Source organism: Juglans microcarpa x Juglans regia, chromosome 5S (genome assembly GCF_004785595.1).
Source record: "Juglans microcarpa x Juglans regia isolate MS1-56 chromosome 5S, Jm3101_v1.0, whole genome shotgun sequence".
Classification (NCBI taxonomy): Eukaryota; Viridiplantae; Streptophyta; class Magnoliopsida; order Fagales; family Juglandaceae; genus Juglans; species Juglans microcarpa x Juglans regia.
The window spans coordinates 31,420,304-31,542,199 of record NC_054603.1 but is presented as its reverse complement, the minus strand read 5'-3'; the positions used below and the strand labels follow the sequence as shown (position 1 = coordinate 31,542,199).

General features: G+C 36.1%; 11 protein-coding genes and 3 long non-coding RNA genes across 21 annotated transcripts; 6 read left to right on the top strand and 8 right to left on the bottom strand.

Moving 5' to 3' along the window:
- Nucleotides 1–459: 459 nt before the first annotated feature.
- On the bottom strand, nt 460–1,876 carry LOC121268617 (transcription repressor OFP1-like). Its single transcript, XM_041172944.1, has one exon. The coding sequence runs from the start codon at nt 1,723–1,725 to the stop codon at nt 532–534; it is 1,194 nt and encodes a 397-aa protein (XP_041028878.1). The 5' UTR covers nt 1,726–1,876; the 3' UTR covers nt 460–531.
- Nucleotides 1,877–19,097: 17,221 nt separating this feature from the next.
- LOC121268541 (CBL-interacting serine/threonine-protein kinase 14-like) lies at nt 19,098–20,870 on the top strand. Its single transcript, XM_041172856.1, has one exon. It carries the CDS (start codon nt 19,368–19,370, stop codon nt 20,724–20,726), a length of 1,359 nt encoding a protein of 452 aa, XP_041028790.1. The 5' UTR covers nt 19,098–19,367; the 3' UTR covers nt 20,727–20,870.
- Nucleotides 20,871–23,757: 2,887 nt separating this feature from the next.
- On the top strand, nt 23,758–31,711 carry LOC121268095. Of its 3 annotated transcripts, XM_041172223.1 has the most exons (4): nt 23,758–23,955; nt 24,125–25,770; nt 26,408–27,453; nt 31,288–31,711. In XM_041172223.1, exons 2-4 carry the CDS (start codon nt 24,301–24,303, stop codon nt 31,433–31,435), a joined length of 2,664 nt encoding a protein of 887 aa, XP_041028157.1. In that variant the 5' UTR covers nt 23,758–23,955; nt 24,125–24,300; the 3' UTR covers nt 31,436–31,711. The 3 variants fall into 3 exon arrangements, with proteins under 3 accessions (XP_041028157.1, XP_041028158.1, XP_041028156.1); XM_041172224.1 differs by having other exon boundaries at nt 23,758–25,770; nt 31,291–31,711; XM_041172222.1 differs by having other exon boundaries at nt 23,758–25,770.
- A 1,077-nt stretch (nt 31,712–32,788) lies between these two features.
- Nucleotides 32,789–35,338, bottom strand: LOC121268096 (CBL-interacting protein kinase 2-like). 4 transcript variants are annotated; one of them, XM_041172228.1, is made up of 3 exons: nt 35,262–35,335; nt 34,533–34,791; nt 32,789–34,356 (listed from the first exon to the last, which is right to left on the bottom strand). In XM_041172228.1, exon 3 carries the CDS (start codon nt 34,327–34,329, stop codon nt 32,923–32,925), a length of 1,407 nt encoding a protein of 468 aa, XP_041028162.1. In that variant the 5' UTR covers nt 34,330–34,356; nt 34,533–34,791; nt 35,262–35,335; the 3' UTR covers nt 32,789–32,922. The 4 variants fall into 4 exon arrangements, with proteins under 4 accessions (XP_041028162.1, XP_041028160.1, XP_041028159.1 ...); XM_041172226.1 differs by having other exon boundaries at nt 32,789–34,781; nt 35,262–35,338; XM_041172225.1 differs by having other exon boundaries at nt 32,789–34,791.
- A 4,082-nt stretch (nt 35,339–39,420) lies between these two features.
- On the bottom strand, nt 39,421–51,473 carry LOC121267817 (proactivator polypeptide-like 1). The gene is made up of 6 exons (XM_041171889.1): nt 51,341–51,473; nt 49,791–49,916; nt 42,132–42,337; nt 41,293–41,490; nt 40,217–40,276; nt 39,421–39,755 (listed from the first exon to the last, which is right to left on the bottom strand). The coding sequence occupies exons 2-6, from the start codon at nt 49,909–49,911 to the stop codon at nt 39,591–39,593; spliced, it is 750 nt and encodes a 249-aa protein (XP_041027823.1). The 5' UTR covers nt 49,912–49,916; nt 51,341–51,473; the 3' UTR covers nt 39,421–39,590.
- LOC121267818 lies at nt 41,468–42,337 on the top strand. The gene is made up of 2 exons (XR_005941085.1): nt 41,468–41,584; nt 42,055–42,337. It is a non-coding gene; the product is annotated as an uncharacterized LOC121267818 (long non-coding RNA).
- LOC121267819 lies at nt 45,415–49,551 on the top strand. The gene is made up of 3 exons (XR_005941086.1): nt 45,415–45,531; nt 45,581–45,585; nt 49,414–49,551. It is a non-coding gene; the product is annotated as an uncharacterized LOC121267819 (long non-coding RNA).
- Nucleotides 51,474–59,627: 8,154 nt separating the features above from the next.
- LOC121267812 (WEB family protein At2g38370) lies at nt 59,628–62,906 on the bottom strand. Its single transcript, XM_041171877.1, has 2 exons — nt 62,530–62,906; nt 59,628–61,360 (listed from the first exon to the last, which is right to left on the bottom strand). The coding sequence occupies exons 1-2, from the start codon at nt 62,767–62,769 to the stop codon at nt 59,849–59,851; spliced, it is 1,752 nt and encodes a 583-aa protein (XP_041027811.1). The 5' UTR covers nt 62,770–62,906; the 3' UTR covers nt 59,628–59,848.
- Nucleotides 62,907–69,825: 6,919 nt separating this feature from the next.
- LOC121266879 lies at nt 69,826–70,661 on the top strand. Its single transcript, XM_041170723.1, has one exon. It carries the CDS (start codon nt 69,927–69,929, stop codon nt 70,503–70,505), a length of 579 nt encoding a protein of 192 aa, XP_041026657.1. The 5' UTR covers nt 69,826–69,926; the 3' UTR covers nt 70,506–70,661.
- Nucleotides 70,662–72,497: 1,836 nt separating this feature from the next.
- Nucleotides 72,498–76,239, bottom strand: LOC121268485 (aspartate aminotransferase, mitochondrial-like). Of its 3 annotated transcripts, none has more exons than XM_041172794.1 (10): nt 75,760–76,237; nt 75,586–75,671; nt 75,160–75,366; nt 74,951–75,056; nt 74,495–74,599; nt 74,233–74,405; nt 73,763–73,922; nt 73,563–73,658; nt 73,322–73,416; nt 72,566–73,196 (listed from the first exon to the last, which is right to left on the bottom strand). In XM_041172794.1, the coding sequence occupies exons 1-10, from the start codon at nt 75,955–75,957 to the stop codon at nt 73,088–73,090; spliced, it is 1,335 nt and encodes a 444-aa protein (XP_041028728.1). In that variant the 5' UTR covers nt 75,958–76,237; the 3' UTR covers nt 72,566–73,087. The 3 variants fall into 3 exon arrangements, with proteins under 3 accessions (XP_041028729.1, XP_041028728.1, XP_041028730.1); XM_041172796.1 differs by having other exon boundaries at nt 75,596–75,671; XM_041172795.1 differs by lacking the exon at nt 73,563–73,658 and having other exon boundaries at nt 72,498–73,196; nt 75,760–76,239.
- A 7,798-nt stretch (nt 76,240–84,037) lies between these two features.
- On the bottom strand, nt 84,038–85,640 carry LOC121268036 (peroxidase P7-like). Its single transcript, XM_041172142.1, has 3 exons — nt 85,363–85,640; nt 84,825–85,019; nt 84,038–84,646 (listed from the first exon to the last, which is right to left on the bottom strand). Exons 1-3 carry the CDS (start codon nt 85,579–85,581, stop codon nt 84,092–84,094), a joined length of 969 nt encoding a protein of 322 aa, XP_041028076.1. The 5' UTR covers nt 85,582–85,640; the 3' UTR covers nt 84,038–84,091.
- A 6,869-nt stretch (nt 85,641–92,509) lies between these two features.
- On the bottom strand, nt 92,510–94,747 carry LOC121266877 (cationic peroxidase 1-like). Its single transcript, XM_041170720.1, has 4 exons — nt 94,438–94,747; nt 93,482–93,664; nt 93,208–93,376; nt 92,510–93,099 (listed from the first exon to the last, which is right to left on the bottom strand). Exons 1-4 carry the CDS (start codon nt 94,675–94,677, stop codon nt 92,714–92,716), a joined length of 978 nt encoding a protein of 325 aa, XP_041026654.1. The 5' UTR covers nt 94,678–94,747; the 3' UTR covers nt 92,510–92,713.
- A 20,295-nt stretch (nt 94,748–115,042) lies between these two features.
- On the top strand, nt 115,043–116,845 carry LOC121268031. Its single transcript, XR_005941104.1, has 3 exons — nt 115,043–115,682; nt 115,783–115,858; nt 116,717–116,845. It is a non-coding gene; the product is annotated as an uncharacterized LOC121268031 (long non-coding RNA).
- Nucleotides 116,846–118,483: 1,638 nt separating this feature from the next.
- On the bottom strand, nt 118,484–120,252 carry LOC121266742. Its single transcript, XM_041170549.1, has 5 exons — nt 119,917–120,252; nt 119,588–119,713; nt 119,314–119,484; nt 118,768–118,892; nt 118,484–118,714 (listed from the first exon to the last, which is right to left on the bottom strand). Exons 1-4 carry the CDS (start codon nt 119,992–119,994, stop codon nt 118,812–118,814), a joined length of 456 nt encoding a protein of 151 aa, XP_041026483.1. The 5' UTR covers nt 119,995–120,252; the 3' UTR covers nt 118,484–118,714; nt 118,768–118,811.
- Between the last annotated feature and the right edge of the window lie 1,644 nt (nt 120,253–121,896).

Sequence of the window (121,896 nt, the reverse complement as noted above, 5' to 3'; positions counted from 1 at the left end):
TGAAAACTGCTTCTTGTCCTGAAAGGGCCTCGTCTTTTGGCCAAGAAAACATATATTGATTGAAGGCACTGCCAAGCGTCGTACGTGAGGGTCCCTTGACCTGGTTTTGCTTGACGAGTATTCCCCAAGTAGCCTTGATGCAAGCAAGTACTGAAATTCAGGGACCAGAAACATTTCTCCTTGTTTTACTTCTTTTCCTAGGAAGGAGACGGAGAGCTAAACAACAAACGAAAGAATACATACCCCATAAAGGCCAACTTTAGTTATTGAGACTCTGAAAAAACAGAATACGGACGAAACTCCTTCCATATATTTGCACAAATCCATATGCTTTGATCCACTTTCACCATATTAGTAACTGTTAACCTATTTCCATGTTCAATCCAATATTCGATATAAGACTATTCGTTGTTTAATTTGATGTGAGATTCATGGGTTTAAGCCACAGAAAATCAGAACTTCAGCAATAACGAAAAGGGTTTTATTAGAACATATGTCATATGTAACAGAAGCGGTTTTAGACACAGATTATTACTTGGGTTGGACGTCGGTCAGATCAAACCAGATTTGCTTGAACACCTTGATAATGAGGTCATGGTATTCATCTGAATTTAAAGAAAGATAACAGGCAAGAAGCTCTTCGAGGTCCTTTGACGCCTTGATGTTGTTCTCCACAATCATCTCCACCATCGATTCCCTGAAATCCCTCTGAGGATCAAACGACGACTTCACGACTGCAAAGCTATCCGAAAGGCTCCTCCGCGAGCTTGAACTCGAAGCACTCGACGAGACGCTTCTACGATTTTGTGTCTGAATCTTTCTACTCGCAATTCTCGGGGAATGGATTCTGAGCCTGACTCCTGGAGAGGTGATGGAAAATCTTTTTGCAGAACTTATAGTCCTCTGCTCATCCATACTAATTCTCTCTTCCTTCACAACCTTAACCGATAGAGACCCATGAGCATTTCTCTCCTCAAATCTGGCTGAGCTCCTGCTCCTATACTTGGTTGGCTCTTTTGTTGCCGTCTTTTTCAGATCATTGAATTCAGCTGGCTTGGTTATAATAGGAGGAAGTTGATCAAGCTCTGATAAGGAATCAAACCCATCTTGCTTCTCAAACTTGCCAGAAAAAGGCTTATTATCCACGTCGATAATAATGTCAGCAGCATTGGACATAGCTTTGCAGCCACAAGTGCTCGACCACGGAACCATTCCATCAAAAGATTCAGTAGCGAGAATACGGTCAGACCTGAATTCGGGCTCAAGAAAATCTGGCTCCGGTGAGCTAAAAGGAGAGGATGAGTACTCGGGTGGGGAATCAGATTTGGTCGAGACTGAGTCAAGCGTGGCACGGCAGCTACAACGAGCAGAAACAGAGGAGGTGACAAGCTTGGGTGAAGACCTCAAGGTTCTTTTCTTGACTCTTTTTTTGGATGATTTTCTTGGTGGGTCAGGAAAATGGTTGTCTGAGACTTCTGGGTTTATGGGAGAATTATGGTAGGTATGACTTGGGATAATCTCCCTAGTGAAGTAGTAAGATTTTCTTGGATGATATAGGTGGGGTTGCTTTGGTTTGTATGGCTGCGTTTCTGAACCTGATGATGACTGTTTTTTCTTCTTGGAGGAGGGTGTGTTGTGGTGGTTTCTGACTCTGCCCATATTCTTGAGCTTGTAAAACCAGGCATTGGGGATCATGTCCGATAACCTGAACCTGTAGTTACCCATGAAAACACCTCATGCACGCGCGCGCATGCAACGATGTGTATGGAAGTTCTAAGCTACTAAGGGTCCCCTGTGATTCTCTCTCAAGTGTGAGCAATGACATGAAGAGGATGACTCCAACACCATCTCTGCTTTGGGACGGAGAGAGTATATAGATAGATAAATTGAGAGCAAAGGCTTTTGGAATTTGAGGTAACGTTGGGGTCCACAAAGGACGAAAAAGTTGATATAAAAGAAAAAGCAGTGGGCCACGTAGGGTCAGGCACAAAATACCTTTCCTCTCTGTCTCTCTTTTCCATGGTTTATTTTCAATGCTTAATTTACCCACCCGAACAGAAATTAGGTGTCTAATCAGGATTAACTTTTGTTTACTTCTTAACGCATCTTTACTTGCAAACGATTCTCCAATTGGAAAATTTCTATTTCTGGCCTCACTCTTCTATTCAAATTTGCTTTCCACTGGCCGTATATAGATACATTTCATACGTATTAATTACGGCTAATGCAAGAGTCTTCCATGCTCCAAACCGTTTGCTTTACAATGTCTTACATGCATTGCTGCTGGACACTCATTTAAGGGGCCTCTCTGCATTTCTTGCAAAGAGTAGTAGTACTCTTCCATGTCAATGGGACTTCCTTGGGACACCACATATTGCCAGAGTCGTAAATAGATACAAGTATCATGTGCTATTTATGCGCGCAATTGCATCAGTTCATTCCAAGCATTCTTGTTTTTCTTGTTTGGGGATAGAGAATAATGGTATAAAAATGTGCAAAAGATGAAGTAAAAAAAGACAGATAACGAAAGCTACTTTGGGAATGTAAGTTCGCTGTCAATGTAACTCAGCCATATACAAGTCCAACACATTTTTAAGAAATAATTTCTGTTTCAAGGGCTTCGATGGTGTTATTTTTTTTTTTCTCTCTTTTTGAGTGGGCGAGCGGGTTTCGATCTCCAGACCTCCCTTTTGGAGGTTGGGGGTTATGCCAATCAGGCCTTTGGCGATGGTGTTATTTTTCTTGATCTCAGTAATCTCGCTGTAATAATGTGTCATCAGGCTATGGATGACAAGGGACTGTTGTCTTTTAAGGCTAGGAAAGATAACTCTCTCTCTCTCTCTATATATATATATATATATATATATCTAACAGACTAACACGTACCCAATATTCATGAGTCATATGCACACGAACTAATTGGAGAGAGACATTCTGTGATTGTAAAATATGCAAAAGGCCCCCTACTCAACTGGTCCCCCAACTCTGCCCTTGCAAAACCAACACTACAGCCAAATGCCACTTACTACCTTCAATCTTTGCTGAGTTTTACAGTGGGGACCGACTTACAAATTACAGGTTCTGTTTTTTCTTTTAACCAGAGTTGCATGAATTAAAAACAGTTCACAGAAAGAAAGGGGTGAAGTTCCTAACAAACATCTAATTACACCAAATCCATTTGGTATAGTTCGTCTTCTGGACTGAAAAGACATGATAGGAGAACGTGGCAAGTTGGACACAACAGAGTAGGAAGACTTTGAGCTGTAGGAAAAGAAACTAGTACAACCAGTAGCACCCAAAGCAATGATATCAAACCAGATATTATCAATTACCTGCAAAGACGTTCAGAATGCTGCAAAAACCAATTCACCACCAACATAGAGTCTAGTTCTACTTCCATCTCAAAAGTACCCAAACTATAACATAAGCACAAGTTATTCTTCAGAGCTGAAAGTTCTACTCAAGTGTAAGTACGTGTCAATTCCAAGATACAAAGAAAAACCAAACACAAGGATCCACCACAACCTTCCCTCTCGAGGATTACCTCTACAAACATCAACAACATTAAGCTTCAAGACACCTACGAGAGGATGCAGGCACTTGACATGAATAGGTGTCCTTTCCTTATGTTGAATAGGACCGATATTAAAGAAGTTTCAAGGGTTATCTCCATTTGGGAAGAAAGAACGGCTTTTAGCTTAATCCGAAATTTATAACCCACAGCCACCAATAGACCTGCCTCATGATACCAGAACCCTTTACAAAGAGTACCCTCAAATCCAGCTCGCTCTATTCCTTGCAAGCCATATTCCGTGATTTTTCTTTCTTCAAAGTAGGCTCACTGATTAAGAGAAATTAATTTGCGCATAAAAGAAGCCAACCAAGAGGCACTAGTGTAATGAGGGAATGTTTACACATGCATCAATTAACAAATAGACTTAGAGAAAACCTAAAACTTCCTACATCAAAAATCAACTGCAATAATATCCCAAAATATTGTGTAAAAAGCACCTGAGAAGCCAAAGGAGATGAATCAATATTCTTGAATGCGTATTTGCTCCATGTCTTGAATGTTTGCTTCAAGCTTTTCAATTTAGAAGTCATACGACTTAGATCAGATAAAGAAGTTAGAACAATCAGCTTCCCAGACTTCTTTAACAAATCTGGATGAGAAACCCACATTCTCTGGAATTTAGAGGAACCTTGTTTGCTGCTTTGAGAATTTGGAAAAAAAGAAGAGGATGATCTAGAGCTAGTGTGCCCCTTCAAGATGGATAAGGAAAATGTTTGGAAACCAAAAATTCCAAACTATTTTAGAAGGGTTCTGTCCAGCCTCTCCCACAACCTTTGTCCTCCTTTCACGTGACACAAAAGTGAATTTGGAGCCTACGAAACACAACTCTTTTAAAGCATCACTACCAATAAAATTTGAAAATCCATAAAAGATATCACATCGGATACTTACGGATCAAGTCATCAACTAGGCCGCCACAAACAAAACCAAACTCCACAAAGTAGAATTTGAGTTCATTTTCCCAAAAGAATGACCTGCCATCAATTTCGTTCAATAAATCAAATAATACAATTACTTACGGTGAGAGTAACCATCCGAAGCCTTTTTGCCAAAACCTTCCTCTGTACCCGATGCGAAAAGGTTTCCTAAAAAACAATATGGGCTAGTTGAGTCCGTTCCCGAGTCGTCCCGATTGAGCATAGATCTTACCATTAAATCCCTTTATCAATGAGGTTGCTAGGCCTTCATAAACTGCAATATGATCATGCCCATTAGTAATTATTGAATTGGGTTCTTGAAGGCTGAATTAGCAGCCTGGAAAGGGTATAATCCTCTCCCAGAGGCTTGTTGGGTCGTATCATGGGCTTGGACCGTAGCATAGCCCGTAACCTAATTAATCCAAAGCCTAGTCCAATCCAAGCATATTCCGGCTAGCACCTAAGGGACAAACGCCCAAGAACTTCAGGAAAAGGGCTATCAGTTCATTCAATGATAAGCTAAACCCCAATATCCCAAAGACTTGAATTTCAAATAATGGGTGAGATAAGTATCGCGTAACAACAGGAAGCATCGTGAATTCTATTTATATCATCCAAGTATGATTATGAAATCCATATGAATGAATTGCTCAAGAGATCTCCATTATCTTTACTGACTTAGGCATTGGAGACGTTCCCTCGAACCCTTAAGCCTCATTCCTCTTTGGTAGTAGGTGATCGTGTGTGGGAAGCTATGAGTCACGTCCAAAATAGTTGGCACCATATGTGGGATTTCTTTGTCCTGCAACCAGCATGCTACCCACATGTCCACCACCACACGATCTCAAGCAACTAGGGATTAGGAAGTGTTGTCAAGAAATATAGAAGGGAGGATCGCAGAAATGGAAGAAGTAATGAGGAAACTCACTGCCGAAGTAGAATGATTGTGGAAGGAGAATGATACCCTCAAAGCAAAGAACAGACTATTAGGGGAAGATACAATACCGAGCTAGGTCGATTGGATCGAGATGGAAGCACATAGCTTGGGAAGGCAAATCTCTCCAAGAAAATGAAGAGGCGAAAAAGATGCACCATGACTTGCGCATGGACAAATACGAGGAAATGACCAAGAGAATAGCGACATCATCCTCGGTCAATCAGTTGCTGACTAGCAACAATCTGCCATACAACGCAAGAATCATGGCAGTACCCTTGCCACTGAAATTCAAAGTACCTGCAATAGACATGTACGATGGATCCAAAGACCCAGTGGAAGATTTAGAGACCTTTAAAGCCTACATGACGCTTTATGAGTTTCCTAGCGAAATCGCATCTAGGGCCTTCCCTTTGACTCTGAAGGGAATGGCTAGAGGATGGCTTGACGAGCTGCAACCAGGTTCCATCGACAGTTTTTAGGAACTAGGCAAACACTTCTTAACCCAGTTTATGGCTAGTTGGCGGCGAAAGAGACTAGCAGCATACCTCTTGACCGTGAAACAAAGAAAGTAACAGAGCTTGAAGGCATATTTGGCACATTTCAATAAGGAAAGAATGACAGCTGACGACCAAGATGAAATGATCATGTTGGCTGCTCTACTCGGGGGTATTTGGCCGATGAGTCCCTTTATGGCTGAGTTGGCAAAGAAAACCCCTTTCATTCTACAAGAATTCATGGACAGAGCAGACGACTTTGTCAATGCCGAAGATATGCTACTCACCTTAACTGCTAGATCAGAATGAAGAGATGTTCATAAAAAGATCGAGAAGGAGAACAAAAGGCGAGAAGAAGCCAATACGAAAGAAGACGAGACACTTACACAAGGCGATACAGCAACAATCACGTACACTACTCTAATGTGTGCATAATCAAGATAAGGTCAAGGAGGCTAGATGTGGCTAGGATCAAGGGCTACAAACCTAGAAATATTGCACGTACCACAATGCAAGCGGGCATAGAACTGAAGATTTCCACACACTAGAACAAAAGATTGAAGAGATGAGGGGTAATGGCGAACTAGAGCGCATTGCTGCTCGAAATGCTACTCCACCATGGTGTTCAGGTGACAGGAAACATGAGCGCAAACCCCAATGAAGCAAGAGCCCAAGAAGGAGGGGATCACCAAAAAGAGGAAAGAGATCATAGGAACCACGAGATCGGTGTCCTAGGCAGGACACAGATCAAAGACATCCACCACTGGGAGAGATACCAACGATCGCTGGGGGTGGCCCAACTTCCTCTAGGAGGAAAGCATATGCTAGGTGGGCCAGGTACAAGGAGGTATACAGTGTGGAAAGACCGGTGAAACAATCTCGGATACAAGTATCGCCCACTATCTCCTTCGACGATGACGATTGCAGAGGAGTAGTTTATCTGCATGATGATGCACTACTAGTGACAGTGCTGGTGGCAAACTACACCACACGAAGGATATTAATTGATAGCAGGACTCTACTGATGTGTTATTTTGGGACACGTTTGCCAGAATGGGAATTAAAGTAGACCAACTGCGCCCTGCACCAACTACATTGAAAGGTTTCACGGGGGAAGCGATGCAACCCATGGGCTCCATCACGCTACCAATGTCAGTAGGGGCGGATCCCCACATTGTCACCGTCATGACAAATTTCCATCACGCTGCCAGTGTCAGTAGCGGCAGACTCGCAAGTGGTGGTCGGCCAAGTCATGGGAAAGTATCTAGCAAATGGAGAAAAGTTAATAAAGTACATTCATCAGGTGCAGGAAGGGTGTAGTCGCCTCCAATATTTTCAGATTGGGCTAACAATTGGAAAGCTAATCGGTTAGTGCTAGCGGCTTTGGCGAAGTAGCCGTGGAAAGTAAGCGTCTGGGCAATCGACACACCGGCTATAGGAACCTAGATCATGGAGGTAGGAAGGCACACCCCGACATGGGTGGATGATATAATCAAATATTTGACGACTAAAAATCTTCTCGCCTCCTGTGAGGAAGCAAGGAAGGTCGGGGGTAGCCCGATTCACTATAATAGATGGAACGTTATACAAGCGAGAATCCCCAGCACCATTACTAAGATACATCTCGAAAGAAGAAGCTACTACATCATAAAAGAGGTGCATGAAGGAGTATGTGGAAATCACTTAGAAGGGAGATCCCTTGCCACGAAAATCCAGAGAGCAGGATACTCTTGGTCAAAAGCCCTAAAGGATGCATGAGAACTTGTAAAAAAAAATGTGCCCAACACCAACTGCAAGCGCCGATCCCGAACAGTCCTCCTGAAGAGCTGAAGTTGATAACCTCTCTTTGGTCGTTTGCTCAATAAGGCATAGACTTGGTCGATCCTATGCCTCCGAGCAAGAGGGCACTAAGTTCATCATAGTCGCCATAGATTACTTTACCAAGTGGGCCGAAGCCAAGGGAATGGCGACAATGACTGCCCAAAGCGTCACTAGGTTCTTGTGGAAAGCGATAATATGTAGATTCGGGATACCACAAAATACAGAAATGAAAAAATCTACAAACATAATCCTCAAACTAAATAGCCCAAACCTAAAAAATCTTACATTCTAACATAATGAATCAAAATTTAAAAAATCAGCAACTTAAGAAATTTACATGTAGTGCAGAAAAAGCTAGAAAAATCACAACATGCAAGCAAATAATATACAAAAGGAAAGCAAATAACCAAACATAAACTAACTTCCATCTAACTACACAACTAAAAAAAACCTCTGACGCACAACATGCAAATCTACATCAAAAATAAAATGAGAAAAAAAACCATCAATGAAATGGAAAACATGAAAAAATAAAAAGTAAAGAACACAAAAAAAAAAAAGGCCTAACAAACCCACAAAAAAATATATTTTTTCACAAAAACCCATAACATGCAAACCCACAACATGCAAATCTGAAGAAAAAAAAACCCACAACATGCAAATGTGGAGAGAAAAATTTATTTCTTCGCAAACAACCGGTACCCCAACATGCAAATCCATGTAAAATCTCCAAACGAACGGCACCCCAAAAAAAACCCAACAAACCATTGTAAAATCTCCAAACCAACAACACCGAAAAGGGGAAAAATGCCAAAAAAAAAAAAGAAAACAAGAGAGAGAAGCCAGAGACAGCATCGCTTTTAGACATAAAAACCAAAGAAAGAAGTCGTGAGAAGACAACGCAGATGCAGAGAGAGAAGAGAGAGTGTCGCTTTCAGAAACGATAGAAGAAAGAGCTTTTTGAGAAGGGAAAAAGGTAGAGAGACTTAAAATAGAAGAATAAAGACAGGAAGAGAGTTAAAATCGAAGTATATATCTCGAGAATAAAAAAGCAAAAGACTAAAATATCCTCAAAGACTAAAATATCCTCAAAGACTAAAATACTTCCAGTTAAACGGACACAAAACACTAAAATAAAAAGATAAAAAAGAAAAAACACATAAAAAAACAAACTGCAACAGAGAACAATAAAAACTACTATTTACGGCTATACACACTTATTATATATAATATCGATATATTTCTCTTTCTGATATAAACAATGGTGGCAGTAGAACCCAACAACAAAAGGAAAGCAAAACGTACATAATTAATTTTGCAGTCAGCACTCTGCACTCTGCATGCTTGACGATGGGTCACAATATTTGGTTTTTGTGGCCCACGTCTGTCCCACTTCGTTAACTTTGCATGATTATTTGCCATGGAATTTGGCTCGGAATTAAAGACTTGAATTGTTTGCGTTTTCGTGGCATTAATTAAATTTGCATGTGGACGTTGGAGAAATTCTGGCTAGCTGTACGCAAGCAAACTCCTCCACACATGGTTCTCTAATTTCTTGAATGTGAACATTTATGAACAAGCAATAGTGGACGCGCGGGGACCAAGATCCCTTGGATCGTGAAACATGATTGAATTTTCAATGGACAAAAATAAATTAAGTCCATGATTATATATTAATATGGAAGCATATAATATATCACATTTATAAGTAGGATATATAATATATATATATATATATTTTTTTTTAATTTTTTTTATAAATATAATGAAACTCAATATAAAATAAATATAGAAGATATATATATATATATATAATATATATATATATATATATATATATATATATATATATATATAAGCTTTAACTTATCCGTAGACTTATCGATTAAGGTCTTATCTACTCCAATCCACATGGTTGGCCAAGGTCTTGCATGCTGACGATATATCATATGCAAGAAAACTCCATCAATCACATGGTTTTCTTTTTTGAATATTGTGTTATACGTAAGCATGTAATTAATGGAGGGGACCAATTATGAAACAACGATTTTTCAGGATTTTGCGACCAGCCAGATAAAGTCATGTATATGTAATGATGCATATACATATATACATACATATATATATATGTAATGAGGCAAGCATTGGCCACAATATTTGTTTTAAGAAAAATTCTATATGGAAGCCTTACGTCACACATTACCACCTTATATATATATATATTTATTAATATGTAATTTGTTATTTTTATCATTTTATCTTAAAGTTTAAATACGTGTGTATTTAAATATAAAGATAAAAAATAACAAATCACATATTACTTAAGAGAAGGTGTGGTGTAAGATTTTCTTGTAACATTTCTATACCTATTATCAAATGGTAATGAGGAGGACGTGGCCATTATTGCCATTTAGATCAAAATTTATTGTCAATTATTAATTAACTCAATATAATATATTTATATATTTATAATTTATATAGTTAATAATTAAACGTCATCCTTAGCATTGCACAATCATCGATAATTGACATTGAAATTATGTACAATTCTTATATTTTTGTCGTTATTAAAAAAATAATAGATTCATCGTGATATAAAAATGAAAAATTATAATCATAAGCTTTACGTATACACTATATATCACTTTTTTTATATATAAAAATTCTATAAAAATACAGGGCAAGATTCCAGAAGTAGTGATCTATCCGGTGCAAAAGAACAAAGTCCTCACATGACTTGTCAATTATCATAATCATAATCCATGCAGAGTAACAAACAAACGTGAATACGCAAGATCATATGCAAGGAAACCGAGTTACTATTTTTGGAGGGGTTTAATTAATCAATGCACGAAAGTGCTTAATCTTTGAGCCAATTAATTAACTGGCCGGATATTATATATAACACTCTTTTCATCGCACAAGCAATAATACATGTTGAGAACGTAAGATATTGACGTAGAGAACATGCTCCAAGCCGGAAAAGGAACGGCGCCCTATGCATTCATGTAGATCGAGGATGATGTGTAAAAGCTAGCTTAATCATGTTCCTATAATGCAGAAATGGAGCCTGCAGCTAGCTAGCATGCATGCATGTGGCCCTAATTAATTACCTAGAAAATCTCACACGTACTTACGTCATGCCGTCGAAGGATTCTGTCCAGGCCAGCCTCCAGTTTCACATGCATGCATGGGTACGTGTATACATTTCAATGGACCATAAATGCTGCATGGTACCAATTAGCTATACAAAGATTTTTAATTTTATCACCATCACGCACCAATATTAACTGAGAAATATTTTAATCGTAGAAAAATTTATAAAAATAAATTTATAAATTATATGGCATAATATATTAGATTCTAAATTTATTTTTATTGTAAAGAATAATATTATTATGTTCTCTTATTTTGACTACTCATACATTTAATTTTTTTTTTTACATTTTTTTTTTATTTACTACTTAAGGAAGTGACTACTAACGTATTAGTATATTTTTTTTTAAAAAAAAATTTAATATGTAAAAAAATGTAAAGAAATAAAAAATAGAATTTGTACTAGTAAGCACGCTCAACGGTCAAAGCTAGGCGGTACACTAACACTACTTTATTGTAAATTAGATTTAATGTATTACATTAGTTGTATCATTTTGTAAATTTATTTTTATAAAATCTCTTCGTGACTATAACACTTCTCATATTAATTACCTGTATCTTCGGTCAGTTGTAGATCACTCAATAGATCATCATCGATATTCAACCGTTAAAAAGACTAGCTATAGTAGATACCATATTATACGTATACTCATAATCACAATTGTACTTGTGTTGTGCATGTTGATGTTACCCTGTGGTGAATCTGGTGATCATATATATATATATATATATATATATAGCTATGCTAATTATCATCCCTATACATCACACTCCACACATTTTTTTATTTTTTATTTTTTAAATTTCTTTTAGTTTTATTCTTCATACACTAATTGATTTCTTCTACTCATCATCCATACCCCACACGTTTGGTAAGAAAAAAAAATTAAAAAATTATATATGATGTACAGTATGAGGATGATGAGTAGGATTTTTCACACACACACACACACATATCACTACAACAAGGAACAACCTTTTGCGTCGATTAAAATTGCCCCGAAAATATCAAAAAACATCACAAATAATGAATTTCATCCAAATCCAATCGCTGCAAAGTGGGCGCAACTAAAGTGTTTCAAAAGGTTTATGACGACAAAACTAGTGTGGGTCACAAATAGCTCTAATATTTGCAGCGAATTTTGTTGTTACAAGCGTGTTTTAATTTAGATGCAAAAGAGTGAGTCGATTGTAAAAAAAACACAATTGCATCAATATGTTTGTGCTGCAATTAAAAAAATATCGCCGTAAAAAATAATTATTTTTGAGTTGTTCTTAGTGTTGGAATAGATATCACTAATAGTGGCGCAAATATAAATAATTTGCCATGGTTAATATTGCTATTTTTAATACTTGCCATGGTTATCACAAGTATTTCTTGACCGCGCTGCAAGTATTTAATATTTGTGGCTAGAAAGATCTTGACAAATGTCCTATTTTGTGATTTGAAAAGACCGAGACTGACTACGTGGTCAAGAAATACATTTGTGACTAACTAGTAGTAGTGTCGCAAATATAAACAATTTGTCAGGAAAAATTTATTGCCAACTCAGAAACTATTGTCACAAAATAAATAAAAAATTTAAGATATTACACAAAATACTTGCTTTTTATTCTAACCAATTACATTGTATTATAATCCAAAAAATAATTACATTATATTATAAGTGTGTAAGTTTAGATTTCTCAAGGTACATCAAAGTACAAAGCTTGCTAGGATCATCCAAGGCTCTGTTTAGTTGTTGCTGACTGGTGTGCTCGAGCCCTTCAATTGTCATCTAAGAAAGGATGAAAATAGAGCATTACCATGCCAAAATAAAGGGCAAGGTGAGAGGCAGAGAAACCCAACCCGACAGCTAATTAAAAGCTTTTAAGGTGAAGAAGATTACAAAGAAAAATATAAGATCATCGGCAGCATAAAATATAATCTCCATCAAAAATTCAGAGCTACACACAAAAAAAAATTAAGAAAAATATCCATAATGTTTATGCTTATGTTTAGAGTGCAGAGTAAATAATGAGGGAAAATAATCACTTTCTCCCAAGTGATTTAATATCCATAGCATTGCTTTGCCACTACAATGTGCCCTGTAGCAATATCCTCAATTAAAATTAATCAACATTCTTACAACACCATGAAAAAGTAACATCAGGATAAAGTTTATAAATGTAGTAGACTAAAACTCAGACTATAAAATGTAGTCAATTGATCGTGATCATACTTCATTAACCCATTTGGCTTGCTCGATAAGAAAATCTCACAAGTCTTGTCATAATCTCCATTACTCTCAATCCATCTATGTGGCTGATAAGGCCATGAATGTTGGACACATAGCTTAAGCATCATCTCAACATGAACACTGCTACTATTAAGTCAAAATCATCTCCAATCATCTACTTTGTGGCGCCCCCAGCTCCAGTTTGAGATTTAACTGAAACTGAAACGCCAGGACATGCAATACTAGGGTTACCTACCCTTCATACATGACAGATAAGATGCAATGCACCTACAGATAGCTAACATTATGCAGTCTATCGTAGCGAAAGGTCAACTTAAGTCAATTTTAAGGAAATAATAGTCATGGTATCGAAACATAAGATCCCAATACTTTTGCATAATTCCAAATAGTCATCATAGTTGATATGAGTTTCTAAAGAACACCCAAAACACGGGACTAAACATTTTAAAAACTTAAACAGACGATCCTTTCTCAAAAGTGGTCTCATAATATTGTCTTGATCTTCAATGAGACTTGTTTTCTATGTCTTTAATTATATCAGTGATTGCTCTATCAATTGATTTGAGATGGTCCAAAATGGAAGGCTCGGACGAGCCTATAACCATCTTAGGCACGATCTTCTCCAGATGAAGTATTGTCCTCTTAAGTTTCGTCATTTGCGTTGGTTAAACCTGTCACAGCTTCTATCATTCTGAGTAAGGAATAATAGTGGGTGAATACAATAGGGAGATTTCGAGAAATCTTAGTAAGTAAACAAATAACGTGCAACAGATATTATAAGCATATGAAGCAGACTTAACAATGAATGCATGGACATGAACTTGTACATATGCTCTTGACCTTTCAAAGACTTTGTATAAAAACATGACTTTCATAACCTTGACTTTCGAAAACATGCTTTTTTCATTTCATACTTATGAGTTCGTAGCGTTTCTTGACTTATAACATATCATATCATGACATAACATTGGATACCTCATGGCTACTCTATGCATCGTGTGTTCCCTGCTAGTTACCGCATCAACCATTAGCCACTTTGACCAAGGTGACTACGTCTTGAGTTTCATATACGGCAGCTCGCATTTTGCCTTCACTGTAGGTGCACCCACTAGCTTTAGGTGCGATCCAGCTCCGGTATCCTTTTCTTTTAGGTACCAGTCGAGATCAGTCGACAGTACTTCATCGACCCAGGGGTATTCCTCCATTTTAAGCACTCCTGAGAGGACAGAGAAGTTCCACTAGGACATTTTTTCCGTCCCAACATTTGGGGTCATGATAAAAAATTTATCTTTTAAAAAGACTCTTTTTCTTTCAAAAATGAGTTTTCACAATCCCAATGCATGTGACATTACAATGGACCTTAGAACTTTCATGAGATACATGAAATACCAAAATGCTTCATCATAACCATGAGATGCCTTTATCATAATAATCATAAAACATTCATTCATAAAATACATATCGCGTTACGGCTTGAAAATATTAGAACATATGAACATGTTCCTTTATACTTACTCAAGGCATGCATATCTATCAAAGGCATACATTCCAATCATCATCATGTAAGGGCCGAAACACATAAAACCCTAGCCTAACCAAAACATCATTTGTATCACATCAATCTTAAGACACCAATGATCATGCTTCATTCATGGGGTTGGCTGAAACCTCTTATCTTAGTAGATATGCATTTCAATCAATTTTTATGAACTTAGAATCTTCTAATGCATTGAACAAAAACCTTTAATAACAATTTCTCATGGGTGGCCGAAACCCTTCCTTGTGATCATGGACAATATTTTCATGAGTTTAGTCTCATACTAAAACGTTTGAGTGACAACCATTCATGTATAAACCAACATTGTAAAACTGAACCCTAACATGGCTTTCTTACTCCCTCTTTCATATCATACGCATCTTCCTTAAACCATTTCAATCATGCTTTAAAATAATCATAGCAAAGAAGTTCATAACACATGGAAGAACATCAAGTTCCAAACAATCATACAAAAATCGAATCAATCAACAAGTTAACAAACCATATGCATAAAATATCCAAGTACAAATTAGAGGCATACTTACAAAAATCCAAAATGTATTTTTATAATAAGCAAGCTAAAAAATCATATACAATACTAGTTAGGATCCTTGCTCAAGAAAAACCCCAAGGTTTCAGACCCTTCCCCCTTGAATCCGAAACTTGCCCTCCAATAGAAACCTTAGCTACAACTCACTAGTGTCATGACCCTCTTTCCTCAAGACACCATATTTTTAAAACTTTAAGACAAATAAGGTTATATTATATTTCTTGAAAAAAAAATCTTATTCTAACTGTGTGAGTGTAGGCATGTTTCATGTGGAGTAATCTTTCAAAATACAAGCTAAATCCATCTAGCTCAAGTGTGCGTGTGTGAGAGTATAAGTTCTAGATGAACTTGACTCAAACCAAAACTTCCTCTCCATTCAATCTGTGCACACGTGTGTGTGTGTAGTAAGGGAAAAGTTGCTTCATACCTTCTAGTCTCTCGTCTTGAAAATATCTCCTAGCTTTGCTTAACTTCCAAGTGAGGAATTGTGTAGTGATCGAAAATCACAAGAGAAACATAAAATGGCCAAAGGTCCTAGGGTTTTCGGTTTGTCCCCTTTTATAGACATTTCAATAAGCCTCTTGCATGAAGCATACTCATGCATGGTTGCCAAGTGGCGTATAGCTCTATCACCTATTCTTTCTAGCTCATCATTGGATTGAGTTGAAAAACCCTAAGACATCTCTTGCATGTGGCGTCCTCTCCCTCAAAACCAAATCTCACTTCCTCTTTTGCCATTTCTTTTCATGTCATGGTTCAATGTATCTTATGGCTAAAGGGTCTTTTACTAAAATCAAGTTTCCCTCCATCTCTTACAATTGTGCATGTGTGCCAAGTGGCATGTGGAGTGTGTGTACATTGCATGGGCTACCGAAACCCTACATTTCCCTAGGAGATTTTCTTTTCACCACACTTTTGGATAAACAAGTGATTGATTCTTTTTGGCACAAAGTACCTTGCCCTAGCCATCCACTTCAAGGGATTTCTTATACAAAGTATCCTTCTAGAAGCCTTGGGTGTGTAGCCTTCCTCCAAGCTTGATCTTGCTTCTTTCTAGAAAAACCTTTTTACCTACTTTCATGCATGGAAGATACTTGGCAAAAAGCAACTTTTTTGCTCCCCCATTGTTGCCATCCATGGCCTTTGGCCTTTCTTAGTTCTACTTTCCCATATTCCTAATAATTTCCTTTTAGGTTCCTTTCCCCATGGCGACATGTGTCAAAGGCTTCCTTCCACAAGTAAAGATCTTCATACATGCATGACACATGGCAAAGGTGCTAGTTTTTCCTATGATAGGCGTGTAAGCCAAAATTCGTAGGTCCTTCTCACCTCTCTTCCCTTATTTCTATCTAGATTTATCAAGTTCTACTCTTAACTTTATTGGATGTCAAGCACCATGCATACACCTCAAATTGGGTGTGAGCCCTAATTGCATTGGGCCTCAAAACCCTAATTTCCTACAAGGCCAAAACTCTCATGGGCTCTTTAAAAAATATATGTACAAAAGCCTAGAAAGTCTTGGTCGTCACACACTTCATATGCTGTTTTGTGTCTAGTTTTTCAATCAAACTTAAATGCCCACAAAGATAACCCGAAGCTCATAAAACGTGTACAAAATCAATTATCAAATTTCATTCCACCCACTACCTAATCCTCAAGGTTAGAATCCTCATTTTTTTAAAAAAAATTCTCAATAAACTGTGAATGTCTTCAACAAGTCACAGGACTCACCATTAAAACATTGGAAATAGTTTTAAGCATCAATAGATCGGGAATACCATAGGGCAAGAACATATGAATTAATACGAGAAATAAGAATAGAAACTCACAAGGCTACCAATCCAATATAAATGTTATCTCACCTAATCAAAAAGAAAAAAAAAATATAAAAAGAAGGTAAAATAATATACAAACTAAAATGGAAGAAATAAGCAACATGCCTGAATCAGAAGAAAATGAATAATCAAAACCCTCATTGAAGAACAAAATAATAAGTGTATAGCACAAGAGAACACTCTACTCACCATATCCACCCCACAGCTCAGTCCTAACCAACTTTTTAGATCAAATATGTTTCATAAACAAAAAGCCTCTCAACAACGCAATCATATTATTGTCTTTGGTCGTTCGGTAACGAGAGAGAGAGAAATCCATAAATGATTTTGAAGCATCCTTGACAAATCCATCTGCACAATGCTCACATGAACCCAGAAAGCTTGCCCAAAACCCTCATTGAAGAAATCAACAAACAAACAATAATCAAAACAAGCTCCCAAGCAGCAAAAGAAGACAACTTAAAAAAACACAGAAAAAAAGTAACAAAAATCCTCTTCCAAACCGCAAATGAATACAAAAGAAGACCTACTTCAAAGGAAATCAATGTCTAGGTCGCAAGTGGAGATAAACCATGGAAGATGACCTACATCCATAGTTTTTTTGGAAAGAGAAAAAGGTGGAGAGTGAAATAGAGAAAGAGATGTGCGAGAGAGATCGGTGAGAAAGACTCAGACTCAGACTAAAAATACCTAAATTGAATTGAAAACAAAACAATGCCCAAAAGACAAAAATGCCAACGAAAGAAACCATCCCAAAAAGGGAGAGGACGACTTACCGGTGTGTTGGAGCGCGACAGTGGCATACAAGAGAGAGAGAGGATGTTAAGATGGAATTTGAATGACAGAATGGGAGAGAAAGAAAAAGAAACAGAGACACAGACAATGGGGCGCGGGGGGGGGGGGGGGGGAAGAAATGATTTTTCACCTTTTTGTTTTTAAAATCTACCTTTTGCGGCAGTATAATGTCGCTACAAATACTTAAATAGTCGTCGCAAATGATTAAATATCATATAGACCATTTAACGACAAATTAACGTCGCCGTAAAACAAATCAAAGTGTTGGAATTACTTTTTCTATCCAAATTATTCGCGACAATAATTTTAATTTGGTGGCAAAAAGTTAATTTTAGTGACAAATTTTTACTTATTAGAAATAAAATGGAGAGAATGCAAAAAAAAAAATTGACTTTTTGCGATTAAATTAAAATTGTCGCAAAAACATTGGTCAGCAAAAAATTATTTTTCTTGTAGTGATTTTTGTTGTGACCAAAAAAGTAGAAAAAATTTAAAACTTCGCTTCAATAAAAAAAAAAAAAAAAAAATATTATTGGAATCACCGTATGATAGCATTTGTGATGAAATTTAGAATGAGTTTAATTTCGTAGCAAATTATATTTTTTAGCATCACTTTAAATATCGACCGAAATGCTTTAGGCGCAAAAGGCCTTTAGTGTATAAAGCATGACAAAAAGCTCCCCCGCGCGCCCCATGCCGCCCGATCGAGTAGCTGGCCGTGCTGCATGTGTTAACGTTACCGATTTGGCATAATGCATTAACAAAATCATAAATTTCTACCTGTTTTTGTGGACATGTGTAACATGTGGTCTGCGTGACTCGTTCTTCCCCCGCCACATTTCTAAGGACTGGTCTGATAAGTAAAATTAAATTATCTTATTTTATTTCATATAATTATTATAATTTTTTAAATTTTTATATAAAATATAATAAATAATTTAATTTTTTTAAAATTTTAAAATAAAAATTATATTACAATAAAATTTTATTCTAACTCCCTACCATTTATTTCATTTTGGGTGTGTTTGACAAGTAAGAGTATTTGAGATATTTTCACTACTATTATTTACTTTATTATTACTTTTTATCTATTTTTTTACTATTTATTACTTTTCACCTATTTTTTAATATTTTATTATTTCTTTTTTATTATTTTTTTACTACTATTTACAAATATTCTCAATACCTATAAATTATCCAAACGTAACCTTTACCTCCGTCACGTAACCAAAGATGAAAAGTCGTGCCCGAAATTCCGCACTCTGGTCTATTTATCATCTCATCACACTTTCTTAGAATATTCGTAACAGTAACCGTGTTTTTCCCGCAACAGTACGTACACTTAGATGGACCAGTATTTTTTTCAGTAAAACATATACGTATATATATATACATATTTGCAGACCGTAACAACAACATATGCTTGGTTTCCTCCAGCTACCTGCTTCTTCCCATTCCTTCCCTTCCCTTCAACAGACAAACTACCAGGCCCTTTTTCGTCTCTCTCTCCGATGCCGGATATTCAGATCATGGTCCAGGATTCCGCCTCTGAAACTCCGTCGTCGTCGACTGGAGATCCGGACTTGTCGTCGTTGGAGGTGATCACTTTGTTTGGGAAATACGAGCTGGGGAAGCTGCTTGGCTACGGGGCCTTCGCCAAGGTGTACCACGCCAGGAACGTAGTTACGGGTCAGAGCGTGGCGATCAAGGTGGTGAGCAAGCGCAAGATTGTCAAGGGTGGTCTCGCTGAAAATATTAAGCGGGAGATTTCCATCATGCGCAGGCTGCACCACCCCCACACCGTAAAGCTCTTCGAGGTCCTCGCCACCAAGTCCAAGATCTTCTTCGTCATGGAGTTAGCCAAAGGCGGCGAGCTCTTCGCCAAGATCACCAATGGACGATTCAGCGAGGATCTCAGCCGTCGTTACTTCCAACAGCTTATCTCCGCCGTCGGATACTGCCACTCTCGAGGCGTCTTTCACCGGGACCTCAAGCCCGAGAACCTCCTCCTCGACGAGAACTGGAATCTGAAGGTCTCCGATTTTGGACTTAGCGCCGTCAACGACCAGGTCCAACCGGATGGCATGCTACACACCCTGTGCGGAACGCCGGCTTACGTCGCGCCAGAGATTCTCTCCAAGAAAGGCTACGACGGTACGAAGGCGGATGTCTGGTCATGCGGCGTCATCCTGTACGTACTGAACGCAGGTTACCTTCCGTTCAGCGACCCCAACCTCATGGTAATGTACCGGAAGATCAACAAGGGAGACTTTCGGTTCCCGAAATGGACGTCTCCCGAACTACGCCGCTTCATCTCGCGCCTACTAGACCCTAATCCGGAGACGAGGATCACGGTCGATGAGATCATTCGGGACCCTTGGTTCAAGAAAGGGTATAAGGAGGTTGAGTTCCACGACGACAAAGATGACGGTTTTGCCCTGAAGGACCACGGGGACGACGAGAACTCCAAGTACGTTAATGCTTTCGATCTGATCTCGTTCTCGACCGGTTTCGACCTGTCCGGTTTCTTCAATGACCCCGAGACTTCGTTGGGCGGGGAGCGATTCATGTCGGAGGAGAGACCGGAGAGGATAATCCAGAGAATCGGAGAGATGTCTGAGACGGAGAATGTGGTGGTGAGGAGAAAGGATTGGGGAGCGAAGCTGGAGGGACAGAATGGCGATCTGGTGGTGACAATCCAAATATACCGGTTAACGGATAGTCTGGTGGTGGTTGAGATACAGGGGAGGGAAAGGGCGATTGGATCTGGTCAACAAATTTGGAAAGACAAGTTACGGCCACAACTTGCTGATTTGATCTATCAACGGTCAGTGTCGGAGGCTGGCCGTGATGGTCAAGGTTCTGCGTAATTGACATCATATATAAATCGGGAAGATTAATGTAAAAAGAAAGTTACATAAAGAAAAAAAATGTCTAACTTTGTTGTTTCCAACGTAAATATCTTGATAACCATTCAGAGGGCTAATTATCAAATGAAAAATGATAACTGTATCTGACGTACTTTGAACTGATGTTAGAGCATCCTTACTTAGTGAAATCTATCTTTAAAATTTAATCAATATCATAATTTTTTATATTTATCTATTTCATTTAAATTCAATTCTTACATTAGATTAGACATTCATTCTCTATCTAATAATAAAATATTATTAAATTAATAATTTTTTATTTAATTTATTTATATCACATTTTTAATTACACCAATTTAATATTAATAATAATTATATTCTAATTAAATTAATATTAAAAAAATCATATTTTCAAAGATCATTTAATGCTAATAACCAAAAATTGAGATTAAACTTATTTAAAATTTTATCTAAATTTTTTATTCACTAACTAAATATCTAGCATCATACCCATTTCAATATTAATAAAAAATCTACCTACAAGCTGGTAAAAAGTTCCAAAACCCCTTTAATTACTTGTTAAGAATGCTCTCTCCATCTTTCGATCTGAACATCTTTCTCGAGTATTTTGAAAATAGCATCCGTACGTACGGTTCTTTAAGGACCAACTTCTTCCAGGTTCGAGAGATCGAAACATCTCGCCAAGTCTTCGCAAGTGAAGTTAAAGCCACAATTGATATATTCTCACAACTGTCGATCGGTACAAATCCTCGGACACCGTAGCATCGTCCAATCACATATCACAACTCAGAACATTCTGATAGAACCCGTACGTAGCCTCCGGAAATATGCAGACTGTGGAGATAGGAGTACTTATTATGTAAATTAGTAGCCGTTTTTAAGGATGTTCAACGTTATATATTGCTGATATGGAACATCTGGGATAATGGGCAGTGGCATTTAGACGTGGATCGACAGTGCCTTGCAAAGACAGTTAATAGTAGTAGTTCGGATTAGTTTATAATAGTTATTAATAGTTATGTCTTATGTGTACTGGTAGAATCATTATATAAGTATGTTAGTATAAGAAAAATAAGTATTTATGATGGATTATTTGCGATGAGAATGACTATTTATGAAGAAAACAGACTCATTTTAACAGAAAATAATCATTTCGTAGAAAATAACTAATCACAAATAAGCAGTTTTCTTATAGCACATATACTAGTGGTGGACGTTATTTGTGTGGCAGTTTCCTTTTAAGTAGTAGTGTGTATATGTAAATAGCTGTGCGAGCAAAGAGGCAGATTATAAATTATCTTTGTCTTGCGGTTTCCTTAATTCACACCCGAAGTGAAGACCTGTGTGGTCTACGAGTCCCACATTCTTTTCTGCCTTGTCCATTACCATTAACATATTCAATAAATAACTTAATTAATTATCACATTTATCAAGCTAAAATGATGGTAAGGCTAATAATATATATATATATATAATATTTGTCAGACAACCTTCCATTTGTCTTCAATATCCTAATTTTAATAATATTTTATTCAACTTTAAACTTTAGTCTCATCTCATCTCATCTCATCTCATTTGTGAAAATAAATAAGGCAGTATCTTGACTGATTCATGAGGCTATTATATATAAATATCTATATATAAATATAATATATGCTAGCCAATGGCCAGCAACTTCGTTTTAATCGTTCTCCCTATTTAACCTTATGCTATTAGCTAGATTGTTGATTTAGGGCTAGCTAGTTTAGTTACATAAAATCAAACTATCTTATCTCATCTCATATAATCATTATAATTTTTCTAAACTTCCACATAAAATATAATAAATAATTTAACTTTTTCAAACCTCAAAATTAAAATAATATTATAATAATATTTTATTCAACTTTTAATAAAATATCTCATCTTATCTTATCTGAACTGTATAACCAATCAAAGTCTTAAAAGAAAATAAACAAGAAGACAAATTAGCTTTCCCAACATGTAGCTGGAGTAATGGACTAAAATGTAGCTAATTATTCTTAAGGCGAAGATCAGTCAGACACTCGAGACTTCAGAGACCAGAATTAAGGAGATTGATGATCAACAAAGAGTATTCACGAGTTGTTTCCACCAAGTCCATTTCTTATATGCATGGCTTCCTTAAATTCCAAAGAACCAATGATTTTGGCGAATAGCTAGCGTCCCTTGCATTGCACGTTTGCACTAGTTAGGTCAATTTATATATATCATCAAATAGCCAATAATATTATACGAATTAGACTTAAATTAATTGGTCAATATATAGAAGTTAAAAAGAAAACACGTATTGAATTGGTCAATATGGTACTGTCACGGTCTAATTGTTATTTGAAACCATTTTAATGTTAAGATCTCTGTCTCTCTATCACTCTCGCATTTGGTCTTTATTATTGAGACATGTAGTAGTTATTCTTTAAAGATAATTTTATTTTGCAAGTTGTCATAGAGGACATATTTTCAACTCAAGACTACAAATATTTTAAATCTCAAACAGCTCTTACCATATTTTGACAACATAAAATGTATATAATTTACACCACCACTTTGTAAGTAGAACTCTTTTTTTTTTTTTTTTTTTTTTTAATGAGAATAAACCATATTTAGCGTGAATAACATTAAAATTAAAAGAGTTATTATATTCTTAAGCCGGTGTGTTGAGTATGATATTTATATTATTTAAATAGTAAGATCAGATTTCTAAGATTTAAATTTTAAAATTTAAATCTTATAAATCAAATTATGTCATGTAAATACTTTATAATATATGCTTGATATACCAATTTGAAAATATAATTATTCAAAGTAAAATATCTATTCAATAAATGTAAGAAGATTATTTTTTGCCCTCCACAATTTTGACACTTCGAATGAAATGATCCAATTTCGTGGAGATTACGTAACCCTTCGACTCCTTTTTACCAAATCAACCAATAAAGGTCCGGTCCATGACGCCGGTTCAACAATTGCCATTATAATTTTTCAGCCCCAGTTCATTTTATTTCATTTCTGCATTCCTCGTTCTAGTTCTTATCTATTACGCGCTCTCTCTCTCTCTCTCTCTCTCTGTTATCACAGTTTCTTCGCTGGTAAAGAAACGAAGTAACCGCGCCACCGAGTCTCTCACCGGCTCCCAATTGCTTCTTGGAAATTCGGCTCTCATGTTATATTCTCCATGGGCTCCAAATCTGTAAGTCTCCAAGTCCCTCCACACCCAATCGATTGAGTATACCTCCCCACAACCGGAGGAGCTGCTACCGATACCCTAAGCTGATTAATATTTTTTTCTAGCTTAGTTCTCCGATTAATTTTCTATTGTGGAAACACTAATGGTGGTAATGGTTTGTTAATGCTCTTAGGGTTCTTCAAGTTTCCGCGAATTAGTATCTTTTGGTATTTGATTTCTGTGAAGAATTAGGGTTAGGGTTTCCCTTTGAAGCATTTTTTGAGCAGGAGCTTGGAGGCTTTTCTTGATTTTAAGATTTTTATTTTGTGTTCGATTGAGACGGGGAAGAAAGGCGTGGGGTAGAGGATAATGTGTATACTGTGTGTGATTCAGAAGTGGTCTCGCCGGGTCGCTATGATGCTACCTTGGTTAGTTATTCCACTCATAGGACTTTGGGCTCTCTCTCAGCTTTTACCGCCCGCATTTCGTTTTGAGATTACGTCGCCAAGGCTGGCCTGCGTGTTCGTGCTTTTGATTACTCTCTTCTGGTATGAGATTTTGATGCCTCAGCTGTCAGCCTGGCGGGTTCGCAGGAGTGCACGGCTCAGGGAGAAGAAGAGGTTTGAAGCAATAGAATTGCAGAAGCTTCGGAAAACCGCAACTAGGCGGTGCAGGAACTGCTTGAATCCCTATAGGGATCAGAATCCTGGTGGTGGCCGTTTTATGTGTTCATATTGTGGGCATAATTCGAAGCGGCCAGTTCTGGACTTGCCTCTACTGCCTGGTGTGGGAAATAACGGGATTATTAAGGATTTGGTTGGAAAAGGAGGGAGCTTATTGAATGGTAAGGTGTGGTCTGAAAATGGATGGATGTGTGGTCAGGATTGGTCGGAGAATGAAAATTGGGTCAGTGGGTCTGTTTTAGGAAACTCTAGTTATTGGAGGAAGAATGGGAGTGATGTTTTTGGAGGAGATGAACATTGTTTGGCAGAGAATTCTTACTCAGGGGTTGTTATTTGTGTGTGCAAGCCGCTGACATCTTTTCTCTTGAGCATTAGGTGGCTTTGGAGAAAGGCTTTTAGGATTAGTTCATCAGGGGAAGATAGTTTGACTGATGCTGAGCATCGGGCTATGATGGCTAATAAGGGCGAGAATGGGTTGAACTATCATGAAAGTAGAGGAGAGAAAGCACGCAGAAAAGCCGAAGAGAAGAGACAGGCTAGGTTAGAGAAGGAACTTTTGGAGGAGGAAGAGCAAAAGCAGAGGGAGGAGGTTGCAAGGCTAGTGGAGGAACGTAGGAGACTGAGAGATGAGAAAATGGATGCTGAAAAAGATCGTGGCAAAACATCACCACCTGTCAGGGAAAAAGATGGTAAGAAGGAAGCAGAAAAGAAGCGTCAGGAAAGAAGGAAAGATAAGGACAAAGGGTCAAGTAAGAGCAATTCTGATGCAGAAGAGTTAGAGAAGAGAGCAGGTAAGGAAAGTGAGCAAAAGAGAGAATTGGAAAAGAAAAGTGAAACTGATCGTCGGGAACATCAGAAATTTGGGACAGATGGCATTAGAGGCCAGAGCACCGAAACTGGACATGGGATGAAAAATATATCTGCAAACAATTTTAGCCGTGGAAATTATGGAACTAGGTATCTGGATCATATGAGGGGTACGATTTTTTCCTCTTCTAGACCATTTAATACTCCTGCCACAATTTCAAAGGAAAACAAGTCTAACAGCTCAGTAGATCACGTCCATAATTTTGCTCATAAGAAAGATCTATTTTCACATGAGCATGTAGCTGGAAAACTGAGTACAAATGGAGATGACAAGACCATCACTCGCCCTGTAAGTTGTCTTTGCTCTCTAGTTACTATAACATGTAGTTCTAGCATGTTATCTGGGTGCCTTGTAAATATTTAATTTTTTTTTTTATCATATGGGATACAACCTTTGGTCTTCATTTTACTTATAAAAGAAGGTATTTGTCTTATCCCAATTGATTCTCTCTATCGTGCGGATTGCATGTGCTTTGCAGTCCATAATTTATTCTGTATATCTAAGCTCTTCTTTTGGGAAAGTCAGAAATTTCTTTGTATGGTAAAATGTTTAGGTAAGCATCTTACTTGTGTGTTTTTAATAAGTATTAAGTTTGCTCCTTTGTCTCGATTGACATTTAAGCTTTATTTTCTAAATTTGGACCTAAATTTGTATTACAAGCTTTAGCACCAGTTATAGGTTTGATATCTCTCTATTATTGTTTAAATCTTTATGTACTCATAAATGATCCCCAACCGTCCCCCTCCCCCCACCCAAAAAAAGGGTATTTTCTCTATGTCAAAAGCTTAGGTTTGTTGGGACTATTGTGTTAAGCAGCCACTTGGTTGAGTCCCAATGGCATGTCATGCATGATAATCTTAGGTGGATTGTATCAAAGCATTCACTAGAAGAACTGCTGTTACAAGGTTGAGCTGTTGACCTGCAGGTGCTATCAGAACCACAACCTAGGGTGACACCTAAAAAATCATGGCAACAATTATTTACTCGATCTTCATCTGTTCCTTTATCAAATCCAAATGTCATAAGCAGACCAAATACAAAGTTTCAAGGCGATGTCCAAAGCCCACAGTTTTGCAGTCAAAAATCATCGACAGAATCATATAATAATCCAATAAACTTCGGGCTGCCATCACCATTTACACTGTCTACTTATCCAAATGGATCCACAAGCAGCAGTTTAGGTTTTTCACCTGCAACTGGACCAATCTTTCCTCATTTTCGAGAATCATCCTCTGAATTTATACATGAAGAGCCAGACCTTTTTGAAGACCCTTGCTATGTTCCCGATCCAGTATCCTTGCTTGGGCCTGTTTCAGAGTCGCTTGATAATTTTCAGTTAGACCTTGGCACTGGCTTTGCAACAGACATGGGATTGGAAAGGCCTTATTCATTAAAAAAAGTATCTGCTTCATCTGATGTCAACAAGCCATCTCCAATTGAGTATCCAATGCCACAAGAAAAGCATAATACTTCTACATGGTTTCCAAGTACCCATAGGACCCAAGATTTGCACACTTTACCTGTTAATGATGCTACTTCAAATGAGGCAGGAACATGGCAGATGTGGAATACTTCTCCTCTTGGTCAGGATGGTCTAGGTTTAGTAGGTGGCCCTGTTAGCTGGATTTTACCCCCAGAACAGAACAAATCAAACAAAGAAGATTTTGTTCATCCTTCTTATAAAACTACGGCTTCACTGTTTACAAATGGGGACCATGTCCTTTCTGGCATTCATTCTCCTCAGAACGTTTTTCTTGGTAATGGGAATGCTGCGCCATTCAGCCCTGTTACTGGTTCAAGTGATAATGACCCCTGGCTACAGAAAGCTTTCTCTCCACCATTGTCAGGAAATGAAAACCATTTTGCTCTCAAACCTCCTGAAGAATCTACACAGAATGAAATTATTTATCGTAGTCCCAGCTCTGGAAGTAAACATCCATTTGAGATGGCTCCTGCTAATTGTTGGTCCAAGTAAGTGTGCTACTCTTTTATCCTTTTTATATTAACCTGCAAGTCTGAAATCTTGGTTTTCTGTGGCATATATCATTGCTGGGACATTTTGATAGAATAGGGTAAAGTATTTTTATGTTGCCTCCTTGACTAGTGTGAGCTGTGATGGTTTGGAATGTCTCTGCCAATACTCATGATACCTGCGTATTTCTACTGACTTGACACATTTTACTGTAAATTTTTCCCAGAATAGAAGAAGATAGAAGGGAATAGTATTTACATTTTCTGTTGCATGTTATTCTTTCGGTGATGATGCACTCAAGCCAAATTTCCCATCTTTTATTCCACTCGCATTTCTCTATGGTCCTTGGGATGATGGATAAAACCCGCTTAGAATCCCTTATGTTTGTTAAGTGGATTCATGTATGCTTACCATGCACTGGGGTCACATCCTCTTTATTAATAAAGTCTTTATCTTACTCATCAAGAAATTTTTTTTTTTTATGATTTAGTAAAAGCATTTTAAGTCAATACCTGTGTTGTAAGGACGTATGGCTGTGAACCAGGGAGGTTGTCAGGTATTGCAGTTCATCTGTCATTGTAACCTTATTCAAGGCATTGCATTATCCTTACATGCAGGCCACACTCGCAATATTTATATAGATATATGTGTGTATATGTACATATTCTTTTGTATGTATTATTTATGTGCTCATTTTACATAATAGATTTGAATATTTCTGAAAGAAAATAAATTAATGAGGTAAACCAAATTTTTCATTATAATCTTTTTTATTAGTCAGTCATTCTTATTAACATTGGGAAAGGGGTGAAACCTATGTATGCTAGAGACCACTCTCTATTAACCAGTAGAGGAAAAGTATTTATGTCAAAATTTTGAACTTGCTGATTTGCTTTATGAGTATATTGACTATGACTTCTTGTTGTTATAATTATTATTATTGCTTAGTATGACGTTTCTTTGTAGCAAATAGTATGAAAAAATTTCAGATGACTTTAACATGATGGAATTCAGTTCTTGTATGACTTTTTGTTGTGTTGGTTATTTATTCTAGCTTATGACCCATGGGAAGAAGAAAAGGTCGGTCCATGGGTCACTGCAGACTTAATAAAATCCTTTCCGAAAGTTGTGCTGTTCCGCAAACAGACGAACTAGTTCAATGTAATTAGCTGTTGAATTGATGATAGGATTGATATACTAGCCATGCTGTGATAAATAGCGGCAAACCAGTAGTTTATGATATTGCAGCTAGATGCCTAGGCTTTTATTTTCCATTTCTCTAGAAGAGATTTTCACTACTAACTTTTATAAAGGAGCAGCTATACTGCTAAGGTTTTTGTTAAAGAATCTTTTTTTTTTTTTTTATATAGGTAATCAAGAAATTTTATTCATAGGAAAAGGAGGCATAGCCAAGTACACAAGATGTATAGAGAAGTACCGAAATAGGGTTTACAACCGAAAGTAGAAAATCGTGGACATTAAGTCCATTAAAATCAATGACCCCCGCCCTTAAGAACAAGGTTTTAAAGAAGAAAAATTTAAGCTCATCCATTACCAATGTCCATGAGTAAGGTGCATAGTTTCGGATTTCGTACCGTACCGGCCGGTACGGCCGTTATTTTTCGTACCAGCCCAAATACCGGCAGTATCGGCCGGTACCGACCGTACCGGCCTCAATTTTGACCTGTACCAGCCTATATTTCGGCCCGTACAGGCCGATATTTTGGCCTGTGTTTTTTTTTTTTCATTTTTTCAAATTACAAGCTTATTTTTTAACCCCCAATTCAGACTAGACTATTTATAATTTATATATATGTATTTATATATAATTTATTTATATATAGACTTTTATTTTGGAATATAATTTATATATATATTTATATATATAATTTATTTATATATCGACTATCCCGAAACGTTATCCCGAAACGCTATCCCGAAACGGTACCGGTACCGAAATATTTCGTTCCAGTGCCTTGACCGGTATGGCGTCCGGTACGGCGTCCGGTACGGTATTTAAAACATTGGTAAGGTGGCTTGGGTGGTCCTTTTGGAAACAAGCTCTTGATGTTTGGATGAGGCTTTTATACATACTCTATCCATTTTTAATAAAACTATTACTTATAACTCAATAGGGCTGCACTACCACATCGCTTCTGGCTTCTGAAACAGATGAAGCTGGAAGTAGAACAGAAAAAATCCTTTTGATTGCGCTCAAACCTTGTCAGATTTCGAATCAAACTGGCTTCCGAACTTCAATTGGAAAGTTGGCTTGGAATTCAGTTGGCAGAACTAGATTGAATGCGACCTGGAGAGGGAGCAGAAAGAATTGTGGAAAGAATCGTGATCTGGCAAGGAAGACCCCGAGAGGGAGCTGCGGGAGTCCAGATCTGTGGGAGTAAAATAGACAAAAATGATTCTGCTAGTCTTGGATCAAAAACTTCTCTACTACATTCTCAGACCATAATCCTCTCCTTATAGACCGCCATATATATATATATATATAACATTTGAAGTATTTCAATCCTGACCCTTGTTGGTAGTGGAAAAATCTTCCGCCACCCAACCAACAGGTGTCAAAAACTGACATTGTGTAGGCTTTTGATCGAAAGTGACTGGGCAGGTTGGAACTGACAGATCAGTGAGCAATTTTAATAGTAGTTGTCCAAATATGCGAGGGACATATTGGGTGGCTGCTGATTTTATTCTTCCCAGTGTCTATGCCTTTGAAATGATAGTTTTCTTGCATTTTAGTTTTACCGATCAAAAAAAAAAAAAGTTTTCTTGCATTTTAGTTAATTCAGGATTTTTCTGTACAACTTTATCATTTGTTTGTGTATTCATCTGCGGGCTTCATCTTTCCATTTTAATGTTTTTGAACAAGCAGCCATAATGTACCCGCTGCTCCATTGCTGACTTGTGTGCATTTTCTACATCTAGCTATTTGCTCCTTGTCATGTGGATTTGATATCTTTACAAAGGCTTGATGCTTGGGCAAATGATGAATTTGAGACAACTTCCAATTGCAAAAATTAGGATGTCCCCTGAATGACTAAGGAGTCCGTTAAGGATCTTTCCTTGTATGTTACAAGCAAGCTAAGATATTATTCAGCCAAAGTATGGCCCAATTGCCTTACAACTTTGGTTCCTCAGTATTATTAGTAACATTTCTATTGTTAGTAGCTCGGGCTAGGTGGTTCCTCAGTGGACTTATTGAGTCCACCAAATGTTATATCTTTTTTTTTTTTCCAAGTATCAAAATGAAACTAATTCTTTTTATATGGGTCCATGAGTGTTTGTATATATATTATGTATATTTTTCCTACCGATCCAAAAAATTTATGTTATGTATTTTTTATAAAAAGTCTTTTAAGTTCCAATATTTTGTACTGTGTTAGTGTTTTTTTTAAATTTGGAAAACACGTGTAACATTAATTTTGGAATATTAATAAAAATTTGTGACATGGTTTGTGTTATGAATTAAGATGATGTACTCATGGGATGCAGGGAAGAACTTTTATGAGAAATGAGAGGCATCCCCTTAATAATTTTAGATGATATATGCACCGGGAATTTTAGCTTGGCGATGTAGTTTCTGTTATAGGTGGTGTGGAAGTTTGGAACGGATTCTATGGATTTTGTCTTCTTGCCAATTTCTCCAGGGTTTCCGAATTCAGTTTGTTTTGGTATTTTGATCTGATATATATATATATATATATATATATATATATATATCTATATATGTCCTCCTAAATGATAATTTGTCCTTGCGATTTTTTGTGGTTTTGGATATTTTATTAGTAGTCTGATTTCATTTTTCCTGTATCTTTTAGCAGGATGGACTGGACTGTGCAAGGTTCAGGGGAAGGTGCTGGAAACACATCTGTTGCGAGGCACCCTATTGGGGTCTATTTCCCACCCAAGATGTACAGTCACTTTGGTGATTCAATTGAAAACAGTGAGAGAGTAGGAGGGACTTAAATACACCCTTTCTCTCGAGACAATAACCTCTTTTGGAGTAAAGTTTAGAATACTGGATGCATTCGATCTTCCTGCTCTTCGTTGTAAGGGAGATTGATGTTTACTTACGTTAGCTTGATAGGAATACAAGTGGCATGCATGCATTTATGCGGGCAGGTAATATATCTATCTGGAAAATGTTAGTATGCCGCTCACTTTGCCCTTTCATTTTGACCGCTCATGTATTTAAATTTTTTTAATTTTTTTTATTTAATGGTTAAGGAAGTGACTTTTTTTTAATATATTTGTGTATTTTTTTTTATTTTTTAAAAATATTTAAAAATGTTTAAAAAATGTGAAAAGAAAAATAACAAAAAAATAATATAGAAAATTTGTACTAGTGGGCACGCTTAACGGTCGAAATTGGGCAGCACATTAGCACCACTCCTTGTAAAATGATGTTATTTTTATAAGTTATTTTATAAAAATATTTATTTTTTTAAAATATTGTTGTGTAAAGTGTTATGAAAAATGACAGTGTTAATCATTTTTAATTAATTAGTTCATAATGTCATCCCCAACCCGTGGCCGAGGGGGTAGACGAGGAAAACAAAATTATTTGTAAAAAAAATCTCAGAACATTTAATTTTTCAAAAGATGAAAAACATCCTCATTGCCGTTTTATCATGCTATGCCATACTCCTGTAATTTAAACAAATAAATAACAAGTTACAACACATGGATGATTTTTCCTTTTTAAACGCAAGATTAATCCTTTCTTTGCATGCAGAGGTTCAGTGAATACCCACTTTACGTATGAAGAGGAGATGGAATTAAATTAGGTGTATTAGGGTAAATAGATAGGTTTTCTTGATGCAGATGGTCTTAAATTAGGTGTATTTGAAGACCAGTCACAAGGTGGAATCGTTTAATTGTGTGCTTATTTATGAATTCTGATTATAATAAAAAGTGAGCAAACGCGTTTTCTATTAATTTTGTAGCTAGTATTTTTGTTCATTTTACTCGTCTGTCGGTGACCAATTGAATTCATAGATGGAAAGTTGTTCGTGATTATAGTCTAACGAGGAGGACCCTGCACTTTCCCAGTTGAACCGAACATTGTATAGTGTTGATGCATCTAATAAATTTCAATTTCTGCTGCTTGAATTCATGTATAAATTTCTCCCACCGTGAGCTACAAAGCAAGTTTCCATGCTTTGAGGATACAGACAACTGGAATCATTGATTTGAAATTTCAATTATACAAATAAGCTTGGATGTTCACATTGCCTCGTATTCACAACAAACTTTGATCACCATAGCATTAGGCATATGTTGCTAACAAGCAATTAAGGTCAAGGTGCTACATGAAACAAATCCAACAACGTTAAAATTAATAACGGTTTTCTGTAATTATTCTCTCCAGTCACAATGATAAACTTCAAAGATAAAGAAAATAACGTTACATACACAAACTTTATTATTAATCCACAGGATACACGAGGCTTCTATGAATCCAGAGGCGAAATGGGCTGCTGCGGAAGAGCAGGAGGTGGTTCTTCTTCTTCTTCTTGCTGTTGTTGCTGCTGCTGCTGCTGCTCTCCTTGCCAGGTCCAAACAATGTCCTTGAGACCTGGTCTTATCTCCTCTTTCAACATCTTTTGGTACTCCAGTGTATCTCCACTCGACTTTTTCATCTCCACCAAATGGAAAAGTGGAGTGATCTCAAAGATCTCGGTGTCAATTCCCAACAGCCCTTTCCTGCCTTCCTTGGACCCCTCCATTTTCAGTAACCCCCCATCTTTCTTTTTCACTTTCAGTCTTAGTCGCTTTCCAATGTCTTCCAGCTTCGAGATTATTGTTGAGGCAGGTTTGTTGGATGTAAATCGCACTTCTTTCTTCTGGTCAGCGTTCTCAAATAAACCAGACAAATCAAAGCCAGCAGAAAAGGAGATGATATCAAAAGCATTCAAGTTAGAGGGCGTTGCCAGATCTTGTTTCGATTCTGTAATGGAGATGTTATTCTCATTTTGTCCAAAAACCGCATCAGCATCCAGAAGGGCAGGCTCTTTCACCTCTGATTGAATAATTCTGGATTTGGGAGCCAACCCCCTCCGGAACCATGAATTATCCATTATCTTGGCCATGGATATCCTGGTATTTGGGTTTGGATCCAAAATCTTTGACAACAATCTGCGAACTTCAGGGCCAAACCAGTTTGGGAATTTAAATTCACCCTTACCAATCTTTCTATACATCTCCATCAGATTTGCATCATGGAATGGGAGATAGCCAGCCAACAGAACAAATAAAATCACCCCACAAGACCAAATATCTGCTTTGGATCCATCGTAGCCTTTTCGGTTAATCACCTCTGGAGCAACATATGCAGGAGTTCCACAGGTTGTATGGAGCAACCCATCTTGACGCTTAGATTCAGCAAGTGCACTCAGTCCAAAATCCGAAACCTTTAGATTCCCATTCTCATCCAACAGTAGGTTTTCTGGCTTCAAATCCCGATGGAACACACCTCGACTGTGGCAGTAGTCAACAGCACTGATCAACTGTTGGAAATATCTTCTAGCAACATCCTCTTTAAGTTTTCCTTTGGCTACCTTGCTGAACAACTCACCACCTTTAGCATATTCCATAACAAAGTAAATCTTGGTTTTGCTGGCCATTACTTCATAAAGCTCCACCACGTTTTGATGTCTAACCAATCCCATCACAGAAATTTCCCTCTTAATCTGATCAATCATCCCAACCTTCAAGATCTTCTCTTTATCAATTACCTTAATGGCCACACTCATGCCAGTCTTAAGGTTCCTTGCGTGGTAAACCTTGGCAAAGGTACCTTGGCCCAATTGTCTTCCTAATTCGTACCGCTGCATCAATATACTCCCTTTGTTTTCCATGACAAAATATTTTACTTGTACCTGCTACTGCAATATTGTTTTTTTATTTATATGTATGTATGTACGAGAAAACAACTGATCTCGTCAACATAAAAGCTCAACCATCTTCACAGACATCATATTTTGAAATTATGTGTTGTCTTAAATTTTTAACCGCAAAGGGAATTTGATCACAGAAGCGTAATGGGGTATGAGTCAAATACCCGATCTCATTAAAGATAAACAAGGGCAGACCAAAAGAAGCAACAACCACATCATCCTCATAGAAGGAACTCTCAGCTTTCAAGCACATCTTTCAGCATTCCCTGGTTTTTGAGATAACCCAGAGACCGCTGAAAAAGCTGAACAAGAGGCTATGCGTTAAATCTCTGGCAGAAGAAGTCGAGATTCGAGAAGAAGAGCAGCAATTAATTATAGTTCCAGTTTCGCCAGAAGATACGCAATATGTTCACCTGAAAAAATCTAAAAAGACTACCATAAATCACCAGTGCTCTTTGCTTATCTACGAAAACTCCATATATTTGCAAGCCACTAAAAGCTAACAAGTCCAACATTTCACACCTTAATTACAGCGATATTGAAAACCCAATACACAATTAGCGGTAAATTTATCAGCAAGATAAAAAGAAACAACGAATGAATCAAAGAAAGAAAACAACTTGTTATCGGAAACAACGTACCAAACAAAAAAGAAATAAAAAAAAAAGTGGACAAAATTATAACAAAAGAAGAAGAAGAGAGAGAACAACAAAACTTGTACATGTAACTCCTCCTACTTCATAAAATAGCCAACCCCTTCTATGATTAGGAAAAAAATTCAGTGTCCTAAAGATCTAACCTATATGACAGATACCCATGGACAGAGAACTATAGAAGCAAATAGGGTACACAAAAATCTGATTTCTTACCTATAGAAAGGGTGAGTAGGTTACCTTGAAAATGGAAGCAATCCCGAAACGGAGAGAGAGAGAGAGAGAGCTGGAGCCTGGAGGAACGTCTGGACGGTTCTTTGTAGATTCGAGCGGGGAGCTGGAGCCTGGTGGAACGTCTGGACGGTACTCTGTAGATTCGAGGCAAGATTCAAGAAGAATATGCCGTGTTGCTTCAAGTGCTTCACAGAACCTACCGAGTGCCGAGCGGTCCGAGTCTAAAAATAGTTGGCTATTGAATATTTGATTTTGTGTTAGCAAGAAAAAGTCAAAAGATAAATTATCTATAAATTTTAAATATATAAATTTTCATACATATTTTTATATAAAAAATAGATCAATAGATTTCATTTTAAAAATTATTTTTTATTAATGAGATCTATTTTTTTATAAAATTCTTGTACAAAAATTGATTATTCAAAATTTATAACTAACAGTACTCTTATATTTTATTACGTGGGTAGCTATTATAATAAATAGCTATTATGACGACGAGCAACAAAATAAAAATTAAATAAAAAATGGTCATTAAATTTTACATATTTATTTTTTACTCATTGGCTTTGCAATTTCTCTTGAAGGTGACATGCCACATGGAAAAGAATTTACAAAATAAAAAATATTTAAAAATAGATATAATTTAGAAACAAAAATGAAAAACTTCAAAAGCTAAAAAAAAAAAAAATTAACAATGAATAAACGTAAGTGAAACTTTAAAAATAAGAAGAAAAAAATGAAGCAAATAACTTGTAAAAAACAAAAAACTAACAAGCTAGTTAAAAATTAAAATACAGCATATAAAAAATAATAATAATATTGGAAAAAGGAAGAATATAGGGTGGCGGCGAGTAGGGTCTCTTGGGTTCTTTGCCCAATGCAAGGGGGTCCCAACGTCGGGGGCCATCTTTATTATTATTTTTTCTTTAAATTAAGAGTTTATTTTATTTTAAGGTTTGGGTTTTTTAAAAGATTGTTTAATTCTTTTTCCAAATTTTCTAACTATTTTCCGATTTTCTTTAAAAAAAATCTTTTAGTTTTAGGAAAATACTAGTATGAGTATTTATGTCCACTCATATATTTTATTTTATTTTATTTCTTAATGATCAAGGATGTTCAAAAAATATTTAAAAAAAAAAAATCATTTACATTGGTGTGGCTATTTGGAGTGCATAATTAGGTCCGTTTGGATACATAAACACTCTCATTCCATCTCGTCATATATAATCTCATAATTACAATTTTTCTAAATTCTTATATAAAATATAATAAATAATTTAATTTTTTTAAATTCTAAAATAATAATAATATTAAAAAATAATATTCTAACAATATTTTATTCAACTCATTTAAAACTATCTTATCTCATCTTATTATCCAAATAAGTCCTTAGTGTGCACCTTAACATTATCCAAAATATAAATAGACAATATAAAAATTTTATACCAACAAAATTCTATTTTAATTAAAAATAAAGAATAAAATTATTGTGGTTTTTCATTAGATGTCGTGTGCGTACCAACCAAATAAAAACGAAAACAAAGTATTTTTGAGGTGTTTTGGTTTTGGTGATAATAAATGAAGAGTATGGCTAAAAAGTATTTACTGTAGTGGTACACACAATGTATATACTATGTGGATACCTCTCATCCACTTTTTTTTCCTTCAAACGTAGACGGCTTCTCTCTCTCTCATCTCTCTCTCATCAGCTCTCTCTCATCAGTGTCTCTCTCTCATCCATCAGTGTCATCGTCTCTCTCTCATCCATCATCGTCTCTCTCTCATCTTAGTTCTCTCTCTCTCATCCTTCATTGTCTCTCTCTCATCTTGGTTCTCTCTCTCACCGACTCTCTCTCTCTCTCCTCGACTCTCTCTCTCATCTTGGCCTCTCTCTCATCGTCTCTCCCTCGTCATCCTCTCTCTCATCTCTGCTCTCTCTCTCATTTCTGCTCTCTCTTATCAGCTCTCTCTCATCCATCTCTAATTTTAAATTTAAAAAATATGTGGTGTAAATTTTACCGCACAATATATATAGATACAATATATACAGTAACTTCTCCCAATAATATTTCATAAATGAATACTAGTACTTGAGCTTCCTTCATCCTTCACAACGTCCAAATTTGGCTCCATGTGTGAGATCGCTATTGGCGGGGTCCATGAAGTTTCCTCCTCCACCAGAAATGCACCGATAACCTAACAGTCTTGTCGTGACTAACCAAGAAGGAGACGACGCGTGGATATGGTGCGATGTTCTGTATGCAGTTTGCAGCCATACACGTATGCACATTGCTTTATCTTGACATTTGACGCCACGCATTTTGACCCAATTTATCTATTTTCCTTTCTCTCTTTCTTTCCTTTTTTTTTTTTTTTTTTTTTGTGCTAGGATTCAATTTGTAATATTTTTATTATTATTTAAAAATAAATAAATATTTTTCTCAGAGTACAATTAATAAGCTGGTTAACTAAAAATTGATTCTATTTATTAATAATGGCTCACCTTGGAGCTAATTAGCTATTTGAAGTCTCCTTGCACATCTTGCGCGAGACTTTATGATTAAAGTATACAAAACTTACATATATATATATATATATATATATATATATAGTTCTATTGACAGTCTTAACTGAGGGACTACGTGTACAATCTTATTGATAAATGAGAGTAAAAGAAGAAAAAAATATTATTTTAAAAAAAATATTATTATAATTTTAATTTTTTTTAAATATAACTATATGAGTTTACATAAATAATCTTCATTTGAGGACTATATATAGACTAACTCATTTATATATATATAGACTAACCATAATGCGTGCACAATGTTAATGTGAGACAGCCCATGTACACCCCGTGAAATAAGCCGCATTTGTGGCGTATGATAATTTTTTTTTTCTTAAGGAATGCACAGGGCAGCTTTCCCACGTAGTAATGTTACATACAATTGTAGAGTGCGGAAACGTCATGCAGTCACTTTAAAAAAGAGTAATATCTACTATTAAAAAATTAATTTTTTTTTTTATATAGGTCATGTATTTATTTATTTTTTTAAAAATAATTGCACAGCACTTGCACACTCACAATTATAAATATCATTTTTCTTTCCCACATAAACAGGGCGTAAATCTTATCCTTTTCCTCTCTGGTACGTACGGGTAAAGGTTGCTTCCCTGCATTGCCGAGGGCGAGGGGTTGCTACCAAAGAATGGTCCTTCTGGATATACCGCAGAAGCATTTGTTTGTCATGTTTATATTTGCTTGTGCGGATTCGACACTCCAAATAAAAGTCGGAAGAGTACCCACCATTTACATTTACATTTGGATTTGGATTTGGATTGAACAAGGTGGTGCTAACTGTTCCTTTCCCATTTGGACTGTCCCCATCTCTTTTGGATGAGCCCAGAGGGATAGTGTTACTGTTACCACTTGTTTTGTTTTCAAGTAGACAACGAAGTTCATTCAGTACATTTGCTATATTCTCTTTCTTTCTTGACATTCGCATGTAGATTTACTGTTCATTGTTCCTATCCATTGCCATAGCATCCTCAGTTGGCCAGCAAACAAGCTAGTACGATTGGACAATATTAAAAAACCAAAAAAAAAAGTATGGATTCTTCTATCTCATGTAAATTACTGAATGTGGGTGTGGAGGGAGAGGGAGAGAGAGAGAGTTTGGTCATTGATCAAGTGCATGGAAATACATTGGCCAGATGTTGTAAGCGTTGTCAGCATGTTTCCTCCTATTTGCTTCTTAATTTTGTCACATGGGTTCATCTTAAAGATTATATCCACATCTAATAGGTAAGGATGATATCCACATCAAAGTGTGGAAAAAAGTTTCCCTCGAGTACTTCATCATGCAAGTGCGTATTTTTCATCCTCGTTTTCCCTTGCTATCCACTTTTGTAATTTATATTTGCCAAGGAAAAAAAAAAGGGAGCTGAAAAAATAAATCTCGATGTTAATGTGTTCCCATTCAAATGCAGTCCCTGCAAATTGCATCTGTGCATCTGCAATAACTCAAAACTTTTATGAGACTCGAGAGCTGTTTCTAAGTGAGTGTCGGCATGCTTGTGTTTCCAGAACTAAGAACAAAGGCCATCGTGTTTCCCATCATTTAGTAGGTGAGAAAGGGGAAATCCAATAACTACGCTATATACATTTTCAGAGTCACTTTCGTGCAAGCATTAGATTTGGAGCACATATCACATATTGTACAACATAGCACCAGTAACACTATGTCACTACATTATCATGCACACACACCTTGAATGAGTATAATATAAGCGTCTGCTCACACATTTTCATGCCACTGGGTTTGTCTGGCACAATTAAGAATCAGATAGCAAGGATATCTTTGCCACATGTGATGCTTCATTGCTACTAGCTGCAGGTGAATTGCAGGCGTGAAGAACGGTGCATATGTCTGTTGTTTCCAGAAATTTCTCTGCATTGGCTAGGATCAGAGGTCCATACTCGAAAACCATTCTCTTGCACTGCCAAAGAATTTAGGACATCAGAAAATCAAGTATAGTGGATAAACCTAAGTAACACTTTTCTCCAATCATGAATATCGTATTCTAAAACATATCTTAATAATAAAAAAATGAAAAAAAAACAAAAACAAAAACAAAACCAGGCAGAAGGCCTGGTTATCCTCTTCTGGTATTTCTTTTCCCGCTGACCTTTAACCAGCCAACTTATAGCATCCTCGTGCCATTAATCGTAAAGTTGCCTATTCAGTTCTAAGCATGTTGAAAGAATGCAAATCATTCAAGTGTTAAGAACCTCCGCATAGACAAGGTCCAGGAGAAATCAAAAAAATCATACGTCAATTAATTCAGATCAACAAACAGGAATAAATATATTTTGACTTTTTTATTAGAACCTTCAAAAAGGTTAACTTGTTACTTATATATAAAAAAAAAAAAGGTTAACTTGTTAAAATTGTTCTCACCTTTTTCACATAGTTCTCCATGGAATTGCATGCCTTCAAAAGCAATTCAATGATTTCTAGCTGACATAAAAGCAAGATAAGATGTGAGTTGCATACTTAGCACTATTCATCAATAGTATATCAGACCACATAATTCTGTGTTTTTCGTTGGATATATCCTTACATATTGTGCAACATATCCCCCTTTTGTTCCATAATAGAATAGCAGTCAAATTTAAACAATGATCTTAACAGTCGTCATGGATCTTCTTTCAAAAATAAAATCATGACTTCACATAAGCTGGAAGCCATTCCACAACTATGTAACTTATTAAATTTCTATAATAAACTTTAATTTTCAAATATGTGTATGTATATTCAGCTGCCAGAAGTTTTCGGTATTTTTTCTTTACCTTCTATTTTCCAAATACATTTTTGCATTAATATTTCAATCTTTCAGTAGCCAGCAGGCTTTCCAAAACATGCATCCTAAACTCCCAAAAACTTATCTACACAAAAGATCAAAAGCTGAAATTGTGATCTTTAAATTCAATCATATAGATGTCGATCTGAATAAAGTAGTTGCCCCTGTTCTAAAACTACATTAATTTCTTACTATATTTGTGCACTCCATTTCTTCTTCTACTTTTGAACAAGGGCCATGGTTGTGAATTTCGCATATAGTTCATAGAGGACATGAGGTTCACTCACTCAACTCATATTTAATGTAAGTTTTGGTAGCCTTCCACAAGGAAAAAAATCAACATGCAAGCAGAAAATGTCCAGTAGAATCATGCATTTCCACAGTGGGAACGGATTCAATTTTTTTTTCGTTCACAAATATAAGAATATGAGATATAAATATGTCCCAGAGTTCAAAATCTGGTAAATCTTTAGTGCTACGTGGTACTTATACTAACAGGAAGACCATGTGTGTATAAAGGTCAGATGATTGGAACAGGAAGAGCATGTGTGTATAAAGGTGAGATGGTTGCTTACCATAACTGGAAAAAAGTACTTGAAATTATATTAAACTATGTTTAGCTTAACTTATCAAAAAAACTATGTTTAGCTTAGGAAATGATGCAAGTACATACCTGTGTGTCAGGATCTTTCAACTTAACTATTATTTCTGAAACAGTACGGTGGCAAAGCCCACAGCTGTCTTCATGAAGTTGCAAAGAAATCTTGGCAATTTGTTGACAGAGATTGACTTTTCGGCAGAATTCTTGAGGTTGTACAGATGAAACCTCTAAGAAGAACAGAGGAGCATAATAGTCCACCAAAGTGATGCACTGTCCAGGGCAAAAAGAAGATAAATTAGGAGATAGAAAGGGAGGGAGGGGGGAGCAGCTATAGAGATCAGACACCACTCAGTTTTAAGATTAGGTAATGCTTTATAAGCTTCCACACATTTATTTAACACACTACCATTACATTTTCCTTGTTTCTACAAATATGGGATTTTATAATATGTTATCAGTGCTCTCATCTACACTGCATCATACTTTTTTTATACACTGCATTTTACTTATAATTTCTAGAACCTATCAACCATTCAAACATCCTTGAATACGATTAACTAAAAATTGCTGCCATGAGGAAAATTATTCCTTTATGCCTTGTGTGGTGCATTTGGCTTTAAAGGAATGGTTGGAGTTTTGTAGACCATCCATTTCTAGCTCCTAATCTGTATTTAGGTGCTATCCTTTGTATACTTTTTGTGTACTTGGGTTTTGCCTATTTATTTGATTCAATACATTTTTTTGCTTATTAAAGAAATAATAATTTGTACTGGGCAAGACCTGATGCTGAGATCAACAATACCGTTTTCCCCCCTCTTGTATTTGGGTAATCAGGGCTGCTGCAGAACTGTTTTACAACAGAAATACAAGGTTTTATCCAGTATATCAACTTGGCCAAAGGGAGACATTACCTCATGTTTGAAAGAGCCTATCTGAGAGCAGGCCTGATGGAGGGCATCAAAGATCTCGGTATGGGTCTTGTTTTCAGCAAGGTAATCAAGTGCCTGTGTAGCAAACTCCTCACACAATGTACAAACTCTGTCATTACCTGAAACTTCTTTCAAACTTTGAACTTCACTTAGTTCACTATCTTGATCCTGATAGTTGGTTTGTATAACTGAACCAAAACGTAACAACATCAATTTTGTAACATCCCCATGCCAAGATATGCAATTTACATATAAAATACAATTAGGAGTGGCAATTCACATTTGTGGGTCTTGTTTGTGTCGTGTCAAGTTGACTATATGGGTCAACCTGAACACAACCTGCTAAATTCGTTTCAACCCGTTTAACCCATTTCATATAAATAGATTGAGCTGACTTGTATATTTATTTTTTAACCCAATTAATATAATTTCATATATAATACAAGGATAACTATATAAATTACTCACCATTACAACTGAATTCATGTTAAAATATTTAATGATCAATATCCAAACTAATAATAAAGAAGAAAATTAATATTTTCATAAAATATTACATATTAACCAAAAGAATTTAATCATTTGATATATTAAGTAGTCAAAGACTAATATTAATATTACATCCCAACAACAATAAAGGCATATAAAACTAAACATTTTTTTTTTAAATTTATTCGTGTTTACGCAGGTTGATTACGGGTTTCGTAGGTTGACCCGTTTATGAATTGTATCTTATTGGGTCAACTTGTTTTGACCTAAATCCATTTATATCAAACCCAAACCCGTGACATGTTCGTGTTGATTCACAGATCGTGCCATATATTGCCACCCCTAAATACAATAAGAAAACACATGGACCTTAAAATTCTTAGCATATTCAATGAGAAACTATCTGTAGATTTCATTATTACAGAAATAACTTTTTGCAAGTATGATTTAGTTAGATGATTCCTACAAATAATTACAGTTACATCTCAAAGCAGAAAGTTTTCCAAAATATTAAACATATCCAAGTGAAGAGATACAGCCCTATGCACTTGAAGTCACTGACTTTGTCATGTTCAGGAGACTTTTCTTTATTAGGCATAACACTTCAGGCAACCTATACAGTTGTTTAAGAAAATCCAAACCAATTTCAATATTTGGCTGCAAACTATTTAAGAGAAGCGATTTTTCTAATTCAAAGGTATTAATAAGGAAGATCACATTGGCAATGGATTCATGCAGAAGCTTAAGAGCAAGAAGAAGAGCTTACAAGGGAAGAAAAGCACAAAAACATGACAAAATAGGCAATAAAGCGCTTTGGGACACGGTTGTGGGACGTACATGGAAGAGTGAGATTTGCGATTTAAGACTTAGTCGATGCACTTGGGGCACTTGGGACATTTCATCGAGCAAAATTCAGATTTTAGCTCACTGGAGGTGTGGGAGACAAATTGATCAGCCAATGTAGTTAATTTTGCAATTTGCAGAATTTGATTTTCATTGAATCTCAATTTGTTTTGGTTTCCTTTTATCATTTAAGCAAACTGGTTTTGAAATGCATGAACAACTTGTTATCTTACTGGATCCTAATAATAGATTTCTTTTATGAGGGTTTTCTTTTGAGTTTGCTCAAGAGTTGTGTGATCTTAATGTTTGCAAATTCGGCTTCCATTACACCATGCTGCATCAGTGGATGAGTACAACAAGCTAGCAACAAGAAAGATTGGATCTTTGGAGATCATAGAGAAGACTAATCCAAACGCCTATCGCTTGAAGCTTCTAGCAATATCAAGACATCTGATGCGTTTAATCTCAAACACTTGGTTCCTTTTATTGGTGATTCAATAGATTAAGGGTGGTGGGTGGGTAGGGGCATCCGCTTGCACACACCCAACCTAGTGGAAAGATCAACTTGTGGTAAGGGTTAAGAACACATTCAATAGGTTGTATGATGAGTTCGCCACATTCAAGGATGTTAATATAAAGACTTCACCATCCACCGCATCGCCTCCTCTAGAAGCCGATAGGCCGAAAAAGCATAAGTGGGGTATGAGGTTTGGCGATACCCTTAAGCTTCGGAAGAATTTAGACTGCCAATCGGACTTGGACATATACTTGTCGGTGGACATACAACTCTATGCGGAGTAGTTTGATATCTTAGCTTGGTGGAAAGTAAATGCCGTCAAGTATCTCGTTCTTGGAGAGAGAGCCCGCAATATTTTGGCCAACCTTATTTCTACCATAGCCTTAGAGTCTATATGTAGCATAGGGGACGCATATTGGATTCATTTCGAAGTTCATTGTCTCCTAGCCTCCACTCTCCTAGCACTGTGGAGGCTTTAATTTGCACTCTGAATTGGATCCAAGGGAAGCCAATTCAGGTTTCGAAGGTGGTAGACTTTGCAGAGAGCTATAAGGAGGATGATGTTGATTAGCCTGGAAGCGGTAATCACTCTTAGTTTATTATTATGCTTTTGCTTATAATAGATTGTGTTATACTTATTTGACAAATTTAATTCAAATTCAATTGTTGTAGGAAAAACTTCTGGAAAAGAGGCTCCATCTCAATCTACATCAGCCGCAATTGACTTTGATACACCACCATTAGTTTGTTAACTTTGTTAGTTAATTATTTGTAGTATATGTGTTAATAATGCTACTAATTCATATTCTCATATTTTTTTGCCTTTTTTTTTCAGGTTTTATGCTGTCACCTGGAGTAACCATCTCATCTTGCTACATGTTCATGTTGTTACCTTTATTTCCTTTTTTTAAATCTATTTCAATTCAAGAAACATTGTTATTCATTCAAGTTATTTGACAATTTGTAACTTATCAAAAAAAGTTATTTGACAATTTGTAATATTTTTAGATTAATTTGTAATAGTTTTAGATTAATGTGTAATAGTTTATACTATTTGTTATAAGTTAGAATTATTAGTTAGAACTTAGAAACTTTATTAGAGATAACATTTAATTTTATGTTTTATGCATTCAATTTTAATTTCATGTTTTATGCATTTAATTTCAATTTTGAAAATACATCAAATAAGGTTTTGAGCCAAAATTGGCTAAAAAAAGGGATTCTGGGCCCATTAAGGCCCACGGGGGCCAGACGACCAAGGGGGTCAATCCGCCCCCTAGCATTTGGGCTCAACTTGCCCCTTGCCCATGCAGAGGTGAGGCTTGGGGCTACCTGCTCGGTTGGTACGGGTAGCACCCCTACAACAAATGATGTAGATCACATTGCTAACAAATCCATAGAGAAGCTTGAGAGTAAGAAGAACTTAGAAACCCACCCGTGGGTAGCCCAAGTGGTAAGAGTGAACTTATGTGCATGAGCCCCATGTCACAGGTTCGATTCCTTCTAGGATCAAATTGTGATTTAAGTGGGAGTGTTAGACCCCCACGTCGAGTTGCCTCTAGAGATGCCGCACATGCCCTAGTCATGGTGGGGACAAGCACCTTGGCTAGCCCACAAGCATGCCTTGGCTCTTGGGGTGACACGCACGGGGCGCCCAGCATGCATGCATGCCTTGGCCCTCGCGATGGCACACACGGGGCGCCCAGCATGCGGGCTAGCGAGGCTAGTAAGTGCCTGTCCGCGCACGTAGCCATGCGCCGCGCGCATGGCTGTTAAAACCCCTAGAAAAGTAGCCTCGGGACAAGTCTCGACACTACCCTTGGAAGGCAAGGACATCACCATGGCTAGCCTACACGCATGCCTTGGCCCGTGCCGTGACACGTACGGGGCGCCTAGCATGCAGGCCAGCGAGGTTAGTGCCTGCGCACAGCCCAGTGCGCAGCCTGGCATGCGCACGCCCATGCGCATGCCCAGGCACAAGCTTCCGCGCGCACCCCTGCGCGCATGCCTGCGCGCACCCACGCGCACACCCCAGCATGCAGCCCACACCGCACAACAGCAAGGCTAGTGGCATGCCCTCACAGGCATGCCATCCAGCACACAGCTCCAGCCCGTGCCTTGCAGGCTAGGCCAGTGGCATGCCCACCAAGAATGCCATCCAGCGCATGGATCCAGCCCATGCCTTGCAGCCTAGCGCCCAAGCCACCAGCCTGGGTCATGCAGCACGCACACATGGCTCACCATCAGCAGGCCTTGCATGGCACCAGACCATGCCCATCAGCAGGCCCATGCATGGCACCATGCTATGCCCATCAGCAAGCCATGTTGTGCCACCTAGCCATGGACCAACCCAAAGACCACCATGCACCATTCTAGCCCACCATGGGCCACGCATGCCACGGCTAGGCTTGGTCCATGACCCTTATCTTGTTATTTAATTTATTTATTTAATTTGATTTATTTAATTATTCCAAGGGACCTATTGGGGATTTCCAAATTGTAACTGTTATAAATAGGACCCTTAGTCTTTTCTTTTACATCTTTTGACAAATTCCTTTTGGACAGCTTTGTTCTTGAGATCATACATTTCGATGCTTAGCACTTGGGCTCTTTGGGGTGCAATTCGTGAATCCCTAAGGAGAGAATCACACTTTGCAATTCGTGAATAAGTGTGATTCAAGTTATCAATCTTATGAGTATTATTCATTCTCTCTTGCCTTCCATTTTCTCTCTATCGATATTATTATTTTTATGTGCATTGTTCTTGATTTATTCTTGAATTATTCTTGAGAATACTTTATGTTCTTCGGATTGTTCATTGCCAAACCCATCAATTGCCTCATTTGATCCCCCAAACACTTAGAGTGTGTTTGGATGTTGAAGTGAGTTGAGTTGAGTTGAGATGATAAAATATTGTTGGAATATTATTTTTTAATATTATTATTATTTTGGGATTTGAAAAAGTTGAATTGTTTATTATATTTTGTATTGGAATTTGAAAAAGTTGTAATGATGAGTTGAGATGAGTTGAGAGTAGTTCAAGATCCAAACAAAGCCTTAGTGTCGCCCACTATAGTGTTTGCTTTAGTCCTCATTCCATAAATAGCTTGCCGCCAATCCCATAAAACCCTAGCCAATTCTACACTTCCATATACGGCATTCCCATAATTACCCCTCTTCTATCCATGTTTGCCGCCGAAACATACTCCCATTTGAATCCAAGTCTAATTTTCGGCCAACACTAGCCTTAATTGGATTAGCCCTAGCCGCCCACCTCCCTTCCCATATTGGGGTTCCTATAATTTAGGAACCCTAGTTGACCATATCTTCCCCATAACCGGCCATATCCTTCCATTAGTGAAGTTCCAAGATTTTAGGAATCCCTCCTAAAATCTCTCAACCAATCACTCAATCCATTCCTTGTAACCGTCCACCCTAGCCGCCCAACATCTAACCCTGATTCATCATCCTTCATCCAACCCTAAACCTAAACCCCAAGTGGCGCCAACCCTAGTTCCCTCCATTGCCGTGCGCCTCCATCACCCTTTGCAATCCTCACACGCCATCCTCTTTCCCACCAACCCACACGACAAGTCAAGCCTAATCACCTAACCTCATTCTACCAAAGTTGCCACCTTTGTGACCTTTATTCAAGAACCAAGCAAGAGAGGAATGGGCACTCGGTCATCACAAGGAGATCCCAGGCGAGGAGATCATAGTGTTTAGAGGCTTGACCGAGGTCCCTAACACATGCGCCGCACGCTCATGCGTGCAGCCATGCATGCAACACTAGACCACGCGCGCATGCGCGCAGCAACGCGCCGCGCACGCTTGCAAGTTTCAGTGCGCAGGCCCATGTGCACCTTGATGGGCCGCGCGGCCCTTGCACGTGCGCGCCCATGTGCCGCAAGGCCATGCACGGCACCTCCAGCCCACCCAGTGCGCGCGCGCGTGCACATGCACAGCCTTGTCGCACACCAACGAGGTTAGTGGCATGCCGTGAGCGCACGGCTCCAACCCTTGCCTTGCAGAGCAAGTCAGTGGCATGCCATCCAGCGCATGGCTCCAACCCATGCCTTGCAGCTTCAGCGCCTAGGCCACCAGCCTGGGCCATGCCGTGCATCACCATGGCTCACCATCAGTAAGCCATGCCGCACCACCTAATCATGGACCAGTTCGAAGACCACCATGCACCAACTTAGCCCACCATGGGCCATGCATGTCACGGCTAGTCTTGGTCCATGACCACCATCATGTTATTTATTTTATTTATTTTATTTATTTAATTTGATTTATTTATTTATTTTCAAGGGACCTATTGGGGGCTTTCCAATTTGTATTGCTTATAAATAGGACATCTTTCACTCGCTTTAGAATCTTTTGGCAAAAACTCCTAGAGGGAAGAGTATTGTTTGAGAGATCATAAACGGTGCCTTTGCACTTGGGCTTTTTGGGTGAAATTCGTGAATCCCAAAGAGAGGATTACACCTTGCAATTCATTGAATAGGTGTAATTCATTGAATAGGTGTAATTCATTTATCTTGTTTTCTTGCAACTTGGTGCAATTTGTGAATCCAAGTTGTGTTTATCAATATATGAGGTTTATTCAATTCTTGTGCAATTCGTGAATCAAGTATTGGATTATCATTGTTTGTGTTTTGTTCATTCAAGTTCATAAGTATTGTTACTTTTGTTCTTGAGTGCTCTTCATTGTGTTCTTGTTGTTCATCATATTTTTTGCTCTTCCAATCCATCCAATCCATAAAAGTTGACCACCATAGTGTTTGTCAGCTTTCCATAATTGGTTTGCCTCATCAAACCCTACCCTAGACGAAACACATTATCCTTGCCAAGTCATACTCATTTTCGGCAATCACTTGCCATAGTGAGACTTGACCTAGCCGCCCCTCTCCTTTCCATATTAGAGTTCCTATAATTTAGGAACCCTAGTTGACCCAATCACATCCCCATAACAGGCCATATCCATTCCCAAATTGAGTTCCTAGATTTTAGGACCCTTCCCTAAAATCACTCAATCAAGCAACCAAGTCAAACCTTTGTGGCCGTCCAACCCTAGCCCCCCACCTCCAAACCCTAAACAAACCCTAAACCTAAACCCTAGCCGCCCATCAACCTTTCCAAACCCTAAACCCCAAAGTTCAAGTGGCGCCAACCCTAGTCCACTCTAGTGCTGTGCGCCCCTTACTCCATTGTAGCCCATACACTTCCTTGACCTTTTCCACCATCTCATACATCCATCTTAGCCTAAACACCTAACCTTATCATACCAAAGTGGTCATCTTGACCACCATTGATCGAGAACCAAGCAAGAGAGGAACAAGAGTTCGGTCATCACAAGGCTACTATTGGCGTGGAGCTCATAGTGTTTAGGGACTTGACCGAGATCCCTAACAGGGAGGCCTGAGTTGTTGTGTTAGTCTCCCCGAGCATTTAGGTTCCATGCATGAGTCCTAAGGGCTCTGCCGTGAGGTGGTCCCCCATCATAAAAAAAAAAGGTAAGAAGAAGAGCTTAGAAGGGAAGAAAAGCACAAAATCGCAAAAATAAGCAAGAAAACACATTGGACTTAATCTATCCCCATAAACTTCTACGATTTGAACCAAATTTAAAACTAATGGTTCGAGCAAGTACATTAGGCATGAAATTAGCATCTTCATCTGTTGCATGATGATAATTAGCCAACTAGGTGTTGAGAAGTGAGAAACAAAAATAATGAAAATAATTAAATGGCAAAGAACAAAAACAAGATTAAAAAGACGGCTGAAAATTTCACCTGTTATCTCATAAATCCTTCCATTCCCACTATCCAATTCAGTGTTCCCAAGTTTTCTAGCATCACAAGCCCAAGTAGCACCCAACAATATAACAAGAGCGAGCCCAACTCTCACATCCATTGTGCCTGAGGTCACAAACATTAATATGTGTATACATATATATATATATATATATTATGACCTCAATATGGCAATATAATTCTTAGCGAGAAATATCAAAAGCATAATTCACTATAATAGGGGAAAGTATTTTAAGACTATAAATAAAGTTGAAGACAATGGTAGGGTACTCCTTGATGGTAGATATGCATAAATGGCTCAGCCATTTATACGGCTTTCTTTGTTTGACTTCAGCACATGATATCTAGAGTATCATCTTAATAAGTTAAGGCTCAAACCAACTGGGATCGGAGCTGAACACTCTCTCACTAGTGTTAGCTTACTGGTTAAATATCCCTATCATTTGCTAAGGTTTCCAAGGCATCATGAATTTGTGCTAACAAGCGCCTAGCTCAAACTTTTCTTGTCCAAGTGTGATATTGTCTTATTTTGCCCCATTGATGATAACTTAAAGACTTATTTTAGCCCTAACAATGACTTTGAATCGTAACTCTCTCAAACTAGATACTGTTCCTCTTCAGCTTGTTTATCATCAGTGCCAGAATGCAGCTTTAAATCTGATACCACAAACACAATCAACCCGGTAAGTAAGGATTGACAAAGTCTAAATATAGAGCCTGAATTAGTTGCTTTATATTGTGTTTTTAGTTCGTGAATAAGCCCAAACAGGCTTCTAACTGAGCCATCACAAGTTGCTTGCCCTGCTGCTAACCTCCAACCACTATGAAATGGACTATCCCCCATTCTAGTCCTATTATAAGAGCCCGAAACCATGCGCACAGACAGAACTTAGAAGAAAAAATAACCTTTTTTTTATTAAGAACACATATAGAAACGATAATATAATATTATTCACACAGAGGAGGGTATTACAATTCAAACTATGTGTTCAATCAGGGTACTTAGATACATTAAGGGCTAATTTGGATAGTGGAGTATTCTATTCATTATTTTATTATTATTTTTCATCTACTATTCAATATTTTATCGTTACTTTTTCATTACTTTTTTTACTATTATTCACAAAATATCTGAGATCATTTCATTACCCAAATGCAATCACCTAAGGATACTCCGGCACGGAGTTCGAGAAGGGGAGAAGACGAATTTTGTGTTCAAACTGTGACTCTCAGGTTCAAAAGAGGCATATCATATAACAAAACATTCATCGGCAATCCCAGAAAACAGATATGCAACCCAAAACCACGAGTTTTAACGAAGGAATAAAACTTCAAAACAAGAAATAAATCTGAGATACGAAAAGCATATTCAGAACACAGAAAGCAATTAACAATAACTTACGAATCAAGAACATAAACCTAAGAGGCCTGTTTGTCAGCTAAGAAACGTGGGCAAAGAAATCAATTTTCGTAATCTCATGATAAAGTTATGGGGATCAAGTTCTCGCAGGAAAGATCAAAGTTTTTACCTTTCGAGGGTGGGCCGGCGCTTCAGTCGTACAGAGAGAGAGAATATGCTCGTTGGAGCGCTGGGTGGGGCAAGTTGTGGAATGGAATGGTCGTTGGGACTCTGGGAAGCATTTGGCTGTGATAAGCAACATAAACGTTGTTAAATACGCAACTTCATTAATACAAACTTTCTTAATTATTAAATAAAATAATAATAAAAAATAAAATATCCGAACCCTAATTTTGAACTTGTCATGAATATTTTCCTTTATTTATTTATAAGCCAATCACAATCATCTCGTTTGGTTATACATATGAAATAAAATTAGATAAAAAATTTGAAAAAATTAATGAAAAAATTTATAAATAGTAATGAAATAATTAAAGTTAAATTTTTATAGAATTTTGGGAAATGAAATTAAAAAAAAAATTAGATAAAAAGTTTATAAAGATAAAAGAGGGTTAAAATATAATTTTTTAATATTATTTTTATTTTGAGATTGAAAAACTTGAATAGCTTTTTGTATTTTGTTTAGAAGTTTAGAAAAATTATAATGATTAGGTAATTATTAGATAAAAATGTTAAAAATTTGAAATTGAAAAATGTTTGTGTTTGAATAGTATTTGAATATTGAGATGAAATGAAATAATTTCAAAGGTTTGTGAAACCAAACTAAGTCAGTAGCATTGTTTGGTTACACATATGAGATAAGATAAAAGTTGAAAGTTAAATAAAATATTATTATAATATAAATTTTGTTTTGATATTTGAAAAAATTGAATTGTTTATTATATTTTATATGGGAGTTTAAGAAAGTTATAATGATTATATGATATAAGATTAGATGAGATGATTTGGTCTATATAATCAAATCAAGCTATGTATTATTGTTTTTTTTTAAATATTTAAAGATATTTAAAAAATATTTAAAAGAAAAAAAATACAATTTGTACTAGAAATACACCAATAGTCAAAGTTAGGCAGCATAGGAACATCGTCCATTTGTAATATATATTTCAACCAAAAACACCTTATAAAATACTCAAATTATAGCTCGTGGCTCATTTTAGAATTTACTTCCCCTCTTTGAGATTCAATGATTAAAACCGTGACACGTCACCTCATTTCCATCATTTTAATAAGTAGATCTTAACGAGAAAATAAAATACCATTCACATTCGAATTGGGGGCTAAGTGGAAATTTTGATAATTTTATTAAAAATAATAATAAATAAAATAAATTTTTTCATAATTTTATTAAAAAAAGTTAATGTTTGAGGAGTTAAATGTAAGCTCAAAACAATTCTATAATGCAGAATAACACTTTAGAAACAAAAATCGATAGGTTTTAATGCCAAGAACAGTACCTCCAGTTATTGATGTTCTTCACTGATTTGTTACATTTCTCACTGGTGTTTGGCACTTCCAAACTCTACTCCACTCTATTTAGATAGTGTAAGACTAAAGGGAATTGAGTGAGTGAGTCTGGAGACCAAACACAGTATTTATAGCCGAAGCCTCTATCAAGCTTCGGTGCTACGTGCTCAGTTTTTCATGGGATCAGTTTCTATATTTTATGAACATGATGAATAAGTCAGAGTAGACCACTTCAAGGACTCCTAAACTCAAGAAAGCGAGAGACTCATTTTCACGAACGGCCTCTGTGAGAAACGGTCAACATTCTCCCACTTGGTCCACACTTCTAATCTAATATTTCATCTTAAATCCATTGATAATCTGTATTTAAGTAATAAATACATAAATCATAGCGATAGGTTCTCTAATGATGAGTATTACCTTCCATATATTACCATGTATTTATTTCTTAAACATTATAATTTATGTGGCAACAATTTCTTAATGAATACACCCTATGTTTATTCTTGGTCCAACACAGATGAATTTTCTCAAAATTAAATTAAGGTGCACATCAATATGAGAAAAAAATCAAAATATTTAAGAATTTTATTAAAATAGCATTGTTCATACAATGAAAAATTACATAGTGGAACCAAGTCTCATATTCACTACATGATTTTTGAATTTTAACGGTGACATGCTCTTAGTCAAAGGATTAGCGATTATTAGCTCAGTGCTGACGTGCTCAATGACCACTTTCTTTTCTTTAACACGTTCCCTTATGGCTAAATATTTAATGTCGATGTGTTTACTTCGACTCCCACTTTTGTTGTTCTTAGCCATAAAAACGGCAGCTGAATTGTCGCAATACATCATCAATGGCCTAGAGATAGAATCCATAATTCTAAGCCCAGAAATGAAACTCTTAAACCATACATCATGTGAAGTAACATCAAAACAAGAGACAAACTCGGCTTCCATAGTGGAAGTCGCAGTCAATGTCTGCTTGGCACTCCTCCATGATACAGCTCCACCGGCAATCAAAAAAATGTATCCTGATGTTGATTTGCGTGAATCAATACAACCAGCAAAGTCAGAATCTGAGTAGCCAATTACTTCCAGATTGTCCGTCTGTCTTTACATAAGCATGTATTCTTTGGTTCCTTGAAGGTACCTCATTACTTTCTTTGCAGCTCTCCAGTGGTTTAAACCTGGATCATTCTGGTATCATCCCAGCATTCCCACAGCAAATGCAATATCAGGTCTTGTGCAGACCTGAGCATACATTAGGCTTCCGACAGCAAAAGCATATGGAATGTTCTTCATTTGTTCCCTTTCAAGGTCATTCTTCGGGCATTGGTTCAAACTGAACCTATCACCCTTTACAATGGGAGCTACACTTTGTGAACAATCCTTCATTCGGAATCTCTCTAAAACTTTATTAATATAGGTTTCCTGAGATAGACCCAAGATACCTCAAAATCTGTCTCTATGGATCTTAATGCCAATGACATAAGATGTCTCACCCATATCCTTCATATCAAAATTTGTAGAGAGGAATTATTTCACCTCATGCAGCAAACTATTATCATTGGTTGCTAGCAAAATGCCATCCACATATAAAACAAGAATACATATTTTACTCCCACTGACCTTCTGGTATATACATTGATCCATAACGTTTTCTACAAAACCGAATGAAAAAATTACATTATGGAATTTCAAATACCATTGGCGGGATACTTGTTTTAAACCGTATATGGATTTCTTGAACTTGCAAACCAATTGCTCACCATCACTAGAGGGGAATCATTCAGGTTGTTTCATGTAAACTTCCTCCTCTAGATCTCCATTGAGAAATGATGTTTTCACATCTATTTATTGCAACTCTAAGTCAAAATGGGCTACCAATGCCAAAATAACACGCAAGGAATCTTTCTTAGATACAGGAGAGAAAGTCTCCGTGTAATCGATTCCTTCTTTTTGAGTGAATCCCTTAGCAACGAGACTTGCCTTGTATCTGTCAATGTTGCCCAATGAGTCTTTCTTTGTCTTAAAGACCCATTTACATCCAATGGCTTTTAAACTGTTAGGCAACTCAACAAGATCCCAGACTGCATCACTCTTCATAAAATTCATCTCTTCCTTCATGGCATTGTACCATAATTCTAATTCTTTACAACTCATGGCTTGTGAAAAGAACTCGGGATCATTTTCGGCTCCAATGTTATAGTCAAATTCTTACAGATACACAACATAATCATTAGGAATTGCTGATCTCCTTGCTCTAATAGATATTCTTAATGTTGTACTATCATCTTCCTGAGAAGTATGTGGTTCAACTTGTTGTTCAAGAGTTGTTAGTAACTCTTAAACTACCTGATCTACTGGAATGTTGTCAGCAGTTTTTGGAATTTCAATGATTGATCGTTCAACACCAGTTTGTACTTTAGGGGTACTGTAAACAATAATCAATCTATCACTTAAGGTGAAAGGTTGAGATTCTGAATGATCATTCTCAGAAATTATGTTCTTAGTTTGATCGCTCCCACTGATCAAGTCATTTTCAAGAAACTTTGCATTTCTTGATTCCACAATCCTAGTACTGTGAGATGGACAATAAAATTTGCAACCCTTAGACCTTTCAACATATCCAATGAAATACCCACTAATGGTCCTTGGGTCTAGTTTCTTCTCTTGTGGATTATAAATTCTCACCTCAGACGGGCATCCCCAAACGCGCATATGTCGCAAACTCGGTTTCCAACCTTTCCATAATTCAAATGGCGTTTTAGGAACAGTCTTGGTTGGAACTCGGTTTAATATATACACTGTCGTCTTAAGTGTTTCAACCCACAAGAATTTAGGAAGATTGGAGCTGCTAAGCATACTCCGCACTATGTCCATTAATGTGCGGTTTCTTCTTTCTGCTACACCATTCTAGTCCGGTGAACCAGGTATGGTGTATTGGGCAACAATCTCATGCTTTTGAATAAACTTTGCAAATGGCCCAGATGCTTGTCCATTCTCTGTGTATCTACCATAATATTCTCCACCTCCTCACGATCTTAATTTGTTTACCGCATTGTTTCTCTACTTCAGCCTTAAAGATTTTAAAAGCATCTAATGCTTCGTTCTTGTTATGAAGCATGTAGAGATACATATATTGTGAGGAATTATTTATAAAAGAGATGAAATATTTCTGACATGTGAGTTCATGTCTGGACTACATATATCAGTATGTATGATCTCTAATATGTATGAACTCCTTTTGGCACCTTTCTTTGACTTGTTGGTCTGCTTTCCCTTTATGCAGTCCACACAAGTCTCAAAATCAGTAAAATTCAAAGTATTAAGTACCCATTCATCTACTAATCTTTTAATTCTATCTACGGAGATATAATCTAATCTTCGGTGCCATAATTTAGAGGAATCCTCATTAATAACATACCTTTTAGTGTCAGTGTGAACATGCATTGTATCATAAGTGGTATTATTTTGTAAATTAATGCAGTAAAGATCATCAGACAAAGTACCATTCCTAACACAATCAGATTTATAAAATAAACTGAATGATGAATTTGAAAAATTAAAGTGGAATATTCAAAGTGTACAAGTCTTGAAACTGAAATCAAGTTTCTAGAGAAACTTGGAACATAAAAAGTTTTTTTCTAACTTTAAAACAAAACCACTAGATAAAATTAAATAGCAAGTTCCTATAGCTTCTACATGCGAGCCCATCTTGTTTCCTGAAAAGATGCTTTGCTCACTTCCCACTGGCTCCCTTAGGTTTTGCAAACCCTGCAAGGAATTTGAAATGTGGATTGTTGATCCAGAATCAATCCACTATGTGTTAATATTGACATTAACCTATTAGATTCATAACAAACAAATGAGGTTGGATTACTTTTGTCTGCAAGCCATTTCTGAAATTTGGCACATTCCTTCTTCATGTGTCCCTTCTTTTTACAAAAGAAACACCTGGATTCCTTCTTAATATCACATTTGGGAGGTATTTTGCCTTTTCCTTTCTGATTGGCTTGAGATTTGGCATTTCCACGCGTTGCCAGAATTGCACTTTAACTCTGTTCCATCATCAGTCTCCCTTCCTCTTGAATACACATGGTCATGAGTTTATTAATTGACCATTTATCCTTATGTGTGTTGTAAGAGATTTTGAAGGGTCCATATTGATGCGGGAGGGTGTTCAAGATGTAGTGCACAGGAAAGACTCCGACATTTAAATATCGAGTTTCTTCAATTGAACCACATTGTCCCTCATTTGCATGATCTGCTCACGCACACCTTTCACACTGGTGAGCCTTAGGGATGAAAACTTCATAATTAGGGTGCTTGCTAGTGCCTTGTCAGAAGTGACAAATTGTTCATAATGACTTTTAGCAAGTCTCTGACCTTTTCATGCTGATCGACAAAACCACGAATACCAGCAGAAATTCTAGTCTTAATAAACATCATGCTGAGGCGATTAGATCTCTCCCATCGCTCATAAAGCGCGATGTTCGCTGCAGTGCTGGTATCAGTTACTGGTGGTGGTTTGTCTTTCTTAATAGAATAATTTATGTCCATCCACTCTAAATGAAGAAGAATTATCTTCTTCCAGACCTTATAGTTATCTCTCTTAAGTTCAGGGATATTATAACGAATATCAGAAAAATTTGCAGGTTGTGCAACTGCATAAAATTATAGATTACATGCTTACGTTAAAACTGAGGCCTAAATAAATAAAAAAATATCATGTTTTACCAATGTAAATCATACTTAAAAATTGAATCTAATGACATAAAATTGCTTGTGGGCTAAATTTTTAATTCAAGTAGATTCAAGTAATCTTTATGATAGAATTTTATCAAATTATTTACTTAATTCATAATTCTAAAGGGTATATTATGATTTGATGTATATTCTATCTTAGATTAAACTTTTATGATAAAACTATCAAATTATTTTACTAAATTCATAATTCCTGTGGGTAATTTATGAATAACTTGACATTTTATTCTAATTAATAATATAAATATAATAAAAATTCCTGTGGGATAAAATTTATTATATTAATTATAATTAATGTCTAATATTCTTTATGTGATCCTAATCAATCATAATAATTTTACTTAATTAAAGATGTTGTGGCTATTCTCTAATTAATATAAAATTATATGGATCAATAGACATTAAATTGCATAAGACTAGCTTAATATTATGAATTACATAATTTTAACTAATACTAACATGTTATAATTATGCACAAAATATTCATAATATAAGTATAAATATTGCACAATCAAAACTATAATATTATGCATAACATTTAATTACATGCCTTTAACTATATATTCATCCAAAAATTGCATGTATCAATATAGAGCAAATTTAATCAATTCATGCAAAAATATGAGCATAATAAATAATTTTGCATAACAATTATCCAAATTGCATCAAATAAAAAAAATTATAAGCATAAAGGGCATGCACCCAAAAAACCCACTTTCCAGACCATATATAAAAGTGGAATTTTTTTTTAAACTGACCAATTAAAACGACATGTTTTTCCAAAACTGAAAAACGACTTGTCGTTTTCCTTCATTGTATAAAACGAAAATATGACTCATAAACGACATGTCGTTTTTATAAACTGAAAAACGACTCGTTTTTCTCTCTTTGGAATAATTGAGACTCAACTAAACAACATGTCGTTTCTACCAAAACTGAAAACAACATGTCATTTATTTGCTATACTGAATGAACGCTGGTCCAACGAAACGACATGTCGTTTATCTCTATACTGAACAAATGTCTGCGAACTAAACCACATGTCGTTTTCACCAAACTGAAAACGACGTGTCATTTACCAACACTGAATGACAGACTTCCCCACTAAACGACATGTTTTCAATAAGGCCGAAAACTACATATCGTTTTGGTCGTCTTCAACTTCCAGACAGCTCGCAGAACTGAATTTCTAGGACTATTTTCACGTCAAAAAACATGTTTTTAATCACAGAAAGTTTAGAAAAACTATTTCTAAATGATTTCTAAACTTCTTTCAAATAAAAAACATCAAAAAATAAAAATTTAAAATTTCTCAAAATTTCGACCAAAACAGAGATGAACATAGCATTTGTTTTAAATACCAAGCCAGAGATAAAACTTGGCTCTGATACCAAATGTAAGCTCAAAATGATTCTATAATGCGGAATAACATTTTCGAAACAAGAATCGATAGGTTTTAATGCCAAGAACAGTACTTCCAGCCATTGATGTTCTTCGCTGATTTGCTGCATTTCTCACTGGTGTTTGGCACTTCCAAACTCTACTCTACTCTATTTAGATGGTGTAAGACTGAAGGGAATTGAGTGAGTGAATATGGAGACCAAACACAATATTTATAGCCGAAGCCTCCATCAAGCTTCGGTGCTACGTGAGTTTTTCATGGGATTAGTTTCTACGTTTTATGAACGTGATGAACGTGATGAATAAGTCAGAGTGGACCACTTCAAGGGCTCCTAAACTCAAGGAAGCAAGAGACTCGTTCTCACGAACAGCCTCCGTGAGAAACGGTCAACATTAAATGGTAACTTTATCGGATAGGACCCAAGAACAATAATATTTTATAATGGAAAATGGTTATAGTAGCCAGCAGAAAACTATTTAATATGATTTCTTTCTGATTCCGAAAAGACAATATGATGGTTAAAACTTAAAATCTTTGAGGTTTTGGAGAATCGCTAAGTTTGGTCTAATCGTTGCTTCTAAGTTTGGTTAAGAGAATATGACATTTTTTTCATAATAGACGCAGTGGAATTAAAACTGTGGTTCCAACCTTTTTACTGCAATCACACGGACGACGATTTGATGAACTTTGCATGGGCAACGAAGTCCAACTTCGAACACATATTTAACTAGGCATAATATAGAACACATCCACATTAATAAGCCACAAAGATGGCCAAGAATAATTGATAGATAACAAACAGCTTTACAACCAGAGCATAACGAGGATGATATGGCAAAGTACAGACCGGGACACCCAATACTGAACCAAGCAATTAGCATAATTCTAAACCACGAACTACAAGGAAATAAGGACAGCAAAAACATAAATTAGAAGTCGTCAGTTCTTGATTGGGATCTTGATTAACTAGCTGCCTTACCTCAAGTTTGGGGTTGGCTTCTTTTTCTTCCTTTGCTTTGCCAAAAGAATTGAGAACTTAGCAAATCCAAACTTCTTTCTCTTTGCAGAGAACTGCTTCTGACCATTCTCCCTCTCAGCCTTCCGAGTAGAAGGTAGAGTAGAAGGTGGTAGATCACCATGTTGTTTACTAAGCATCTGTCCCAGTGATACCTTTCGCTTCATAGAGCTTCTCTCTGCCACCATCCCTGGTCCAAACTCTTCTGGCACAAGCAGCTTCCTGCTAAGTATTTGTCCAATTGATAGTGTTGGCTTCAACACAGGTGTCGATCCATCACTGGCCAGATTCAGCCCGTTCACATCAAGGAGATGCGACTCTCTTCGATGCTGTGATGGGCAAGGGTTCTTAAACTTGGTAGAATTGTGAACAGAGCGTCTTTTCTGGCCATGATCGGATCTCCATTTGCGAAGAGCCTCTTCAACTGCTAGCTTCCCCCTGTTTGCAGCTTCAACTCTGTTCAGAGCTTCTTCCAATGCCACCTTACTAGTTTTGACTTCCTCTGTAGCTTCCTCCACCCTTTTTAAGATTTCTGTTTTTGATACGTTCGCTTCATCAACTTGAAGCATAGCATCTATTACTCTCCTCTTAGAAAGTTCTTCAGCGTGTTTAGCTTTGCAGGTCAGAGAAGAGTACTCCTCAAATGAAAGTGTTACCCTGTCAGAATTTTGCAAGTAGTTTCCAGACGAGGTTGCAGGGTTCTCGAGAGCCTTGATATCTGCTAGTGCAACAGCTTCTGCTGCTCTAGCTGCTTCCTTCATTTTTCTGGCAGCAATCAAACTGATTTCGGCTGTTTTTATCTTAGTTTTTGTCCGTTCAATCTCAGAAACTGCTCTCAGAACTTCTGATTTTGCAGCTTCTCCCACTTTTTTAAATTGCTCTGCCTCAGAACTCAATCTTTGGAGCTCCTTCGAAATATCTATAGCCTCATCAGAACCAACTTTCATTTCAGAATCTTTTGCCAACTGTAGCTTTAGTCTTGTTTGGTTTAACTCCTCCTCGAGAGAGGATATTTTTGAGGAATTGAGAGTTAACCTCTCACGAGTTTTTTCAAGAGATATCCTTTCCTTCTCTAATTTATTGTTAAATGATCCAACAGAAGCTCGAATGTCAGCAAGATCATTAGTAGTCCTGGTGAGATTCAACTTAGCTTGTTTGAGTTCCATTAAGATAAAACCTGGTGCTGAAGAAGGGCATGAGCTCAAACCTTCCGAAATTGGATTCACACGGTTCCCCTTATCTCCCTCTTTTGCTGGATTACTCATGTTGTTATCATCCATATTTGTGTCAAGTGGCACATTAATTTCAGATGCTTCCTTTTGTAACTTTGATTTCAATTCTTCAACAATTGTTTTGGTAGCTTCCAGTTCTTTCAACACATCCAGTGTTTCCCTCTCTTTTACAGTCAGGTCCTTCTCCAACTGTGCTGCCTGTTCCTCTAGTTTCACAATGTCAACCTCTTTCACGTCATGCTGCCAATAGAGAAAACTTGTCACAACATAATCAAGTATCATAAAGCGTGCAGGCACAGAAATAAGGTATCATGCCTAGTGTTGAGTTAGCTGGTGCTAAATGTGTAATGGATGGTATACGCCCATTCCAACAGAATCTGACAAACCAAACTGCTTCCCAGCCCGACTTTCAATGCTATGCGGCAGCCAGATAAACTAGATTTCCAGGCCAAAAGAGAACAAAAAAACACAAGTTGGGCTACCACCCAGCTAATTCTGGCAACAAGTGCTCGGAGTGCTGCAGATTCAGAACATCAGCTCAAATGAACGTCCCTTCGCAAGAAAGAACTCATGTGGCATGACACTAATGATGACCATGGATATTTGAGCCTATTATGCAACAACGCATTTAACAAGCGACATTAACCAAACATGACAACATCTTAAGAACATGGTTTGGACAATTCATATAGTTCCAGGCAATGCCTTTTGGGCAGAGTAACTGATCAAAAACCAGCTTGAAAGATGCAGGTAAGAGGAACTCGAAAACAATCTCATTGATGTTTCAAAAAAGAGGTTAGACCCATTATAGCAGGTTCAGAACGATGTTCACACAATGTTGGATCAGATTCTTCAGAAGTTTCCATGTGCGCTCTTTAACACAAAAATGAATTCTCTCTAACGGTTAGCCGACGACACTTAGAATTCTCATTTTTCTCTCTGTCCCATTCAGAACAGCCACTTTTTTTGTTTTTTTGGTAACTAGCCTTCACACATACGAAGGTGAATATCATCGTAAAATTTTATAGCTAACGGGGTAGCATATGGAACTCTATTCCTTAAATTACCCCCATCTCACGCAGCATAGGGTTTGAATCTAAGGTAACACTAATTGCAGCAAGGAACTAAAACCAAAAAGTAGCAAGAAGGAAACTTAAATTTGTATCATATAGGACCACTACACTTTTAGACAAACTATAGACACAGGTTGCTCTACTCTTACCATGAGATTAAGAATATACTTAATCTGTTGCAAAATCAAGAGCTCTGAAGAAGCAATAGCATCCAATTACCCTCAAGTTCCAGGCTTTTCTTTTCAAGTCATAAAAAACTACTCTTTGTTACATGCAAAAATCAAGAGATTTCTAAGAAAAGAGAGAGAGAGAGAGAGAGAGAGAGAGAGAGAGAACCTCGGCATCAGAGAACTTGATGTTGTGGGGTTTCCAGTAACCGAGTCCACCGAATCGACTCACTGCCTGCTTCACTGACTCAAACGGCGCCGAAGTATCGATCTCCGACCTGAAACTGCCCTTCTTCACATCACCACTCCTACACATTGTTCCACCTACTTTCCCACCCGAAGCCGACAGTCCGGTGGTAGATCCCGGTCCCGCTTTGAAACCGCCAGTAGTTCCTAGGGTTTCAGCCATCGGAGTTGGGGGAAAAACGACAAAGAATTTGAGCAAAAACTGAACCCTCTGGCTAATTTATCAGGTTGTTGGTGGGATCACAGTCGAATAATGATGATGTTGATGTTCGGCACCATGAGAGAGAGAGAGAGAATCAGAGACACGGAGGAAAAGAAACAAAGAATACAAAAGCATAACAATCCCTAGTGTACGTTGGATTTTGTAAATCGAGCTGATTTACGGAAAAGACTATGGTGGTGGAGGGATTTTACGGCAGTTTTGTGAGGTTAAGTGGGGAAAATAGTGAAAGCCTTTTTGCCCTTGGTGGGAAAGAGGGAAGATTGAGGCTATTCATTGATATTTTGAAAGTGAGACCCACAAGTGAAATGATTTTTCAACGGCAGTGTGTGCAGGCACAGTCTAACGGGCTTCTCTTCTTCTCTCCTTTCAAAAATATCATGGGCTTGAGGGCGCGTCAAAAGAAAGCACCACTTTTCTAGGAAAAAGTACTTCCTATTATTGACTATTGTGTTTGAATATTAAAGTGAATTGAATTGAGTTGAGATGATAAAATATTATTAAAATATTATTTTTTAATATTATTATTATTTTGAAATTTGAGAAAGTTGAATTGTTTATTATATTTTATATTGAGATTAAAAAAATTATAATTATGAATTGAGATGAATTGATATGATTTATACTTCCAAACGAAGCCTAATTCTATTTGAGGAAGGATATACGTAATATATTATATAATAATATTATAAAATAGAATATTTTTATAAAATTAAGTTATTTTTATATAAAAATATCTTTTATTTAAAATATAATTATATAAAATATTATGTATAAATTATTTTTCATTCTGTTTTGCCTAACGAATATTTAAGAATTTCTTCACTTCTTTTTTTTTCATTTTTAAAAAAATTATGTGTACATGATAAGTAGATTTTTTCAAGTAAAATAATCTAAAATGTTTTCATTATTATTAATAAACAGATGATTATTATTCATAAATTATTTACTATTTTGTCATTATTATTCTTTTTTTTATTACTATTTACAAATTATCTAAGATCACTTCAGTATCCAAATGTAAACTTAATGTTTATTTAGAAGAATATTGATGTTGCACTCATTTTTCATGTAGAACAAATTATAGGATGATACTTTTAAAATCTTTTTAAAAAACAAAAATACTAAAAATTAACAAAGAGATAATTACTTTAAAATAAATAAGTAAAATTACACAAATAGGCTCATCACCCAAAACCCCATTGAGTAATGGTTGGGCCTAAAGGAGAAAGAATGATAAACTAAACTCACGATCACTCAATGCAAAAAGGGTCGTCCAATCGCTCCTCAAGGTTGAAGCCCAGTGACCCTAATGGGCCAGACATGAGAATGAGAGATCAATTTAAGAGAAGGAAGAAGAAGATCATGAAGAAGCTGGTCTGGTGATTCCAAGATGTGTGAGCGAGCATGTACGTTACAATATGATGCGCATGGCCAATTATAATATGCATGCATGCATATATATATATATATATAATTGAATGATATTAATTAAGAAGTGAGGGGTGGCGGCATGGATGCATATATAATGCATGCATAAGTAATACTTGAACAATAACTTCACCAAATTCTTACATTAATATTAATATCTATGCGGCCTGTACGTACGTACGAAGCTACTTCCCTATTCGCTCCCAAACTAGTACGTACCAAGCATTATCATATCTTTGCCCGGTAGCAGACCTACTACGTTAATCATATATATGAAATATAGATATATAGTCTGTATTTGTTGGCTATCTTAAATGATCTAGACTTAGTCTAATAATGTGTGGGTGTGTGTGTATATATATATAGAGTTTTACTATATAGAAGTAAGTTTATGAACCAATCTACATACTAATATTGTTGCCTTCATATTCTAAATTCAAATTAATACTGTTTTCAATAAAATCTACTTTTTAACCAATCATATTGAATGAGTGCGCGTATTAGTGCGCAGAATCGCTTACAATTAGATTTTTCCATATATATATATTAGGGCTGTACAAGAAACTGAAGGACTAATCGAGATTGATTCAGACTGGCCGGCCGATCTCGGAACTAGTCAAAATCGACAGGGAACCGGTCATCAAATGGTGGAATTTTATCAAAACCGACATTGGCTGGTTCGGTCTTGATTCAAACTAGTAGAAAATCGCTGAACCGGCCGACGTCTTAAACCATTATATATATATATATACATATATATATATATATATATATATATATAATCCATTCTAAAATGACGCCATTTCCAGGCGTCGTTTTGCTTATGCAGTTAAAAAAAAAAAAAAAAAAGGGGAATGACGCCATTTCTACCTAGGGTTTAAACCACCCTGCTCTCAGTCTCCTTATTTCGTCCTTTCCAACCCTCAGCACTCAGTCCTCTCATTGCTCTCAGTCTCCAACGGTGCAGCGACTCATCCTTCCAGCGTCCGCAGCAGTGCAACCCTCCACGTCCCTCCATTTCAAGCCCTTGCCCTCCACTCTAGTCTCCACTCTCCAGCAGCATCGGCATCGACAGCTTCCTCAGCCGTCCCCCTCATTTCGTCCTCTCCACTCTCTAGATAATTTTTTTTTTTGTCTAGTGTTATTTCTATTTTCTTGATCGATGATTCTGTTGTTTACTATTTTCTTGGATTCTTAGATGATTCTGTTGTTTACGATTTCTTGGATTGTTAGATGATTTTGTTGTTTACAATTTCTATTTTCTAGATTTTTGAATTTTGTGATTGTCTGGTTGGATTGAATGGCTACTTTGGGCAATTTTTTTTTTAAGAGACAACTGATTTCCAACAAACCGTCAAACCGATTGTAAACTGGCCAGCAACCGTACCGGCCGGTTTTATCCCTTATACGACCAGTTTTCTTCCCCAAAATATCAGTTTCGGTCGGTTTTGGTTTGTGCACAAAACCAAACTGGGAGGTCGGTTTTTCACCCTAATATATATATACCATTACGTACGGGTAACCCCAGTACGCAATATTAAACTGGTAATTGGAGATCAGAAGTGTTGAATCGATCGATGATTCCTTTTATATATACCATATATATAGTTACCCTTCAAAGTCATAGACGTATGTCGAGTTATAGACTTATGTCGAGTACCTATAATTAATGACACTATAATCAAACTCATGTATATAGAGTATCCTGCATGCATGCAGAACTCAGGAACTCACACATGATATATATATATATATATATATATATATATATATAATATATTAAGACTGTACCATTAATAAGCTAGCTAGCTTATTAATTTGTCAGGTTATTATTTTTTCTAAGAAGTTTTTTTTTTTTTTTTTGTTTTCTTTTACAACATGATCATTATCTACTTTTTTTTGATAAAATTGAACTTCATACATTAACCAACTCACATAAATACAATACAGAGTCCATCCCAAATCAGAGTAAACATCAAAACATTTACAACAAAACATAATCTAGTATCACCCTGAAAGATATAAAATCTGGACAAGAGTGCCACCATTGATTGGTATCCACAATCCATTTGGCATGTTGAGCAAGAAGGTGTGCGGCTTCATTTCTTTGTCTTCCTACATGATGGACTTCAACCATCTAAAAACAGTGAAAAATGCGTTGAATCTCCATGATCAAAGGCCCCTGAGTTGTAAGTTTCTATCCTGGGATTTTATGGCATCAACAACAGTCATAGAATTCCCTTCCAATTGTAACCTCGAATACCCCAAGTGAAGGGTCAGTTGTAAACCTCTTAACACTACTGCTAGTGCTTCAATATCATCCATGAAAAAATCCCCAACCTCCTTCCTACTTAAGGCAAATAACACAGCCCCTTTATCATCTCGAAAAATTCCCCCACACTAGCAGCTCCACTCTCTCTACAAATTAAGAGCCCCATCAAAATTCATTTTAACCTAACATATGGGAGGAGCTGGTTTCCATACCAAGATCTTTTCTTGTGTCATCACTTCTCTAGATTGCTTAATACTATTATAACTTGCTACATAATCAATACAATTATCAACACACACTTCAAGTGAATCAGATGTTTGCTCAAACAAACTTTGATTTCTAAATTTTCACACACCCCAAGTATAGTAATGAATAATGAGACCAACTACATATTAGCTTCCATCAAAACCCAAACTAGCCCATCAAAGCAATTTGCATTATCAAAAAAAGGTAACACTTGTCTACCTCGAGTTTCCCAAATCTAGTTTACCTTTGAATGTAGGCATAAGGCATGAAACTAGTCTTCAAGTTGTATATGGCAAATACCACACCACCCATATGACAAAACACCTATCTTCAATAAGTTCACCTTCGTTGGGAGGCTTTTTTACTAGCCCTCCATGCAAAGTTTTGTACTTTTGGAGGTAACGCTAAATGCCACAATTTTTTCTAGTAGAGTGGACTCCTGTTTGAGTCTGTATTTTCTCTTTGTTCAGCACTATATTTTAATCTCAACCCAAAATGATATCCAGATTTTACAATATCTTGTCCACTCTTATATTCACCCCAAATCAACTTATCCACTGCCCATAAATTAAAAGGAGTCGTTAAAATTGATGCTGCTGCAACAAAGGGAAAAACTTTTTGAAAATTTTCTGTTTTTGAACGTCCCACAAAGGAGGGCAAACCCAAGTAGTGATCATGTGCTTGTACAAAGGTCACACTCCGTATATCTTTAATAGCTGCAACTTCTCTTGGGTCCACATTTCTACTTAAACAACAATTCAGCTTTATCTAAATTTGATTGCTGACCCAAAGCTTATTCATAAGCTTGTAACATCCTCATTTAGACTCATTTTCAAATACAGTGGCTTTGCAAAACAATAAACTATCGTCTGCAAACAACAAATGACTAATTACTAGTGCATCATTGCAGATTTTTATTCTCGAAACAACTCTTCTATTTACTGCATCTTGGAGAAGGGCAGAGAAGCCTTTAGCACACAAAACAAACAAATAGAGTAATAAAGGGTCAACTTGTCATATCCCCGTGATGGTACAAATGAAGAGGAAGACATACCATTTATTAAAATTTGATAAGAAACGGAGGATATACATGACAAAACTAGTGCCACCCAATGTGGATCAAATCCCAACTTTAACAAAATCTTTTCAAGAAATCTTCACTCCACCCTATCATGAGCCTTACTCGTATCCAATTTTATTGACATAACACCACATTTTCCAGTCCATTTGTCTCCGTTTGATGATCATTAATATCTACTTATTTTCGAATTATTGACTCTTGATATCGAATGTCTTTTCCAATTTTATAATTGTGTGTTGTTATCGATCGAGTATGTCTTTTGATCCAATTTTATATTGATATATGATGTTTCTTGTCTATCGGGACGTGGTGGTTGTCCCAATTTATGATCATTAGGATCTTAATTTTTTAAATTATTTAGAACAACTTGAAGATATATAGAATTCTTATAATTTAGCCACATGATCTTTTTTTGGGGTCAAATTAATAGCTCTGATTTGGTCACGTCTACATTTAATACCAGTACAAGAAGAATATTTATAATTAATAGTATATATATATATATATCTTGTAAAGTTGTACACTAATACGACAAGTCATACTTAATAATAATAATAAAAAAAAACTAATAATGACTAAATTTTAAAAATTCGACCATAGACATCATATATATATATTCTAGCTAGAAACTCCAATTAAATTCCCATATATAGTTGTCACTCTATTTTCAAAGCATACATCCAAACACACATGCATGTATATACATATATATATATATATATATATATATCAGTTCATGCCGAAGGGGCCCCTTGCATACTTATAATTCATAGCGTGGCACATCCCATGCAGTTGAGAACATACATACATTCACAGAGTCGAGGACCACGGCCATTATGTAATATGGGTAGGTCACTTCCTCGATCCCCATCAATTTAATGCTGCTCAAATCTATCCATAACAACCATCCAGTTAGTCTATTTCTTTTAAGCCATTTACTATAACTTTTTCGAATCTGCATCAGATGGCCCTTAATTTGAGACCATGCAAATGCATGACATTTCTTTATGATCAATACCGTGTAAATTAAGTCGTGAAAGATGCATATATATTATGATCGGATAACATGTAGCAAGTACATATTAGTTTGAACATTACATACCTAGAATTTATTTTTTAATCATGTTACGTCACTTACTTTTTATTTATATATCTTAATGGGGATCATATCTTAGCAAGAGCATAAATCCTACTTATATTTCAAATCGGGGTTAGATAGATATTACTTTTGGTGATCATAATTTTAGTTGATCATTATGTTACAAAATGTCGATCATTGATAGTTTGAGAGTTTAATTTTCTGTTGTTCTTTTTCTATAGCTTTCAACTTATTCTATTTAATTCGGAGAATCGTTGATCTTTCATTAATTTCGGGACTCTGGCAGAAATTGTGGCCTCCATTGTTTTGAACTTTAATTTACTTTACGATCGAGCACAAGAGAATAGTGAACAAGCTTAAAGGTAGGAAGGTGTACATGATGCACAACTAGGGACTAAAATTTCTCTCAACAATAAAATATACACGCAAGAAATGATCAATCAGGCCTGGTTTGGATAGTGAGATAAGATGAGATGAGTTGAAATGATTTTAGATGAGTTGAATAAAATATTATTATAGTATTATTTTTTCATATTATTATTGTTTTGATATTTGAAAAAATTGAATTATTTATTATATTTTATATAAAAATTTAAAAAAATTGTAATGATAAAATGAAATGAGATGAGATGAGTTAGAGTGTTTCTTGAATTCAAACCAGACCTAATGATTGTGGACAGAGTACTACATCAAATTGTTGTGCGACTTCATCATGTAGTCCATAATCAACTTCCATGTGTGTGTGTGTATATATATATATATATATATATAACACATCAATGTATATATATACACACATATATGTATGTATGTAATGTATATTCACTACTCAGTACCGTGACTTCCTTGTCATGTGGTAGTCTTATATATATATATATAATCGAAAATATATTAGGCTAAAGCTCAAGGCCAGTCTTCATCTCCCATCTTCATTTCCTTTCCGAACTCAGAAATCCCATCAATCTGACCAAATGTTCAGTGGTAGCTCTGAGCTTTCCCAAAAGTCCCTTCAAATAAGGCAAGATGACAACTTGATCTTCTCCAAGGCTTTATCCAAAGAAAGCTCCGTGGCTAACCCTTCTCTCAGGGTGTATTATGGAGGAGCTTCTGGTGCTGTTCCCTTCATGTGGGAGTCTCGCCCTGGTACCCCTAAACATCATACACTTTCCGACACTGCGCTTGTACCCCCTCTCACTCCCCCTCCTTCCTATTATTGCAGTTCCAATAAAAAATCCGTCAAGAAGAACAACTCAAGATCCAATCTCTTTTACGCTTTATTCCCAAAAATAAATCTTAGAAAAACCAATGCGTCTCCGTCGCTCACTTCAGCATCATTCTCATCATCATCGGATTCATCATTGTTTTCTCCACTTATTACTATAAAGCTCAAGGGAATTAGGAAGCGGTTTTCAAGCCAAAGCTCATCCTTCGATTCCAGGGATGATCATGATGACGGGACCATTCGTTCACCAACTTCAACTTTGTGTTTTGGCATCGGTAAGGTACTGGCCAGTGCCGGCGGTGGGCTTCGAGGCTGCTACCGGTTGTAAGAAATGGATGTAGGCGCTGCCGACATACTTGTCTTGGTTAGGTTGCCTCATTTGTTCCATTGTGGTAACTAGCTAGTTATCTAAACTGCCTAAACATTCTGAAATGTATGTTGGTAAACCTTGTTTATTATCATATCTATCTGAAATAAAATAAAAAGTTGGGTCCCAATTAAAATGTATCTAAACCATGTAATGTATCAACAAAGCTTGTCCTTGATCATGTTGTTCTTATTCTTCTTGAAATCAATGATCAGAATATGGCTAGCTAATTTGTATTTTCCTGATTTTAAGTTGTTGGTGTTTAGAAATAAGAGGGAATGCAATCCATGATTTTCTCGTTCATATGATCATCATGTGGGCCGTGTCCCTTACAATGTTAATTTGATCAGTCCATCAAATCAACAATTGCATGCAAATGAAGTACTGCTCACTGTTCATTACCGTGGACAAACGTGCATCTGATATTTCAACATCATCCATCCGAGGCTAGTAAAATTTGCTCTTGTCAAGCTGGCCGGCCAACAGTAATAGCATGATCTTGTGGTGTAAGTAGTATTTTTTATTTTTGAAAATGAAAATACTTTAGCTAAAAAATATTATACAAAAATAAACTTACAAAGTAATGTTATTTAATATGATACATCAGATTTTAAAATTATTTTTATTATAAAATAGATTTAACGACTTTTTTATAAAATAATCCATACAGTAAATTATGAGGCCAAAGATACAAAAAGTAGGAGGGGGTAGGAGTAGACCTCAATAAACACCCCCCGTCTAGTTGTGCGTACTTGCTTTACCTGAAGAACAGCTTTAGGATTGATTGGAGGAGTTTATTGGAAAACATGACCGTTGGACGTGTCTATTCGTCTTTTTCTGTCCCTGGTTATTAATTGCAAAGAGGAAAGACGGGTAGAGGTTTCCATCAACACATTTAATTCTGCCTATTTATATTGTTGGGTATCTTTCGCTTCTGTTTTGTCTTCGTCACGTATTGAAAGTTTGTCTCTTTTTCTGAAGGGAAAAGGCTGTATGTGCGTGTATTTTCTCTCTCTCTTTTTCTTTCCTTTTTTATTACGCGAATACAATTGGTTCAATTCAACCACCCTGCAGATTTTCATGGACGTAACATAATAGAACAACATGGATATGTAACCCACCCAAATTCATCTACCCATTTATTCCATTTTTGAATTTTGAAAAAAAAAAAACAAAGCTGATCAACTTCAGAATCTGTTCAAGGCACGTGATGCTGCTGTGTTATAAGTTTCGAATTTCACATATATAGAGGAGAAATTCTATTCACAATCTGAGTGAGGGATTGTATGTACATTCCTATTGTTGAATAAGGGTAAAAAGAAAAAAAAAATTATTTTAAAAAAGATATTATTTTAATTTTAAATTATTTTAAAATATAACTGTATGAACAATATCCAAATGACTGTATATAGACTAACTCTATAAATAGAGAATGGTCCATAATTGGCCGTTTCGTGTCCCCCTGAGACGTGCCAAGAAGGAATGGCAGCAAGAAACAAGTTGTTCCATGTGCGCGTAGGGCCATCATTTGTATGGTAGTATTTTAGACACAAATAACGAAATCTGACGCTATATATTTATATAGAAATATATAAAAAAAATCTATTCACCTTCAAGAGATTCAACAAGACATTCAGCGGATTCAACAAAGGACCGTGCTACTATAATTTAACCGGGCAGCTCGACCGATAAGTGTAAATACATTTTTTTTAAAAAATTTCTTCTTTTATTTTAATCATTTTAATATATTTTTAAACATTTTTTTAAAATAAAAAAATATTAATTCACTAATAGTCACTTACTTAATCATTAAGTAAAAAATAAAAAATTTAATCGAGCACTTTTATCTGTTCAACTAGCATTTTCCTCCAACAAAATTCAGGAGAGAAACAGCAAATTAGTAAACCTGAACCGGAGTTTCTGGCTAAATAAATTTTCTGGCCACATAATAGCTAGGAGTTCTACTAAGATTTGGAGTTCAACCTCTGCCACGACTTACATATCAAGGCTACCACAACTGCTTTAGGAGCAAGAACTCTCTTCTCAAGTATATATACTTATATCATATCATACGTGGGGACTCAAAACAATCCATGATACAATCCGTGGATCTATGATCCACACAATGAATGTTCTAGCTAGAATCTGAATGCAAACGTGATAAGATCTTGGGTCATTGAGAGTTAAGATGTTATACCTTGGGGGCAACACCTTAACCTAAAAACTTAAGTCACTGGATTTGAGGCTCATACTTTTGTACCAACTACTCAATCTGGTCATTACAATCCAAAGAATGGCTTAAACACCTCATAATAGAGTACCAGTACTTCTCTTATCCGTAAATATTCCATGTTTCCACCTGCCTCTAGAACAAGAAGCAAGCAATTTCATCTATTTCACTGTAACCCTAGACAATATATGTGTAATAGTTTTGCTATAGCCGCTATGATGCAATTTCATGGGGCTTTCCTCTTTTGTACCTGAACATTTGTAGTAAGCAACATCACATAGACTGTATGGGCCCATGTGGTATAAATGAGATACTAGAGACTGCTGCCACTGATCATAGTTCCTGCTTCTCGTTCATATGTCGTAACTTCATGTATCGCATTTGCCAAGTAATTCACATTACTTGTGTTTACACCCGCCATGCTGCCAATGGAAATGTACAATTACAATTGACTAAATACAACAGTACCAAAAGCAAAAAGGAATATGTACACATGTAAAAATCTTAATTAAAAATAAATTTCCTCACTAAACTGAAAGAAATATACCTCATACGTCCATCTGGAGTAATGTATACATGGAATTCCCTTACTAGCCGATCAATCTCATCAGGTGTTAAGCCAGACAAGCAAAACATCCCAACCTGCAGCAAAATACATTAGAGGGTTTACAAGTGGTGCTCAACTGGTCAAGTATTTTGCTCATGACATCATACTAGTCAAACTGCAGTGATTAAAAAAAAAACCAAATAATGGCCCTGAGCGTGCGCGTTCCTGCACACCCACACACCTGGTTAGTTATGTGCTCCCAGCTGAGAGGACCACCCATCTCCTCGAGAGTTTCACACAGAGTAATCCGCATTTGTTTAATACGATTTGCCATGACCTTATGATGACAGGATAACATTGAAGGTATATCAAATTCTCCGAACTCAAAAAGGAAGAGATAAGAAAATAGACTACAGAAAAGACAAGAAAAGTATATACTACCTTCACCTCTTTGGACCAGAGGACCTTGGTCTGTGGATCACTCAAGATTGTCGAGACCAACAATATACCGTGAACAGGAGGATTGCTGTATATTGCCCTGGCAATCTGCTGCAGTTGACTTTTAACTGCAACTGCTTGCTTCACATCATCACATAGGACACTAAAATTTAAAGAGGGGAAAGAAAAAGGGAAAGATCAGTAGTAAACTCCACAAAGGACAGATTGGGTTGGTTGAGCTCTTGACCTTGTTAGCTTTGTATTACATTGGCATAGCACTGCCTGCCCACCTAAGGATACAATAGATATGGGTATGGCAAAGGGGTGCATTGATCAGTCTTCTCCTGATGTTGTAAGTTCTCAAAAGCATGTTATAAATACCGCCCATAGCTAAAGTCATTCTGGCATCTTTTTAGTCTAGCTATTGACAAATTCATGCATACTTTCCAGAATCCATGCGCATCTTTGCTTACCTGAGACAACCAACTCGATGTCCATGTAATACCATGTTTTTGGCAAAGGATTGAGCACAGCCTATTAGATGTCCATCTTCAAGAAAAATCCGGATTGGCAGGGCATCCGTATCAAGATCTCCACTTGCAAAGCCTTGGTAAGCCATGTCAAAGAAGGGAAAGTGATTCTTTACCTGAAAAATGATTTGAGGCCAAGACTAAAGATAATTGACAAGGATTGGAGACACAGAACATTGAGGTAAATGGTACATTTAACAATTACCTTAAACTTGTTTGAGATTTCCCTCCATTGTTCTTCAGTTGGGTCAACCCCAGTTGGGTTGTGAGCACAAGGATGAAGCAAGAAAAAAGAACCATCCGGGGCATTCTATAAAAATCACCAAACTTAATATACCAAAGACAGCCTATTATTTATGTCATTCAATCACCGTATGAGGTGTATAAAGCAGACAATTGAAGGCCTCATGCATGCCTCTCGATCAAGAGAAGTGCATTGTTTTGTTGAATAAATTATGAGAATTCTACGTCCAAGGAGCGTTATCATTTTAAATAGAAAATTTCTCTTAGAGCATTTTAATGCAAAAGAAAAAAAAATCCGTATTAACTGTCTATCTGATTGATGGAAATAAATTATCCATGAAAATTGTCTTTCTAAATGGAAGCCCACTATAAAGATCATCCTCAACCCCGGGACTAACAATGCAAGGTAGGCTCTAACCTTGACATCATCCATTAGAGCTGCAAAGTTTAAGCCCTTTGAAATGGGATGGTAGTAGCGGAAGCTTCTTTCTGGAACATGGGCATCTCTCCATATATTGTGATGGCTATGCAACGCACGGGATTGAAATTTAACAATTAAAACAAAAAAATCCTTAAATTACTACCGTATGCATTAGAAGAATTAGAAGTGTTACAGAACAAACTTACTTGGACCAAGTAAAATCAGGCAAATAAATTGGTGATTCGGGATAGAAACGCCTCTGCAACTCAGCAAACAGTCGACAGGCACTAGTACCAGAGAGCGCTTGAATTCCAGCAACCCTCCCGTCCTTTATGAGATGGGCATGTTTTCCATAAGCCAGTTTCACACTCTCCTCGACCAACTTTGAACCCACTTCAGTAGCATTTGACTCCCTAACCAAATAAATCTCACAAAAAAATTTGGCCGTTAGAACATTGATCAAGTGAACCACCAGTATCTATAATTTAGGCACTTAATTAGATCGGTGTAATTTTTATCGTGTTGTTCGAACAAGTGTCCTCGGAACGAACCCTCCAAGTATATATTCTTGGAAAGAAAAGGAAACAAGAAAATTAAGCTCAAACAAAGAACACCGAACAATCATAACTCACAGGTACTCACAACCAGCAATCTTTGACTCCGCATATCGAACACATTGCAGAACAACTGGTTTCCCCTCATCATCCCTGTAAGCTCCCTGAAATTATAAACAATAACAGATGAATCAACTCGGAAAAAGGGAATTCCCATCAGCAAAAGCCTCGATGAAGGAAGAAACTTTGTACCACTCCAAGATTGATCTTGTTGGGGTTGGTGTCAGCAAGAAAAGCCTCCGTGACACCAATGATGGGGTCCTTAGGAGCTGGTTTCACATGGTCCCACCAACCAAGGGCCCTGCTTGAGGTTGACATGAGCCTCGTTGATCCAGCAAATCTTCCTCCAATGAACCTCCGCATGATGTTGATCATTATCCGTTGTTGCATCCGTTTCTGCTACCGCCCTGAAGGCCCTATGAAATGTACAATCTCGAAGAAACCCAAGTTTCGGCTCATGTAAAAGAAGGGGGTAGCGGAACATTAGAAAGTTCAGGTTTTCCATGGTTTTTCCTCTCGTCTTTCACACGTTCCAGTGGGCTCGTTGGTTTTGCTTTCCCAAGTAGCCGTATTCTTTTTTATTCGACAGCAATCCTGGTGCGGGGATGTTTGGTAGCCGGCAATTTCTCAAAATTTCCTTGAACGAGTCCAAACATCTGAAGACGTTTTATTTTCAAAAGAGTGATGATAGTGTGGTGCACAGCTGCCGTCTTTACTGGTATTAATTTTATATTTTATTTTTATTTTTTAAAAATAAAAAATATACGAATACATTATAAGTAAACAAATTTAAATACACGATCAATCAAAATAAGGATGAAGCTGGGAAGTATATTAGCATTTTCCTTTTCAAATGGGTTGAAAAACATTTATAAAAAATTTATTTATTTATTTTTTTTGTAAATTATTAATATGCTCAAAATTATAAAATTTAAATTTTAAATTTTAAAAATAAATTAAGTAAAATAGACATATTAAGTATTTACACGTGGTCGAGTGCACTGCTCAACCCCATTTTGTTTCTCATTGAGTTAACCGATCATCTATCTCACTTCGTTATTAAACTTAAATTTATTTTAGATTTTAATAATTTTTGCAAAATTTCGACATTATCGTAAATATCTTTTCCAAACAAATTTCAGTAGAACTTATCACATTTTTAAATCTTACATAAACTATCTCTATTTTTATTTTTTTTTTTAACTTCAAGCATTTTCAATGGATCTTGGAGCACTTTCATTAGATTATGCAAATCCAATGAGGAGTTTGGTTAATTAATGGAGTCTCAAAATGTATTGCATTAGATTATGCAAATATAAAAAGGGATAATTTTTGCTATAATAATTTGGTGTTATGGGTCAAATTTGATAATTACTGTAGCATGGCCAAAATGAATAAAAAATATTTTATTCCTTACTTCTTACCAAGATTTGGTTGCAACAGTTTTTTTAGAGCTATAATATTATAACTAATTAACATATAATTAGTAGAATGGTAAAATATAATAAAATATAATAATTAAAAATTAAAAAAAAATAAATTAATATTATTTTATTATTATATAAATAATATATTGATAATCACATTGTATGTAAATGGAATAAGCAAAGACAAATTCATGTTTTAAAACTCCTCAAGATTTTTCAAAACCCTAAACTTTAATTAAAACTATCTTCCAAACAATTTTTTTAAGGTTTTAAAAAATAAAAAAAATTTACAACGGAGTGGGTGAGTTTGAGTTTTTCTTAATTTAAACAAGATTTATTTATTTATTTATTAAATCATATATCAAAACTTCTGTTAAAAATCTTCACATCTTAACAACTTTTAGAATGGTTCCACTATTTTCTAACTCTATAAAATCATCATTTTAAAAAGTTATCACAAGTTTTTATACTATTTATAGAAATCGTGTGACATTCAAACATTTCATGACACCTTGTTGGTAATGTAACATCTCGTATTTTAGTGTATTTTTATTAAAATATTATTTTTAATAATTCAAAAATTTATTCTCTTATTTTATAATTATCGGATATTTTAAATGGGTTATTTTATGATCTTTAAATTGTGAAAATTAAATTGTTATGTTTTCTTAATATTTATTTATTGTTGTACATTTAAATTGTTCTTCTTTTTAAATTAATTGATTGTGGGATTTAATTATTTTATTTTCATTGTATCATTACGTTTAAATTATTTTAATTGATTTGTTGTTTTAAAATCATTTTCGTTGGATCATTTTTTGTGACCTAAGATGTGAGGATTTGACCTCATTTCTTTCCCTCCATTTTTCTTTTTCCCTTTTTCTTTTCTTTCCTTTCTCTTTTTTCTTTTTCTTTCCCAGTTTTCCCCCCTCCCGCGCGACGCTCTCTCTCTCTCTCTCTCCCCCCGTCCGATTTCTTCTCCACCCAACCCGCCGCCGTGAACCGCCGGTGACCGACACCGCCCCTTCCATTCACCTCCCCACCAGCCGACGACCTCACCTCCCAAAACCCAGCCCCTATCTCGCCGCCGACAGCCTCCACGCGCAACACCCAACCGCGGCCTTCTTTTCCTTCGCGCACCGCCGTCGCGCCACCTTCGGCCACCATCTCTTCACCACTTCATCCCCGACCTCTTGGCAACCCAATGGACCTAACCCCGGCTTCGATCCGTCACCGGTGAAGCACAACCAAGCTCATCTCCGTTTCAGACTTTTTGGCTTTAAAACCACCCTTTGCGCCGCCACCCACGGCAAACCACCACCACCATTGGTTTCACCGACCTCTCTAAGCCCTACCCTATCAATTTCGGGTCTTAGTTTGTCTCCGTTGGAAAGTGAGTTTTTGAGACCCACGAACACAGTGTATTTTACACTGTTTTGTTGCTGAACCGCTACCTTTTGCAACTCCGTGATCATTCGGAAATTATAATATAGCACTGTAAGTATTTTTCCAAAAAACTTTCGTGATTTAAATGTATTTTTGCACTGACACATATTACTGTGAACTGGTTGGTTATGCCGGACTGAGTCCGAGGAGTTCGGGAGTCGGATGGATTGCGGACGGAGTTGATTGTATGTTTGGTTTGTAATTGGATTGTGTTGACATTGTTGGTTGTTGGATATTGGTGTCGTGTTTTGTTCACTGCATTTGCACGCATGTTCATGTTTGTAACTGAAAACTGAGTTTTCGCATGATTGCATACATGTTCATGTGTTTATTTGAAAATTGGGTTTTCATGTGAGAAATGATTTTTGGGTGTGTTGAAACGACTGAATTGACTGGTTTGAGAAAAAAGAAAGAGACTGTAGGGATGGTGGTAAGCAGGGACAGTGGTAGAGTCCCGCCTGTGATTCCTGCCTACGGTGCACGCGATAGGAATGGTGATAAGCAGGGATGGTGGTTGTGTCCCGCCTGTGATTCTCACCTATGGTGCACACGGTAGGGATGGTGGTAAGCAGGGATGGTGGTATAGTCCCGCCTGTGATTCCCGCCTACAGTGCTCTAATAAGTATTCATTGTGTGTGATAAATATTCATTGCGTGGAAAGGAACTGTAGGGATGGTGGTAAGCAAGAATGGTGGCAGAATCCCGCCTGCGATTCCCACCTACGGTGCACCCGATAGGGATGGTGGTAAGCAGGGACGGTGGTAGAGTCCCGCCTGCGATTCCCGCCTACAGTGTCCGATAATTGGTTTGTTTTGTGTGAATCATTTTCTGGGAAAATAACAGACTATGTTTTTTGGCCAAAATGAAATTTTGGCGTGTGTTGGAAATAATCATTTTTGAGGAAAAATGATATTTTATGGCTAAGTGGATTTTGTCGTATGAATGCATGTTGGTTGCATTAATATGTTTTTATCCCGATAGTTGTTTGGTTTATACTTACCTGTGGTACCATTTTATGGTATCGCAGATTTTGATGCAGATGAGGATGACGAGCCTTAGCTTGGCTCCGTTGGTGGAATGATCTGGGATTGCTCCTGTTTATCGAGTTTCGTTTTTTATCAATTTATGTGTTGCCTTTGTAATATATTTGGGATGACTGTATAACTCTTTAAAGGTAATTTGTTTTGAATATTTGTAATTAAATTTCTGGTACTTAGATGACTTATTTATATTATCCGTTGCGATTTTTATTGTGCACTCTTGCATATTGCACACACTTGAGCACATTTCGTTGGGATGCATGACCCGTGTTGTCATCATCCTGACGTCACGATTCCCTTGTTTTTGTACGTGGGAGTCGGGGCGTCACAGGTAAGGTCTCATTTAAGGAATGAGATGATATGAAAAATATGCGAATATTAATAAAATTATTTGAATTAAGATATTTTATTATGTTTTGAGAATTGAGAGATAAAAAGTTTAATAAAAATATTATAAAATTAAAAATATTGTTAGAATATAATTTTTTAATATAATTTTTATTTTAAAATGTTAAATATTTAAAATTAAAAAATATTTATATTTAAATGATATGTAAGAAAAATATAATATGAGATAGATTTCCAAACGAAACCAAAATAACTTTCAAACTCACAAATTATACATGTTTCTATCTACTAGATTTGGTCATGGCCCAGATTTCTCTTAATTAAAAAAAAAACATTTCTTTATTATAAATTTTATAGTTTTCGGTCATATTATTAATTGACATGACACATTTTAAATGAAATTTTATTTAATAATTCACAATTATTTAAAATATATCATGTTAATATATTTGTAAGTATAAAATAATGAATCAAACTTCTTAAAAAAGTGCAGGACAATCACGACCCATGCACGCTTTGTTTTTTTTTTTTTTTTAAATATTATTATTATCATCAGTTGAGACAAAGACCAACAGGCCGATCGAAGACATTTAAGTATTTGTGATAGATTATTTACGATAATAATATTATTTGTGATAAAAATAGATTCATTTTGATAAAAAATAATTATTTTTATTAAAAATAACTGGTCAATTTTCTTGTAGTAACGGTTGTAGTCAAAGAATAGAGCAAATACAATATTAGCAGGGAAAAAAAAGAAGAAAATTGGTTTAGTTTTCAGAATACAATCGACTCGATATATCACATAATGTTGCACATAACAACCTTATAAAATACACTTAAGGAAGAGGCTATTTGAACGGATCTGTTGAATTAGAACGGTTAGGTTCTATATAGAACAGATGAGTAATGAATGGCTTCGATTCCAAAAATTGATGTTAGTAAGATTTATCGTACTAACTGGTTTGAAAGAACACTACACACACAATTTTGCGTGCGTACTGTTGAACAAACATACGCTATTTTCAGATCTCAAGAAAAATGTTATCTCTTCCCAAAAGAACAGATGAAAAAATTCTTGATGGAAGGATTTCGATATATTCATATTGGATCTGTTCAAATTGCTGCTAAACCTTTAACAAGGATATGCATCAATGCATCCGTACTGTTTTGCTTAAGGGATGCCAGATTCAATAATTTTGAAACAAGCATTCTCGGAATGATCCAATCCTCTTTAACAGATGGACCAGTCCATTTGAATTGTTTTCCTGATTTAACTCTTGCTATTGATGATGGACATATTTCAAAATGTTTAACTTTAAACATTTTAACCTCTGGTTATGATATGCTTGAGGGTAGTAAACCCCTCACTTTGATTTACAGGATTTATTATCGTCTTTTAAAAACGAATTTAAATCCAAAAACTATTGCAAAACCCATCCAGGGAAAAACTGATTTTCCTTTTGGGAAGAAAAACTGAGGAGTGATCAAAGTAAGGCCTTTTGATGCCATTGCTTTCGCATATGGGTTAAAAGGTGTAGAAACCGTAGACGCGAAGGTCGACGGTTGCACAATTTTACCAAGAGGCGTAAACCTATTGGCAATATCCAGTGCTGTTGAGACGGCACTGGGCACAATGGATGATCCAGACTCATTCTTGATGAGTTTTATACTGGGTATTGGAGGTGGGAGATTCACTCTCTGTTTTTCTTTGCCTTTCTTCTTCTTGCTTTCGCTCATGGTTGGGTGTCTGCAAGAACTCTCTGGTAAGAAAATCAGGGATAGAATTATCAGTGCCTTTGATGTATTCAATATCAAAATAAAAAACACTCAATATACCTTGCCATCGTGCAAAAATATTTTTTGATGCAATGTTTTGAACATCTTGTTCTAAAATAAATTTAGCACTCATGCAATCAATACGAAGTAAAAACTTCTTATTTAATAAATCAGATTGAAACTTAGAAATACATAGTACTATAGATAAAATTTCTTGTTTAATAGTACTATATTTTTCTTGTGCAGGGTTCCAGGTTCCAGAATGGAAACGAACGATTTGTTCGGAAGAGCCTGGTGAAACCGATTGTTTTAGAATGCCACCATAACCAATGTTTGAGGCATCTGTTTCAACGATTTTAAATGAATCAGAAGTGGGGATACCAAGGCACGGAAGAGTCTTGACATGTGCTTTGATTTTCTTCACTATTTTTGTATGGATTTCTGTCCAAGGAGGAGGATGAGAAATGAGTCGTTTAAACAAAGGACGACATTGTTTCCTCATATCCTTGTAGAAATCAGCAACATAGTTAAGAGATCCTAAGAATCTCTGTAACTGGTTTTTGTTAAGAATGACATCAGGGAATTTGTCGGCAAAATCAATGGCTCTTTGGATGGGCCTGATTTTCCCTTCAGAAATATCATAACCAAGGAATCTAATCTTGGTTTGGAATAATTTGATCTTTCGTGCAGAAACGACAAGACCATTGAGTCTAATGATATCTAGAAACGAATACAAGTGTTGGTGTTGTCCTAGGACAAAATGAGTTGGATAAATAGATCCAATTCAACTATTAGTTCCAGGTCGGCTATGCCGCCTGACATTGTTAATGAGGAAGACTGTGCTTTCGAAGCAGCAGAGTCACCTGTGCTGGGATCATGGAAGATTCTAAAAATTGATGTTAGTAAGATTTATCGTACTAACTGGTTTGAAAGAACACTACACACACAATTTTGCGTGCGTACTGTTGAACAAACATACGCTATTTCCAGATCTCAAGAAAAATGTTATCTCTTCCCAAAAGAACAGATGACAAAATTCTTGATGGAAGGATTTCGATATATTCATATTGGATCTGTTCAAATTGCTGCTAAACCTTTAATAAGGAAAGGCATCAATGCATCCGTACTGTTTTGCTTAAGGGATGCCAGATTCAATAATTTTGAAACAAGCATTCTCGGAATGGTCCAATCCTCTTTAACAGATGGACCAGTCAATTTTAATTGTTTTCCTGATTTAACTCTTGCTATTGATGATGGACATATTTCAAAATGTTTAACTTTAAACATTTTAACCTCTGGTTATGATATGCTTGAGGGTAGTAAACCCCTCACTTTGATTTACAGGATTTATTATCGTCTTTTAAAAACGAATTTAAATCCAAAAGCTATTGCAAAACCCATCCAGGGAAAAACTCTTCTGATCCAGAGTTCTACCCCAGATGCGGATGTTATAACTCCAAAAATGATTTTTTGGAAAGATATAATTCTTCCCAAAGAATGGATTTTGGAAGAAGAAGTTCCGCCAATCCCTAGAAACCTTGTTGATAATTATCCCAGTAATATTCAACAGTATTTGGATGGAACTATCAAAATTAGTTTTGATCAGACTAGATCTCCAGGGCTAAGAAGAAATTCTTATGCTGGATCTAGTTCTTCTTTTGAAGGGTCGAGCCAAAATTGAAGAAGAAGAGAAGAAGAGACTGAAGAAGAAGAGAAGAAGAGACTGAAGAAGAAGAGAAGGAGAAGAAGCAGGGAAAAGAAGGATGGAAGATATATTGCACAATAATTAAATTATGCAAGCACAAAATAAACAGGCGGTTAAACCGACCATATGCATGTATGCACAATAATTAAATTATGCAAGCGTAAAAATAAACAGGCGGTTAAACCGACCATATGCATGTATGCACAATTACTAGTAATAAACATATAAGTTTTATTAAAATTAACAAGCTTAAAGTAATTACAAATGAAAGGTAGTGCAGATTTGCACTTACACAAAATCAAGATAAATAAGGAGACTCAGAAAGAAGAAGAGACTGAAGAAGAAGAGAAGAAGAGACTGAAGAAGAAGAGAAGGAGAAGAAGCAGGGAAAAGAAGGATGGAAGATATATTGCACAATAATTAAATTATGCAAGCACAAAATAAACAGGCGGTTAAACCGACCATATGCATGTATGCACAATAATTAAATTATGCAAGCGTAAAAATAAACAGGCGGTTAAACCGACCATATGCATGTATGCACAATTACTAATAATAAACATATAAGCTTTATTAAAATTAACAAGCTTAAAGTAATTACAAATGAAAGGTAGTGCAGATTTGTACTTACATAAAATCAAGATAAATAAGGAGAACTCACTCGAGAGACCTCTGATTCCTCTCTACCCTGTTCTTGAGTATATATATGTATAACATACGTGCCATTCAACCACTATTAATTTATGGTTGTTTCCATTAATAATGACCAGTAGTATTAATTAACTATAGTTCACTTTACTACATTGCAAGCGAACTTCACCTTGATTCCCAGTCAATGGTTTTATATTTCCCATCTTAACCATTGACTTAGCAAAAGCCTTTGAAAAGGCTTTGGCATTTAAACCGTACTTCTTCACCAGCGCATCTGTGGAGCCTCCACTGAACAGAGCTTGATCAGAACCGAGAAGCCCCTTCTGCTTAACCAAGTTGGTGAAGTATGCTGTATCAAAACGAGCTTCTGTCGGGTCCAAAGGTGCGAGATTGAAGTCCCCTCCACTTTCTGGACATGTGGCTTGAAGTTTTTTCGCAAATGCGGGGTTGATGTCTGTGCCGTTGTATATTCGGTTCCTGAAGGCAACACAACGTGAAAAGCCTAGAGTGTGGCCGCCGGAGAGTGCAACCAGGTCTTTTTCATTAAGTCCTTGCTTCTTGAAGTTTTCAATCAGTGCAGGGAGGTCCAAAAATGGAGCCGGAATGTCGATGTCGGCTAAAGTCCTGCTGGCTGTGGTCGAGTCTCTCCTCCCTAGCCGCACCTTCCATGTTGGCCCTCCTAGCTGCATGCACCACATTCACACATTGCTTCACGTACATAATACATACACAGTTAATAGTGTTCATACATGCTAAACAAACGATTTAGTCAACCGATTACTAATTCCTCACGATATTTGGAAATGGTACCATGTCAAGATTTTGGGTATGTATATTAATACAAAATGACATTATACGTACAGCTACGACAGAGTCTCGAGCTGCGACAGCCAAGATGTCTGCGCATGAGACGACCGGACCTCCACAAGCTTTGTCTACCTCCAGCTTGATGTTGTCCACCACGTCGAATCCTCCGAGAGAATTTTGGTTAGTGAATGCATTTTTCTCGCTGTCAATGGTGGGTGTAGGATCCAGAAGAACTGAAGCATCGCAACCCTGTTATTTTGACCAGAACAAGAAGTAGTTGTGCATCATATCCATGTGTTGAAAAAATATTACGGAAATAAGGGCATGCGTGCAACTAAGTATCCATTTGATACCAAGTACTCTTGATACCAAGAAGAGATTTTCGGACAGTACTAGGTGTACAAGCTAGTACTCTAATTAAGAAGTGATTTTCGTAAAATTGCCAACTAGAAAATAACTTCTTGCATTTTTTTCCCTCTCCAATAAGTGCATTTAATTTCCAAACTTGAAAACTTGTATCAAACGGCGGGCCCTAATTCGATGAAGATCAAACGGGCAAGTTAAGGGAGATAGCGTTGGAGTGAGTACGTACATTGACAAAACAATCATGGAAATGCATACGCAGCAGAAAAGCACCAACGCGTCGCTGTTTGTATATTGCAGCCTCGACGACCCTTTTGATGGTGGGCAAAGCTTGGGGACAACATTCGCTGTAGAAATCCGGAGAGAGTTGTGAAAAACCTGTGGTTGCATTAAGAGATAGCAAGAAAAAGGCAAGCTGGAGACAAAGAAGCTGGCTACGTGAAGCCATATCTCAAATCTAGCTCTAATGAATCTGTTGCGACTATGTATCGATCTAGCTATTGATAGATTTGCACGCACACATATTTATACATACATATATATATATATGTATATATATATATTTCACAATCAACTTGCACTGGAAGACGTTGATCAAACTTTAGGTTAAAAACTAGTCTTGGACTTGGTCAGGAAGAAGCAACATATGTCAGCCCAAAAGCCAATATATATATATATATATATATAGGAAACTGTTCGAGTTTCATCTGGAACTGTACGTATACCGAAGTTTCTTTCTAATTACTACACGGTTGAGGGCCGGGCCCTCTTTTCTTGACTAATTCCGAGATAAAAGCAGGGTTAATTTATCGGTTCATGTTAAGATGGATGAAAAATTTGTGACGTAACAAAATCTTAATGGTTTGAACGTAAAGGAGAATGGAAAATATTGTACTCAAATTTGTATATTAATTTAAGAGTACTACATGATCATGATCTCTTAATATGGTTCCTAATGAGATTTTTCAACTTTATTTTTATCAAGTGCACATCTTAGAAAGGTTGTGCCTAAGATTTCCATACATGACATAGTTTACTCAGTCGTTCATGGGAAACAAAGATCTTTATTTTATATCTTACGTACCATACAAACAAGAAGTTAATTTCTAAATCATTAATTTAATTCCTTCATTAATTTCTAAATAAATGGTCAATATTTATTTCGTGCTTATCCCATCAATAAATAATCATTAATTAATGTTATCTTATAAAATCAACTAAAATCATATGTAACATATCGAAATGATATAATTTGATGGTACGTAATTAATTTGTAAGACCCACGCAGGCATGATGCATGCATTGATTTATTCAAAAAAGCCTCGATCGGTTATTACAACATTATTAGATTATTAATTAATTGTCTGCTTATTGGCCCTATATATGTTTTTGCAGGTTGAACACGCGTCCTCAATATGATAATATTTTAGATAAGAGTAGTATTGCTACATGTACTTACAGTTTTACTTACATTTTTACTTACAAGACTTATTTCGTTAGTTTTCTTTTGAAATTTAAATTTTATGATTTTCAACGTATCAATAACTATTAACTGACACATGGAAAAGTAAATTTTTTTATAAGTTTTTGTTAAGTACATGTAGCATTTTTCTTTAGATAATAAGGAAATCTTCTCTGAATGTGGTAAACATTGTTGTTGCACCGTGCACGTACGTTATACGTATATATGGTATGCGGTACGAGTAGTACGCAAGTCGACGATTGATGTTATTCCAGACAAAGATGTTTAATTAATCAAATTAAGAAAATTTCAAACTGAGCAGGTAATAATTTGGTGGGTGGCAGCTTGAATTAAGTAACGTATTGAATTTAATTCCCTGTTGAGTTTCCTAAAAGTTTTCATCTTATTTAATCTGCAGAAAAATCAACGCTCCGTGAGCCTGTTTTCACATGCATGTTCGAGTAGTCTTGATCATGATGATCTCTTGTAAGAAATAATATGTTATTATTTAAGATGATGTCCTTGATCTCCTTCTTATAATATTTTGTAATTAGTTATAGTCACATTTGCTATCTAACATATTTTGATTAAATGATTTATTTAAGGTCACATTAATAAGATTTGAAATGAAAAATAGTATTATTCATGCATTATTTTTGCCACTGATTATAGTATATATGTACCATATTTATAGCTTTCATCTATCAAACTATATTGATGTGATATTTCCATGATCAACTATATTATATTAGATCAATTTTTATAATTTCTCTTAAATAAAAAAAAAAAAATTCAACACTTGTTATATTAGATAATATTGCTACTCACATCAACACAAAAAATCACATGGATAGGGGTGAGATGAGAATATAGTAGTAAATTTATATTTTTAGTTGTTTACTATTTTTTTTAAGCTGTAGATTTATAGTTTGACACCTTTTTATGTTACTTCAATTAACAAAAGTAGGCCGTTTTGTATGAATCGATACTGCTGCTGAGAAAATTATTCTTCACTCTGTTAATATAATGCTGTTTTTTTTCAACGTAAAGTGGTTATTCTCATTGAAAAAGATAATGACTAGATATTTGGAAGAAAGAAACGAAGAAAGTAGCTAAGAAACAAAGAGATATACAAGAGTAGCATTTTTTTTCAAAACTATCATGAGATATCGTTGTGTGCAAGTCACATTATTGACTGAGGTACGTTCTATATATATGAAATTACCTAAATATTCCTCTATAATAACATAAAGATCTTTAAATTCTCTCAATCAATTGGTTAATTGATATTCATGCAATTATACGATAATAAAGCGTTAACATAAAATAAATCAACTACATAAGATTAAGATTGGTAACGAAGGAAAATGCTTTAAAGCATTCTTTACAGGTAAAATCCTACAGGGCATCCAAACCTGAAAAAATTAATTTTATTATTTGAAAATCTATTAGAATATTGGCAGTGGCTTATGCATCTTCATATACAAAATCACATCTTTTGAAGATTGATTTTGCATATGAAGAAAAACTCTCACATTGAATTATAAATTTTTAAACTAAATAATAATAAGATTTTGATTATTTTATTAAAATTTTGATAATAAAATAGGTTTTCCAATCTCTTTCAGTTCTTCTTTTCCTCTTCTTATTTTCTTTTCCCTTTTTGGTTTCTCTCCATCTCTCTTCTTTTCTTATTTTTTTCCTTCTCTCTAGGTTCTGCTTCCTCCATCGCTAGTTGCTCTTCCAATTCTTCTTCTATTCCTTTTCTTATTTTTCTTTCCCCTTTTCGGTTTCTCTCCGTCTCTCTTATTTTCTTATTTTTTTGGGTTAATTACACTTTGCCCCCTTAAATTTTCACTCAATTTATAATATGCATCTGAAACTACTAATTGCATCAAAGTGGACATTTGAACTTTCAAAACTTCTCAATCCCCCCCTTCCGTCTACTAGCAGCGTTAAATCTAACAAAATTTATTGCATGTGCTGCTCATGTGAATAACATTCACTGTAAAGATATAATTTTTATATAATTTATTATCATTGACCATATAAATATAAAATATAAAATAATAAAAAAATTATTTAATGATTTAATGATTTCATTGTGTACATAGATTATTCATACTTGTTTGCAACTTAGGTATAAAATAATTTTATATATGGTTAATGATTAATGATTTATTATTAATTGATAGCATATATTATTTTATATTTTATATGGTCAATGATAATAAATTAGATAAAAATTACATCTTTACAGTGAATTTCCGTTAGATTTAACACTGCTAGTAGACGAAAAGGAGATTGAGAAGTTTTGAAAGTTCGAGATTCCACTTTAATGCAATTAGTAGTTTCTAAGGCACATTGTGAATTGAGTGAAAGTTCAAAGGGACAAAGTGTAATTAACCCTATTTTTTCTCTTCTCTCCAAGTTATGCGATGGAAGAGCAGCTTTCTGCTTCCTCCATCGCCAGCTGCTCTTCTGTCGCTAGCTCTTCCTTTCTTTCTTTCCATTATTTCTTATTCTAGTTATTTTTCCGTTATTGATCTTCTGAGGTTTGAGATAACACTCATGGATGCTCTGTTCATAATTTTGTAGATGTTTTTCTCTTGCTGGGTTTCGTTCCTTCTAGAGAGTTTCGTTGGGGTACAAGTTTGAGAAAGAGTCGTTCGGATAGAGAGAGAGAAAATATATTAAAAATAATGTTTGGGGAGTTAACAATGTTTCTTCAAATTTAAAGAAATACTGTTTATAACTATACAAAAATTTAAAGATGAATTTGAATAGATATTATGCAAATTGAAGATAAATATGAAGATGAATAACCCATTGACAGTGCTCTTACAAATAAGTTTCAATTACAAAACGTTTGTCAATCGACACTCTTACTTAACCACGATCACTCGTTTGTCTTTGTTGCAATAGCAGGGAGAATCTCTAACAATTTTCAAATATTGACTTTTCTACTGGAACTCCAGTGTCTGAACACGATCACCCTATCTCAACATTGGATCACGATCACGCTCTTTGAGAGAAATCATATAAAATTTTTCTCACCAAAATAAGCACTAAAATCTCCAAGACTAAATCTTTGCAGATCCTAATTAATAGAACAACTTAAATATATTTTCTAGAAGCAGTTTCCAAGTCAGTGAAATTTTGCTGATGGATTGAGTCTGTTACAATGTTTTCTGCTGACGTTTGGAACTTATCTTCTTAGTATGTGTTGATTTCAAATTCAAACCTTTCAATGGATAAGATAAAAACCTTGAGACTCATAATTAGAACTGGAACTTATCTTCACAACATTGTGGCGGTTTCAAATTCAAACTCTTCACTGGATAAAATAAGACCCTTGAGACTCAAATTACATTTGGAACTTATCTTCATAGCAGTGTTTTACCTTATCTAAAATACTTAATTACAGACTCTAGATAAACTCAAAAGTATTTTATATTCAACAAATCAAAATTTAAACTAAAGATGATATCTATCATTTTAGACACCTAATCCTAGCCAATCTCTTGAAATTTACATTTTCACTATATATATAAGAATATAAGCAGATCATGGATAGAACTTCGGAACTTTTCTCCCTCATGGTCGAGTTGCCATGTTGGCGTTGCTGAGATCATGTTAACCATTGCTAAACGAGCCTGATATAATTAATGTTCGTAGGCCTAATTTTTGTTTGGATAAATCAACCAAGCTGATTCTGGTTTAGTAGGGTCAGGCTTTAGCCTATTTCCTGAGATTGTCCTTGATAGATTCAGAATGCTCTCCAACCTTGTAACCTAGGAAAACTCTATTTATAAGTCGGTGTGGATAGGATAGTTAGGGGTGGGCAAAATTTCTGGCGGTTTCGACTCCGGCCGACACCTACACCGACTCCAATTCTATCGGAGTTAGAGTTTCGCTGAGAAAATTGTTGGAACTTCCAAATTCTGACTCCTACATTTTTGTCTTTTTGCATTTCAAACTTAGGCATGTGGCGGGGTCAGATATTATTTTGGCATTTTGAACTTAAATTGTAAGCTATTTTTTGTCTTTCTCATTCCAAACTCAGGTAATAGGCTATTTTTAAAAAAATAATTTTATAGGCTAGTTGTTGTGTTCCTCATTTGGTACCACAATGAATCCGTTCATCGATCCTTTCATCACAGTAGCAGATAGTACGGCAAAGCAAGAAGACAAGTGATAGGCCTTTTGAATCCTACATGCCTGATTGATGAAACTTTGCTCTAAGTAGGCAATGGGGAAGAACAACCCTCATACCCAGGTTAAAGTGGAGTAATTTATTTTTGCATTGACAATTCAGTAGAGAAGTCAGCACTCAACAATGTCTCAGTAGTAGTAGCATTGCACAGGATTTTGCATTTTTGTAGTTCAAAACTCAAACCTGTTGTTGACACCATACACAAGAATATTTTTAACTATAGAAAACATATATCGTATGGTTCCTACTCTTTGGAATGGGTAGAGTTGCAGAAAATCAGCGTGACCTCTACTATTCTTTCATCAATCTTCATCAACAAATAAATACATTTCTTCCTCTCAAATCACCCAGCTAGTGTTTCTACTCTTATTCTCTCTCTCTCTCTCCCTCCCTCCATTTCTTCTTTCCCATTCTTCTCGATTCCTCTTTGTACTTTTTCTCTCTTTTTGCTTCTTTTCTTTTTTCTCTTTCCTCCCTTTCTCAGTCTTTTTTTGGAGTCATTGACCTCCTTCTCTTACTAGGTTTTATTTTTTCTTCTTTTAGTTTTGCTGATTTTTCTTTTCTTTATAGTTTCCTATTTTCAACTAGTAGTTTATTTTTCCATAGAGAGTCTGAGAGAGAGGACTACAAAAAGAAAATGAGCCCGCGAGATGCTATCACCAGAATAATGTATCTCTTCCACTGCACACCACCGCGAGTCAACCACTCTAAGGAAGCCCAACTCCGACTAAGAGTTCCAACCTCCTACTCTAGAGCTCCGATAAGAGTCGGAGTCTACTCCTGATTGGAGTCGGAGTTGGAGCTTAACTTAGCCTCTGATTTTGGTCGGAGTTGGGCTTTCCAACTCTATCAGAGTGGGAGCCTAGCCCTATGAATAGAATACACCTACGAAGAATTTTATATAACATAATTTGATTTGAAAGAAAAAACTTAAAATTTGAATCTTAGAAATCAAATTTTATCATGTAAGTGATGTGGATATTGTGTTCTACATACTGACTTACAAATAGAAAAACTCTTGTATTTACATTTTGTCACTCTCACCTTTGAGTCAAGACTCAAACTGAAGACTGACTGAGAAGAAAAGAAAACTCAATAGAAAAGAGGGAAGGAGAAGTTAAAACCAAACTTAGGGAAAGTTAGTATAAGTGCAGGTTTGGGATTGCGAGAGGTAATTTTGCTCTTAGTTTAAGGTACTTCAGTAATAAGCTCTAATATTAAAAATTTAATTACTATTTGGAGACTATATGTTTAAAACACTTTTAAATATATTACATACAAATTTAAAAAGTGTTTTTCGAAGTATAAATGATATAAAAGGACATTTAATTTTTTAAAGGGCATGACCAAATCCTTGATAGAAATAAGATTTTGTAATAAAAAATAACAAAAATAATATAATAGAATTTTTAGTAAGTATAATGTAAAAAATCCCTTTAACGATGCATAAGTGATTCTTAAATTTATTATATTTTATATAAAAATTTTAAAAAATTATAACGATGGGACTAGATAAATTTGAATGATTTTGCTAAAGCTTTTAAAGCTTCCAACGCAACTTACAAATATGCCCAAATGGGCCAGTCAAGTTGGGCATCTGAAAAGCCGAACTAGAGTCTAGGACTAGCTAATAAGGTCAAACGCTACTTATCCTGACTCGAAGAAGATTTATATCCAATTCATTTTCACTAATATGCATGATAATCAACCATCTCACATGCATATCAATACAACAACATTTCTCAATTTCTCTCAACTTCGACCCAAGCTGACTCTACAAAACCAAAAGACACAGAAAAACATAGAACAAATGCACTAAATTATTCTTGTTTTATTCTAGGCCAACCACAAATTCAATTTCCAAAAGCACACGAGAATTAATGTTACTCAGAAGCACACGACTTAATTTGCTGAATGGCAATTTGTCCTGATCTGGCCGTTAGTGCCTGTAAGTGGGCTGAGGTTTCCCATTTTCACCATGGCATTGGCAAAGTCTGTTCGGAAACTTGCCGGGTCGGAGATATAAGCTTCAACTTGAGCATCCGTAGAACCCCCACTAAAGAGCTGTTGGTCAGAGTGCAACAGACCCTTTTGGTCCTTTAAATTCTTGAAGTAAGCGTTGTCTAAAGATGTCGGACTCGTGGTGTCGAGAGGGGAAAGATTGTCGTCTCCTCCTGCGCTTGGACAGTTGGATTTCAATGATGTTGCGAACGAGGAATCTATGTTGGTTTCATTGTAAATCCTGTTACGGAAGGTTGTGCACCTAGCTTGACCTATTGTGTGAGATCCTGATCAAGAGATCGAAGAAATTGTAAGGAAACTAATTAAATTGAATGGTCATTTTCATGAATCCTCATTTAAAAAGAGGATGATCACTATTTAGAAGTAAAGCCCACCTGATAGAGCAACCATTTCTTTGGCAGTGAAACCTTTGTTTGAGAAGGAAGTGATAAGGGCACTAAGATTCAATGTTGGAGCAGGGATGTCACCGACATTTGCAGTACCCGGGGTGGCCGAGTCTCTTCTGCCCAATTCAACTTTCCAACTCCAACTAGGTCCACTCAGCTGAATCCAATTCAATATTGCGACCAAAAAATACTAACATGTTAGAATTTGCCAATATTAATGGTATAAGAGTAAGATCTAAATTGTGTTTTTTTCCCCACTTACAGCAACGACCGAGTCTCTTGCAGCAACAGCTAAGATGTCAGCACAAGACACAACACCAGGGCACAGTTTCTCCACTTCAGATTTGATGCTGTCTATTACTTCAAATCCCCTTAGTGAGTTAGCATTGGGAGCAGCTACTTTCTCTCCTCCAGATCCGTCCAACAGAACAGATGAATCACACCCCTAGTTTACAGAATTAATCATGTTTAATTCATTATTTTCCATATCGAGTTTATGAGACATTAATTTTTATGTCGAATATATATATATATATATATATATATATATATATATATATATATATAGCATGTATGTGAAAATGATAAAAATAATTAGCGAGGATCGAGGCTGGCAAAAAGTGACCGACTTGAGCACGGAACATGGTTCAACCCAACTTCTTGACAGCTAGTACCTTTTGGATTATTGTGTTAAAATAGCATATATGATTATTTTATACGCATCTTTAGCGACATTTGGTCCCACGACTTGTTAATTACGTTAACGTGTCTACCTGAAACTGATCAAGAGCAGCACGACCAAGTAAAAATCTTAATGATATGGTAAACCAATGCATGACAAAAATAAATATGACCAATAATGCAAATATATATATATATATATTTGTGTGACTTAAAAATCGTTCAAAGAAGTCATGTCCTAAAGTCTAGTAGTGCTGATCTGAATAGGTGTTATGTATAGTTAATTGTTTGAAGCAAAACAGATCATAAGCTGCTAAAACAAAGCCAATGTGATGCGCAGTTACTTAATCTAAGGAGCTGGATGTGTACATCATGCAGTTTCACTGTATAAATCAACAACCCACAGGTATTAGGATTTACTTATATATGTTGTGCGCATGCACTCACATACAGGCACGCGCAACACGACATGTAGACATTTACTGATATGATACTGAAGAAGGAACAAAACAAGGAGAAAGAGATCAGAGAACTTGCATTAACAAAGCAGTCATGAAAGTGAAGACGGAGCAAGGATGCTCCCATGCGTTTCTCACTTTGCACCGCAGAGTCTACACCCGATTTAATGGTGGAAAGGGCTTTAGGGCACGATGTTGCATAGAAATTATCAGAGGATAGTTGTGCCGAAACCATTCCCATAAGAAGTGAAAATAAAAGGCAGAATTTAGTGGCAGTGGGAATAATATTGGAGGTGGCCGTAGAATGATAGAAAGCCATGAGTTCTAGTGATTTCGTCTGAAATAAGAAGATCAAGATGAGAGTAGAAGAAGCAGCTAGGCTTTTCGTTGGTGTGAGACTAAGACACAAGAGGTATCATATATATATGTATATGGGTGCTCTAACAAGACCATGCATGCAGTCTGCATTTTTCTCATGCACTGAGTCAACGTTTAGAACAAACAGAATAAAAAATATATATACACAACGAAGATGTACATGTAATATTATATACATTAATTTAGATAGATCATAGATGGAGCCTTGGAGGTGATCTCGCTAGCGGTGGATTGCATTTTCGTGTCTGTATAAGTTAGTTAATATGTGGAGGTGTTTGTTGATTAATCGGCGTGTTGAAAGGTTAAAATTTTGCTGTATTTTGGCATTTTGCCAGACTGTTGTTGACTAATCACTTTTAAGTTTTATAAGACCTTACCTGGAAGCTGCTGGCCGCCTTGCTCAGGCTCGGTAGACGATTTGTCCATTTTTTTGATAAAATATTTTAGGATGCCAGAAAAAGTAATAATAAATCACCATTAAATTCACTTACTGCTGTACTGAATACAATATATAGTAATATATATATATATATATATATATATATATATTTATATGAAATACTACAAGAAAATTTTACATCACACACTCTCACTAAATTAATTTGTAATTTGTCATTTTTAACTTTTAATTTTCTATTTAAACACATATATTTAAATATTAAGCTGATAGAAGGATACAAATTATAATATATTGATTAGAGGAAGGTATATCTGAATATTTTTTTCCTACAAAGTCTACATGGATGGCGCCGCGCGTATAAGTAAAAGGAAACATTCTATTAACTTGATTAAAAAAACTCCTTCAAAAAAAAAAGAAAAAAACTTGATTATAAAAATAAAAAAAACTTAAAAAAAACTATATATTTAGGTACTGTTAAAAGTGACTTTAAAATGGCCAAGCACCCACACTACGCAACAAGCGATGCCCAGTTCCACGCCCGGCGCGTACGTGGCCAGACATCCTCTAGTCCCCGCCAGCAGAAGGACCATGGAGTCGGCACGAGACCATCTCATCCGATCCCATTGTCGCCCGGCGACAATCCAGGGGACGTTACTCAGTATATTCCGCTCCCGAGTAACCAGAGGAGCTCCACCGAGTTAATGCCCCATCTCGGCTTGGGGTCGTGATACACACGCACCAAAAATCTATTCTCACATGAAAACTCAGTTTTCATAAACACATGAACATGAATGCAATACACGAAAACTCAGTTTTCTTTTACAAACATGATCATGCATGAAATAATGAAATGCACATGTACCAACACAATATCCAAACAACTCCAATCACAAATCCATCCGACCCCCGAACTCCTCGGACTCAGTCCGGCATGCCAAAATACAGTGAAATGGGTTAGTGTAAAAATACATTTAAATTACGAAAGTTCTTTGGAGAAATACTTACAGTGCAATATAATAATTTTCGGAGGATCACGAAGTTGAAAAATGCGACGTTTGAGCAACACCACAGTGTAAAATACACTGTGGCCGTGGGTCACAAATACCAACTTTTCAACGAGGACAAACGAAGACCCAAGATTGATAGGGTAGGGCCTAGGGAGGTCGGTGAAGCCAATGGTGGTGGTAGTTTGCTGTGGGTGGCGGCGCAAGGGGTGGTTTTAGGCCAAAAATGCACATATCGGAAATGGGCTTGGTGGGGCTTCACCGGTGACGGATCGGAGCTGGGGTTGGGTCCAATGGGTTGCCAAGAGGCCGGGGATGAAGTGGTAGGAAGATGGTGGGCAATGGCGGTGCGACGGCGGCGCAACGGCGGAAAGTGTGCCGCGGCTTCGTGGGTTTCGTGGGCTTCGTGGGGGCTAACGGCGGCACGAACGGAGGTGATATTGGTGGGGTGAGGTCGCCGGCGGCTGGGGAAGCTAGCGGGCTGGGCGGTGTCGACCACCGCCGATGCACGGCGGCGCTGGTTGGAGGAGAAGAAACGGATTCGGGGAGAGAGAAAGAGAGAGATCGCACGCACGGGGGAGGAGAAATAAGGAAGAAGAAAAAAAAAAGAAAGAAAAGAAAAGAAAAGGAGAGGAAGAAAAATGGAGGGAAAAGAAATGAGGTCCAATCCTCATAACTTGGGTCACAAAAATGATCCAACGGAGATGATTTTAAAACCACAAGTTAAATAAAATAATTTAAACGTAATGGTAAATTCAAATTGAAATAATTAAAATCCCACGGTAATTAATTTAAATATTAAAAGCAATTTAAATGCATAACAATAAATAAATATTAAGAAAGCACCTAAAAATAATTTTCACCAAATTAAAATCATAGAAATAAACTCACTAAAAATCCAACCAATTTTAAAATAAGAGAATAAATTTTGATCACATAAAAATAATTCCTTCAGTAAAAATACACTAAAATACGGGGTGTTACAGCTCGACAGGTCACTCAAGCGAATATCAGATAGAAAGTTCGCTCGAGGTACGTTCAACACTCCGCTCGAACAAATAATACAGAAAAATAAAAATTAAAGTTTCTGCCGTATGACACTATAAATATGTACTGAATGAATAATTGTCACTTGGTATCTAGCTACCAAGTGACAATTGTGTAGCCATGCACTTTTGTGATTTCTATATGCATTTATCGTTCCCATTGCTTGTTGTGAAAACACCACACCGACACACAATGATAACGAGACAAACAGTGAAATTAATGCAAAAATATAGGAATCAAGCACGCACACGACACACAGGATTTAACGTGGTTCAGCCACGTGCCTACATCCACAGAGCTATAGAAGATAGATTACAATGAGTTAAAAGAGTTCCCTCTACTCACACTATCAACTCTCTCTATGAAGGGCTTTTTTTTTTTTTTTTTTCCCTCTAAAGAGTGCTCTACATCATTTGCAGCTCATTGTTCTCTCCATCTAATGCGCTTATGAACATAAACATAACATATATATATATATATATGAATATAAATATTAAAAATCATGCTGGAAACCCTAATCTGGCAAACCAGTGTTCTTCACTTGAATGGGTGTCAAGCGAGTCACAAGCGAACTTTTTATCCAAACTTTGCTCGAGCCAGCTGTCGAGCGTGGCTCAAGTGAACTCACTGCCTGAATTTCGCTTGAGCACCAGGTCGAGTGATAGTCGAGCGAAAAATCTGTCTGCGCCCTTTACAGCTCACAAAACCAATCAGGCTCCATAACCCAACAATCCCTCACTTGGAGATTGATTCTTCACATGCTAGTCACTGTCTCCAACATTAGCCTTGCTCTATCACCTCTGCAGCTTATAGCTCCCGTCTTCAAGTCAGAAGACGCACTAAAGTCGAGCCTGACGTCAGTCTCTCACGTACATCATCCCTAGTAAACACATTAATTGGGCGACTCACAACTCCCACTACATTGGAAATATCTAATCTCGATCTGACCCTAGCAAACATCAGAGAATTTGTTGTTGACGTCCCCTTCTCTAATCTTAGGCGACTGATCTCATCTCCTACTGCTAACATTTTCTATTTTTAGTCAAAGTGCCCATCTTTTGTGCAGTTCCTGCTTCCTCCTTGGAAGTCCAGTCAGTTTCTTATCAGCTAAATCCCACTTGCTCAATCTCTCGTCTCACAATATTTTACTTTAGTACCATGGCTCACTACCTTTTATCTATAGGATATTTTTCAAGGTAGGTGATCACTGTGGAGGTCTGGTCATCCGGGTAGCCTTGTGAGCAACAATTGTAGGTGTAGACATCCTTGCAACACCAGACGCTTTGTCCCTGTCTCTCACACCTCTGCTCCGCACCATGACGTTAGGAGATTTTCCCAAGCTTATTTGAGGAACAACAAAATTGACTCCCTTTTGCTTCCTCATCCGATTCACGAGATCAAACTTGCTTTGTTACACTCTTGTATTTTCTTATACATCATTGGACCTTGATGTTAAATACAAAGTGTTAGTTCTCTTACCATGTGCCAATACCAGTATACCTTTAGTGACCTTCCACGCTTTTCCGACCGCTGTCTTCAATTTGTCTCATAGAGGTCGGGCTTTTCTTCACATCTGGAATGTGTATGACTTACTAAAAAGTCCACATGCTCATGTTCGGAAGTGCGATGCGCATATCGCCCACTCTCACTACATCAAGTCCCTCTCCATCAGCCGTGTACATCTTTCGAAAATCACCAGCAACATAGTTTTGTATGATCTCTCGATGTGAGGTGCTATGGAACGAAACCCATGAATCCAATACCCAATCATCAACCAGACTGTAGACTGCAAGAAATAAAGCATCATGTATTTCTTCAACCACCAAGTTCACAACGTCATCCTCAATACTTTTCTGATTCCAACTGTCTCTCTTGATGCTATCCGGCTTGCCACAATTCCAGCAAATGATGTGTTGTCCAGATCTTGACTTGCTCTTATACCTAGACCTTTCATGTTCCCTACCCCGATTGTCAACACTCAATGCAGAACATGTACCAAAAAACTCCCCAGAGTCTTAACTACGTACCTCCTCAACAAGAACCATGTAGAGTACATCATCGTAATTCAATTTCATCTTGCCGGCTAAATTACTTATCGCCTTCCTCATGAACTCCCAGCTATTTGGAAACGATGCCAACATAATCAGCGCTCTTATCATATTGTCAAACACAATTTCTATAGAAGACAATTGATTTGAGATGGTATTAAATTCATTCAAAGTGTTGGGAAATAGACTTACCTTCTGACATTCTCAAATTGAACAATTTCTTCATTATCTGCACCTTGTTATTCGGTGACGACTTTTCATACATGCCTGACTAAACTGCCATGAGATCCGTCATGGTTCTCTCCTTAATAACGTTGTATGCCACTAATCTAGATAGAGTGAGCCGAATAACCTCCAGAAACTATTAATCCAACAAATCCCACTCAACATCGTCCATGCTCTTCAGCTTCTGTCCCAACAGAGGAAGATGGAGCTTCTTCCAGTAAAAATAATCCTCGATCAGCATTCTCCACTACCCGAAGTCTGTGACGTCAAACTTTTTGATTCCAACCTTCACTATGTCTCTTGCCATCGTTCTCCCTTCAAACCTAAAACTTGGCTCTTGATACAAGTTATTGTGAAAACACCACACCACACCCACACACAACTACAACGAGACAGACAGTTAAATAAATGCAGAAACACAGGAATCAAACACACACATGACACACAATATTTAACATGGTTCGACAACATGTCTACATCCACAGAGTTGCAGGATATTTTATTCCATATGAGATTACAATCACATAGTGAGTTACGAGAGCTTTCCTCTACTTACACTATCTCAACTCTATCTCTAGGGTTTTTTCTCTCTCACGAGTGCTCTACACCGTATGCCTCTCTCTATTCTCTCAATCTGATGCACTTGTGAACATAAACATAACATATATATAGAAAATAAAATCTTACTCTCGCAAAACAAGTTTCTTTGCTTGAATAGGCGCGTTACGAGCGAATAAACAATCCAACATTGGCTTAAGTAGACTATCGAGCGTGTCTCGAGCAAATTTTCTATCCAAACTTCGCTCAAGGCAACTTTCGAGCACACCTAAAGTGAACTCACTGCTTGAGCTTCGTTTGAGCGCTAGGTTAAGTGATAGTCAAATGAACAATCTATTTGTTCTTTTCCAGCTCACAAAACCAACCAGACTCCATATACCAATACTGCTTTGCCAAATATAAAAGTACTCATTGCTGATCATGATGAAAGTTCATTTATCAATATGCTTTATGGGAAAAAGGCGTCCATGCATGCACGTGGAGAAAGAAAATAAGTCCAATAATCGAAACATATTTTACAAAAACCCTAGAAAATCTTGACAAATTAAAAGCTTTATCGAAACAATTCATTTCTCTTACCCATGCATGCAGTACTTAATTAACTTTCACAAATCCATACAATTAGAAATACCTCAAAAACTGATCTTTATCCAAATACATAACTTCTCTTCTTTTTTTTTCCTACCAATTCTCGGAAAAAGCTAATAAAAGCAGTAAATTATTATATATATGTGTATATATATATATATATATATATATATATCTAACATATTTTTCCGAATTACTTGTAAAAAATTATTAAAAATTCTACAAATCAAACCTGGTCTAATGTCTTTGAATCATCTCCATTTCATCTAATTGAAGGAAGGGATTTAGTACAATATTTTGCAGTGTTTAATGATTTACTTTGGCCATTAATATATGTACTCATTATGAAAAGTCCTGGCTATCTTTTCCTCATGATGTAGTGTGTTGTAAGTTTGAAAGCAGAACGTACGTAGATCTTGAAAACTGCATGGGGCCTCATCACTTCAACGAATCGACGAATTCAGAAGACACCGTCAAAAGGATTGCGCGTTTTAGCGTACGTACTTGTGTATCTTTCACTGTCGATGGATAGAGATCGAGCTTTCCTTCCTCGTTATTGCAGCATTATTATTATTATTATTATTTACCCACCGTTCCATGAAATAGCGTCGACTTTTGACTTTTTCATTAATTGTGTATATATATATATATTTTATATGAAAGATATCATATATAATTTGTATGCTATTTAATTAATTAAACCGTAGGTTGCCTTAATTTGATAGTTTTCTCCTTGAGTCGGGTTATTCTGCCGTCCGTTCACTTTCACCGTTAATTATTTTTATAATTTTTTTTATTTTTCTATTCATATTTCTTTATATATTTAAATATTTTTAAAAAATAAAAAAATATATCAATATATTTAAAATTATTTTCTTAATTATTAAATAAAAGAGCAATCAAGTACTAGAGCGGTAAAAATTGATGGGTAAAATAGTTTTTTCCTTCCTCGTTTGTGTTAAACTACTACTTGGAAATTAAGTACTACGTAGTTGGCACGGTCCGGGCCGGTGCTTGCCCAAAATCCATTCAAGTCAAACATGTATTCACACACTAGTTTAATATATAGTACTGGCAATTAAGTTGGGTTTTCCACCGACTTTTTGTATTCTAATTTCCATTGGGAGCGGATATATACACAATCATTTTATAATTTTTATATAAATTTTCAATAAAATATTATTTTTTTATTAAATTCAATTTTATTGAAACTTATAAATTAAGTTTTAAAAAATCGTAATATTTTATTAAAAATTACAAAATAATTATATATATTAAAGTTTCTTGAGGAATATTATAAATATTATCTGATACGCGTTGCATGCACATGATTACCGGGACAAATGTGAAAAGGGCACGCAGAAAATGGAGAATTCAGACGGCCAGTGCATATGATCATGGGTGACCCACACGCCATTGCTTAAAGTAGTGATGTGAAACTGATAATTGCTAGCAAGCATGCTGCATGGAAAATCCATGCAGGACTTCCATGGACTTCGTTTCGCAAATTGGAAATTATATAGGCATCGCAGCAATAACGACCAATGGAAAATCCAGGATGCATGCATACATGAATACAATATTGGAGCACAGGGTACTAAAAATAAATTAAAGGCCTTGATCAGATGCATGGAAACTGATCACTGTTTTAAGCTTTAATGATGCAAAATGATCACATTCATAATTTTAAGCTAATTTACTTAATTATTTTTCATGCATGCAAATATTAACCTACATTCGGTGGTGATCGTCATAAGTTGTCAAATCAAAAGATGATATATAGTCAAATACATATGATCTGATTGGCATAATCTTTAACTTCTAAAATAGAGGTCTGAAGTTCGAAACCCTCCTCTCCCAACTCTAAAAAAAATAAAAAAATAAAAAATTGCATGGAGCGTATCGATCGTACACAAAAAAAAAACACGAAGTTATAAGGCGGTGAAACATTATTGTCAACAATCACCAACGGTCGACATTCACATGAGAAATTATAAATTCATTAAAATTGTAATATTTTTTTTTTTAAAAAAATTGTAATAATTAAAGCGGTGCCACTTGATTACTCTCTATATATATATATATGTTTCCATGCATGTCCTAATTTCCTGCCTCAATTGATGATCGATCAGTTAATTAATTAGCATAGATGGGTCAAAGATATCATCCGATTTTATCTTTTTTCTTAAAAGGGTTTGGAGCGTAATCCATTTCTCTTCCAATATTATTCTGTTATATATAGTACTACATCTAAGTTTTACCGGTACGCGGTGTCTCTCTTCTTTTTGTTTTTGTTTGCTGCTGTTTTTTTTTTTTTTTTTTTTCTTCTTTTTCTTTTTCTTTTGACTTCGGACGTGTGAATCAATTCTAATAAAGCATGATGTTGATAAACAAGATTCATGCGTGTTATCTTGCTGATTGACTTCACTTCTACATTACAACACAATTATTTTTTAGTGACGGTTAAGAAATTGTGACAGTCCCTAGACCGTCACTAAAAGGTATTTTCTGTGACAGTTTCTGCAAACTGTCACTAAAGATAGAATGAGATTTTTTTACGTTCCAACGTATGGGAAATATGCGTTCGAACGTTACATATACGTTCGAACATTATGTCTGTTTACGTTTGAACGTAAAATGTTTTGGCGCAACCGTTCGAATGTTATTAATTTTACGTTCGAACGTAAAATGTTTGCACCAATGTTCGAACGACACATGAAGCCGTGTCGTGTGCGTCAGCGCACAAATTATCATGTAAAGAAAAATTATATTTGTGGATGATGTATTTTAACAGTACTGTTAAAATAAAAAGATTTAATTTTAAGAAATCTAATTTTAAAATTTTTTTATAAATTAAATCTTTTCATATTAACAATTTAGGGAATAAAAAATAATTTCACTACAAACAATCAAAAATTGACATGTTCACTTGGTACATCTTGGTTCTTAGATACCATCAATATATAATATTAATAAGGCACAAAGTGCGCACATCAATTTTATGATCGATAAATTTCGATTACTCTTCAATCTTCTCGAGGATGAAGATTTTAACGGATGTCATCTATGATTGAAGTTATTTGCCATATTGGTGGATCAGGAGCTTCAATTTGTTTTTTTTTTTTTTATTGCATCTATTACAAGTTGTGCATCACCTTCCAGGACAATTGGACTCTTCTAGAGTTGTGAAGCCAGGCGAGCTGTTGAGGCTTCGGCTATCATGACTAGATTGGTTGTTGAAATCTTTTAAAATCTATATTTTCAATATATTACCTTCTAAGTCTCGACATACAACTGAAAATCATGTAGAGAAAGAATCTCTTACTACTGTATCAAAAGAGAAGCTTCATTGATTCGGAGGTGGTGGTACCCAATTTAATCTTTGATGGACTTTTGACTTTTGCTCTCATGCTTGTTTATAGGCTTGGTACATCTTTTCCAGCTGGATTGTTGCTTTTTTAAGCAAGATGGCTACATGATTGTGAACAACATTGTTTTATTGCCTATGTATAAAATTCGGCACTATTACCACGAAAATCTGAAATCGATGTTTTCTAAGGCATTAATTCCAGTATTGGTACTGGATTGATTATTAGTTGTATCCAATCCGATATTTAATTTCTCAGCATTAAGGCAAGCTTTAGTGGTCGTCAGCTGCTTTGATGCCATAGTATGCGAGTGATTGGACATTCAATGAAGAGATGGACATTGTTTCTTCTTCTTCGTCGTACAAGGAACAGTTTTTAGGTTGAAAATTGGAATGACATTGCTCAGTCTTGCCCTTGTGGGAAACATATTCCATATTATTTTCCAAAGTGGTAGTTTGTGACAATCATGAATTTTTAGACTCCAAAGTTTTAAAGTTAGAGCTTGGAAAATTTTGCAGTGGTGTGACATTTGGACCTTTTGCCACTATGTGATAGGTAGTTTTCACAGAGAGTTTTCAATTGTGATTTGAGTTCCAGATTATTGAGTCCTGTCTTTGGCTACTTAAAGGGAGAGGAAGTTTTTGGATTTCTATAATGTTATCTTACTCAAACAAAGTTAGCATTTTCTCAGTATTCCAAGAGTGAGGATTGTTTGCAATGATATCAAAGACTGTCAGGAGCAAGTGTACCACATTCATTTGATGAAAAGGATTGTGCTTGAATTTATCCAATGTTGGGATCCATGGCTCAAACCACACATTGACTGATAAACTATTGAAAATTTGATAGCACTTGCCTTTTGAAAGTAGTTCCCTTGTCTTGAGAAGTCCCTTCCATTTTAACCATGAGTCCAACATTTTTTGTAGTACATTCTAAAAATCTAAAATGTTGAGGTAATTTTTTTTAGAGGACCTCATGCCATAGTCCAGTATTTGCCTAGCTCATTTCCCATCCCTTTTTTGCTAGAAGTGTTAAGGTCATATTCTTCATTGACCTTAGTCCAAGCCCACCTGAGTTTTTGGGTTAATAGATAGATTTCTATAACTTTAATATGAGATTGTGATTCTAAATTTTGGAGAAACCCCACCGAAAATTTTTAAAACTTGTATTCAACGACTTGCACACTAATTTTGGTAGCATAAATGATAATATTTAATATGAAAGAATTGTGCTTACCACTGATTTGGTTAGCATTGTCCTCCTTGCTTGTGAAAGTATTTTAACTTCTAACCTTCTAACTTATTGTTGATTTTCTCCATTAAATCTTTGAAACTTTTTTTTTTTTTTGGCTTTATTGAAAGAACTTCAAAGTCCTAGATATTTATTCTAGATAAGGATGACTTATATAACAGTATTTGAGTGATTGCAGCTTTGATCGTGGAATTGGTATTTCTCATGATGAAAATTGACGACTTATTGAGATTGATTTTTTGTTCTAATCAATCTTGATATTTCTCCAGGTTTTCAAATAGAACTTGAGCACTTTTTTAATCTGTTTTTTGAAAATGATTAGATCGTTTGCAAATAATAGGTGAGAGATTGGGGGACTGTTTCTACTTAGCCGAATACCTTCAAATTTTTATTGGACCTATGATCTGGCTATTAGTTTGGATAGCACCTCCATACTCAATATAAATAGAAAAGGCGAGATGGGTCCACCTTGTCTGAGTCCTCATTGAGCTTTGAAAAAGCCTCTTGGAGATCCATTAATGAGAATCGAAAATGATGTTGTCGTGACAAACTCTTATATTACATTGAACCAAATATTGCTAAATCCCAAAATCTTCATCACTGTGAATAGAAAACGCCATTTTATATAATTGAAAGCCTTTTCCATGTGAAACTTTATTGTAATTAATCATATTTTCCCCAATTTTTTCTTTAGGTAGTGAAATAGCTTATAGGCAATCATCGTATTTTCTTTTATGTTGTGGCCAGGGAAAAAACCCTTTTGAAGAGGCAAGATGATGCGGGGAATGGTGGTTTTGAAATGGTTGGCCAGTATTTTAGTGATGATTTTCTAGATGACATTGGTCAAATTGATTGGGCGATAATGATGGGGTGAGCTTGGATTTGAAATTTTTGGGACGAGAACAATATTTGTATGATTCATCTGTTTAAGAAGTAGACCATTTTGGAAAAAACTTTGCACTGCCTTGATGACTTCACTTTTGATAATAATCCAATAGTATCTATAAAATAAAGCAGTCATTCCATCCGGACCTGGGCCTTTTTATTTGGGATTTGTTTTAGAGTCGCAAATATTTCTTCTTCACTGGGTGGTGTACTAAGAAAGTCATTTTTCTTATCCATGACTTGTTTATCGAATAGATTTTCAAGTTGGCCCAGAGTTGTCGGGTCTGTAGTAGCATTTATGGACCAGAAGTAATTCAGGAAAGTAGATTCAATAATAGATTGGTCCATCAACCAGTTACCTGGGTCTAATTTAATGGAGTCAATCGCATTACTCTACATTCGGATGGTTGTTGATACATAAATCATATCCACATATGCCCGAATGTTGGTAAACTGTTGTATTTAAAAGTAATGGAATGTGATCTGATGCCGAAGAAGTCAGATGTTGCAATGTGGCGTCTGGGAATAACAGTCTCCATTGTTGGTTTACAATACCACGATTCAGTCGGGTATAAGTGCATTGCCTTGTCTATTGTTAGTCCATGTAAAAAATGGGTATGTGAAGCCGATATCAATTAGTCCATGATTTTACATAAGGTTCCTCAATCCTCCCATAGAGGTAGATGTGAAAGGGCACCGCTCAAATTTTTCAATTTGGTTAAGTAGGTCATTGAAATCACCTATATAACACCATAGTCCCAAGAATATTTTGAATATTGAATCCAAAAATTTTCAAAAACTTGCTTTAAAGTGCCATTGAAAAGGGGCATATACAAATGTAACTAGCCAAAGGTGATAGGGAGGATCAGAGTAAATCAAAATAAAGATAACATACATATAAATATTAGCAAGTGCAATACCTACACCCAGACATCATAAAAGTAGAAGGCCTCCTTTGTTCCCTGAGCTTGAAAAATTTATAAAATGGTGGAAATCAAGTCTATTCACAATAGATAAGGTGCGTTCTATAGGCATCATGAATTCCGACAAAAAAATAATATCAGGATTATATTTTCTAATATTGGTTCTTAGAGATCATATGCTTTGGGTCAAGTGAGTCTCCTACAATTCCAAATTGTTGTCTTCATTTGGCTGATGGAGACATTTTTTAGTTAATTCACTCTTCATCTTTTTTGGATTTTCTAGACATGGCTAAGTATGACCTGAGGTACGAGGTGGGCCTAGGATGCTTCTTATATTTTTTAATTTTCTCCGTAAATTTGGATTGCATTTCCAATAGCATGAAAGGCAGAGTTGAATCTCTGTGATGGGTTCAAGGATGTCTTTTGCGGATTCGTTACCCTCACTTGTGAGTTGATTTTTTGTTTCTTTTTCTTCAGAGGTTATGGCTCATAGGGCAAGGGAGGAGTGCTCCACCTTTTTGTAATTCTCTCTTAGTTCAGTGAGGACGAGTGGGAGGCTGTTGTCGATGCAACTGGGCTATTGGAGCAGATGATATTTTTGGTAGTGACTATTAGAATAACCAGTGAGCTTGAGTGATTTGGACTACTTAGTTTAGGAAGGGTAGCAGACTAGGCTTGCTTGTTAAGAAATGAGCCCTGTAGAATAAAATTTGAGAAAAGAGAATTTGGGTCATTGTGATGGGCTGAGAGGAGATGGGCCTCAAGTTTAGCTTGTTGTGCTCGATATCTTTGTACTGCCAATTGCATCTATCTCCATTGTGAACGCTAAGAAGGCTTCTTTGTAGTTGTTGAGGGAAATAAATTCCTTTCTTGAGGGGCCGAATCGGTTAGGGTTTGGAATGCATAATTAGCCCCTAATGATGGGAGTTTTGAACTTTCCTTGAATGATGATGGGAAGGGATTAACAGCAAAAAAATTAAACCCCGCTCTAATCGGATTAGAGATGGTTAGTGCTGTGAATAAAGTTCAGCTTAGTAAATGTTGTGCAACTGTAGCTCTTTGCCTCGGTTTACCGGAAAGTGCATTAGAATCACCAAGTGCCAAAAGTTTTCCGACTGCTAGATCGGTGAGTGGTTCTTGAAAACCAAACCAATGCTATCTTGGCTTTTTCCACAAGTGAGTTCCAACGATTGAGACTCTGGAAAAAAATTTCTAGTATTTGTTGTGTATTTTCCACCATATACCATTTACCCATTCCACTTTGCATTTTGTGTTGAGAATTGTTGATTCTGGATTTGATGGGTTGCTCTGGTTAGAAGAGTTTACTGTGAAGTAGAGATGTTGAGATCAGAATGATGGTCTGGAAAAGGCCTACTTTGAAGAGGGGTCGTTAAGAATTGATTAGTGGAGAGGGTAGGATGTGGTTCTTCCGCTTGGCTTGAGATTTGTTGATTTGTAGTTTGGGTTGTCTAAGATAGTGGCGGGTTGAAGTTCTCAACTCGGAGCCATGGACATAATGGAAAGATGTGTCGGAATAGATTTTAGGAAAGTACATAAAATTTGAAAATGGCCTGATCTTCCACAAGCATAGCAAAAATTCAACAACTTTTCGTATTTAAAAAAAATCCAAGCATCTATGTTGTAGGCTCTTGGGAGAGTGAATCCTTGTTTAAGTGGAAAGATGATGTTGATCTCAACTTTTATCCTAAAAAATTTCATGCATGTAATTTCAAATTGGGTGTCTTCTTCTACCTCTAGTAAGGTTCTCAAAGCTTTCGAATATGTGTAGCATTGTCATGAATCACATGGTCCAGTGGGAAGCCATGTATCTACACAAAAAAGGCTGAGTAGTTCAAACGAATTTTCTACACTGTAGAACCAAGTGGCCACGGTTTAAGAATGAGCAGTGTCCTTTGATGTTCTATAGGGCTTGGTTGAGAACTTTGTGTTTGTCTTGAGGGTATTGGAAAGTGAATAAGATCAAATTTGCTTCCATGTCTTCTATTAGGAATTTTTTTATGAAATTCCATGCAACTTTTATACTTGCATGAATTGAAAATTTGTTCAAAAGGCATGCTGCAACTAGACACCGTACCAATGTAAGTTCTGATTTTTTTTGTACTTCCACTGTAAGTTCTAGCTTGAGATCTTGCGATGAGAGAGCTTCAGTTTGTGATCTCAGGGAACTCATTTATATTCAGGTATAGATTGTAATTGAGTTCTGAGTTGAGATTTTGGTCATATACCCCTTGATAGCATTCCTAGATATTTCTTATATATTGACAGTGACAAAGACCCTCCTTAAGAAATTATATACCTCATATTATTACTTCTTAATATTAAGCATGCTTATTTAAGAAAAAAAAAGTGATCTTCGAGATACATCGAGTTCTAGGTAACTGATTAATAATCCTCATATAGTTATGGACATCACAAATCATGGAAAGGTTTAATTATATTTTATGCAGTATGCATATTATTGTAGAGAAGTCAGATTAAGTAAAATATCTACACAAAATGGACCAAATTGTAATTTCAAGATTCTTTATTCGCAATAATATATAAATATATATATATATATATATATATATATATATGTATGCTGAAAGGTATAACGTCCCTGTTGTGCTTTGTAAAGCTTCAATAATTAAATTTATAGTATATATGTGGAAGGATTTTTAGTTTGAGTTGACATCCTTGTGGGCTGGCCACAAATTAGCCACGATGCTAGACTTTGTGTCCAAATTCAAATGAAGAAAGAAGGGAAAAGAGAAAATAGAACGAAGCTATGTTACAAAAGTAAGATAGAGTGATCATTGTTGTTTTCGTATTTTCCTCATCAAGTACTGCATGATTTTTTTCGAGTAATAAAGTAAATAATATTAAGCGATAAAATAAGGATATAGAATAACACAAGATATGAAGCATTATTTTTTTTTATAGCAAATTGTACATCATTTAATGAATATCTTTCTTGTCCAAAATTGTACACAATTCACGAGCATAAAAATTAGATGACAAGCATGTAAAATCAAGCAATGAAATATTAATATTTTCATATATTTTTTATTCTTTTTATGATATCTCAGAGCCTATTACCAAACGTCTACATGGCTTCCTCAAACAACTGCAACAACCCTTATACAATTTCAAATATTAATACTCACCCTATCATCTCTACACCTTCCTCCTTCACTGCCCCATCTCTATCCATTCCTGTCAAGCTTAATCGGGAAAACTTTCTTTTGTAAGAGGCTGTTTTGGTTTCCTACTTAAGTGGTCAAGACATTTTTCACTTTGTAGACAGTTCCACACCACCTCTACCACAATTTATTTCGGCTTCCATGTCTAACAATGGTGAGATTTCCACGATCCCCAACCCAACCTATCATTGTTGGATTCAACAAGACCAAGCCCTACTCAACACCCTCATGCCCTCCCTTATTAAAGGAGTATTTATCCAAATGGTTGGCTACTCAACTTCCATTGAGGTATGGTTTGCCCTCAAGAAAATGTATACGTCTTAATCTTGAGCTCGGATACTTCAAGTTTGCATAAAACCACCCACCTTGTGAAAAGCAAGTTCTACTGTATTTGAATATTTTCATTGTGTTAATAGCCTCGGTGATACTCTTGCCGTTGCTGGACATCCCCTCATCAAGGATGAATTCATTGATTTCCTTCTTGCAAAGACTCAGATCTGATTATGATCCCTTTGTGACTTTTGTCACCACTCGACTCGATCCCTAAAGTCTAGGAGATTATTTAGCCATCTTCTTACTCACGAGATTCGCATTGAGCAACAAAATTAGACTGTCAACCTCTCACACTCCTTTGAAAATCTTGCATCTAAGCATTTTAATTACCGATGAAGAATTCAACAAAATGACTCTGCCAACTCCAAGAAGTCTTGCCAAAGAAGAAATAATTCACATTGTGGACAACAATCAAGTTCATCTTGACCTTATGTAAAGTTTGGGGCAAGGCCATTCATGCCGCACGTAAGTGCTATCATAGATTTGATCTAGTCTTTCAAAGTGGGAACTTTACCACAACTTTGACTTCTCAAACAAATGCTGATTGGGATTCAGACACTGGCGCCAACCAACATGAACAATATTTCTCTAAGAAATAAGAAATACTCTGGCAGAGATCACATTCAAGTTGGTAATGGTACAATTTTACCCATAACCCACATTGGCTCTTCCCAACTTCATGCCTCAAATAATTCATTTCTATTTAAAAATATCTTGCTTGTTCTTGCTATTTGCAAAAATTTATTGTCAGTTCAAAATTTGCTCACAATAATAATGTCTTTTTTGAATTTCATTCAAATATTTTTGTCATCAAGGATTGCAACTCAAGGAAGCTTTTTCATCTAGGACCTCTACGTAATGGTCTCTACTCCATGACTTCTTCCGCTCACTTCTCCTCTTCATCTAATTTTGTTGGCTTTCATGTATCTATTACAAATTAGCATAAAAGGCTTGGTCATCTCACTTTTTAGACTGTCACCAAGATCGTCTCTCGTCATCATTTACCAGTGTCTAATAAAATATTTCCAATTTGTTCTGACTTTCAAAAGGCCAAAAGTCATTGTTTACCTTTCTTGTCTTCTGAGTCTCGGTCTAAAAGCCCTTTAGATTTAATTTTCTTTAATATGTGTGGACCTTCTTCTATTGTTTCCTCAAATGGACATTGTTATTATCTTGTTTTTATTGATGATTTTAGCAAATATATTTGATTTTATCCTCTCACTTTAAAATCCAATGTTGAGGCTACATTTCATCACTTCCAAGATCTTTTTGAATGTCAATTTAACCGTAAGATCAAAGCCATCCAAAATGATTGGGTGGTGAATACTGTCACTTCAACAACTTCTTTAAGAACACTAGTATTCACCATTGTATCACTTGTCCCCATACCCATCAACAAAATGGATCCATTGAGTGGCGTCATTGACACATCGTTGAAATCAGTCTCGTTTTTCTTGCTCAATCCTCATTGCCTCACACCTACTGGGAAGAGGCTTTCAAACTGCATGTTATCTCGTAAATTGACTATCTACCTCGATGTTACATAATACGTGTCCCTATGAAATTCTCTTTAGAAAACACCGTAATGATCAATTCTTAAGAGTTTTTGGTTGTGCATGTTGGCCATGTCTTTGTCCCTATATTAATCATAAACTTGATTTTCACTCTAAAACGTTTGTTTTCTTGGGGTAGAGTCTAGATCACCATGGGTATTGGTGTCTTGATCCTTCCACAGAATTTCTTTACATTTCCCATCATGTTATATTTGATGAGCATAATTTTACATTCACCTCCATTGCTTTATCCCCTTCCATACCTTACTATCAAGCTAAACCTTATTCCAAAAGCCAACTTTAATGCACATCATGCCATCTATTTCTCAAGTCCAAAGTGAAATTGACATGTTAGCTCCATTTACTTATGCTGCTTTAGCTGCTGTGGTGACACACACCTCTACCATTTCCTCATTGTCAACTTCTACTTCAATGTCCAATGACACGTGCAATTCTCCACCAGCTACATCCTCCATGGTGCCTCTCACTGATAGCTACAATAATGCTCCTTCTTTGGACTCCACTCATTCACGTGCCAATAAACATGCTTAGTCAGATGCTATGTCGTCCCATGTTGCTCATACCTCTCGGACACATGCCATGCAGACTCATTCTCAAAGTCACATCTTTAAACCCAAGGTGTCGACAGATGGCACTATTCAATACCCACTCCTTCGGGCTCTTCAAGTTGAGATCACCCATGAACCCATTTGCTATACAGACGCTGTAACGGATCCCAATGGAATTTCATGCTCTTCTTTGAAACGACACTTGGTCTTTAGTGCCTCGATCTCCTCATCAAAATATAGCTGGTTATAAGTGGGTTTATCGCATCAAATGCCGAGCAAATAGTTCAATTGAACGTTATAAGGCCCGCCTTGTCATTAAAGGCTATCGCCAACAACTTGGCTTAGACTTCTCTGAAACTTTTAAGCCAACGACTATTAGAACTATTTTATCCATCGATGTCTCCTCCAAATGGTCCTTACGTCAAATTGATATTCAAAATGCATTCTTTTATGGTTCTCTTGAAGAAGTTTATATGGTTCAACCCCTCGTGTTTCGGCATCCATAATTTCCCAACCATGTGTGCCGTCTACATAAATAATTTTATGGGCTTAAACAAACACCTCGTAAATGGTTCTTAAGACTCAGCACTCATCTAATGGAACTTGGTTTTCATGGCTCCAAAGCAGACTCATCTCACTTCATCCTTCGTCAAGGCTCACTGGTAATATTCTTTCTTATTTACGTTGATGATATTATTATTACTAGATCATATTCCTTGGCAGTTGAATACATCATCAACTTCCTTCATGCCGAGTTTTCTATTAAGGACCTTAGTACACTTAATTATTTTCTTGGCATCAAGGTTTTATTGGATCCCAAAGGTTTCTTTATAATACAAAGGAAGTACACTCTTGATTTGCTCAAACGTAGCAAAATGGACCTTGCCAAGCTCGCATCCACACCCATGGCCTCCACGTGTTCCCTTTCTACCCATGAAGGTGAACATTTTGATGATCCAACTTTATATCATAGTATCGTTGGTAACATGCAATATTTATCCTTCACGTGCCCAAATATTCATTTCTCTATGAATCGTGTTTGTCAATTTATGTATCGACAATTACTTCCTCTTTGGCAAGCTGCTAAGCATATTCTTCTTTATTTAAAGCATAAAATCTCTTGAGGTCTTTTCCTATCTCGCTCCTCACCAATGCATCTTTCTGCCTATTCCAACTCTAATTGGGTAGGTGGTCACAATGATAGAAGCTCTACAAGTGCATATTGCATTTTTCTTGACAATAATCTTGTGTCATGGAGCGCGCGTAAGCAATAAACTGTTGTCCGAAGTAGTACGGAAGCTAAATACAAAGCATTAGTGAATGCTGCCACCGAGCTTCAATGGTTGGATTTCTGCCGTTTGTTTCCGTGTATGGGGGGCTTTTCTTTTTTCTTTTCCTTGGGTAGATATTTAGGTGGGTTTTTTTGGACCGCTTTTCATTTTTGCGTTTTTTCCATTTGGTCTTCTCTCTCTTTCTCTCATCTTCTCTTTCTCTGCTGTGGGTTTGTTCAGATGCTTGGTGGCTTTTCATTTTCGCATTTCATCCGTCCATTGTACTTGGTCTTCTCTCTCTTTCTCTAAGTTTTGTCTTCTCATTCTCTGTCGTTCTCTCCGTATGGCTCTTTGTGTGGGTTTGTTTGAGACGTTTAATGGGAGGCTGGAGGAAAATATTGTTCTTTGATGGCTATGAGTTTTTCGCAAAAGAAGATGTCGTCGGCTGAACACATCTCGGAATTGAAGTCGCTGAAGAACTCGAAGAAATTCGACGTCTCAGAGCTCGATCGTGGGGTGTGGTTGGAAGAGTCTGTGTGGGCTTTGTTGTCTTAGTTTTCGTTGTTGGGGAGTGGAATGTCGCATAGAGAAAATGCCTCATTTGCTTCTTCACGTCCATTTTTTTTTTTTGTAAACAAATTTTTGTTAAAGCTATAGATTGTGAAGAGGGTTTGTGAGAGAGAGAGAGAGAGAGAGAGAGATTGGGGAGGCATATATTTTTATTTCCTGTAAATCTAAGTTGATATAGATTTTTTTAACCCATTTTATTTCTATTTTTTTCCTATAGATATGAATAGATCTTCATATATTTGAAGAGATCTTGTTCAGATCTCAGTGTTTTTATTAATTTTTTCCGCTTGATCTTTATTTTTTTTTCTCTTTCACTAATTTTGTTGTGCTTTCCTATTGGGTTATTTTATTTTTCATATATGTGGAGATTATTTTTTTTTTCGGCGTAGACAAATGAAGATACCATTTTCATTCGTTACAGATCTGAGTAGATTTGAAAGAATTTTTTTTTTTTTAGTAGATTTGAAAGATTTTTTTTTTTTTTTTTTACTTTTTTTGTTGTAATTGGTCATTTAATTTTTCTAAGATCTAAGTGTTGTTTTTTTTTTTCATGTAGAGTAATGAACAAATCATCTTCATTCGCTATAGATCTGAGCAATTATCAATTTTTTTGATTTTTTTTTAACAAATCATTTTCATAATTTCTGTTAAATCATCTTCTCGTCTCTCTCTCACTCTCACTCACTCTTTCTTTCTTTTTCTCACTTTTCTTCTTCTCCTTCTCTCATCTCTTCCCTTTTCGTCGAAGGAGGAACTGCTTGTATCTATAAGATAATGTGGAAGAAATTTGTGATTTTTTTGCATTTATTTGATTCTCATATAGTATACGGCTTTTGTAGGTAAGGGACAAACCTTTGATATGGCATGTGGGTAATAGATTCAATCTTGCTTTTGTAGGTGAGAGAGATAACTTCAATCTGGCAGACAGACGAGCTTAGTCACTACAAACCTACGCACGTTGAAGAAGCCAGGGTCAGTAAGCTATGGGAAGCTAAGAATTATTACATACCATATGTTTTGTTTCTCTGTAAAGTCGTTTAAACATAGCTTCACTTGTTCATTTTATTATCTATGGCTTGAACATTGTTTAGAAGTCCCTTTGGAAAGCTGTACCTCATTACTTACACCGTCTCAACAATGCTTAAAGAAGGTTTGTCTTCAATCTGTATTTGCGTGTTTGGTAGCTACTGGTCTCTTTATACCTTCTTTATGATAGATTCTGTTTCTTACTCTTACTTTTTCCCTCATAGCATACTGGAAGGCCTCTTCCGTTAACCAATTAAGTTTGGGTCTTGAATGGGAGGTGATAGAGATAGAAATCCGAATGTAACAGCAAAGTGAGGTGTCTAAAATTGTTTATCTGGGAAATTAATTTATCCTACTTGTATATGATAATATCTTCAACATGTTTACAATTGTTCCTCTTCCAAATGATTTATGATATCTTTCCCTTAATTAAGCTTGCATGGTGTATATTATTTACCGTCTGAATGTAGATGTAGTGTATGGTCCCGTAGGATCATGGTTTGAAAACACACTAGAAACATTCTAGAGAAGACCTGTGTTATTTCCTTTGAACGCATAATATCGTAAAAAAGAAAACTGTTGACATGCAATTAATTTCTAAACTATTCTACATATATTAATGAAGAGGTATAGTGGGTCTTTTTCACCCTCATAGAGGATTAGGTGATAGCCAACAAATTTCAGTTGTGTGGTAAATGGTTCCTATATGCATTAGTTGGTGTAATTTGTGAGAAAAGAATGATAAAAATTTTGAGGACTGTGAATGGACGATGGAGGAAGAGTTGAATACTTTCTTTCTCAACACTCTCCTCCTTTGGATAGCTTCCATAGATTTTAATGGGCTTAGTTTCCATGATTTTTTTCTTTTTCTTTTTCTCTCTCTAGCTAAGCAACTTTCTTTTACACATCTTATGATACTTGGATTTTCCTTTTGCACTTACAAGGAAAATCTTATTGCTTATCACAAAATTAATGAAGAGGTTCGAGTAAATTGTAATTTTGTGTTTCCTTATTTTGATTAGTAATGAACTGGGCAGTTTTTGGAATAGTTGGTAACATATCAAGCAAATCTTGTAAGGGTCAGAATAAAAAGTATCATTGTGCTTTTGCTACTGAAGTACATGATGGCGTCAAGTGCTTTTCTTTCTGTTGCTTCAGGTCACAAAAGATGTCTCTCTCGTATCTAGGTGGATGGCTATTGATCTGTACATTCATGAAGTTGATAGCATCAGATTTTAACTATCCATGAATCGATTTAGTGATAAATTGTTAAATCTTGAACGCAAGATATATATACACTACAAGAAAAACGGACTTTTGTGGCCATTTAATTGCGGCGAAAAGATCATTTGTGACCAAAATAGACTTATATTGGCTGTAAATAGTCATTTCGCTAGAATTAACTGGTCACAAATAAGCAGTTTTCTTGTAGTAATTATAAAAGAAGATTTTGCATATAAGTTCTCTAAAATTAAGGATATAGTGACTTGTCCTTTCATCGTTGTCTATATGTAAAAATTGTGCACTAGATATAATTCAAACTTTGGAAACGTGTCATGTTCTGGGACCTGAGGAACTGTCAAATTTTGTTCCAAATAAGTCAAGCACTAACAATTTTATTTTCATATAAAAATAATTTTCCTTAATTATTCAGTTCAACGACTAATGATAGTGATGCAATCATTTAAATTTTTTGAAGGATCTGCCAGAAAATAAATTTAAATTAGGATCAAACGTGACTATAGGCATACGATATTATTTCTTGAGTTAAAAAAGATCATTTCTCGAGTTACAATAGGCACACGATACTATTATCCTTCTTTAACTTATCATTATGTATTTTACTTACAAAACACTTATCATTATGTTTATTTTTTTATTTTTAATACAAAACACATATCTATTTTACAACAATTTGTTTTTCTTTTAACTAGGCAAATGTGCATTGCACGTTGCGCCTCCACTAGTGTATATATATATATATATATATATATATGAATTTGTATAAAAAGCTTGACCCATGATCAACTCTTGAAAATCTGTAGAAACTATAAACGCTTTCCTTTGCCTTCTTTCTCTGTTTTTTTTTTTTTTTTTTTCCTTGGGCTTTGATTCTAGGAAGAGTTTTAGATGTTAAATACAGCCGGATCGACCTCGTTGGGTTTGAAAGCAACAAGCCGAATCCAATCTATTATTAGCCTAGCTAATTCGTCAAATAAGATACTATATTGGGCTGTAGAGGGCCCAATATCTGGACCGTCGCTTATAAATCAACTGGATATTTGATAAAGGTTTGCAAGTATATATGGACAAAACTATCTCAAGGGATGTTTGGGTGATCAAACTCATCAACCAAGGATGGATGATGCAGCAATCCCATGCAAAAATCAGAGAGTTTGGTTCGATTGAGCCGATTGGTGTTGCCACCAATGTGATCTTCATTTGAATCCCATTTTTTTTTTTTTTTTTAATGTAAAACCCAAAATCGTCTCTTCTCTATTTAAGCCTCATAAATCATGACTTTCTTTCACAAAGGTGATTCACATGAGAAAAATTAAAGAGGTTCTGAAGCCACTACAATGGTGATGCAAACCCAAATTGATATGGGATATCTAGGTCCAGATTCTACGTTGATTGTATTAAATACTACCTTATGAAGATGAATCTGTACAAATATGGAAGGAAAAACCTAATATCTTCCTTCTTCCAAGTTGGGTCTTTAAAGGTACAAAAGTTTTGTACGTAAGTAGGAATAGATCTAATCCCACACATATCACATGTTCTTGACTAGTCTTGCATGCATGTATATGTCATAGACCACAAAATTACTGTACTTGCAAATATATATATATATATATTAAGACATGTTTGGATTATCTAATTAAGATAAGGCATCAGAAAACTATAAAACAGAAGGCCACGAAGTGTTGATGAAATTACTAATCAATGGAAATCCAATATATATTATTATCTTCAATTTTATCACCAAGAAGGCATATCGGGTTTCTTCACCGTCAATGCCCAATATTGTACGTACGTACATGCTTTCTGCATGAAATTAAAATACAAATTAAAGTTTCTCGCTTTTGGCTTTCCTACATACCGTACTTTTGACATGGGTTGAATACTCATGATAAATGATCGATAAACGATGCAGATCCAATTTAATTTGCTACACGCAAAGGGAAGATGATGATCATCAGGAAGCAAGAAGATCATGATCAAGATCATGATCCAATTTTACCGCTTTAATTCATGCACTGCAGTTCTTGATAGCTTCCAGCACTGCTTGCTTCACTACTTGAGCATCTAAGCTATCAACGTGCTCTGGATTCTGCAAAATCAATGATCATGTAAGCACAAAAATGGGTGAAAGGAAAAACAATGATCTGATGCCAACCACTCATTGTTGCGTACGTTAGTCTATATATACACGTACACAATCTGATAACCTGATCAAGTGTGTGGCTTACACAGTACTATTTGTATAATCCACACGTGATATTCTTTTTTTTTTCTTTTGTCCTGTTTGAAGCTTTCTACGTACGGATCAAGAAAATCAGCAAACTACAAAAACCGCATAGGATTAGGCTTCAGACACGTACTGATACATGCAGCACGCGTGATGCATGTAGGTCCGTATAAGTTGAATGAAAAGTACGTACACAATCGAATTAGCTCGATCAATTCTGTTTATTAGAGAACTCCACATGATATATAGATAAAGCACTATGGAAAAAGACATTCTTGCTTACTTCTCCTCCCACTGCTTCTAGCTGGAAAACGTCTGAACAAGAAACCCTAGCATCAAGCACATCAAGACCCAGCTCCTCGAAGGCTTCGAGTATCGAGACGAGCAAACCCGGACAATTTTTTTCCGAGAACACATTTATAAGAAAACCCCTTTCTAGGGTTTCCACAGTAACCTGATTAAAGTACAAAGTAGCTGGCAGAGGTTATTTTATTTTGTAGAACAGGATACAAGAAATTAGATGGATTCAACTAAAAGTAATATGTGAACGTACGTACCGCAGGCAATGGATTTTGGGCGCTCGAACTACTCTGTGAAGTTCCAGCATCTTTCATTCTTTCCACTTTTCCCTTCAACTCCTTTATATATTTGGATGCGTCTACTATGATTGACGCTTTGTTCAGCTGCCAAAGACACAATATCAGTCAATTCACACACACAAACTACGAAGAATAACTAGAGAAATAATAATATTGCTGGGTTATCGGATCCGAGGAGCACCATACGAGAAAGATTTTGCGTCTTCAACAAAAAAGTATATATTAACACTATATCAAAGTAAAACTTAAAGTATATATGAATGAGTTGATAATTAAATGCCAATTACAGCACTAGAGTTGGTGGCAGCGCGAAGCTGTTGTAATTTCCCATTCAAGGCTGCTCTTTTTTGCTCCCTAGAACCCATGCTAGCTTGCTTTCTTCTACCTCTTATTTTAACCTCTAATATATATACACATATAATATTCTGTTTTCTCTCCCTTATTCTTCTGTTTGCATCTTATGAATGCTAGGTGCTTTGGGGGCCTTTTAAAGAGAGGGATGAGCTAATCTCGATCCTATACAATCCCTTGTTTGTTTCCTGCACGAGTGCTAGCTGCATGCCTCGATCCATTTCCTTCCAAGAAACTCTACTTCATTGTATTGATATACGATATTGACCTTCTCTTCTTCAAAATCTTGATAAGGGATATGCCATATATATCATTTTATAGTTGGCCGGGTAATTTCAATTTAGAAGAAACAATATTTGTGACACAAATTTTATACCAGTTTAATGACGATAATGAATATAAACACGAGAAGATTAGGTAATTAAACAAATAAAACCAAGATTTTAGAATTAGGCCAGACTTCCTTATAATATTTTAGTGTTCTTTAGTACTTAATTAATTCCCCCATTCATCCTATATATTGCTGGACCGATCGAGATCAATTATAACCAGCTTGAAAAATAGTACTATCTATGTATGCCTTTTCTGGAGATACCTCGGCCAAGATGCAAATTTATGTTTTTTCTCTCTCTCCGATCCTCAAAAAAAGGAAAACTTTTGAGCCCCAGGAATGTTGGCGTACTGGTCCGAAAAATAATTAATGAAAAATGAGTTTTCGAAATCCGATCCGGTTCATATAAATATATATTTTGAGTCAAAAATATATAATTGATCACTTTGATCAGCAATAGCGAGAATTTAGTTTATGAAGATCTTTTCAAGAATGGAAATTTGTACAACAAGAACTCGAAAAGATTGATAAATACAGTAGTAAATTAAAAAATGCACTGAAATTGTTGAGGTGTACGTAACACATACACATATCCTTTGAATATTAACCGTACATGCCTGAGGGTCTCAAATATAAATTACCATTATATATATATATATATATGTATGTATATAATATGGGTTATGTTACGTCGAGATATATGGAGAATCATGTGCAGCCTAGCTAGACATGATGATTATAAGGAGCTTATAATTTAGAAATTTTAAAATATGTTTAGTTGATGATAGTGCGCATTACTTTCATTAAGTTTTGAGCTTAGGTAGATGTTAAATCAAACTACCTCTGATAGTGATCTTATAACATTCTCTGCCTAGAAAGACAGCCTTAATTATTACATCCACGCATATAATCAACCCACACATAATCAAGTTGATCTATTCATTATATAATTTCTGGCTAGCTTAATTCTCATCTGGCACAAATTAATTAAACAAGCTGGTCGACCCCATGCATAAGATCGCATTGGTGATGTATGTATAGTACTTTTTCTTTATATGCCTATATATTTCATTAATATTAATTACCGTCTCGACAACATATCTACATATAAATATACGCATGCTTTGAGGACGTTTCGGTGGAAAGGCACGCGCGTTGGGCGAGATAATATTATTGGATTTGCATGAGAGAGAGAGAGAGAGAGACAAAAGGGTGACGGGAAGAGAGAGAGAGAGTAGTGCAGGGATCAGCCCCGTGAAAGCGTTTGGAGGGATTGACAGCTAAACGACCTTTAACGCTTGCTTCGCTGCTTTCGATGCCTTTCTTCCCTGAACCCCAGAAACTTGAATGTCTCTACTCACATGCAGATTCCTTTCCTAAACGCGTTTAAGCCCACAATTAATTAATTAATATTCCCTCCACCCTCTCGTTGCACGTGCCCCTGATCTCTCTCTCTCTGTCCCTCCGATAGACCTAGATGATCATGCGCATCAAAGAATTATAGGCATGCAACAACCCTAACTCAACAGTAATATTTTGCCTGTGGCGGTTCATCTGTATGTCATGTGTGTATATATAGGAAGGA

Excerpts from the sequence above, each read along its gene's own strand:
- LOC121268617 (XM_041172944.1), bottom strand. The coding sequence starts at position 1,725 with ATGGGTAACTACAGGTTCAGGTTATCGGACATGATCCCCAATGCCTGG.
- LOC121268541 (XM_041172856.1), top strand. The coding sequence starts at position 19,368 with ATGCCGGATATTCAGATCATGGTCCAGGATTCCGCCTCTGAAACTCCG.
- LOC121268095 (XM_041172223.1), top strand. The coding sequence starts at position 24,301 with ATGTGTATACTGTGTGTGATTCAGAAGTGGTCTCGCCGGGTCGCTATG. Across the intron at positions 25,771-26,407 it reads ACAAGACCATCACTCGCCCT|GTGCTATCAGAACCACAACC; the intron begins GTAAGTTGTCTT and ends GTTGACCTGCAG. Across the intron at positions 27,454-31,287 it reads CCTGCTAATTGTTGGTCCAA|CAGGATGGACTGGACTGTGC; the intron begins GTAAGTGTGCTA and ends TGTATCTTTTAG.
- LOC121268096 (XM_041172226.1), bottom strand. The coding sequence starts at position 34,329 with ATGGAAAACAAAGGGAGTATATTGATGCAGCGGTACGAATTAGGAAGA.
- LOC121267817 (XM_041171889.1), bottom strand. The coding sequence starts at position 49,911 with ATGGATGTGAGAGTTGGGCTCGCTCTTGTTATATTGTTGGGTGCTACT. Across the intron at positions 42,338-49,790 it reads AAGGATTTATGAGATAACAG|TTATACAAACCAACTATCAG; the intron begins GTGAAATTTTCA and ends GTTTTGGTTCAG. Across the intron at positions 40,277-41,292 it reads TGAAAGATCCTGACACACAG|CTAGAAATCATTGAATTGCT; the intron begins GTATGTACTTGC and ends CTTTTATGTCAG.
- LOC121267812 (XM_041171877.1), bottom strand. The coding sequence starts at position 62,769 with ATGGCTGAAACCCTAGGAACTACTGGCGGTTTCAAAGCGGGACCGGGA. Across the intron at positions 61,361-62,529 it reads TCAAGTTCTCTGATGCCGAG|CATGACGTGAAAGAGGTTGA; the intron begins GTTCTCTCTCTC and ends CTCTATTGGCAG.
- LOC121266879 (XM_041170723.1), top strand. The coding sequence starts at position 69,927 with ATGTTCAGTGGTAGCTCTGAGCTTTCCCAAAAGTCCCTTCAAATAAGG.
- LOC121268485 (XM_041172794.1), bottom strand. The coding sequence starts at position 75,957 with ATGCAACAACGGATAATGATCAACATCATGCGGAGGTTCATTGGAGGA. Across the intron at positions 73,659-73,762 it reads TCTGGTCCAAAGAGGTGAAG|GTCATGGCAAATCGTATTAA; the intron begins GTAGTATATACT and ends TGTCATCATAAG. Across the intron at positions 73,417-73,562 it reads GGGAGCACATAACTAACCAG|GTTGGGATGTTTTGCTTGTC; the intron begins GTGTGTGGGTGT and ends ATTTTGCTGCAG.
- LOC121268036 (XM_041172142.1), bottom strand. The coding sequence starts at position 85,581 with ATGGCTTCACGTAGCCAGCTTCTTTGTCTCCAGCTTGCCTTTTTCTTG. Across the intron at positions 85,020-85,362 it reads TCCATGATTGTTTTGTCAAT|GGTTGCGATGCTTCAGTTCT; the intron begins GTACGTACTCAC and ends TCAAAATAACAG. Across the intron at positions 84,647-84,824 it reads CTCGAGACTCTGTCGTAGCT|CTAGGAGGGCCAACATGGAA; the intron begins GTACGTATAATG and ends TGGTGCATGCAG.
- LOC121266877 (XM_041170720.1), bottom strand. The coding sequence starts at position 94,677 with ATGGCTTTCTATCATTCTACGGCCACCTCCAATATTATTCCCACTGCC. Across the intron at positions 93,665-94,437 it reads TTCATGACTGCTTTGTTAAT|GGGTGTGATTCATCTGTTCT; the intron begins GCAAGTTCTCTG and ends TCTGTAAACTAG. Across the intron at positions 93,377-93,481 it reads CAAGAGACTCGGTCGTTGCT|CTGAGTGGACCTAGTTGGAG; the intron begins GTAAGTGGGGAA and ends AATTGGATTCAG.
- LOC121266742 (XM_041170549.1), bottom strand. The coding sequence starts at position 119,994 with ATGGGTTCTAGGGAGCAAAAAAGAGCAGCCTTGAATGGGAAATTACAA. Across the intron at positions 119,714-119,916 it reads CTGCCACCAACTCTAGTGCT|CTGAACAAAGCGTCAATCAT; the intron begins GTAATTGGCATT and ends TGTCTTTGGCAG. Across the intron at positions 118,893-119,313 it reads TAGAAGCAGTGGGAGGAGAA|AATCCAGAGCACGTTGATAG; the intron begins GTAAGCAAGAAT and ends TTGATTTTGCAG.